Source organism: Lynx rufus, unplaced genomic scaffold, assembly GCF_022079265.1.
Source record: "Lynx rufus isolate CCGP_SWC_20201006 ecotype Redwood Valley unplaced genomic scaffold, mLynRuf1.p SCAF_1, whole genome shotgun sequence".
NCBI classification, from domain to species: Eukaryota; Metazoa; Chordata; class Mammalia; order Carnivora; family Felidae; genus Lynx; species Lynx rufus.
This window is the reverse complement of record NW_025814823.1, coordinates 136,423,567-136,567,745: the sequence shown is the minus strand read 5'-3', so window position 1 is coordinate 136,567,745 and position 144,179 is coordinate 136,423,567. Positions and strand designations below refer to the sequence as shown.

Below are 144,179 nucleotides of genomic sequence, written 5' to 3'. Positions count from 1 at the left end.
ACTTTTTTTTTCAAGAGAGAAAGAGAGAGCATGGAGGGGAGATGGCCTGAGGGAGAGAGAGAGAAAATCTTAAGCAGGTTCCATGCTCAGCATGGGGTCCAACAGGGGGCTGGATCCCATGACCCTGAGATTATGATCCTGGCCAAAATCAAGAATTAAACACTTAACTGACTGAGCCACCCAGGCATCCCCCTCTTTTTTTCAAATTTAAGAGCATGTATTTTAAAAATGACCAAACAGGGATGCTTGGGTGGCTCAGTCAGTTGGGCATCCAACTTCAGCTTAGGTCATGATCTTACAGTTCATGAGTTCCAGCCCCACATTGGGCTCTGTGCTGACAGCTCAGAGCCTAGAGCCTGTTTTGGAGTCTGTCTCTCTCTTTCTCTCTACCCTCCCCTACTCACACTCTGTTTCTCTCTCTCTCAAAAATAAACATTAAAAAAAATTTTTTTTAATCGAAATTGCTATCTCCTCTTGAAAAACTAAGGGGCACCTGGGTGGCTCAGTTGGTTAAGCATCCAACTTTGCCTCAGGTCATGATCTCACAGTCCATGAGTTCAAGCCCCACGCTGGGCTCTGTGCTGACAGCTCAGAGTCTAGAGCCTGCTTTGGATTCTGTGTCTCCCTCTCTCTCTACCCCTCCCCCACCCATGCTCTACGTCTCTCTCTGTCTCTCTAAAATAAACATTAAAAATTTTTAATAAGAAAATAAATAATAAAAAATAAAAATAACCTAACAAAATAATTTCCTATGAAACTTTAGAAAAATTGTCATTGAAGTCAAGAATAAGAATGTCTACCATCACCCCTATACCATTGACATACTAACAGACATAGTCAATGTAATAAAATAACAAGTATAATTATAAGAATGAGAAAGGAAGAAAAAACTCTCCTTATTTTCAGATAACATGATTGTCTACATAGAAAGTCCAAAAGAACATATTGAAATACTTAGAACCAAGAGGAAAACTCAGGAACATTACAGGATATCATCAATATATAAACATGGTACATAGCATTCTTTTATGTCAATAAACCAATTATAAAATATGATAGAATTAAAAAGCATACATGTCAGCAACAAAAAATTAGAATCCAAATAAATCTAAAACTTAAAAAAGTCTAAAACCTAGTAAATCCAAAACATATATGAAGAACATTATTAAAGTTATTGAAGGACATTTTTAAAGATCTAAATAAGTGGAGAAATCATACCATGTTAATAAATCAAAAGATGAAATAAGCTCAACATTTCAGTTCTTTCCATCATTAATTTGTAAGTTCAACGCAAATCCAAGCAAAATCCAACAGACCTTTTGTAAAACTTTATAAGCTGATACTAAAATTCATATGTAACCATAAATTAACAAGAATAAAAGTATTCTGAAGAACTGTGTATGGGTGAGAGGAGGGTTGTTCTACCAGATGAACCAACCAGGAACCAGTCTGAGGCTTGCAGCTGGCCTCAGTGTTGTTGGAAGCTGGCCTGGTGCTTCGTGTAGGCCATACACCATCTTACAGAAGACCACCTCAAACAAGGTCACTCATCAACCAAAATAAACTGAGTCAAAACAAAGCCACTTGATAATTTTGCATAAACACAGATAAAACCTCCATACAACGCACAACATACCAAGCATTCCTGTCTCTCACTAAACAAGTGCCTGCTACTTCTTTACCAAGTATCATTTTGTCCTCACTCTAGCCTCCTCTCCCTATAGATAATATTTATGGAGATATCCAATCATAGAATTGTCCCCACTTTCTGAAGATATCCAATCCAGAGTTACTCTCCTGTCTCTCAGGCCTTCCCCAGAATCATTCAACAAAAGCCCACATCCTACAAGAAGGTGTCTGTGTGAGTGTTTTGTTTTGTTTTGTCTTTCCACACTGTCTTACTGAGATGCCACATGGGTCCCTAACCCAAACTGAAACTAGTAATAAACCTAATTTGTTAACTGCAGGTATGTTCCTGGAGGTGCCGGCTTGAGGTTGCTGACAAAGGTACCAATGCTCAAATACTCTGTAAATAGTGTGTGGTTGTGGTGTCCAAATAAACTAATAAGTCAATGGGACAGGATAGAGTTTAGAAACAGACCCACAAATTAAAAAAAAAAATCCTGAAAATTCACAGAGTTGGTATTATACATCAGTGGGAAAAGGTATTTATCTTCAATAAAGATGAGATGAGACTATGACTCTCCCATGTAAAAAAATATGAAATCTCATATCACCATACACAAAAATTATGGGTTAATAACCTTAAAGTGCAAAATTACAAATCTTAAAGAAAATTACAGGAGAACCAGTATTATGTCTTTATGATTTTAACCAGTATTATGTCTTACACTTAGCACAAACATGGAAGGAAAAAAATTAACTACATTAAAATGTATAACTCTGCACAGCAAATGATACTATGGTGAAAAGATAAGCCATAGATTAGGAGATATTTGCGACATTATATAGCCAATAAGGAAGTAGTATTCAAAATATATAAAGAACTTCTACAAATTGATTAGAAAAAAACAAACAGGGGCACCTGGGTGGCTCAGTCAGTTAAGGGTCCAATTCTTGATTTCAGCTCAGGTCATGATCTCATGGTTCATGAGATCAAGCCCCCAGCTGGGCTCTGCACTGATAGTGCTAAGCCTGTTTGGAATTCTCTCTCTCCCTCTCTTTCTGTCCCTCCCCTACTCACAATCTCTCTCTCTCAAAATCTTTCTCTCAAAAATAAACAAACATTTAACAAAAGAAAAATGCAAACAACCCAACTAAAAAATAGGTAAGGTACATGAAGAAACAAATCACAGAAGAGAAAATACGAATAAATATTAAAATATGGTCTTCTTGAGTAGTCAAAAGAATGCAAATTAAAATAACAATGAAATACCATTGGCAAAAATGATATCAGATTCGCAAAAGAAAATTTTTTTTAAGTTTTATTTATTTTTGTAAGTAATCTCTACACCCAACGTGGGGCTCAAACTCACAGCCCCAAGATCAAGACTCACACACTCTTCTGACTGAGCCAGCCAGACACCCCAGATTGGCAAAATTTTTAAATTAACCATTCCAAGCATAGGTGACCCTGTGGAGTAATGGGAAGTCTTGCACACCACCGGTAGGAACATAAATTGGTACAGCCATTAGTTCTCTAATTAATTTAGAGAGCAATCTGGCATTATCTACTAACATTGAAAATGAGCATACTGTACAACCTACCCAGCAATTCCACTACTAGACCCTAGATAAACCTACACAAAGTAATATGGAGAGAGAGAGAAACATGTATGGGTAAGAAAGTAAGAGAGAGAATGAGGGAGAGAAAGAGAACAAAAGAGAAGAAATGATTCCTACTGGCTCTGGGTATCCAGTTCCTTTCTTCACCTATATTTCCTGCCCTCTGATCACTTTATAACAAACTCCCTCTTTAGAAATAAATTCATTAGAATTGGCTTATATGGGGGCTCCCGGGTGGCTCAGTTGGTTAAGCATCTGACTCTTGATTTTAGTCCAGGTCATAATCTCAGGATTGTGAGATCAAGCCCCATGTTGCTCTCTGGGTTAAGCATGGACCCTGCTTGGGATTCTTTCTCCCTCTCTCTCTGCTCCTCCCCCATTTGTGCTTACTCTCTCTCTCTCTCTCTCTCTGTCTCTCAAAATAAATAAACTTTTTAAAAAAGTAAATCACATTTTAAAATAAAGTAACAGGAGATAGAAAGATAAATAAAAATTAATCAAGGAAGGTTCGCTTCCACCCCTAATAGTTGTCAAGAGAGTCTTCCAAATGAGGATAGCTTGTCCTAAGAGGGATTCTATTGATAAAATGTCCCACAATTTATCAAATATAGACTGCTTGCCTCACAGAATTTTCATTTGGTCATCACAGGAATAGACAAGTAACTTTACCACTAAGGTCTCTGTTTCCTCATTTATAAAATGAGATTTAATTAAATGACCTCAAAGTTTCCTTTCAATTCTGAAATTCTGTGATCAATCCCAAAATGAAGACAATGTATAAACTAGGTTTGTAAACTCTACAGTAAGAATCAACAGCAAACTCCTAATAAACTCACAAAGCCCAAACTGCTCCAGAACCTTAATGTTGACACTATAAATCACGAAAGAAAACAGAATGTAGAAAGCGGAAGCTCAAACACCCAAAACCTCACCTGAGATACAGGAGCTCAATCCATCAGAAGTGTGGCTTTAAGATTTTAGAGACTTAAAAGTATTTTCTGGTGTAACGTTTCCAAGTTAAAAATGTTCTCCACTTACACCTTTACAGAGGTTTTCAGTCCTTATGAAGCCTGCATATGTGTTCCTCTTTGGAAAGCCCCAGCTGGGTCCTAACCACCAAAAAAAATTTGAAAAATGAGAATACAAAAGGAAGCAAACTATACTGTGTGTGGAAGCAACTAATGTATATAAATTATATACATATAATTTATAATGTAATTATATTTATTTATATTTTATATTTATATATTACATTTATATATTTAAAAATTTATTGAAATATGTTTCAAATATATTATACATACACATAATTTTAAAATTATATATGATATATAGTCATATATCATACACTATATTTAATTATATATACTATACATTATATATGTAATATATGTAGTTATATATTTACATATATAGTTATATATAGTTACTAAAAATATGTAACTATATAATTTATATATTTAATATTAGTATTATTTACTAATAATATAGTATACATTATAATTTGCAATAATGTATTATTATAACTATACATAGTTATATAATTATGTTATAATTATATACTTTGTAATTTAAATATAACTCTCATATATAAATAAAATTTGTATGTATAATATGTATGTATGTAATTTTAAAACAATTATCTTCAAATTCCAAATGCTTAGGGTTCTCCACAAGATTGTTTAGTGTTTAAGAAATCGAAAGTTAATTTTTTTAATGTTTATTATTGAGAGACAGAGACAGAGCACAAGCAGAGGAGGGCCAGAGAGAGACAGAGACACAAAATCCGAAGCAGCATCAGGCTCCGAGCTGTCAGCACAGAGCCAAACAGGGGGCTCGAACCCACGAACTACGAGATCATGACCTGAACCGAAGTTGGACGCTTAACGGAATGATCCATGAGCCACCCAGGAGCCCCAAGAAATCCACACTTTAAAAAATTGAGGTGATTTTAGGTTTATTCTTTCTTGTTAAAGCCTGCAGTGCACGTAAAGCCAAAATCAACTTGGGCTGGAGCATTATGCTTTATTTCCCAGTCGCTCAAACACAGAATGTTAGGTATGATCAAATAATGTAGAATGAAGTCAGTTGAAATATTTCAACTGGAAAGGGCCTCTTCGATGTCTTGCATGTCTGCAAGATTGCACAAATTGCCCAAGGTTACACAGCTAATGAGTGGCTGAGCCTTGACAGGAAACCAGGCGTCCCGCTTCCATTGCAGTGTTGTCCTGTGCTTGCCTCCCTCTGGTGAAGCCACCTCTGGACTGGAATCTAGGAAAACCTAGAGAAGCTCCAGGTCCCTTATATATTCAAAACCTCAGCCTCCCCCCTGCAAGCCTCTGTGCCTGTTCCCTTTCTCTGATATATACCATCCTCCCAGCCGGTCAGACACCAGTTCCATAAATTGCCCTGAGTTCAATAGTTTCCACACCTTTAGATTTTCCAGACCAGTCAAGTTTCCCCCAAAGTTCTAACATCTCAAAACAGAAATGCCTAATTTCATTTTGTTAATGGAAACATTAGGAAAACAACTGCCACCCATTTCCACTATCATTTTAGCACTGAAAATGTAGAGAGTATATGCTTGAAAAAAATGAATTTTATTACATATTAATTGTACTTCAATAGACACACGTAGGTAGGCTCTTAAAATGTAGGTATGCTGAACCGGGAATTAGATCAAATTGGATATATTTAGCTTTGGTTTCTCTGCCTCCAGACCATTTTACCACAGTTGAGGGGAAACACCATCATGGACAAGAAGAGTTTGGGAAAAGTACTGCTTCAGACTCTTCCAGGACAATGTCTCCTGCATTCCTCCTGTCCATCCACATTACCCTTATCCATCCAGGCCTTCATCACTTCTTCTCTGGACCACTGCAGTGTATTCCTGCCTGCTCTTTCTGTACAATGTTCCCCTTTCTGGTCCCTCCTTTAGTGGAGTATCAGAATGAGCTTCCTAGGGCACAGCTCTGATTATACCCTAGAGCCATCAGGAATAAAGCCTTGGCCTCTTCACCCACAATCGTACCAACCCTTATCTCCTTGTTCACCATTTTACACCCCATGGACTCAGCACTCAGGTTATTTCTAACTGCATTCTTTTCCTTGTGCACTTTCAGTCACACTATTTCCTACACCTTAAACAAAATTTTCCCCATCTTCCCATTTTAAAATATTACACATTCTTCAAATAACACTCAAATATCATTTTTGTCTACAGGCCTTGATAATTCACCACTGTGCCTCCTAAATTCATCTTCCTCTCTTTGTAGTCCTTAACATATCACTTCCTATGGTGAATCTGTCACATTCTAGTAGAGTTTGCCTATCATCAATTTGTACACTGTGTATATATAATTAGTAAATAGATAATTTGCTTAACATTCTTCTCAGCAGATGAATTTATATCCTACTTCCCTTGGAAAACAGAAGCCATGAAATAACTACCCCCGACGTCCTGCCAAAACATGTATAAAGTCCCCTATATCTTTACATATCATGTGCTCTCTTGCCTTCTCCTTCCTTCCCAAAGCTATCTTTTTCCTGGCTCTGAATCCCACCTTCTCATCCTTGACAAGAACCTCACTTCATCCATTACCTCTTCTTTTTTCTAAAGGTTTAACCTCCTTCTTGTTGCTGATTCCTCTTCTCAGTAATTCAGGGAACACCAGTTAGAACTATTTAATAAACTATTCTTAAGCCAAAATAGTTGCGCTGATAGACCCTCAAGACTAGAGTAGCTACATCTACAAAGGCAAGGGAAACAAATTATAAACACACATTAGCCAGGCAAGAGAGAATTATGTTTATCCATCCATCCATTCATCCATCCATCCATCCATCCATGAAGAATATTGAATGCTGACACCAGAACCACCACCCTCCTTATGCTCAGTCTTGATTTCTCCTGAGATACTTCTAATCTACAAACATCTGTGAATTCCACCTGAGGGGACCCAAAAACCTATTTACAGGGAAAGCCACTTGGACCTCTTCTTATCTGCTCTTCATTTTCTAAGAACCCCTGGCCTCAATCATGTCAACATAAATTCAGAGATAAAAAATTCAAAGAATTTATCATGGCTTATCAATTTTATTTGTTTCTTATTATCTATTCTCACAAAAGATTATAAATCACTTGATTGTAGACCCCCTAAGAACAAGGATTCTGTCTATCTTGTTTATCATTGTGTTCTAAATACCCAGCACATGGAAGGCACTCAAAAAGTACAGAATGAATGGGACTATATATAAACAACTAGCTCAGCATTGCAGTGGTTCTAATGTTGGACACTCAGCAGAACCACCTGAGAACCTTATTTAAACCACGCATTCCTAAATAGTCTTCCCTAACTATACTTCCCTGTCAAAGAAAAACCACAGTTGGACAGTAGTTAAAGCCATATAAATAGATTTTGTTCAGGACTACCACAATAGGGGAAAGAAAGTACAGTACAGGGCTCAATTCCTAATATTAAACGGGCAAGTAAGAAGTAGGGGAGTGAGTCAGTGGATGGGAAGTTACCAATGGGAAACATCAGGGGTCAGGGAATTCCAGTTACACGACCGGACATGATCTTCACTCAAGACAGGCCAGAGTGCTCAGACATCCCCTAAAGAATGGTGGAAAATGAGAAGGATGGGGACTCTTGGTAAACTGATTTAGCAGGGTTCTTGCTAAAACTGGATTTTATAAGGAAGTGCACAGATAGGCCCAGAAGAAGGTTCAGGAGCCTGACTCAAGTCTGATCAAGAAAGAATCTTTGTCAATATCCACAATCAGATGTACCATTATCAGCATTGGAAGGGGGGTGTGGGTACCTAGGTACAACATGTATCTCTCACAGGACTCCAGATTCTGTCATAGGGTGAGGGGCGTAACATCAGCAATTACTGTAGGAGGGGTAGTGGTTGTGTGTAGTTGAGAAAATTCCTCTGGTTAATTTTCACTCATCACCTCTAAACCCTGTGAGAACCACTGCTCTAGAAACACCGCTCTTATGCCTGTAATATTCTCTGGATTTTTAGCTATAGATGCCTGTCAACTCTCAGACCCCTGATCCTTCAGCCAATCTTAGAATATCTCTGGGGCTCATACGTGGGTGACTGCACATGGATAACTACTTTTCTCATTAAAATTTTTTCAATATTTAACATTCTTATCCTCTACCACAGAGACCTTCAGTCATTAAACATACTAAGGCATTCTATTTGAAGAGGCGGTCTAATACTGATTAAATGAAAAGGCAAGGTTACTTCTACCAAGCCACATCAGATTAAATGTTTTCATTATTAGTAGAGAATGTCATTACCACCATGACCTTAAAACTTGGATCCCCAGACAAGACTTTTGGAAGAAGCCTTTAATACCCAGCCCACAGATTCCTCATCACCAGTTCCCCATAAGTCCATATCCTTCAGTCAAATTAAGCAAGAAAGAAAAGGGTGACCTAGAAGTAGGGGTGAAGGAGTTAAAGGGGTTTGGAGCAGAGTTCTTATTCCTGTCTTTGAACAACAAAGTCCTCCAGCAGCTCTTCCTTTTGGGAAAACATTCCAGGCTGCAATCAGAAGCACTTCTCAGTATTATCCCCGGGGATATTGCCTGTGCACTAATCAATGATTAAAGCAATTTCCTGATCTTATTTAAAAATGACACAAATGGGAACAGTTGAGGGACTCAAGAAGGTGGTCAGGATTTTATCTTAAATATTTTCTGGAAAAGCAGCAGACAATTAAACCATTAAAGAACTCTAGGCAGTTTTTCAAGATTAAAATGTAACACATTTCAGTCGCAACTAAGCCTGTCATATAGGAATTCAAATTGCAATGTGACCCCCCCCCAGAATACATTGGCACCCCAGTGAGTTCATTTGTATTAAAGAAGTGCTTCTGGGGAATGTGGGAGTCTAAACAACCTGTTCAATTGCCCAGAGTGACATGGAAGGAAAAGGAGAAAAAATCTTGGGAGTCAAAGGGAGTAGAGCTGAAATCACAATTTAGGATTATGTGATCTGATCAACATGACTTCCATCATCTCTCTTAGCCTCTGCTTCCTCCTCTGAAAAATGGTAATAATATTGATCTTGCAAGATTACTAAGGGAATGAGCCATGGTAATAGTAAGAATAAGAATACTGCCAATAGCAATTGTGTATGAGAATATTTCCTATCAGCATACTCTATCTCCCCAGGAAGCAGTGGAGGGATGTTCTTTTTTAAGGCTTATATTATGCAGCAGCCTCTTGAGTTTGCATTGGGAAACTTTAAGTACCTGTTTTTCTCTTGATGTTCCTTCTTAAGTGTTGTTTACTCTGGTTTAAACCCTCAGAAATGTGACCTTGGGTAAGTGCTCAAAAACATTTAAAGGCTACTAACCTTTACCTTTAAGATTTTTAATTTTTTTTTTCAACGTTTATTTTTGGGACAGAGAGAGACAGAGCATGAACGGGGGAGGGGCAGAGAGAGAGGGAGACACAGAATCGGAAACAGGCTCCAGGCTCCGAGCCATCAGCCCAGAGCCTGACGCGGGGCTCGAACTCACGGACCGCGAGATCGTGACCTGGCTGAAGTCGGACGCTTAACCGACTGCGCCACCCAGGCGCCCCAAGATTTTTATGTTTCTTGGGTTGAATCTACCCCCATCAGTTTTCATTTGTTCCCCTCAAAACTAGTTACTAAAATGACTAATTTTCCTTTGAACAGAGAATTTTTCCAAGTTTATATATTAAACAGTGGGAATGATCAGGTCTCACATCCTTAAAGTACCTAATACAGCTATTTCCCTTCCTTTGGATAAACAACAAGACCTAAATAATCCATTTTTTATCAATGAATATTTACTAATAAAAGGATAACCAAAACAAAAGTCCCAATTTTTCAAACTGCATTTAATGAGGCTAAAGTCTGAAACAATTGATCTTTTATTGGTCTTATGTGAAAATTAAGGAGTCTACTAAAGGTTTTAATAAACAATGTCACATCAGCTCAATCCCAACCATCTCCAATTAACACGAACACACACACACACACACACACACACACACACACACACCAACACCAACACCACCATCACCACCACCCCACCCCTCCCACACACACCACTGCAATCAAAGAAAAAGAGAGTACACCAAAGTTTGTGTGGCAAACTCCCAATTAATGATCAAAACTCCTTGGAGCCAAGGTGCTATTCTCCCAATAGACTGCTATTTCTAAAATCCATCTCTTTGAAAACAACAGCATGATTAATTCCACCATTCTCACTTACATTACTTACAACATAGAAACAATGATGCAGTAAGAGCAATTATTAAAAACACTTTATTATGTATAATTGTACATGCTGCAATTTGTGTCATTTGGGATTATTTTCCAGGTTGTGATGTCACCTACCAAGATTAACTAAATCTAATGTTCATCCTGCCACACCACATACAAAAATACAGTTTTCAAAGCAAAGTTGCCCTTCTCTACACAAAGATGGGTAAGAGTTTGTCAGATGAATAAGAATACTTTGCACATGTATCAACACCGTACAAGGCGTTATCCTTCACACAGTAACATTTAATGTATTCTTTTATTTGGGAACAGCAGGACAAGAGCCCCTTTAACTCTCAGAGGGAAACGCAAACTTTGTTGCTAAAGCCGAACTCCAGGGATGAAAGTGTGGTCCTCTCAAGGGAGGCAGAGGCAGTGGGGATTTATGGAGGAGGGTGGAAGCCTCATAAGCACTTCAAGAGGAAGGAATTGCAGGTGGTTCCTCGGGGACAGTCGCAAAGCTTCCCAATCCGTGCTCCTTTTCGCACTGCGCACCGCTCCCCAGCGTGGCACTGCGAACAACACAAGGTGCAGTCTTCCCACATATGCAAACCCAGGCTCCCAATGGCCGCATCTCCCCATCAACACAATTTCCGACTCCTGGGAGGGATAGGTGGAACCTATCACCATCCCCAGAGGTCCAAGTATAGTCAGGCCTGAAACACAGAGAGCCTTGTGCTTATAATGTCAGTGAGAGAACATAAAAGGAAATTATCGAACCCTTCCTACTTTATTTCACCTTTTTTGGGTGGGGGGCCACATTTTCTGGCTCCTTTGATAGTTTATCCAAAAGAAAGAAAATCAGACATTTTTGTAAGAAATAAACAATAGACCTATTTCTCACAGTCTCTACTCCCTGCTTTCAGCCTCCTCATCCCAAGGAAGGTGTGTGTGTGTGTGTGTGTGTGTGTGTGAGAGAGAGAGAGAGAGAGAGAGAGACAGAGAGAGAGAGAGAGAGAGAGAGAGAGAGAGAGAGAGACAGAGAGAGAACGAACACGTGCATGTGTGTGTTCCCTCAAGGAAAGTGACGAGCCGGGAATCAATAATTTTGACCTTAAAACATAGATCAAAAAAATTGGCAGTGCTCCAGAAGGCAAGAAGAAAATTGGAGGAACAAGATCTGAGTAGATTTAAGGGCTCTTCCAAGTCAGAGAATTCTTCATGAGTTGAAAAAAAAAAAAAAACACTCATCTTCAAGAAATGCTCCTTTCCATACAGACACCCAAGAGCTGATTCCTGGCACAAGCTATTGGGTCTTCTGAAATGGCCTTAGAGGCCAAGGACCACGTTTGGGGATGTAAAACAAAGGGAAGCCTACAGACTTCTGCAAACCCATTACCTGCAAACCTAGATGGATCTAGAGAGTATAAAGCTAAATGAAGTAGGGCAGTCAGAGAAAGCCAAATACTGTATGATTTCACTCATATGTGGAATTTAAGAAACAAAACAAACAAAGAAAAAAGAGCAAACCCCAAAACAGAATGTTAACTATAGAAAACAAACTGATAGTTACCACATCCTGGGGAAAAGGTCACCTATAAGATTCAAGGTGGTATATTTCCTCCTGGAAAAACATGGGGAAGGGGAACCCCAAAGCCTTACCATGGGGACTTGGCCATACTTCTTCTCATAGATCGGAATACTTTTAGTCTTGAGCTTCTTCAGGACTTCCTGTAGCGCTTCGATCTGCAACACACCGCCCCCACCCCGGAGCCGAAGTTGCCGCCTTGGCTGCAAGCCCAGCTCGGGTGCTCACTTCCCCTCCAGTCCTAGTTACAAGGAGCCCCAGAACCACACACACACTCCGCCGCGGGACTCCAAGGACAGAAAGGGAAGGTGCAGGGGTAGTAACTTAGCGAGCACGGTCTCTTGTACTGACCGCAAGTCCCTTAGCTGCTGAGGCTCCTGTTGCTCCAAGGGCCCAGGACAAGGGATTCGCTCTATAAACTGCCCGCAGGCAGTGGGGCTCCAGACGATTTTCAAATGGCAGCGGGAGCGCTGCCTTTGCGCTCATCTCCGCGCTCATCCCCGCGCACCCGGACTCTGGGAAGTGGGGGAGGGAGGGAGGGAGGACGGACGCGTGTACAGAGGGACTGGGGGCAACCAAGGGAGATCCGGGAGATACCCACCAGCTCCTTCTCATGGGAGGTATCCTCCACGGCGGAGTAGATGTCCAGGGCTCGGGGCTGGAGCTCAGCATCCTCCTGGGCACGGGCACCCAACAGCGGTAGCAGAAAAAGCAGGGCGGCACCCAAGACGGTCAGCGGCCGGAGACGGGGGCTCTCCATGGTGCTGAAACTCGGCGCTGCTGTGGCACCCCACGCTCCCGCCTTTTATAGAGAGCCAGAGCCCGAGTACAGGGAAGAGGGAGGGGGCGACGAAGGAAGTGAGTGTGGAGGAGGGTCCAGGTCAACCGTCTGTAGGCAGCGCTCCGCCACCGCCTGACATCAATGCCCGCTGGACACCAGGCACCCGTGAACGAAGCTGTGCGCACAGACAACAGGGACCCCGCACCCCTAAGTGCTGTCAGCCCCGCGGCAAGGGACGCTCCCCTAGGGGCCAGAGCTGAAATGGAGGGGCGGAGGGGCGAAAGCTGAGGGATGGGGAGGAGGAGGGGGCCAGGAAATGGAAAATGCCTTGGAGGCAAGGCACAGGCTGTAGAGTCGCTCCCCATCCCTAGCAGCAGTGGCAAAGCAATCCACCTCACCAGCCCTGCTTCGCCTCTCACCCCAGCCTGTGGCAGCAAGCAGGAGGTGTTGCCTCCATGCAGGCATGTTTGCTGAGCATTTTACTAGACACTGATGCCAGGTAGGGGAGGCAAACATAGTACATATAACAAAGAGAAATCATGGCCTTCCCCAGGATGAGTTCACAGAATCTACGTGGTAATGAGAAAAGAAGGAAGACAGACTAACCTCAATTCAGGGGCAGTATGGAGGGTACAGAGAGAGCCCCATTCTGATTCTGGTCCTGGCTCCGCTGCTTACAAGCTGTGTGACTTTAGGCAAAATAAAGAATCTATCTGAGCCTCTCTCTTTCTCTCTCTCTCTCTTTCATACAACTGGAATTTAAAAATGCACCTTACAAAGTTATCAAAAGGAGGAATGAGAATAGGTATGTAAAATCCCTGGCCCTTAACACAATAAGCATTAAGCCTCCCTGCCTCTTTCTTTTAAACTATGAGGCTACCCAGGTAAGTGGTTGTGTGCAGTACTCAGTTTTTCCTTTGGGCAAACTCACCATCCTCATAACCCCTCTTACCCACTACCCACTTGTGATATCTAAGAAGCCTGTCTAGAAAGAAAGCAAAGGGGATGAAAAATGCAACTCCCTGATTATGGAAATATCTCTAGAGATCAGAAGTCAATGATGAGCCAGGTCCTTAGTGACCTGGGAAGACTGTTTTTTAAAAGGTGGGGGGTCCTTATGGCCTGAATACAAATCAAAGTTTCTGTAGGAGAGGTGATGTTTTCCCTATTTAGACCTAGAGGCTTATCACTCAGGCAGGCTTAACCCTGCCTGACCACCTGGGTTCTTTCACCACGTCATCTTTCTTTCAACTGCTTCTAACCCCATTCACTTTTCTCCAACCCCATTACTACCACCCCAGTTCTGGACAATTGCCCCAACCTACATCTTGCCTTCCTCCAACTCCATCCCATCTTCTCTTGCCTTCCTCTAATCCATAACTGACAACCAGGCAGAGTGTTTTTACCCTTAATATGCACTGATGGCTTCCCATCTTACTAAGCACTGAATCTAAATTCCTCATCCTGACTTACAAAGTACTACATGATCTGTACCTCTCTCCAATTTCATGTCCTACCACTCTGCTCCAGGCCCCTCCACTCCAGGCCCAGTGGCCTTCTCTGTGGTCCTCTAACAGGTCAAGCTCATTCCCATTTTGAAGCTTTTGCCCTTACCTTACCTGGAAAGGTCTTCCTGTGTTTCTAAATAGTCGAATACTTCTTGTAATTTAAATCTCAGTTTAAATGTCCTTGACCAGCCAATCTAAAGTATCCACCAATTTATGCTCCCACAGATTTATTGCTTGCCATGTGATGTGGGTCACTGGGATAATTAATACAAAATATGTGTCTGTTATTTCATTTATCAAGTATTTAATTGCTACTCAAATGCACCCTGGGAAGCAATTCAAGAAATACTATCTCTCCTGATGAGTAGCACACACATCAACAGCATCAAAGTATTTTTCTTTGGGATAAATCTAACTTGAAAATTAATCTAATACCTACCCCAGGTCTGCCTCTTAAACATACCTTTAGATCCTACACAATGAAACTTCAGTGACAGCACATTTTACTGTTTAAACCTTACAGAGACATATTGGCACTCATTGCAAAAGGGATCTCCAGTAATGAAGGTATTCTAAATTTCAGAAAGAAAGTAAGGTTTTAGTCCATCCTTCTGCAAAGATGGGGATATTCCCAATGCAGTAATTTCTCTCATGTTGTGGACAGACACAATTTACTGATTTACTATGGACAAACCTCTCTTAACCACTCCTCCTAAGATAAAGCAGGCTTCCTATTTCTCTCTCACTCCCTCCTTCAAATTTTGAATAATTTCTTTTCCAGTATGGCCCAGAATAACACTTGGCCTTTTGGACTGTCATATTGCTCAAATACCAAACTACTTTGTTATCCATTAACCCCCTCTCCATCCTTCTGCCAAACAAGTCTTGTTCAACAGTAAACTTCCTCAGTTTGGGCCAGGAAAACAAAAGCAAAAATAAACATTGGAACTCCATCAAAATAAAAAATTCTTCACAGTGAAGGAAATAATCAATAAAACTAAAAGACAATCTAATGAATAGGAGAAAATATTTACAAATGACATATCTGATAAAGGGTTAGTATCCAAAATACAGAAAGAACTGATACAATTCAATGCCCAAAAAACAAAGAACCCAATTTAAAAATGAGAAGACATGAACAGACATTTCTCCAAAGAAGAAACACAGATCACCAACAAATGCATGAAAAGATGCTCAACATTACTAATCACCAGGGAAACACAAATCAAAACCACAATGAGATACCACCTCACACCTGCCAGAATGGCTAAAATCAAAAACACAGGAAACAACAAGTGTGGGGAAGAATGTGGAGAAAAAGGAAGACTCTTGCTGTGGGAATGCAAACTGGTGCAGCCACTGTAGAACACAATAGGGAGGCTCCTCAAAAAGTTAAAAATACTTTCCTTTTACTGCCACGGTGGCAGCCATAAGTATGTTCAGGCTTCAAAAGAGGCTTGCCTCCAAGGTCCTCCACTGTGCAAAAAAGGCCTCGTTGGACCCCAATGAGTCTAAGGAAATCACCAGTGCCAACTCCCATCAGTACATCCAGAAACTGATCAAGGATGGGCTGGTCATCCAGAAGCCTGTACTGTCCATTCCCAGGATCAGTACCAGAAAAACACCTTGGCCTGCCAGAAAGGTAGGCATATGGGCATCAGTAAGAGAAAAGGTACTGCCAAGGCTCGAATGCCTGAGAAGGTGACCTGGATGAGGAGAATGAGAATTCTGTGCCAGTTGCTCAGCAGACACCATGACTCTGAGAAGACTGACTGCCACATGTGTCATAGCCTGTACCTGAAAGTCAAGGGCAACCTGTTCAAAAACAGGCGGATTCTCATGGAACACATCCACAAGCTGAAGGCAGACAGGGCTCTCAAAAAGCTTCTGCTGAAAAGGCTTCTGCTGAAAAAGGTCCACAGATCAAGGACCAAGGAAGCACACAAAGTCTGTGAAGAGCACCTCCAAGCCAAGAAGGAAGAAATCATCAGACTCTGTCCAAGGAGCAAGAGACAAAGAAATAAAGCTTCCTCTCTTTTGTCTGTATACAGTGGCCTCAGCAATTACACAGGTCAATTATTCAATAAAGCAAACCCTTATCTGCCCCCCCAAAAAAATTAAAAATAGAACTACTATATGATCCAGTAATTCCACTACCGGATATTTACACAAAGAATACAAAAACATTAATTCAAAAAGATACAAGCCACCCCTATGTTTATTGCAGCATTATTTACAATAGCCAAATTATGAAAAAGCCCAAGTGTCTATCAATAGATGAATGGAAGAGCACCTGGGTGGTTCAGTTGGTTGGGCATTCGACTCTTGATTTTGGCTCAGGTTGCCATCTCATGGTTTGTGGGATCAAGTCCCATGTCAGGCTCTGCACTGACAATGTGGAGCCTGCTTGGAATATTCTCTGTCTCTCTCTCTCTCTCTCTCTCTGTCTCTCTCTCTCTCTCTGCCCCTTCTTGCTTTCTCTTGCTTGCTTTCTCTCTCTCAAAATAAATAAACTTAAAAAAAAATAGATGAACGGTTAAAGAAGATGTGATACACACACTCAGCCGTAAAAAAAGAATAAGTTCTTGTCATTTGGAACAACATAGATGGGTCTAGAGAGTATAAACCTAGGTGAAATAGGTCAGTCAGAGAAAGCCAAATACTGTATGATTTCACTCATATGTGGAATTTAAGGGGGGGGAGGAAAAAAGAGACAAACCCCAAAACAGACTGTTAACTACAGAGAACAAAGGGAGGTGAGTGGGTGGGGTACATAAAATAGGTGAAGGGCAATGAAAGTACACTTATCACGATAAACATTGAGTGATGTATCGAGTTGTTGAATCACTACACTGGACCTCTGAAACTAATATAACACTGTATATTAATTATATTGGAATTAAAAAAATCCTCAGTTTCACTGACCTCTTAGATATTTGTATTTAAAAGTGTTTCTCTTTACTTATGTTCACTGCACTTTCCTCCAGGTTAAACATCACTCTGTTCTCTTTGGTACACATTTATAATCTCATGGGTGGCACACTTTTCACTTCTACATTATCTGCTCCCCCACCTTCCCTATCTCCAGAAGAGAAATGAGTTTCCATTGACATTCATCTTGTATTTACTGACTTTCAATCCAAAGCCTTCCAAAGGAACTGATGTCATTCTGTTCTAATGAAACATCTTTATCACTATATAGAAGAAAACAATCTGCAAATGAAGCACACTTGGAGTTGATGCTAAACTGGGAGGTGCTGGAGACATATGAAAGACTATGTATTTTAGAGACAGCCTCAGAAGGAATAAAGTAGAGAAATAAGACAAAGCTTTTCATTATTTTTTCAAAGATTTCAATTTAAAAACTGTCAATTTCAAGGCTTCCAATTTTCTTTTTTTTTTTTTTATTTTTCTTACTTTCTCATATGAAATTTATTGTCAAATTGGTTTCCATACAATACCCAGTGCTCATCCCAACAGGTGCCCTCCTCAATGCCCATCACCCACTTTCCCCTCCCTCTCACCCCCCATCAACCCTCAGTTTATTCTCAGTTTTTTTTTTTTTAAATTTTTTTTCAACGTTTATTTATTTGTGGGACAGAGAGAGACAGAGCATGAACGGGGGAGGGTCAGAGAGAGAGGGAGACACAGAATCGGAAACAGGCTCCAGGCTCTGAGCCATCAGCCCAGAGCCCGACGCGGGGCTCGAACTCACGGACCGCGAGATCGTGACCTGGCTGAAGTCGGACGCCCAACCGACTGCGCCACCCAGGCGCCCCTATTCTCAGTTTTTAAGAGTCTCTTATGGTTTGCAAGGCTACCAATTTTTTAAAAATATCAATGTTCAATATGTTCACAGCACTGCTAAGTACACTATGAGGACTAAACAAGAACAATTCTTGCCCTTGATCTCTGGGTCTGATCATATCCATAAATAGCCATAATGTAACATCTCATTGAGGTGAGGGTCCTACTAGAGAAAGGAAAGCCCCAAGAACTCAGAGATCAATTCCCACTAGAGAGGGGAAGTTTCATGAAAAAAAAATAGCATAGGAATTTCTGGGTCTTAAGAGGGTGTGTAGAATTTCCACAATAACTAACATCCCACTCTGGGGCCTTGGGGGTAAATAGGCAATGTACACATAGTCATGGAGTCAAGGACATCTGGGGAAACTGAATGATCTGGGATGTTGGAGGGTAGGATACATAGAGAATGTAAAAGATGGGGAAACAGCGCTGGAAAGGAACAGTAGAGCAGAAAAAGGAAATTAAGAGTAGCAATAGATCATTCTAAATTTGTATCCAAAATGAACAAGAAGCATAGATGAACCCAAAGGTTTCCATTTTTTAAATACTAACACTAAAAGCAAGCTTTGTTACCTAAGAGGTCTAGTCTAAGAGAAGTAGCCCGTGTCAGATATAGGGAGGTATCAGTAATGAAAGGATACTTGTTCCAGGACAAAGAAACCTTTCTCAGGTTTCTTTTGCACCACACACCTGGAGTGCAACAGAAAGAACGGCACACCTAACCTACACTCTCTATGCCAGAGGTATCCCATCTTCTCCTCTAATTTTTCTGGATTCAGAACTCCTAAACTTGTAAGAAGTGTAGGATTAGAACTAAAACAGTAGACTGGGATGCCCGAAGAGATGATCTATATGACCTAATAGAGAGTAATTTGAATCCCTCAATGGCTTTTCATTGCCTATACTTTTAAATTAACTTCTCAGTATGGTGTCAGAGTTTCTCATAGTTTGATCTTCGCCCATATTTCCAATCTCCTTTTCCTCCACTTCCAACCAGTTCTATCAGGCATCTTATATTTTATTTGGCAGATACACCACACTTATTTCTTACCTTTGCACTAAATGAGAGGAATACACTAGGTTATGCTGTTATAACAAACACCTCCCAAATCTTAGTGATATGACAAAAAAAGAGATATACTTCTCACTCATCTCACATCTGCATCGGGTTTAATGAAGTGCTATGTTCATCATGGTCTCAGGGACCCATAATGACCAAACAGCCACCATGTCTGACATTGCTGGTTGTGTTCGGGGCCGGGGGGGGGGGGTGGCAGTGAGCAGTCGGGGGAAGAAGAGCTCTGGGTAATCTTGAACAATCTATTAACAGCTGTGGCCCAGAAGTGCTGTTTAACTTGTTTGTAACTCATTAGCCTGAACTAGTCACATGGCTCCACCAACATAAAAGAGACTAAGAAGTGCAGTGTTAACATGTGCCTAGAACAGACTACCATACATGTCTGTATGTTCATACCTCTGCCTTTGTCCATGCCCTTCTCTATGCCTGGAATGTCTTTCCCAGGCTGTGAACATCTAAACAGCTCATGTTTCAAGACCTGTCTTATCTGACACCTTCCTCATCCATTAGCAATCATACCAACAGGTTCACCTTACATTTGTTTCCATAAATCTTTAAACAATACTTATTAAAACACCCAACATGCATTATATTATGTTATCATATGTCTATCTCACTTGCTAGACAAAAAAAAAAAAAAAAAACAACCCTCGAATACTCTTGGTATTCCCAGTATTTAACATGGTGCTCGATACACAGATGAGAAGGAGAAAGTTAGGTGCTATGAAATGAAAGATAATATTTAGACACTAACTAGATGACCATACAAACAATTACACACTTATTACAGAATAAATTCATCAAGCAGTTTAAAAGCACTGCCAATTTACTATTTAGAAACACCCTTATCACCCTCATATTAAGAAAAAAGTATGCCAGAGAGGGGGAAATTTGTTTCACAGGTAGTCAGTTTCAGAGTAGGATTTCTGGGGTACAAGCTCTGGCCTCTCTCAACATTTCCTCCAACAATTAAGGGCATTTTAGTTGCAAAATGGTAGATTTTTTGCCAAGTGCAAAATTTGGTCTGTCACTAAGAAGAAGGGTATTGCCATAAAAATAAACTCAAAATGGATCAAAGACCTAAATGTAAGACAGAAAACCATCAAAACCCTAGAGGAAAAAACAGGCAACAACCTCTTGACCTCAGCCACAGAAACTTCTTACTCAACACGTCTCTGAAGGCAAGGGAATTAAAAGCAAAAACGAACTATTGGGACCTCATCAAGATAAAAAGCTTCTGCACTGCAAAGGAAACAATCAACAAAACTAAAAGGCAACCGATGGAATGGGAGGAGATATCTGCAAGTGACTTATCGGATAAAGCGTTAGTATCCAAAATCTATAGAGAACTTACCAAACTCAACACCTGAAAAACAAATAACCCAGTGAAGAAATGGGCAGAAGACCTGAATAGATACTTTTCCAAAGAAGAAGATATCCAGATGGCCAACAGACACATGAAAAGATGCTCAACATCACTCATCATCAGGGAAATACAAATCAAAATCTCACTGAGATACCATCTCACACCAGTCAGAGTGGCTAAAATTAACAACTCAGGAAACCACAGATGTTGGAGAGGATGTGCAGAAACCCTCTTGCACTGTTGGTAGGAATGCATGGTGCAGCCGCTCTGGAAAAAAGTGTGGAAGTTCCTCAAAAAATTAAAAATAGAATTACCTTATGACCCAGAAATAGCACTACTAGGAATTTATCCAAAGGATACAGAAGTGCTGATTCATAGGGGCACATGTACCCCAATGTTTATAGCAGCACTTTCAACAATAGCCAAATTATGAAAAGGGCCTAAATGTCCGTCCATTGATGAATGGATAAAGATGTGGTTTATATATACAATGGAATACTACTTGGCAATGAGAAAGAATGAAATCCTGCCATTTTCAGCAAGGTAGATGGAACTGGAGGGTATTATGCTAAGTGAAATAAGTCAGGCAGAGAAAGACATATCATATGTTTTCACTCATACGTGGAATTTGAGAAACTTAACAGAAGACTATGGGGGAAGGCAGGGGAAAAATAGTTTCAAACAGAGAGGGAAGCAAACCATAAGAGACTCTTAAATATAGAAAACAACCTGAGGTTTGATTTGGGGGGGGAGTGGGGAAAATGTGTGATGGGCATGGAGGAGGGCACTTTTTGGGATGAGCACTGGATGTTGCATGTAAGCAATGAATCATGGGAATCTACTCCCGAAGCCAAGAGCACACTGTATACACTATATGTTAGCTAATTTGACAATAAGTTATATTTTTTTTAAAAAGGAAGGGTATTGCTTCCACATCCTTGTTATAGACTTCTTCAGTGCTTTTCCCACATACTCCCTATGGTGCAATATGGAAAGAAAACTGGGATAGGATCAAATCCTAAAGAATCTTGGGAAATTTAAAACCTGTTTCTGATCAACAGTCCCAGATCACAGACATGAAGAAGTGACTCCTGTGCTGGGCAGGGCTTGGCTTAGATGGCATTTAAGGTCACTTTTACAATCATGATTCTGGGACTTTATGCCTCCTTGAGAAATCACTAAAGTGAAATCTATTCCTTTTGACATAAACTATAACCCCAGGAGAAAAACAATAACATCTGGCATGATCCAAAGAGGCAGGGCCTGAGGGCAAAAGTATATTTTATAGGAAGAAGGATCCTCAGTGAGTCTCTCCTTTATTTTTCAGGTGATCTCTGGCCCTGACATTTCTCTACTGTGCATCAGAAGTAGTTTAATCTGGTTCTGGTTTTAACGATAGATCCATCATGTTGGCTTGGATTACCAGCTAAGTCAGGCCCAGCGTCTCCTGCTCTGCAAGCTCGATATATTGACATTCAGATCTCTGCACTTCCCATCAAACTTTCTCTGTAAAGCCAGCCTCACAAGGTCTCTGAGATGGATGGGCTAGCAATCATTTCTTAAGCTCCCCTAATATTTTCGGAAAGCCCACACGGACTGTGGTTATTACACTGGAAGGTGAGATTAGAGTGGAACTTTGAGAAGAGTGAAGCCCAGAGAATGGCAGACTTGCTCAAGGTCATCTGTCAAGTTTTCCTCTCCTAACAACTGACTGCAGGAAGACAGCTGTTTGGAAATCCAGTTTAACTTTATGAATGGGATTATCGACAAATGAAGCTCTTCTATTTCTATACAAAAGAAGTTTAAAGATCTTAGGAAAGGCAATCCAATCAGAAGAGGTGTGCAGACTGGGGGATGTCTTAAAGCTGCATTTGCCATAGAGTATTCACTGTTTTAGGGGGACCTTGTGGAGATAATAATGATTATGGGAATACTTAAAAAAAGAAAAAAAAACCTCAATTTTCCTCAGTGCCCAATACTCCGTTAATTTTCAACCCTTCTCTAGAAAACACAGATCTTCAATCATATTCTCCTTTCTTACAGGCCCCAAGGCCTCTATGCCCATTCATCTGAGGCTGTGACAAACATCGTGGCTATCCATGGCTCCCGCTCCCTCTGAAACACTATGCGATGTTATGTGTTACACTGTGTTATGATTCACAAATACTTAGTCCTCCAGGAAGGACTATACTTTGGACTCCACCAAAAGCACAGCCTTTTCAACATTATGTGACTTGCTTCGGCCAATGAGATACAGGCAGAAGTATGAGGAATTGTTTTCATGTGGAAACTTTAAAAACCAAAGCATACTTTGCACTGCTCTCTTTCCCCTTCCATGCTGATTGGCAATGTTCCAGATAGAGGTAGCTCTGTCAGCCTGTTATGGAGAGTTCTGGAGGGAAGAAAATGTTGAACACAGCTACCAGCCTTCAGTAGACATACAGTGTGAGTAAGGAATAAACTTTGCAGATGTAAGCCACTGAGCTTTTGGGGTCATTTGTTTCTGCAGCATAATTTAGCTTACCCAGGCCAACTCAGGTAGATAGATTACCATACCCATCAACTCATCTCATAGATAGGACCAGTCATCTATGCTGCATAACATTTAGTGGCTAAAGACAACATGTCTTTATTATCTCACTATTTCTGTGGGTCAAGAATCCAGACATGGCTTAGCTAAATCATCTCTTTGAAGGTCAGTGCAAGGCTGTAATCATAAGGTGTTGACGGGGGCAGCAGTCATCTCAAAGTTCAACTGAAGCAAGATCCACTTCCAAGATAACTCAGTGGTTGTTGGCAAGAAGCCAGAGAAGTGACATCTCATCATTTGTGCCATATTCTATTCACTGGGTCCTTCCCACACTAACAGGCAGGAAGTGAATATCAGGAGTCAGGGATTAATGGGAACCATATTAGAAAGTGTCTATCACAATGACTGTCAACAAAAATAAAAGTAAATGAACAAGAATTGTTCAAGAACCTAAGCTTGAGTGGTGAGATAAGAAAGAGAATCTTTATAAATGGGCTCTGAAGCCCAGAAAGGTTAAATATCTTGCCTAGGCTATGCGGTTAGAAGTAAAGCCAGAATGAAAATTGAGATCATTGCTATTTCTGCTCGACAGTGATAAGAGAAAAATTAAATAGCAATACAAGACAAATTGCATTCAAGTGAAACAGAAGCTAGGCCATCAGTTGCTAATTGAATTGTCACATAAATCATCCAGATAATGAGTGAATTAAAAGTGCAGAAAGACAAGCTTGTTAGGCTGGGGGCAATAAAAAAGGTGGGTCATAATATGAGCTAGACCTGAAGGGTAGAATTGTTTGGGTGGAAAAGAAGGCAAAACTGTTCTTGGCAAGGAAATAGCCATGCTGAGGCTTCTTCAGGGGAACCCTGAGGCATCATGCAGAAATGCTGATGCCCCTACTCCTCTGTCTTCAAACTCAACTCATCAGGTGAAAGACATTTTCCAAACAGGCTATCTCTGGAATATCGTGCATCAGAGGTGAAGCCAGACAGACCCTTTAATTTATCCTTAGAGAAGTGGTACCCAACCTGAGGAAGAAGTATCAGAATCAACTAGAAATTTTTGTTTGCCAAGCTACATATGCTTATATTATACCCCCAAAACCTGAGGTACCAGAATATCTGTGGAGGAGGGCACTGGAGCTCAGCTAGCTTGAAAAAGTTTCCCCAAGTGTTTCTGATATAACCCCCTGGTTAAGAAGCACTGCTAAGGGGCTCTTTGCATCATCTGGTGAGGTTTCAGGGTGCATACGATGCCCAACAAAGAACTCCAAGGCCAGGTCTTTTCAGGATGTTAATACCCTCTCTCATAAAACACAAACAGCTTGACAGGTGAGCCAGGATGGAAAGATGAAGTCCAGTCATGCTCAATTCAACAGAGATCTCCACTGTCCCCTCAATTAAAGTCTTATGAGCACGCGCCAAGGGCCTTTCCAAGAATACTTGACGTGCAGAGATAAGCCCCCAAAATAGTAAGCTTAATAGTAATTAAACCTTAATGAAAGACTCACTTTTATCCACCTTGGACAGGATAATGGGACAGGGGGATGTATTCCCCATTTTGTAGGTGATAAAACTGATCATTTAAGTAACTGGATCCGGGTCCACAAGCAAGTGGGAAGGAAGTGGAACCCAAATCATCTGAAAACCCCGTATTTTCTTATTTGCTAGTCCTTCCATTTTACTTTGTTAATTTTATCATTGTTTTAGAAGAGGAGGTGAGAAAAGAGGGGGGAAAAGAGAAAGAGGAAATAAAATCTAGAAATTTTTCAATTATAAAAGGATATTCCCTAAAGGCCAAGATCCCCATGGTTCCCTGACAAACCAAGTCATTTTTTATTGGAAGCTGCAAAAATGTCAGGCTGAGTTTCCAAGGGCAAGTTTTGATTTTCCCATTGTGATTGAAACTCTCTTTCATTACACAGACTGTGAACTCTGGACTGAGGTCCTCCCGTGCATCCCATTGGAGATCTTCTCCCAGAAAATCAAACAAGGCTTTAAGGGCACTTTGGCTAGGGGAAGAGCAAAGATCTCACCCTATGCAGATACAAACCCACCACGCTTCACTGACTAGGAGAGACCCTGACAAGCCACAGCTATTAGCATTTATGATGCTTTTTGCCCAGATGCAAATGTCATTTTCTGCCATTTGCACTGATGACCAGGGTAGCCCTGGATAAAGGCATCGCTGATGGACACAGCTTTTGCTAGGGGTGGGGGGAGAGGTTGGAATGGACTACAACTATAGCTTTGCCCATGGCAGCCGTCAGATACCCACAGAGACCAATCTCTCCCAGGGCTTGCTAATGAAATGTTTCCTCGGGGGATGAAAAAGTCTTCAAAGGAACCTGTCAAGTTTGTTGTACTTTTTTTTAATCATTGTTTTTTTTTTTCCAAAGCACAGGCACACAAAAAAGAGCAAGTAGCTTCAAAATGCCATTACCTGTTTCCTTAATATTTGCCATATGATAGTCTTGATGTCCAAGCATTTCAAAGGGAAACTCTGAAATAATTCTTTCTTTCTCGTCTATTCTTTCTCCAGGATTTTGTAAAAACACATCCAAACTCTAGAGGCATGGACATAAATGTCCTAAAGGCTCAGTTACATATGAGTAAATCAAGATAAGTGAATGGGCTGCCCAAAAGGTGCTGGGAGATAAGTGAAAACCAATCTTGCATTCCAGACTTTCTAAGCCCATTTCTCTGGCAGAGACCCAAGGTACGAGTGTTATTTATGTGGAAACCCTAAAAAGAGTTTCTGAACTGGGCTGAAAATTAATTAGGCCACCTTGTGAGCTTTTCAAACAATATCCACCATCAGAGATTCTGATTCAATTGGCCTGGGTGGTGCCCAGGCAAGGGTGCTTTAAAAGCTCCCCAGGTGTAAGATGGAGGTATCTCACTCTCAATGATCAGTATGGCCCTTCTGGTGCCTAATTCACTGAACTGGGCATTTGGATCAGTTGCTCTGTTCCAGTTTACGGATTGTAAATCTAGGTGTCTATGGGGGACAACAAGTAAGGTAAGGCCCAAAGAGGGCCAGGTACAAAGCAACAGAGAGTGGTAGACCTTATAGGGTTTTTTTTTTTTTAATTTTTTTTTTCTTTCAACGTTTATTTATTTTTGGGACAGAGAGAGACAGAGCATGAACGGGGGAGGGGCAGAGAGAGAGGGAGACACAGAATCGGAAACAGGCTCCAGCCTCTGAGCCATCAGCCCAGAGCCCGACGCGGGGCTCGAACTCACGGACCGCGAGATCGTGACCTGGCTGAAGTCGGACGTTTAACCGACTGCGCCACCCAGGCGCCCCTAGGGTTTTTTAAATGTTTATTTATTTTTGAAGGAGAGAGAGACAAGCATGAGCAGGGGACGGGCAGAGAGAGAGAGAGAGGGAGACACAGAATCCAAAGCAGGCTCCACAGGCTCTGAGCTGTCAGCACCAGAGCCCAATGCGGGGCTTGAACTCACAGGCCATGAGATTATGACCTGAGCCAAAGTTGGACGCTTAACCAACTGAGCCACCCAGGCGCCCCTTAGTTTTTCAAGAGGAGATAGAAATTTCAATTTTTTTTAAATTTTTTTAATGTTTATTTACTTTTGAGAGAAAGAGACAGAGTGTAAGTGGGGGAGGGCAGAGAGAGAGAGAGACAGAATCCAAAGCAGTCTCCAGGCTCTGAGCTGTCCACACAGAGCACGACAGGGGCTCAAACTCACAAACTGTGAGATCATGACCTGAGTCGAAGTCAGATGTTTAACCAAGTGAGCCTCCCAGGGGTCCTGGAAATTTGGATTTTTATATGAAACTTCCTGATTTTAAAATTTTAACAACTGATTTAAAATGGAATTCTTTGAAAGTACACAAGGCAGCAGCCTTGGTTTCCACTCAGAGCATTTCCTACACTGAGCACTCAGATGACCTGGGCATCTCTTTCCCTCTGGGATAAGCTAGCAAAACTGAAGAAAGAAAGCACACCTGCAGAGCATGACTGCCTGTCCTGGTAAACACTGGCCTCCTGTCAGTCTGGCCTGCATCATCATTTATATGTATATGTATTTAACTGACAAACTCCAGTTTCCAGGAGGGCCCAGGAATATGTCTATAACCAAGATGAGTGACCCAAACCCTGAGAGCCTTCACCAGGCCTTAGACAAGAATGTGCCATTGGGTCCAGGACCTTGGAGGAAACTCAAAAGAAGTAAGGAGGGGAATAACTGAACCCCCAAAAGATCCTTGTTGATCCTTTTTGTTAAGATCACCAATCAGAGAATATAGTGTGTGGGAAAGAGCAAAGGTACCGAAGCCAGACCCTGACCCACTGTACAGCACTGGGCAAACCAAACCATCTTCCAAGCCTCAGATCTCACATCCATCAAGTGAACATAAAAATACCTTCCCCATAGGGGCGCCTGGGTGGCGCAGTCGGTTAGGCGTCCGACTTCAGCCAGGTCACGATCTCGCGGTCCGGGAGTTCGAGCCCCGCGTCAGGCTCTGGGCTGATGGCTCAGAGCCTGGAGCCTGTTTCCGATTCTGTGTCCCCCTCTCTCTCTGCCCCTCCCCCGTTCATGCTCTGTCTCTCTCTGTCCCAAAAATAAATGAACGTTGAAAAAAAATTAAAAAAAAATACCTTCCCCATAAAAACAGTATGGAGATTCCTCAAAAACATTAAAAATAGAATTACCCTACAATCCAACAAATGCCCCACTGGAAAGGACTCAAAGAATACAAAATCACAAGTTCAAAAGATATATGTACTCCCTCTGTTTATTGCAGCGTTATCTGCAATAGCCAAATTATGGAAGGAACCCAAGGGTCCATCTGTAGATGAACGGATAAAGAATATGTGATATATATAATGGAATATTTATTGTTCAGCCATAAAAAAGAGTGAAACCTTGCCATTTGTAAGAAAACAAGGATGGAGCTAACGAGTATAAGGCTAAACTGAGTAAGTCAGCCAGAGAAAGACAAATATTGTATGATTTCACTCATACGTAGAATTTAAGAAAGAAAACAAATGAACCAAGGAAGAAAAGAGTGAGAGAGAGACAAACCAAGAAATAGACTCTTAACTATAAAGAACAAAATGGTGGTTACCAGGGGAAGTGAGTGGGGGGATGGGTGAAACAGGTGAAGGGGATTAAGAGTACACTTATGATGAGCACTGGTAATGTATAGAATTGTTGATTCACTATATTGTACCCCTGACACTAATATAACACAGGTTAAGTACGCTGAAATTAAAATTTGAAATTTAGTAAAACAACAACAACAATAAACCTTCCCTCATAGAGTTGCAATGGTGAGACAGGACGAATCTAGAGCACCCAACACATGGACTGCACCAGATAAATTCTCAGTCAGAAAAGGCATCCATTTTCATGCCTTGATAATCTAATTAAAGTATCTCAAAATTCTTACTGATGGAAATTTCTTCCAAATACAAGATTTAGTTCTTTTTTTTAATGTTTATTTAGTTTTGAGAGAGAGAGACACAGAGAGAGAGAGAGAGAGACAGAGCATGAGCAGGGGAGGGGCAGAGAGAGAGGGAGACCCAGAATCTGAAGCAGCTCCAGGCTCTGAGCTGTCAGCACAGAGCCCGATGCAGGGCTCGAACTCATGGACTGCGAGATCATGGCCTGAGCTGAAGTCAGACACTTAACCAACTGAGCCACCCAGGCACCTCTGCTTTAATTCTAAACTCCTTTTGTTTACCTACAACGACTAAAACTACACACTCCTTCCACACATGTGCACACATGTGGCAAATGTCTCCGTCCATCAGAGCTTTTCTTCCTTCCAGCATCTCACCAAGGCTCTAGTGGTCCCTTTCACCCTCTGAATTCTGCCCACCCTTCCACAATACTTCAAGCATTTCACAGTATTAATCTTTCACCTGCCGCTCAGCACATCAGAATGTACAAACACCTCAGCTGAGAGGTCTGGACATGGTCAGGTGACATAATAACCCTTAGGGAAGAGGCCATGTGATAAGCATCTTTTCATCTTCTTCAGATACAGAAATGGCACCCAGGAGACCAAAATGTCACTTAAGGCACTTTCTCCCAGCCTCTTTCTGCAGAGCCTCATCTTGCCTGCAGCACCCACTGCCAGTTTTGAAATCACATTACCCATCTTGGTGGGCATTGCATTCTAAAAAGCAGCTATGGTCATGGCTTACCATCCTCCACAACATCTGTCTATATTCGATTTAATTGCACAAACATGTAGGGACTTCTTTCTCCAACTACTCTACTAAGGCTCCAAGGAGGAAAATCTAAAACAATACACAGACTTTTGCCTGAACTCCCGACAGTGTTAAGGCTGTATATCAAGTTTGCCGAAGGGATGACATCCCATCAATGGTTAGACAGATTTTATTAATATTTCTCTCCTCTGTATCTCTTTTCTAAGACATCCACCTGTGATTCGGATTCCCTGGCCCAGGAGTGTAGTGGGTATGGCTATTAACAAATATAACTGATTATTTTATATGAGGAGTTTATATCTACATGGATCTTGAAAGAGATTAAGATATGCTACCCCAAAATGTGCCACTTTGGCATAAAGATTATTCAGATAAGACTTTGAGCTGAAAGCAATTGAGAATCAACAGATACAGGATAATTCTGCTTCAAAACAAAGCACAAAGTTCCCTTTGTGATGGTGTCGCTCACTCGCTCCTATACCAGGAAGAGGAATGACCTTTATCACGAATGATGGACAACCAGCACCAACATGAAACTGCAGAAACAACTTTAATAAAATAGCCCTTATATTCCATTAGTTTCCCTGATGTATTTCCTAGTCACTTCCTCACAATTTATTGTTCCTTAAAGCCCAAACCCCTTTTCCTTTGGTAAGAAGGGTATACAAGCTCACAAGTCTAACTGGTTCTTTGAGTTTCGCTTGCTTTCTGTGAACTTCCTTGCAGGTAAACAGTAATAAAAATTGTGTGCCTTTTTTCCTGTTAATGTATCTATTGCCAGTTAGATTTTCAGGCCCCCACTCAATGAGCCTAAGAGGGTACGGGAAAAGTTTCTCCTTCCTGACAACCTCTTCAAAGCAGACATTCTCAGGGACAGTATGCTAACACTCAAAACCTAAGGACCTGCATGCCTTTCTGGAAAGGTTCGTTGTAGTTTATCTAACCATAAACAACAATTGAACCTGAGCATTGCAAACTCTTATTTGCCCTTAAGCAATGACTATGCTGCTGGGAGCAAGATGAGGGAACATCAAACAATTACAATCCAGTGTGAGATGAGCTTACAGAGGAGGACCTCACAGAACTCTCTACACCGGAACTCACAAGCTGTGACTCTAGCCCCTTTCAAATCCCATTCTCCAATACAGCAGCCACTGATCTGTTTTTAAACATGAACTGAGTCTTCTTGTTCCCCTGCTTAGATCCCTGGAAGCCTTAACTTGGCACTTAGAGTGATTCCTAGTTCCTTCCATGGCCCACAAGATGCAGAAGGATCTGGTCTTGCCACCCTCCCCGTCCTCAGTCACTTGTTTTGTGAGCATCTACTAGGCTGCAGGCCTCTGCTAATCTCATCTCCTGCCACCCCCCTTGTCCTCCACCTACTCCTGCATGGTTTCTTCTCAGCCTCTAGACCTTTTGCTCTAATGTCCCGTCATATAGTCCTTCCCAGCCACTCGAAATAGCTGCCCTATGTTATCCTTTATCACAGAATTCCATTTCCTTGGTAGCACTTATCACTATCCTGAAATTGATTCATTTGTTTCCTTGTTAGATATTCATCTTCCCCCTTGGACTGTAAACTCAATGAGGGCAAGGATCTGGTCTGGGGAGAACAGTTGCAGGCACAGAGCGTCCAAGGCACAGTTCTGAATGTGGAAATGAGAGGGAAGTCAGCCTTCGGGGCAGGCCGCCCCACTTGCCCCTTCCTCTGCAGCCACCCCTCACCTGGTCATGACTCAGCAGGTGCACATGCTCCCATAGACCCCTGGCACGTCTGAGCAATAGCTCAGGGTCAACTCCTTAGTAGCTGCCTTTCTGCATTCCCCCTTCCTTCCCCAGGAAAGCCTTTGGGAAGCCTACGGAAGAGAAATATAAATCTGTTCCCGCCCCACCCCTCCTGCCACACAGACACAAGACAAGCACATCCAGGGTTCCACAGAGAGAGAGAGAGACTTGAACTGCCCAAAAGCATCTCTTGTGAAGTACAATTTGACTTTATTTTAGGATCTTGAACTCCTGGTCCCTCATGCCTAAGCTATTTCCCAAGGGAGTCTATGCTGAGCCTTTGCTCTAGGGCACCTGTCTCCCAGGGATGGCCTTGCTGCTGCCAACCAGGACAATGGATGTGACCAGAGTTCCCAACAGTGCCAGTGAGTGACTGTGGACTTCTAGGTGACATCATACATGACCCAGTACCAACCTTTCAATGTGACACAACACAGGCTTAGTCATAAGATCCGGAAAATACAGACTTCATGCCTCCGGAACGAAATGGCTAAGATCTCTTTTCCTAGGGATCAGACAGGTTGAGCTGAAATGAGTGTCGATAATACCCACTGATTGCATCTCAAGGACCATTTCCCTGAACTAAGCCTGGGTCAGAGAGCTTATTCCTTTAGAGCTGCATCCACTGGGGAAATTTTTGTTCTAAAATATATAGCATTGGAGAAATGGAAAAAACCATTTACAACTGTATAGTGAAGAGGTGGGGTGGGGGATAGTAACCTAATTGATTTTTAGGATAGAATAGAGCTTCTTATTCAACAGCAGCCCAGAAGTAAAGATGGGTAAGTGCTCTTGATGGATGTGGCTATCAGAATCCCTCTACGTATGCTAATAACATAAGCTAACAGAGCCCTTACTCTGGGCCAGGCACTACTGAGCAAAGCAGCTGATAGGCATTTCTCATTTAAATGAGGGTCAGGGGGTGCCTGGGTGGCTCAGCTGGTTGAGGGACTAACTTCGGGCACAGGTCATAATCTCGAGGTTCATGAGTTTAAGCCCCACATCGGACTCAGGACTGACAGCTCAGGGCCTGGAGCCTGCTTTGGATTCTGTGTCTCCCTCTCTCTCTGTCCACCCCCTCCCCCCGTTTGCACTCTTTCTAAAAAATAAAGAAATGAATAAACATTTAAAAATTTTTTTAAACAAGGGTCAAGAATTATTCTCCCATTTTTATTTAAGGAAACTAAGGCTCAGAGAGGTTGAGTAATCACACAGCTTGTGAGTGGTGAATCTGAGCCATTCGCCACATGGCTGCTGCAGTTTTTCTTGCCACCCTAACTATGCTTTTGAAGTAAGGGATCAGTGAGAAACCCAGCACAGTTAACCAGCTCGAAATCGTCTATCCACCATCCACTGCCACGCTGTTTTCCCCTTGCCCCCATCCAGGTTGCCTCATCACCAGCAGCCCAAGGCAGTTGGCTCTCAAGCCTGCTGCTTCAAAATAAGATTTGCAGCAGCGAGGGGAGCAAAAAGTAGGAACACAAACACCTCAGGACCCTCACCCGCCACTACTTTCTCTGCCCCACAGACTCCCATCCCACAGGACAACGATGGCTTGGCTTTGACACATTAACGGTACTCAGCATTAGTCACCACATGTTGACTGAACCTGAAAACAACATACTTTTAAAAAGCTGCTCTTTCAACGCTCTATACACAGAACTGAGTCTAATGAGTGCCCTTTCAACACAATCCAGCACAGGCTTTTTTCCTGGCGGAATAACAACAACTGGCTACCATTTGCTAAATACCTACCGTGTGTCAGATGCTTAACGTACATTTCTCTTACAAGCTGTCTCAAAAATAACATATACTCTACTAATATTTCAATAGCTATTACATTATTAATAGTATCTTAGTAGTTATCAATATACTATTAAGTATTTTATTTATCCATTTTAAATAGCAAAATTAACCATTTCATTCTTTCAGACTTTCATAGCAATTACAGTTCAGAACAGGGTCAGCCCCTATCAAGATGAATTCACTTCGTCCTCCTAATACCACTGTGTTATTATCTCACTTTTCTGAAGATGAGGAAACTGCAGCCCAGAGCGCTGAAGTAGTTTGTTCAGGGTCACACAGCAAATAGGTAGCAAAGCTGAGATTTGAACCCTAGCAGTCTGATTTCAGAGTCCACGCTTATGACCTCCATACTCTGCTGCTTCAAGCCCTTCATAATCCCAATGGCTCTTGACAGAACAAATGATAGCTGCATAAAACTAGTAATTGCAAAAAAAAAAAAAAAAAGAAGTAGCAAATTCAGGGAAGAGTTCACTCTTGTGACAGACAGAATCATATACAATTCATAGAAAGACGCACTGTGTGGAGATCAAATAAGTGATGAGTGCTTAATGTTACATATCACGGAGAGACTGATTTAAAAAAAATTTAATCTTTATTTACTCTTGAGAGACAGAGTGCAAGTTGGGGAGGGGCAGAGAGAGAGGGAGCCACAGAATCTGAAGCAGCTCCAGGCTCTGAGCTGTCAGCACAGAGCCCGACGCAGGGCTAGAACTCACAAACTGCAAGTTCATGACCTGAGCCAAAGTCGGACACTCAACCAATTGAGCCACCCAGGTGCCCCTGGAGATAGTGATTTTTTAAGATCAAGTAAATAAAGACTTAGAAATGTTTACAATACTGACCAGGATTCCCATATGTAATTTGATAGTGTTGCCATTTATAAAAACCACAGGAATGGTTTAGAACATATTCACTGGATGTTTATGCTGTCAGTAATCAATCAGCTAGAACCTGCATGTAGATGACTCTTGGGCGAACAGATCATAGCTAAATAGTTGTGTGTGTGTGTGTGTGTGTGTGTGTGTGTGTGTGTGAAAGAGAGAGAAAGAGACAGACACAGACAGAGGGAGGGAGGGTGTTAGAACACACAGCGCAACCTATAAGGTTTACTTCTTGGAAGTGGGACACTCAGGGAGAACACAGTGTGTCTGCTGTCACACAGGCGAGTGGCAGAGCCAGGATTTGAAGCAGAGCCGATCCAAAGCCCACGTGCTTTCTACCCACGACACTCCTTTCTCAAAGAATGGATGAGAAGGGATTTCAGTTATGTTTTCCTATAAAACCCTGATTTTAGGTTAAAACCTATTTAATCAAGAGGGGATACACACACCCAACACTCATAAAGTATCATTTATCTGCCATTCCTTGATCTATCAATTTTCTTTCTTTCATAAACTTCGTATTCCCAGGGTCTTTCATATATCAGTGATTAGTATTAAAAGGATTATCTATTTAACTGGGGTTTTTTTTTAGTGTAAAATTCTGTGAAGTTTGCTGCACGTTTGGAATTCATATTTTGCATTATTTCTTTTTAGTTTACCATCAACTTTCTCCCTTTTTCTAAATGATTTATTTTAAACTGAAGTACATAGCAATAGAAACCAAGGAGTTTTGTGGTAAACATATCCGTGGATATTGTTATGAATTTACCGTCTATTGTTAGTCATTGAAATCATGATCCTTATCACAGTGGTGATGGATAGGATCATTCTGGATACATACTGTCTACAATGCAGGTGAGAGAGAAGAGGGAGGTAAGAGGAAAATGATTAGACTTCATTACAACTGGGTCAGACAGACAGAACAATGCCTGTAAGCTGTGTGCCCTCCTTAAAATGCTTTATTAAAGAGCACAGTCTGGTTTGCTTTATCTTTAACCACATCTCTGAGACAGGTTCTGCCCTCTGCTTTGTTTCGATTGGCTGGCTAGCCCTGAAGTCAATCAAGAAAACTTCCCAAATGGTGGGGACACAGAGGAAAGAATACTGGGGATTAGGTTAGAGCCTCAGCTGCTCCTGACCGGAACTGACCTGCCTGGAGTGGGGCCTCCACCCCCACCAACTCAAAAGAATAAGGAATCCACTTAGCAGGAATGCTTATTCTTTGTTGTCTGTGAACGTCTCTATCTCAAACTAGTTCAGAGATGAGGGTTAAGGTTAGGGGTAGGGTCAGGGATAGGAACAAGCCAAAGTAATGCCCTAAATTTTCCTAAGCAAAGCTCCTTCCCTCTTCCTCTGCATATTGAAGCGTTCTTCTGGCGGAGGAACCATAATGGGGTAGCATGTGCCAGACCCGGCGCTGAGCCTTACCCACAATGCACGGCAGCTCTGTGCAGTGAGTGCTGTCATTTGCACCACTGCCCAGATAAGGAGAAGGAGGACAGACTGCGACGACAAAACCAGGCAAGCTGCTCAAGGACAGAGCCAACTACCAAGGGCACAATTTTGCCAGCTGAGCACTCCAGCACCCCTGCACATGTCTTGGTACATTTGTTGGAATGATGAAGAGTAAGAGGGCCAGGGACCTGCGAAGAGAAGAGGAAGCCCAAGCAGGGAACTGGGCACCAAGGAAAAGGCTCACCGTCTGTACCATTCTCTCCGCCCTCCAGGCCTTGAGAGAGGCTTTATCATAAGCTTCTAGAACCACCTCCGGGGCTGCCATTGGGTCCTCACAGGCCTGACGAAGGGGAAGTGTAGCTAAACCTGAACTGCCAAATTTCTTTTTGAGCCTGCTGAAAGCTAAGAAAGGTCCCCATGCGGGAGATTGCAGAATCTGTCCCTGGAAACAGACTTTAAAAAGAGAATAGCCAGTCTTCTCTCCTGGATATTGGACTTGGTTCCATCAAAGCAGAATGTTCTGCTGTTGCCCCCCCACCCCACCCCCAGTGAAGTCCTCTTTTCTCCTGTCTGCCCCTTTCTTTCCCCTTCTCTACAATTCTTCACTAATTTGACATTTTGAAATACCCCACCACTTGTCTAAAACTTAGTCACACCATCCAATAATTCCTTGAGCTCTTTGATATGCAGACAATTAAATGGTTCTTGGCTCAGTAATAAGACTTGCTATGTCAGAACAAAAAAGAAATAATGTTTCAAAGCTTCTTGTCCTCACAAATCACCACTCTTTCAAGTCTGCAACAAATGTCTACAACTAAATGTCCACTGGGGCACCTGGGTGGCTCAGTCGGTTAAGCGTCTGACTTTGGCTTAGGTCACGATCTCACGGTCAGTGAGTTCGAGCCCCACATTGGGCTCTGTGCTGACAGCTCAGAGCCTGGAGCCTGCTTCGGATTCTGTGTCTCCCTCTCTCTGCTCCATGCCCACTCCCACCCCCACACACACATCACACTCCGCCTCTCTCTCTCAAAAATAAATAAACATTAAAAAGAAAAAAGTTAAAAAAAATTTAAATGTCCATTGAAGAGATACAATTTTTAAAGTTTTTTTCTAATAAACTCTAATTCTTAGAGCAATAAAACTGTTCATTGGACAATATCCCTGTCAATCTTTCTTTCTTTTTCTTCTTGTTGGTCTTCACATGTATCACATTCAAGTAAATGCTCAGTGTAGATTCATTTATGGAATGAGAAGACTTTCAATGTCTCCTTCACCCAAGCCTCTCTGGATGGCTGTCATCTCTCAGGGGCAATATTCATCCCTGGGGAATTTCTCCATTAGCCATAGGTCATCACCACTCTCAAAATTTATTGTTTGTTTCTACATACATACAGGATGCAGTGCTTTGGCATTAAACAGACTTGGCTTTGATCCCAACCCAGCAACTCTATTCTCCCACACATGCATAAAGAACCATGTACATGGACAAATATTGCAGTATTGTTTTTAATAGAAAAACACAGGAAATAACCTATATCTCCACCCCTAAGGAAATGCACTGATATGGTGGAATATTCCACAAGAATTGAAAGAAGTGATCTAGATAATCACAATGGCTCATATTTATTGAGTGCTTACAAAGAGTATCTGGAAATATTTCTATTATACAGTTAACGATTTCAAGTCAACCTCCATGCAGCAATGTTGGTAATTCTTACTGGAAAACATGAGAGAGATTCAGTGGAAATCTACATTACCAATACAAATCAACAGCTCAACATCTTTATCCTAGATACAGACGGCCAGGGGCATCTTTAATAACAACAGCAACAACAAACGGCCGTTATCTGGCAGTTATCTAGCACTTTCCACTTCCAGCACTGCTCCAAGTGCTTTACACGTTTTAGTTCAAGGTATCCTCCCAACAACCCAATAAAGTGAAGACTGTTAGAACCCACATTTCACAGATAAAGAAATTAAGGCACCAAGAGGACAGGAAATTTGCCCAGAGTCACACAACTAGGCATGGTAGGACTGGAATTCAACCCAGGCAGCCTGACTCCAGACCCTGTGATCCTAAGCGCTTTGCTGTCTATATCCCTATGGGAATAAAAATGGAAACATGCCAAAATGAGATGCGAGTGGGAAAGAAGGGGGATACAAAATTTTACGTAAGGCATCATTTGTGGAAATTTTAAGAGCACACATATATTACAATAATACCTACTATGGGCTACTGATACGTAAATACATGAAGTGAATTAATTTTTAAGTGAACTGGAAGAAAGTACATCCAACTCCTGAAAAGTGGTTCATTTGGGAAAGAGGGGGAAACAAGACATGGAGAGGGACAAGTGAGAAGAGAGGTTGAACTCAGTCTCTAATATTTAATTTCTTTAAAAAGATCTCCTTGGGGGAGGAGCCAAGATGGCGGAACAGCATGGAAGCTTTTTGTGTGTCTCGCGTCCGTGAAATACAGCCAGACCAACACCAAACCATCCTATACACCTAGAAAACCAATCGGAAGATTAACACAACAATCTGCACAGCCTGAGTCACAGAATTCAGCAGGTACATGACACAAAGAGCTGAACTCGGGGAGCAAGAAGCCCCAAAAAGTAGGGAACCTCTTTTGCGGACAGAGAGAGGATGGAGACGGGGTGGGGAGGGGGAGGAAGAATGTGGGAAAAGCACCCCTCCCCAAAAGCAGCTGGAGAGAAAGTGGAAAATTGGAAACAGTCGCAGTGACTAAACTAAAAAGGGAGAAAGGAGAAAGGAGAGGGTTTAAATTCCATTAAGACTGTAAACAAGGGGAGCCCAAAGGCTGCAACTCCGCAGCTCGATACCTGGCTGTGCTCTGGTGGGAAAGGTGAATCCCCAGGAACAGAGTGGGGTCCGGGAGGTTCTTGGGCCACACGGGAAAAAGCAGTTCCATTGCTGGAAGGACATTTGGTAGAGACTGTTGAAGCCACCTGGCCCCAGCAGACCCCAGAAAGCAGCCACATTCGCTGGTGCTGGGGCAAGGTTGTTGAGGGTGAAGCCTGGTGCCAGATGTGTGTTGCGATTTTCCATGGTCCCTGAAACACTGAGGCTACACTGTCTCACGATTTTTGGGGGGGAGGGGGGGGTGGGCTGGCACCTGGCCGCAGTCTCGGGGCACCGGCAACAGCAGGGTCCAGTGGGTGTTCCTGGATGCAGCTGACATTCGGCCATTGCTCATTCAGCCATTGCTCAGTGAGACCCTCCTGCAGAGGGGCGGAGCGGGTCAAAGCCACAGTCCTTCGGAAGTAAGGGGCCAGGGAAAACAGCCGCAACTGAGACAAAACTTGGGAAAGAGGTACTGCCTGGAACCTGGTCACGGAGAATGGAAAACCAGGGAGTGGACGAGAGCTGAAGATGGAGGACTGGTGCATGATTGCTGATCCAGGAGAACAGACTGGGTGGCTGGGTGGCGCCATTTTTCACCGCTTCCACGCATGCGCACCTATGAGCACCGCAACAATCCACCCCAGTAGGCTAGCAGCGCCATCTAGTGGAGAGCGGAACTGTTACACCAAGCCTTGCCCAACTGGGCCAACTTCGCTCTTCAAGAACACAAACCTCACCGCCGGCCTAATTTATGGACTATAAAGAGTCACATGGACTGACCTCTAGGGGAAAACGAAGCAATTTCAGTCAGTCCTACTTCAATCTGTTAGCAGGTTCATCTATTCAATTTTTTTCTCTCTCTTTTTCCTTTTTCTCTTTTTCATTCTTGAATACAGAAAGAGAAAAAACTCATTTTTATTTTCAATTTTTATTAAGAATATGTCTTTAATTTTTATTACTATATTTTTTACTTTTGTGTAAAGTTTTTCAAATTCTACTTTACTTCCATCATTTTATTTTAGTCTTCTTCAGTATACTCACCTTTTCAAATTTTCAAACAATTTCTTTTTTCTTTCTTTTTCTTTTTTCTCTTTTTCATTTCTTTTCTTTTTCTTGAGTGCAGAAAGAGAAAAACTTCATTTTTACTTTCAATTTCTTTTAAAAATATTTTTATTTAATTTTTACTACTATATTTTTTGCTTTTATGTAAATTTTTTCAAATTCTATCTTATTCCCATCATTTTATTTCAGTCTACTACAGTGTATTCACTTTTTCAAATTTTCAAACCATTTCTTTTTGTCTTTTCTTTTTTTATCTTTTTTCTCATTTTCGTTTCTTTATTCTTAGATACAGAAAATGAAAAAATTCACATTTCCTTTTTAATTTTTATTAAAAATATTTTTCTATAATTTTTTTCTACTATATTCTCTACTTTTGTGTTTTTAGTCTAATTTAGTGTATTCATTTTTTCAAATTCTCAAACGATTTCCTTTTTTGTTTTTCTCTCCCCTCCTTTTTGTTTTTTTTTTTGTGTTTTTTTTTTTTGTCTCTCTAATATGTCAAACCACTTTTTACACCCAGAACAAAACACACCTAGGATCTAGCATCATCTATTTGATTTTTGTGTGTGTGAATGTTTAATTTTTAATTTTAATACTTTTTAATTTTAATTTTCTTAATTTCAATTTTTCTACCTCATTAATTCCTTTTCTCCCTTCAAAATGACAAAACGAGGGAATTCACCCCAAAAGAAAGAGCACGAAGAAACAGCAGCCAAGGATTTAACCAACATAGACACAAGCAAGATGTCTGAACCAGAATTTAGAATCACAATAGTAAGAATACTAGGGGAGTTGAAAATAGATTAGAATCCCTTTCTGCAGAGATAAAAGAAGTAAAAAATAGCCAGAATGAAATTAAAAATGCTATAACTGAGCTGCAATCACGGATGGATGCAGTGGCGGCAAGGTTGGACGAGGCAGAACAGAGAATCAGAGATATAGAGGACAAACTTATAGAGGATAATGAAGCAGGAAAAAAAGAGGGAGATTAAGGCAAAAGAGCACGATTTAAGAATTAGAGAAATCAGTGAGTCATTAAAAAGAAACAACATCAGAATCATAGGGGTCCCAGAGGAGGAAGAGAGAGAAATAGGGGTAGAGGGTTATGTGAGCAAATCATAGCAGAAAACTTTCCTAACCTGGGGAAAGACACAGACATCAAAATCTAGGAAGCACAGAGGACTCGCATTAGATTCAACAAAAACCGACCATCAACAAGTCAAATTCATAGTCAAAGTCATATCATAGTCAAATTCACAAAATACTCAGGCAAGGAGAGAATCATGAAAGCAGCAAGGGAAGAAAAGTCCCTAACCTACAAGGGAAGACAAATCAGGTTTGTAGCAGACCTATCCACAGAAACTTGGCAGGACAGAAAGGAGTGGTGGGATATATTCAGTGTGCTGAATCAGAAAAATATGCAGCCAAGAATTCTTTATCAACAAGGCTGTCATTCAAAATAGGAGAGATAAAAAGGTTCCCAGACAAAAATTAAAGGAGTTTGTTACCACTAAACCAGCCCTGCAAGAAATTTTAAGGGGGACTCTCTGAGGGGAGAAAAGATGAAAAAAAAAAGTATATATATATATTAAAAGCAACAAAAGATTAGAAAGGACCAGAGAACACCACCAGAAACTCCACTCTACAAGAATCATAATGGCAATAAATTCATATCTTTCAGTACTCACTCTAAATGTCAATGGACTCAATGCTCCAATCAAAAAACATAGGGTAACAGAATAGATAAGAAAACAAGACCCATCTGTATGCTGTTTATAAGAGATGCATTTTAGACCTAAAGACACCTACAGATTAAAAATAAGGGGATGGAGAACCATCTATCATACTAATGGTCAACAAAAGACAGCTGGAGTAGCCATACTGATATCAGACAATCTAGACTTTAAAATAAAGACTCTATCAAGAGATGCAGAAGGGCATTATATCATAATCAAGGGATCTATCCACAAAGAAGACCTAACAATTATAAACATTTATGCTCCAAATGTGCAAGCACCCAAATATATAAATCAATTAATCACAAACATAAAGAAATTCATTGATAGTAATACCATAATAGTAGGAGACTTCAACACCCCACTCACAACAATGGACAGATCATCTAATCAAAAAATCAACAAGGAAACAATAGCTTTGAATGACACATTGGACCAGATGGACTTAACAGATATACTCAGAACATTTCATCCTAAAGCAGAATATACATTCTTCTCCAATGCACATGGAACATTCTCCAGAATAGACCATATACTGGGACACAAATCAGCCCTAAGTAAGTACAAAAAGATCAAGATCATACCGTGCATATTTTCAGACCACAATGCTATGAAACTCAAAATCAACCACAAGAAAAAATTTGGAAAGGTAACAGATACTTGGAGACTGAAGAAAATCCTACTAAAGAATGAATGGGCTAACCAAGCAGTTAAGAAATTAAAAAGTATACGGAAGTCAATGAAAATGATAGCACCACAACCCAAAACCTCTGGGACATAGCAAAGGCGGTCATAAGAGGAAAGTATATAGCAATACAGGCCTTCCTAAAAAAGGAATAAAGATCTCAGATACACAATCTAACCTTACACCTTAAGGAGCTGAAAAAGAACAGCAAATAAAACCCAAAACCAGCAAAAGACAGGAAATAATAAAGATTAGAGCAGAAATTAATGCTATCGAAACCAAAAAAACAGTAGAATAGATCAATGAAACCAGAAGCTGTTTCTTTGAAAGAATTAATAAAATCGATAAACCACTAGCCAGTTTGATCAAGAAGAAAAAGGAAAGGACCCAAATAAGTAAAATCAAGAATGAAAGAGGAGAAATCACAACCAACACAACAGAAATAAAAACAATAATAAGAGAATATTATGAGCAATTATATGCCAATAAAATGGGCAATCTGGAAGAAATGGACAAATTCCTAGAAACATATACACTACCAAAACTGAAACAGGAAGAAATAGAAAATTTGACAGACCCATAACCAGTAAGGAAATCGAACTAGTAATAAAAAAATCTGCCAAAAAACAAGAGTCCAGGGCCAGATGGCTTTCCAGGGGAATTCTACCAAACATTTAGTGAAGAGTTAACACTTATTCTCTTGAAACTGTTCCAAAAAATAGAAATGGAAGGAAAACTTCCAAACTCTTTCTATGAAGCCAGCATTACCCTGATTCCAAAACCAGACAGAAACCCCACTAAAAAGGAGAACTATAGACCAATTTCCCTGATGAACATGGATGCAACAATCCTCAACAAGATATTAGCCAACCGGATCCAACAATACATTAAAAAAATTATTCACCACGACCAAGTGGGATTTATACCTGGGATGCAGGGCTGGTTCAGTATCCACAAAACAATTAACACGATTCATCACATCAATAAAAGAAAGGGCAAGAACCATATGATCCTCTCGATAGATGCAGAGTAAAGCATTTGATAAAATACAGCATCCTTTCTTTTTTTTTTTTTAGTTTTCTCTTTTTTTTTATTTTATTTATTATTTTTTTATATATATGAAATTTATTGACAAATTGGTTTCCATACAACACCTAGTGCTCATCCCAAAAGGTGCCCTCCTCAATACCCATCACCCACCCTCCCCTCCCTCCCACCCCCCATCAACCCTCAGTTTGTTCTCAGTTTTTAACAGTCTCTTATGCTTTGGCTCTCTCCCACTCTAACGTCCTTTTTTTTTTTTTCCTTCCCCTCCCCCATGGGTTCCTGTTAAGTTTCTCAGGATCCACATAAGAGTGAAACCATATGGTATCTGTCTTTCTCTGTATGGCTTATTTCACTTAGCATCACACTCTCCAGTTCCATAAACGTTGCTACAAAAGGCCATATTTCATTTTTTCTCATTGCCACGTAGTATTCCATTGTGTATATAAACCACAATTTCTTTATCCATTCATCAGTTGATGGACATTTAGGCTCTTTCCATAATTTGGCTATTGTTGAGAGTGCTGCTATGAACATTGGGGTACAAGTGCCCCTATGCATCAGTACTCCTGTATCCCTTGGGTAAATTCCTAGCAGTGCTATTGCTGGGTCATAGGGTAGGTCTATTTTTAATTTTCTGAGGAACCTCCACACTGCTTTCCAGAGCGGCTGCACCAATTTGCATTCCCACCAACAGTGCAAGAGGGTTCCCGTTTCTCCACATCCTCTCCAGCATCTATAGTCTCCTGATTTGTTCATTTTGGCCACTCTGACTGGCGTGAGGTGATACCTGAGTGTGGTTTTGATTTGTATTTCCCTGATAAGGAGCGACGCTGAACATCTTTTCATGTGCCTGTTGGCCATCTGGATGTCTTCTTTAGAGAAGTGTCTATTCATGTTTTCTGCCCATTTCTTCACTGGGTTATTTGTTTTTCGGGTGTGGAGTTTGGTGAGCTCTTTATAGATTTTAGATACTAGACCTTTGTCCGATATGTCATTTGCAAATATCTTTTCCCATTCCGTTGGTTGCCTTTTAGTTTTGTTGGTTGTTTCCTTTGCTGTGCAGAAGCTTTTTATCTTCATAAGGTCCCAGTAATTCACTTTTGCTTTTAATTCCCTTGCCTTTGGGGATGTGTCGAGTAAGAGATTGCTACGGCTGAGGTCAGAGAGGTCTTTTCCTGCTTTCTCCTCTAAGGTTTTGATGGTTTCCTGTCTCACATTTAGGTCCTTTATCCATTTTGAGTTAATTTTTGTAAATGGTGTGAGAAAGTGGTCTAGTTTCAACCTTCTGCATGTTGCTGTCTAGTTCTCCCAGCACCATTTGTTAAAGAGGCTGTCTTTTTTCCATTGGATGTTCTTTCCTGCTTTGTCAAAGATGAGTTGGCCATACGTTTGTGGGTCTAGTTCTGGGGTTTCTATTCTATTCCATTGGTCTGTGTGTCTGTTTTTGTGCCAATACCATGCTGTCTTGATGATGACAGCTTTGTAGTAGAGGCTAAAGTCTGGGATTGTGATGCCTCCTGCTTTGGTCTTCTTCTTCAAAATTACTTTGGCTATTCGGGGCCTTTTGTGATTCCATATGAATTTTAGGATTGCTTGTTCTAGTTTCGAGAAGAATGCTGGTGCAATTTTGATTGGGATTGCATTGAATGTGTAGATAGCTTTGGGTAGTATTGACATTTTGACAATATTTATTTTTCCAATCCATGAGCAGGGAATGTCTTTCCATTTCTTTAAATCTTCTTCAATTACCTTCATAAGCTTTCTATAGTTTTCAGCATACAGATCCTTTACATCTTTGGTTAGATTTATTCCTAGGTATTTTATGCTTCTTGGTGCAACTGTGAATGGGATCAGTTTCTTTATTTGTCTTTCTGTTGCTTCATTGTTAGTGTATAAGAATGCAACTGGGGGCGCCTGGGTGGCGCAGTCGGTTAGGCGTCCGACTTCAGCCAGGTCACGATCTCGCGGTCCGGGAGTTCGAGCCCCGCGTCAGGCTCTGGGCTGATGGCTCAGAGCCTGGAGCCTGTTTCTGATTCTGTGTCTCCCTCTCTCTCTGCTCCTCCCCCGTTCATGCTCTCTCTCTCTCTGTCCCAAAAAAATAAATAAAAATTAAAAAAAAAAAAAAAAAGAATGCAACTGATTTCTGTACATTGATTTTGTATCCTGCAACTTTGCTGAATTCATGTATCAGTTCTAGCAGATACAGCATCCTTTCTTGATAAAAACCCTCAAGAAAGTAGGGATAGAAGGAGCATACCTTGAGATCATAAAGCCGTATATAAACGACCCAATGCTAATATCATCCTCAATGGGGAAAAACAGAGCTTTCCCCCTAAGGTCAGGAACAAGACAAGGATGTTCACTCTCGCCACTGTTACTCAACATAGTATTGGAAGTCTTAGCCTTTGCACTCAGACAACACAAAGAAATAAACGGCATCCAAATTGGCCAGGAAGAGGTCACACTTTTACTCTTTGCAGATGACATGATACTCTATATGGAAAACCCAAAAGATTCCACCAAAAACTGCTAGAACTGATTCATGAATTCAGCAAAGTTGCAGGATATAAAACCAATGCACAGAAATCGGTTGCATTCCTATTCACCAACAATGAAGGAACAGAAAGAGAAATCAAGCAATCAATCCCATTTACAGTTACACCAAAACCCATAAAATACCTATGAATAAATCTAACCAAAGAGGTGAAAAATCTATACGCTGAAAACCATAGAAAGCTTATGAAAGAAATTGAAGAAGACACAAAAAAATGGAAAAAGATTCCATGCTCCTGGATAGGAAGAACAAATATTGTTAAAATGTCTATACTACCCAAAGCAATTTACATATTTAATGCAATCCCTATCAAAGTAACACCAGCGTTCGTCACAGAGCTAGAACAAATAATCCTAAAATTTGTATGGAACCAGAAAAGACCCCGAATAGCCACAGCAATCTGGAAAAAGAAAACCAAAGCAGGAGGCATCACAATCCCAGACTTCAAGCTATACTACAAAGTTGTAATCATCAAGACAGTATGGTACTGTCACAAGAACAGACACTCAAATCAATGGAATAGAACAGAGAACCCAGAAATGGACCCACAAACATATGGGCAACTAACCTTTGACAAAGCAGGAAAGACTATCCAATGGAATAAAGACAGTCTCTTCAGCAAGTGGTGCTGGGAAAACTGGACAGTAATATGCAGAAGAATGGACCTGAGCCACTTTCTTACACCATACACAAAAATAAACTCAAAGTGAATGAAAGACCTCAATGTAAGACAGGAAGCCATCAAAATCCTCAAGGAGAAAGCAGTCAAAAACCTCTTTGAGCTCGGCCTCAGCAACTCCTTACTCAACATGTCTCCGGAGGCAAGGGAAACAAAAGCAAAAATGAACTACTGGGACCTCATCAAAATAAAAAGCTTCTGCACAGCAAAGGAAACAATCAGCAAAACTAAAAGGCAACTGAAGAAATGGGAGAAGATATTTGCAAATGACAAAGCTTTATCTGAAATCTACGAAGAACTTATCAAACTCAACACCCAAAAAAAAAAAAAAAATCCAGTGAAGAAATGGGCAAAAGACATGAATAGACACTTCTCCAAAGAACACATCAGATGGTCAACCGACACATGAAAAAATGCTCAATATCACTTATCATCAGGGAAATACAAATCAAAACCACAATGAGATACCACCTTACACCTGTCAGAATTTCTAACATTAACAACTCAGGCCACAACAGATGTTGGCAAGGATGCGGAGAAAGAGGATCTCTTTTGCATTGTTGGTGGGAATGCAAGCTGGTGCAGCCACTCTGGAAAACAGTATGGAAGTTTCTCAAAAAACTAAAAATAGAACTACCTTATAACCCAGCAATTGCACTACTAGGTATTTATCCAAGGGATACAGATGTGCTGTTTCGAAGGGACACATGCACCCTCATGTTTATAGCAGTACTATCAACAATAGCCAAAGTATGGAAAGAGCCCAAATGTCCATCGATGGATGAATGGATAAAGAAGATGTGGTATATATATACGATGGAGTATTACTTGGCAATCAAAAAGAAGGAAATCTTGCCATTTGCAACCACGTGGATGGAACTGGAGGGTATTATGCTAAGTGAAATTAGTCAGAGAAAGACAAATATCATATGACTTCACTCATATGAGGAATTTAAGAGACAAAACAGAGGAACATAAGGGAAGGGAAACAAAAATAATATAAAAACAGGGAGGGGGACAAAACAAAAGAGACTCATAAATATGGAGAACAAACTGAGAGTTGCTGGAGGGGTTGTGGGAGAGGGGATGGGCTAAATGGGTAAGGGGCATTAAGGAATCTACTCCTGAAATCATTGCTTCACTATATACTAACTAATTTGGATGTAAATTTTTAAAAATAAAAAAGTTAAATTATAAAAAAAAAAGATCTCCTCAACTTGGAGGAGTATAAGAAGTCAGTGTGCTGCCCTTTCAGTTTTCCCAAGAGTCTCACAAAAGGTACCCATTTCTCCCCATCATTCATATTTGCAAAGCCCAGAACACACACACATGCTTTAATTTCATTCTTTTAAAAAAAATTTTTTTAACTTTTATTTATTTTTGAGACAGAGAGAGACAGAGCATGAACGGGGGAGGGGCAGAGAGAGAGGGAGACAGAATCGGAAGCAGGCTCCAGGCTCTGAGCCATCAGCCCAGAGCCCGACGCGGGGCTTGAACTCACGGACCGCGAGATCGTGACCTGAGCTGAAGTCAGACGCTTAACCGACTGAGCCACCCAGGCGCCCCAATTTTATTCTTACCTATTAACATTTGCATTAAGATACAGCTTAAATGACATTTACTTTTAAGCAAATTTTATTAAGCTGTGCATTTTAGCAGTGTGAGATCAGAAGGAAAAAGCCAAATAGGTTAAAGCAAACACATTTTACTTTCTTATGATAAAAGGGATACAGGTTCATTTTAGCAACTTCAGAAAAATGCCAGTGTATGCAAAAAGAGGACATATCACTGACATACCACTGTTTACATTCCCAGGTATACTGCTCCAGGGTTATTCTATGATTAAATATACATAGAATTTGGATTCAAAAAATGACATTATATGTATATCCATGTCCAAAAACTGCCATTTTCCACCTAAGAAAGACCAAACGTCTTTATTTTTTTTCCTGCATTATTTTTTGATATTTTATTTGTTTTTGAAAGAGAAAGAAAGAGAGTCCATAAATGGGGGAGGAGCAGAGGGAAAGAGGGAAACCGATTATGGGAAGCAGGCTCCAGGCTCTGAGCTCTGGCTGCAGAGCTCAATGTGGAATTCGAACTCACCAAAGGGGAGATCATGACCTGAGCCAAGGTCAGATGCTGAACTGACTAAGCCACCCAGGAGTCCCTATTGTATTGTATTGTATTGTATTTATTTTTATTTATTTATTTTGAGAGAGAGAGAGCACGCATGCAAGCGAGAGGGGGAGAGAGAAACAAACTCCAAGCAGGCTCTGCACTGTCAGCACTGAGCCCGATGCAGGGCTCGAACCCACAAAATGAGAACATGACATGAGCTGAAGTTGGACACTTAACCGACTGAGCCACCCAGGGGCCCCGCTGCATTATTTCAAGCAGTTGTATGTATTTCATTCTCTCAATGCACGTATTTGACCAACAGTTATTGTACAACCCCCGCCCCCCCCCGCCAACAAAGGTGAATTAAAGACATTTTCAGAAATATGAAAGCTGGGGAAATCTGTTGCTAGCAGATCTACACTACAAAAACTGTTAAAGGAAGTTCTGTGGCTGAAGGAAATCATTCCAGATCTGCACAAAGGAGTGAACAGCATCATATGGTAAATATGTGGGTAACCAGCTTTTCTGCTGTTTTTTCTTTATAAGTCTGCAAAAATAACTCATTGAAAGCCAAAAGGACTAACAATGGACTGTAGGTTTTGTAACAAATGTAAATTTCAAAGGCATGACAGTCATAGCACAAAAGATGGCAGGAGAAAATGGAAGCAAACTGTTGTCGGGCTCTAATGTTATTCATGAAGCAGTGTAATGTGATTTGAAGGAAAATGTGATGAGATGTGCACTGTAAACCCTAGAACCATTACATTTTTTTTTAGTGTTTATCTCTGAGAGAGAGAGAGAGAGAGAGAGAGAATGTGAGCAGAGGAGGGGCAGAGAGAGAGGGAGACACAGAATCTAAAGCAGACTCCAGGCTCTGAGCTGTCTGCACAGAGCCCAGGGCGGGGCTCGAACTCATGGACTGTGACATTATGACCCAAGCTGAAGTCGGACGCTTAACCAACTGAGCCACCCAGGTGCCCCTGACCCACTAAATATTTAAAACAAAAAATATGATGGGGTGACTGGATGGCTCAGTTAGTTAAGTGTCTGACTCTTGATTTCAGCTCAGGTCATGATCTCATGGTTCACCAGTTCGAGCCCCACATTGGTCTCTGTGCTCACAGTACAGGGCCTGCTTGGGAATCTCTCTCTCTCCCTCTCTTTCTGCCCCTCCCCTGCTCTCTGTCTCTCTCTCCCTCAAAAAATAAACTAAAAACAATTTTTTAAACAAAAAATATGAAATGGCAGTAAATGCCCAATTCAAAGCCACAACTGGTATTTCAAGGAAGGAACGACCCATCCCTGAGAGGTTCAGGCAGACTCTTCCACTATTTCCAACTGCTGCTGTTCCAGAAATAAAAATATCATTTAACAACTTGACTCTTGTCTAATTCCTTAGTCCCACCTTTCAACTCAAAATATAGAGGCATCCAAATCCACCTGCTCAAACTGCTAAAGAAACCAGACATCGACAAATAGTCCACAGAGAGAAGTGAACTAGAGGAAATCCAAGTTTCCTCCTCATAAAACCCAAGGCCTAACCAGAGAAGCTGGGATCCTGAAGCTTTGACATTAATCACCCGAGTTTCCATTTTACCATTATCACTATTGAAGAAATATTTTCAGTCACTTTTTAATACAGTTTGATGTATAATAACCACAGTGGAACTGCACTGGCATTTTCAGTACAAAGGGATCAGTTTTTCTAAGCTCAGTTCCTTTTTGCATCCGTGTGTCCACAGAGACAAAAACACAGTGACTTGGGCTTGAATGAGCCCTTTAGGGAACATCCAGCTGTTGATGCCAAGTACATATCAGGGCTCCAGTGACGGAAATCAAACAGACTTTCTGATTCATCCCATCCTGCTGCCTGGACACAGGCATAGCTCTGAGTGTCTCTGGCACATCCTTCTGCTCAGTGAGGTGCAGCCAGTTGCCACAGGCCTCTGGCAACTCGGATTTTTAAAAGTCTTTGAATCTCTAAATATACAGTTATTATCCTTAGACCCACCCCAGACTTCCTTTGTGACTGTGGGGAAGCCACCGGACCTAAAATCTTACATTAGTCACCGGGTAATTATTAATATCTAACAGTTAAGGCTTACAACATGCCCTCTATGGGCTCTAAGTGACTACATATAGCATATACTTACAAAATATAATAAACAGTATGTTACAAATAAATACATAATATATATTCACTTAACGGATTATGAAACTGGGACAGAGAGAATTTGAGTAACTTGCCCCCAAATTTTTAAACTAACAACTGAGGGGGACACCTGGGTGGCTCAGTTGGTTACGCGTCTGACTGTTGATTTTGGTTCAGGTCATGATCTCACGGTTCATGAGATTGAGCCCTGCATCGGCTCTGCACTGACAGCAGATTCTCTCCCTCTCTCTATGTCCCCCAACCTTCAAAATAAATAAATAAATTTTTAAAAGATAAAACTAACAAGTGAGCATGCACAAGACTCAGCTCCAGCTCATCTCCATACCATACAACCTCAGGTAAAGGAATGGTGAGGGGTTGAGATCTCACGAAATTAACTTCCTTCCAGGAACAATATCAAGGTGACAATAGACAGACTCTGGAACAAAACACAGTAACCTCACTTCGTGCTCCTGTCTCTACCATCAACCTGCTGCCCCCACAAGCTCCCCTTGACTGCCCCAAAGTTTCATCTTACAAGATCTTCGAACCAAGGGTAGTTGGAGATAAGCAGCTAGCTCCCCTACAACCGCCCTGGAGAGGTCCATCTGTGGGCCCCTCCCCATGCTATGTGTGCCGGGTCCAGCCACGTCGACTCCCTTACCATTAAGGAACGCATTCACCTGTTCATTCAACAGGTATTTATCAAGCACCTATTTTGTGCCAGGCCAGGCACGGTGCCAGAGCCTGGGAGTACAGTGATGAACAAGAGGTACGGTCCTTCCCCTGCAGAACGCACAACCAAGTAAAGAGACAGTGAATTCATAATTATCAACTACCTGAAGAGAGAGGGGAAATTAGAGGAGATAGAACAGGAGCTCCCATTTGAACAGAACTTTGAAGAAGAAATGAGAGTTCGTCAGTCAGACAAGAGGAATAAAATGCCAGGCAGAGGGAGAATGTGTGCAAAGGAGGGAAGGAGGGAAACAGATCTGAGGCTTCCTTGACTATAGGGTTACAGGCGAATACAGCAGAACAGGAAATCTGGTTACAGGCATCAGGCAGGCTGCGCCTGCAGAAGGCCAGAGAAGCCAGCATAAATGCCTCCTCCTAGTCAGATGAGGAAGGAGCCCCAAAGGAAGAAACCATCAACAGCAGAGGTTGTCAGTGGATGTGCAAAAGAGCTCATGGAGGATGAAAGCACTGGAAAGGACGCTGACCCATGAAGTGGAACAGAGGAAGCCACACCGTGCACAGAGTAACGGCCACTAAGGACAGAGCCCTTGACCGCCGGCTAAGGTTGGAGTTTCCCAAAGCAGACCCTGAGACAAAGACTTGTGTGCAGGTAGTTTATTGGGGTGGGGGGGGGCATCCCAAAGAAGGCAGAATGATGGAGAGTGCAAAGTGAGAAGGGAAAGAAAGGGAGAAAAGGCTATCAAGTGCAGGTTAATATGAAGGTTCCTGCTATGGGCAGCCGGGGCTCAATCCCGTGCGGATGTAAAACAGACCTCACAGCTAAAATATTTATAGAAAAAATTTCATCCCCCCCCCGGTGGAGGGTTGCCCCCATGGCACTGAGTCACCAGCCCTCTCACACTGCCCGGCACACTGAGCTAACCTCTCCGGGTGTAGGAGGAAGAATACGAATGGGGCACAAATCAACTGGAAATTAACTAAAATTCAGTTCACCAAGCAGACAGTCTCCCATGCATGGTAGACTCTGCAATCAGATGATTACCGTTCTCGTGCTCTATTATCCATCCCAAACTGAAAGGTTATAAGGTAAAGGAGTAGAAACATGATGCTCAAATAGGTTCCCTCCAAAATCCCAAAGGCCTACCAGATATTGTGCCTCCTTTTATTGGTAGGCCATTAAAGATACAGCAACAAATTCTTCACATTTTAGGAGCTGCTTCAACTGGACCTCCTCCTCCCCCTGTAGAAACTTCACTAAGCAGACAGACCTTTAAATGTTCACAGGCTGCATCTCCCACCCTGTGATCCACACAGGTCTCATTAAGGCATCTTAAGTCCTTGCTCCTTCCTGCTCATCAGCTCTAACATAGTCATCAAAAATAGGGATCCACGGTCATGTTGTATGGAGTATCAAAACGTCCAAGTCTTTTGCGGACTCGCATTGTGGCAGAGAGCAGGACAGGTGGCATAGTCCTGAAGCAAGACTGAAATATACCATTGGTTGTGCTCAGTAAAAGCAAACTGCTTCCCGGTGATACTTGCAAATTGGTAAAGAGAAAATAGCATTTTGTGAGCCAGTATCTGCATACCAGTTACCAGGGGCTGCATTAATCTATTCCAGTATGTATATCATACCCGACAAAACAGATCAAATTGAAGTGAAGTTTCCAATCGTCTATGGTCATCCTCCAAGATTCTCCCGCCTCCTGCAAAGGCCAAACAGGCAAGTTCCAGGAGGATGCAGTAAGTATCAGCACCTCACATCTTGCATCCATTCAACCGTAACCCAGCAATTCCTCTACAGGGTTAGCGATTTCCTCCCATGGCACACTTTGTGCTGGTCTCCCCAGTTATGGGTCTACTGACAAGAAGAAGAGATTGGGGCAACTCAAGGACAACAGGCATCCTCTTGTAAGGCAGCTTCCCCAAGTAAGAGGATTAGTGTCCAAGCTAGAGAAGGCTAGTCTACCCAGATGCAGAAAAACAGCCATCTTCTACCAACAAAGCAAGTTCTGAGTAACTGGGGAAGTCACCACTGTCAGTTCCATCTCAGCCCATCGGATGGCCCCATTCTAAGACTTAAGGTCCTATTCCTTCTCAGTAAATGTCCTAAGTCTCCCAAGAGAGACATGGCAAGGCCACGAATTCAGTGAAAGTTTGTGTTTCATTTTCAGCAAGATTGGCTGTGTAGCTGTAAGAAATAATTCACAGCCACTGTAGAGGCTCTCTGGTTCTCTTTAACTAGAGCTGAGAATTTAAACATCCAATCTCATCACTTTCCTTCTCTAAGTGATCTGAAAGACCCAGAAGAATCCATCCCAGGCTACTGTCCTTTTTAGTCATCACTGCTGCCACAATGGTCAAGTACAGCAGCTACTTGTTCCCTGAAGGTATCTGCTTCAGTGGATGCTTCCTCACAATTAACCACACACGAGATAGTTTACAGAGACTGGATTTACCACTAAATGGGTTTTGACACCAAACTTTCAAGAAAAAAGATATAAAAAGACTTCAGATTTTATAGCACTTAAAAATTTTAAACTGTAGATAAAAGATGATGAACCTGTGGGGAGGAAGGGTAGACAAACTATTCTGAAGGGATAAGGGGCTGTGTAAATGCGCTCAAATTCTGATTTCTTATAGCAAGAATTAAATAGACAACTTCTAAAGTTGAAAAGAAAAGAAATTGATAGGCGAGCATATCTTTTTGGGGGGATATCACCAAAAGAACAAAACAGAATTGGCTAGGGGCGCCTGGGTGGCGCAGTCGGTTAAGCGTCCGACTTCAGCCAGGTCACGATCTCGCGGTCCGTGAGTTCGAGCCCCGCGTCAGGCTCTGGGCAGATGGCTCGGAGCCTGGAGCCTGTTTCCGATTCTGTGTCTCCCTCTCTCTCTGCCCCTCCCCCGTTCATGCTCTGTCTCTCTCTGTCCCAAAAATAAATAAAAACGTTGAAAAAAAAAAATTTAAAAAAACAGAATTGGCTAGAAGTGCCTGTCTCTGTGGAATAAGGATGGATGACACATGTGGACTATGATAAGCCCCTTTGTTCTATTTCTTTTTCAACCGTTTCTAAATATTATTTGATTTTTTTTTTATTTTAAAGAATTTAAGCCAGGCCCAGAACATTCAGAGATGCCAAGGAAAGACATTTAAATTTCAACCCTAAGTGACAGGGAGCAAACACAAGTACTTAAGAGCGTGGTACAATCAAAAAGTGTTTTTAGGGGCACCTGGGTGGCTCAGTTGCTTAAGCATCCGACTTGGGCTCAGGTCATGATCTCACCGAGCTCTGGCTTAAGCATCCGAATTTGGCTCAGGTCATGATCTCACCGGGCTCTGTGCTGACAGTCCGGAGCCTGGAGCCTGTGTCAGATCCTGTGTCTCCCTCTCTCTCTGCCTCTCCCTGGCTCACGCTCTCTCTCTGTCTCTCTCTCTCTCTCAAAAATAAATAAATGTTTTTAAAAAGGGTTTTTTAGAAAAGGTCAGGGGGATTGGCTATCTCAGGAGTGCACAGCATGATCTCATATGTGGAATCTAAACAAGTTGAACGCATAGAAACAGTTGAATGCATAGAAACAGTTCCCAGGGGCTGAGGGGTAGGGGGGGAAATGAGGAGATGTTGGTCAAAGGGCACAGACTTAAGTTAGAAATGAATATATTCTAGAGACCTAATGTATAGCATTGTGACTATGGTTAATAATGATGTATTGTATTCTGGAAATTTGCTACAGAGTAAATCTTAAGTGCTCTCACTACATGCAAAAGAAAAGAAAAAGGAACATGAGGTAATGAATGTTAATTAGCTCCATTGTGGTAATCATCTCCACAGTGTACACATTTATCAAAACATGTTGTGCACCTTAAATATATACAATTTCTTGTCAACCATACTGGAAAAAAATAAAGATATTTGCTTAAAGAGCGTATCAGAGGCCTACAGGAGGGGCAGGGCACAGGGCTGTACGGAGACTGGTCAGAGGGAAACTTTCCACACTCATGGTTCCCAGAGCTGAACAGTTCAGAATCTATTTCAACTGCAATTTCAAGGTCCAGCAGTGAGGATACATACGCTAAACCCTCACACAGGCAGCACACTAATACAGGCCTTTTCTTTTATTCATTATTCCATCAGTTATCTCCATCACCTGGGGATATAAAGACCTACATGTGGTCTCATACTACACTAAGACCCCATCTAGATGATTAGAGGAGAGGAACTTCCGCTAACAACCAAAGAGTCAGGGCAGACGCCTGGGATTTAAGAGCCAGGTAATAATGGTATGGACAGAATGGGGATCTGAATGGCAAGTTCGCGTCTCCTCTGGCACCCTGCAGACACCTCCATGCCCCCACTTCCCTGCTGGCATGTGCACTTGACACTTGGAGGGGGTCATCAAAGGTGAACATACTCAGTCTTTGAAATGATCCTGAATTTACAAATTGTGTTTTAAAATATTCCCCGTTAAATTTTATCCCACGCGTTTATGTAGACTGTATGGATAAGAAGAAGAAGGAACAGCTTCAGAATGGTGGTTCTGTGGCTCAGTGATGTGACCGAAGACCCGGACCCTTGCATCATGCTCTGGCACCCTCGATAACAGCTTCAGCCTCTCAGGGAATGCAGCAAAGCTCCACAGATCCAGAGTCACATCCCCATATGCCAAGGTCCAGAAGAAGAAAGAGATCAAATGTTTTGGCTTTTCTCTGGGACAAAGAAGTATCTCCTAGAACCACCCACCCCTCCACAGATTTCCTCCCATACCAACCTCTGGGCTTGTCCCTGGAAAAGAGAATGAGAAACCCATTAAACCAGTCAAGCCCACCAGGAGCTGAATAGGAAGCCGATAGGCTTCCCTGAAGCACATGGATGCACTTGTAAGTATGAATAACTAAACAACAACAACAACAACAACAACAACAATCAGAGTTCTGTACGAGAGAAAAGAGGGGGACAGATGCTGGACAAACACCCAGTAGCATCCATTTTAACGTCTAAACCGAAAATTTTCCTGACTTATAGGATCAGGAAATCAAATTATATTCAATTAAAATTTTGGTCAAAAGATGTAGAGAAACTATTTAGCTCCCGACCTGGGGAGGTGAGGATAAGAAAAAAAAAATGCCAACAGAAAAGACATGAGACACACATAAGAAGTATTTCCAGTAATCTCACTGATATCTGGGGAGAACGCCTGTGCTCTGAGAGCTCATTGGGTGCTCTACATTTGCAGAGCTCTCAGGAGGCCTCCAAAGATATAGGAGTTGTAGGAAGGGTGACAATGAATGGTTAGATGAATATGTTAATAAAAATAATCATGGAGAGCACCTATCAAGCACTTGATCTACATTAAGCACTTTATATACATTAATACATGAAGTGCTCATAAAAACCTGTGAGAGGTTATTAGAAAGGAAGAAAATGAGGTTCAGGTTGTTGCTTGCCCAGATTTATAATCCTATTAATGGGGAAAGCAAGACATAAACCCAAGTTTATGTGATTCTGAAGCTGATGCTCTTGATCGCTCATCTTTAATACCTAGTTTCTAGAGAAATGTAAGGGATAAATTAAAACATGTTCCACACCGTAAGTTCCGAAGGATTCCAGGGTCGGGCTGATAACTTGCTTTCTCTATCTTCAACTGATTAATCTTTACTGAATACCCACTCGGACCTGAGAGATCACCTAGGTCATCTGGTCAACCGGTGCCAGCATCCCCTACAGCCTTCTGCCAAAGTGTAGTCCACAGACCAGAAGCACTGGCATCAGTGGAAGCCATTTGAAATGCAGAATCTCAGGCCCTACCCCAAACCTACTAGATTAGAATCTGCATTTTAATAATGCAGGTGATTCACATGCACATTAAAGTTTGAAGTGCTGCTGTACAGCATCCCTGACACGGGGCTCCTCTTTAATCTTTCCTGGGATGGCAGATCCATAAGCACATTGCTCTCAATATGAGTAAATTATTACTAAAACTTTTCTCATCATTCTACACCTTCCCCTCAGTTTGCCATTTCAATTTACAAATGACAACCCTTCAAAGCTTGCGAACACCTATTTCGTCTTCCCATAGTCCTCTCGAAGTTAAATACCCACTTCCTTCACTATTTCCTAAATCATGCTGCTCATGTCATCCACCTCAGTGGTGCCCAATCCACGATGTGCATGAGAATGACTTGGAGATATCCAAGAATGGATCCCAGGAACCTGTACTTTTTACGTTGTCCTCAAGTACAGCCAAGGCCCAGATCTCAGGGCTCAGAACCAATGCCCTGCATGCCTTCTGGTTTGTTAATATTCTTCACAGAGTACACCTTATAGAGCTGCAGACAAAGATCGGGCCAAATTATAAGCATTATTGTGACCAATGATCAGAACATACTATTTTAATTTGTGTAGCCTAAAATGCGGCTAGTTCTTATAAGTCTCATCACAGTTAACCTCTGTCAAGCCCGCTGATAAACAAAATTCCAGGGTCTTTTTTTTTTTTTTTTTTTATTCCCATAGGAGCTGCTTCAAAGCCAGGTTTCCTTAGTTCTATACATAAGCTATTTTCCTGAATTTAGATGTAAGAATGTACTTTGTCCCCTTAAATTTCCACTTGTTGTTTTGAACCCTTGATTTCACCCGCAAAAAGTTTTGAATCTTTATTCAATCCTTTATTGGAAGGCACTGAGTGGACTGGGAAAAGTTGGACTCTAGAAACAGACATGCTTGGGTAAAATCAGATTTACTGGAGATAAACGGCCCAAATGGCTATGCCCAAGACTGTAACTTAAGAGGTCAGCTCAATGCCTGACAAGAAGTGTTCATGTAATTTAATACTTGTTGAATGAATGAATAAAATTATGACTGATGGCAGTGATAACCAGGGATACCAGCTAGGAGGCTCTAACACTTATCCCCAAGCAAGAACAGATGGAGGTCTGAGTTGAAGCCAGTTGCGTGATAAAAAAGGAGGATGTAGGGAGGTCTTTGAGAGGTATAAACAATAAAATTTAGGGGCACCTGGGTGGCTCAGTCGGTTGAGCATCTCAACTTCGGCTCAGTTCATGATCTCATGGTTCGTGGGTTTGAGCCAGGCATTGGGCTCGCTGCTGTCAGCAAGGAGCCGGCTTCGGATCCTCAGTCCCCCTCTCTCTGCCCCTCCCCCATTCAAGCTCGCACTCTCTCTCAAAAAACAAACAATAAAATGTACTGGGCAATGGATTGTCGAGGTAAGGAAGAGGTAAGAGTGACAATGACACCCGAGTTTCCAGACTGAGCAACTAGGAGGTTGCCGTTGTTGAGAAAAGGACCAAATGCAAACCACTTCAGCTGAACCACATGAAAGTCTGAGGGCCCCAGGGAGATAGGAGCGTCCTCCAACACCTGCACGTCCAAGTAAAACAGGACTGACGCCTTTATGGACCTAACTCAATTGTGATGTGGATATAGCCCATCGAAAATAATCTCTGGATGAACCTTGAAGACGCTAAGTGAAATAAACCAGACACAAATGGGTAAATATTTTCTGATTCCACTTTATAGAAGATACCTAGAATAGACAAATTCATAGAGACAGAAAGGAGAATAGTGTTGCCAGGGACTGGGGAAAGAGAAGAATGGGGAGTTAGTGTTTAATGGGCACAAAGTTTCAGTTTGGGAGGATGAAAAAGTTCTAGAGCTGGTTGGTGGTGGTAACTGCACAGCACTGTACTTAATGCCACTGAACTGTACATAAAGAATGGTTAAAATGGAAGGGCACCTGGGTGGTTCAGTCGGTTAAGCGTCCGACTTCAGCTCAGGTCATGATCTCGCAGTTCGTGAGTTCGAGCCCCACATCTGTCTCTGCTGTCAGCACAGAGCCCGTGTCAGATCCTCTGTCCCCCACTCTCTCTGCCCCTCCCCTGCTCAGACTCTCTCTCAAAAAAATAAATAAAATGTTGAAAAAAAAAGAATGGTTAAAATGGAAATTTCTAGGTTATATATATTTTGCCATAATAACAAAAATGCCTTAAATGTAATCTCAAGTTATCAACCATCCATGTTGATAATTATTCTCCTTTTTATCTGGTTAAGCTTGGTTGAGAGTGAGGAACTGACAGAGGTCCTCAGAGACTTCAACGCTCTGTTTAATCCGCTGAGAAGTTACAACAGAGGCACCAAGGCATAAAGAGATGATTCAGAAAACAATTCTGTGGAAGCAAAATGTCAGCTGCTGTTAGCTCCATTATGTAAAAATACTTCTGCTTCTGCTTGTTTTGTTTTGGCTCTGATTTTCTTTCTTTCCATCACTTTGGATAAATCTCAGAAACTTCTATTTAAGCACTATCAGCACTTAGCCTAAAATGAGGTACAAGCAGAAATCGAAATAAGGCACACCTTTATCTTGGCTGTGAACTGTACCTTCAAAATATGTTTATGCAGGGGCGCCTGGGTGGCTCAGTAGGTTAAGTGGCCGACCTTGGCTCAGGTCATGATCTCACGGTCCGTGAGTTCGAGCCCCGCGTCGGGCTCTGTGCTGACAGCTCAGAGCCTGGAGCCTGCTTCAGATTCTGTGTCTCCCTCTCTCTGACCCTCCCCCATTCATGCTCTGTCTCTCTCGGTCTCAAAAATAAATAAACGTTAAAAAAAATTAAAAAAAAATGTTTATGCAACCTAAAACTTAAGATTTTAAATGCATGCAAAGGTCTTGAAATGAATAGCTAGTTGCTCCATTTTGAAATCCTCTGAGGTAGCCTCACCCTGTGAAGTGACTCTCAGCTTTAAATAAACGCTGGAATCATTTAAGGGAGCTTTAAAAATTATTGATGCCTGCATCCTAACCTGAAAGAGTCTTGGGGCACCTGGGTGGCTCAGTCAGTTGGGTGTCCGACTCTTGATTTTGGCTCAGGTCATGATCCGTGCTCAAAGCCTGAAGCCTGCTTGGGATCCTCTCTCTCTGCCCCTCCCCTACTTGTGCACTCTCTCTCACTCTCAAAAAATAATAAATATGCTTTAAAAAGATAACCTGAAAGAGTGTGATTTACTTATCTGGAGTCTGGTGAGGGTGTCAGGATTTTTTGTAAGCAAAGTTCCTCGGGTGATTCTAATGTTCAGGCTGGACCATGAATCAGGATTCAAGAAGTTAGAACAATTCATCCCACGCTGAAAATGAGGGAGAAAGAGAAATATACAATGACCTAACCAAAAATATACAAGAGTGATAGTATCACCAAAGCAGATCGATCTTAGAATCCTACCCAAGAACCCCTGATTTAAGCATTTTTAAAAATCTCTCCAGTTGATTCTAATGTGAAATTAATCAAGTCCCATCCTGTATTAAGAGACAAGGAAAGAGGCGCCTGGTTGGTTCAGTCGGTTAAGTACCTGACCTCAGCTCAGGTCATGATCTCACAGTTTGTGCATTCGAGCCCCGTGTCAGGCTCTGTGCTGACAGCTCAGATTTAAGAGACAAGGAAATTTAAGAGACAAGGAAAGACCAGTCCAAGATTAGACAAGTAGTTAGTACTACCCTCTGAAGAAGACCCCAAATCCCTTGATTCCAAGTTGAGCTCTATGTCCAGTAAGCAATTCTAGTTCTCTTACTGGGAACGCTGAATACATTCTACTATGGATTTAAATTATGACCCAGTTCGAACACTTTACAGTGCTCTGGTCTAGGAACTTGATCCTCCGGTTGTCTTTCCTAGATCCCTCATGGTGGATACAGAAGGTTGGAAGAAAGGCCACATCAAAATTAAGACAAAATGAAAATACCAATAGCTCCAAAATAAAAACAAGAACCTCATAAGTACTTGCCAACACCCACATAATAATAGCAACCTGTTAACACTTCAAAAGAGATTATAGACAATGTGTTTAGCATTCCTATGAGAAAAAGGCTACCCAACAGGTACCTAAAAAGCCTCTCAGTTCTTCCTTCTTCTAGCTCTTGGAATGGCTGTTTTTAAATGATCTCCAATGGAAGACGGTCAGATTTTTTAGATTTCAATTAAAAGTAACCTAAAATCTTGCTCAGTGACACATTTTAGTGATCACAAGGTTGCAATAAATTGAGTTTCCCTTGTAGCAATTTTAATGCTTGATCCATCCTCATTGCAGTGAGAAGGCACATCCTTCCTGTGGATGCACTGCTTACTTTCAACATCCCACTGGGTTCATTTCTGAAAAGTCTTCTTTATTTTAAAAAAAATTTTTTTTTCAATGTTTACAATTTTTTTAAATGTTTATTTTTGAGAGAGAGAGTGTGTGTGGCGGGGGCGGGGCGGGGGGGGGGGAGGGGCGATGCGCACGCACCAGTGAGGGAAGGGCAGAAACTGAGGGAGACACAGAATCCGAAGCAGGCTCCAGGCTCTGAGCTGTCAGCCCAGAGCCCAATGCAGGGCTCAAACTCATGAACCATGTGATCAATCATGACCTGAGCTGAAGTTAGTTGCTCAACTGACTGAGCCATCCAAAAAGCACCCCTGAAAAGTCTTCTTTAAAATGTAGGCAGTAAAGCTTTAATCAAAGTTGAAAACAGGAACTTATTTTAACCTTTGTCTTGCAAATACTAACGTATTTGCTGCTACAGCACTGGAGCTGACTCTGACAAGTTTTTTTAAAAAGATTGCTGGGGGTGGGGGGTGGCCTGGGGGCTCAGTCGGTTGAGCGTGGTGTCCAACTTTGGCTTAGGTTATGATCTTGCACTTCATGGGTTTGAGCCCCATGTTGGGCTCTGCACTGACAGCTCAGAGCCTTGAGCCTGCTTGGGATTCTGCATCTCCCTCTCTCTCTCTCTCTCTCTCTCTCTCTCTCTCTCTCTGCCCCTCCCCCGCTTGGGCGCATGCGCTCTCTCTCTCTCTCTCTCTCTCAAAAATAAACAAACATTACAAAAAAAAAAAATAAAGGAAATTGCTGCAAGAAAACAGGATGCCAGGATACTTCACACCCAGAGTATTAGTAACCAGAGTGGTGCCAGTGATACAGAGCAAGAACGAACCAACAGCCTCTGTCTGACAGGCCACTGGAACAACTCAGGGCTGGTTGTCTTCCATGTTCCTCCCTCTGCTCAAGAATCCAATGGCTTAAGTCAGCTTGGCCAGGCCTCTGTGAAGTGTCCGGCTCTCGGCTAGAGAACAGGGCTCTTTGCTTGACACTTGCCAAGACAGCACAGGAGAGGGGTAGTTCCCAAAGGAATATAACAGTGCAGTTACTAAAAGACAACGGAGGGGGACTGAGCAGGTGAAAATACCCTCCCAAGTCACTGACCTATGGCTACACAAGGAAGGGGCCATGCTGTACTTACTTGTGTACGTGTATGCACTTAGACACTTATTTCTGTTAACCGCTGTGTTTACTTTGTATTCTATCCCAAAGCCAGACACACAGCAAGCCTTCAGGGAATGTTTGTTCATTTGAATAAAATAAACTCTGACAAAGCTGAAGAATGCATCCTCCTGGCAGGTGATCTCCACCTCACTCTCACCAAGTCAGCTGGCGCACACTTAGTGCAGAATAATAGTAATTAAAAAAAAGTTCTTAGCACACCCCCTTTTTCTTTTCCTCCAGCTTACTTCTAACAAGTAGATCTGCTCGCGTTTTTTCTTTAAATTCTCTCTTAAATCCCCTCCTTCTAAGATCTTCCCCTGCCTCCAGTCCTCACCCCTCCCAGCCCACTTATCCCAATACTAGTAGAAGTAAAGGGGATCTAGGGAAGCAGAGAGAAAGCTTGAGCAACTGGAGAGAGAAGGAAAACAACTGTGGGATCAGAGAGACTGAGTTTGGTCCCCTCCCATCGTCCTCAAGTTCACATAATTCTTCTGTAGTGCGACTAGGACTCAAGTGGCCTTCTCCCATCTTTTCCCAGTCCTTCCACAACAATGACACCACCTGTGCATTTATGCTAAGTCTTCACAACTTGTTACTAATGTCACATCATTACCTAGACACAACTTTTAAAAATTAATGAAAACCACACTCAGATATCACCTCACGCCAGTCAGAGTGGCCAAAATGAACAAATCAGGAGACTATAGATGCTGGAGAGGATGTGGAGAAACGGGAACCCTCTTGCACTGTTGGTGGGAATGCAAATTGGTGCAGCCGCTCTGGAAAGCAGTGTGGAGGTTCCTCAGAAAATTAAAAATAGACCTACCCTATGACCCAGCAATAGCACTGCTAGGAATCTACCCAAGGGATACAGGAGTACTGATGCATAGGGGCACTTGTACCCCAATGTTCATAGCAGCACTCTCAACAATAGCCAAATTATGGAAAGAGCCTAAATGTCCATCAACTGATGAATGGATAAAGAAATTGTGGTTTATATACACAATGGAATACTACGTGGCAATGAGAAAAAATGAAATATGGCCTTTTGTAGCAACGTGGATGGAACTGGAGAGTGTGATGCTAAGTGAAATAAGCCATACAGAGAAAGACAGATACCATATGGTTTCACTCTTATGTGGATCCTGAGAAACTTAACAGGAAGGAAAAAAAAAAGAAAAAAAAAAAAAAGGACGTTAGAGTGGGAGAGAGCCAAAGCATAAGAGACTGTTAAAAACTGAGAACAAACTGAGGGTTGATGGGGGGTGGGAGGGAGGGGCGGGTGGGTGATGGGTATTGAGGAGGGCACCTTTTGGGATGAGCACTGGGTGTTGTATGGAAACCAATTTGTCAATAAACTTCATATAAAAAAAAAAAAGAAATAAAGTTTTAAATAACTTTAAAAAAAAAAAATTAATGAAAACACTAGTTTCCTAAACAATTAAATTCTACTGGAGGTTACTTCAGCATCTGAAAGCACCAGAGTCATTACCGTGCCCAGCAATCCTTGCACCATAAATACAGGTTTATAGAACAGAATTCAGCAATAGGTCCAGACACCTGGATTCAACAACTTCACTTCTAAGAATTTATACTAATAATCACGGTTATGTAAAGAAACTGTAGGATATTTACTGCAGCATTAGCTATAATAGTGAGAAACCAGAAACAACCTAAGTATCCAACCATAGGGGAGTGGTTAAATCAAATAGGTGTCCATACAATGTCGTATCAGGCAACATCACAAGTACTGTAGGTGAAATATTACATGACATGGAAACATGTCAATACATGTATATTGCATTCAGAGAAAATGGAGATTACAGAATAACTTCTTTGTGAAAAGAAATTCCCACAGATAGAAAAAAAGAGAATAGTACAGTCTACAAGAAATCAGTAATAACAGCAGCTATCTCTGGGTGGTGAAATTAGAGAATTTTCACTTTCCTTACTGTCCCTAAATTTCCTACAAAAAACCGTACTGGATTTTAAATTACAAATAATTTTAAAACAAATGTTATTTTCAATTATCCTACAACATAAGAGTACGATAGAGCTATCAAAAAATGTAAAATACGTTTCCTACAGAATCTTCTTGATATTAGCCCAACTATTCCAAAACTGTTACCTGTTCACTTAGTACAATCAACACTTGCTGAATTACACATTAAATTTCTACAGCTTACTTCTGACAAGTAGTTCTGATCGTTTTCTCTTCAGTCAGTTCTCTGTTAAATCACGAACTTCTAAGACTCTGTTCTCCCTCAGACACTTCTCTTCCTTAACATAAGGAGTACCACAAACCTGTGATTTGGGTCACTTTTGTGAAAGAAAAACCCACCAGACACATTGAAATGCTGGGTGCTACAGAAAGCGAAACTGCCCCTGCCTTGTGGTCAACTCTCCTCTTGAGTCAATTAAATGCCTCTCTAGAATGCTAACACAGAGGTGTTTGATATCATACTCAAGTCTGTATTGAGGTTACAAAGCAGGGCACCTGGGTGGTTCAGTTGGTTAAACATCTGACTTTAGCTCAGGTCATGACCTCACGGTTTCTGAGTTCAAGTCCCACATTGGGCTCTGTGCTGACAGCTTGGAGACTGGAGCCTGCTTCAGATTCTGTGTCTCCCTCTCTCTCTCTCCCAAAGATAAGTGAACATTAAAAAAATAAAAATAAAAACGTTACAAAGCAGGAGTGCCTGGGTGGCTCCGTCAGTTAAGGGTCCAACTTTGGCTCAGGTCATGATCTCACAGTTAGTGAGTTTGAGCCCCATGTTGGGCTCTGTGCTGGCAGCTCAGAGCGAGCCTGGAGACTGATTCGGATTCTGGGTCTCCCTCTCTATCTGCCCCTCCTCCACTCGCTGTCTCTCAAATATATAAACATTAGAAAAATTAAAGTTATTTTAAATACATAAATAAAAGTTTACAAAGCAGGCAGGCAGCCTTTAGAAGCTGAAAAAGGCAAGGAAACGGATTTTCCCCTCAAAGCCTGCAGAGTGAAATGCAGCCCTGTGTCCACCTGGATTTTAAGCCTTTTTTTTTTTTTAACGTTTATTTATTTTTGAGAGACAGAGAGAGCGGGGGAGGGGCAGAGGGAGAGGAAGACAGAATCTGAGTCAGGCTCCAGGTTCTGAGCTGTCAGCACAGAGGCCAATGCCGAGCTCAAACCCACAGCTCTGAGATCATGACTTGAGCCGAAGTCAGACACTAAACCGACTGAGTCACTCAGGCGCCCCCTAGATTTTAAACTTCTGACCCCTGCAACTCTAACAGAATGAACTTGTATGGTTTTCAGCCACCAAAAAGTTACACAGTGGGTATCTGGAACAGTGGCTTGTAAGAAGTACCAAACCTGACAGGTAGCATCAGTACTCATTCCATGATAATGAACTACAGAGAGAGCAACCACAGGTCCCCCATCTGCTCACACCTATATGTCAGTGTGATGATTAGTATCTGGGCCTGTTTCCTCTCAAGCGTCCCAGAGTGGATCATCAATTAGCTTGATTGCAAACATCACTTGGAATGTACATTTGCCTAAACAGGTCGAAAGTGGAGAGAATTTTCATTTAGCTCCAAAAGCAACTTGATCCTTAACATTCTGATTTCAGATGCAAGAGAATTTGAGGCACATTAAATATAAAAAAATTATTTTCAGTGTTTTGTGGTCGACTTTTTGTCAAAACAATAAAAACCATCATTATTAGTGATTGTATTTAATTTCTAACATTTATAGAGAACTGTTAGAAATACCCAGAGGCCATGATTATCATGTTCCTGCTGTTTTTCTAAATACTGAATTTCAGAACCAATAATTAAAGGATTTGTAAGAACTGGCTTTGGCCAGAACAGTAAACAATCATCCTTCCAGAACACCAACGAACACATTTCAGAATTAACAAGGACTATGTGACCTCTCCCCAAAAAGATACATTTTTTTCACTAGCACATTCAACAATGCCTTCTGGCAGTGTAAAAAAAAGTTTGACAAATTCTAATTTCAATTTTTCCTTGAAAACTGAAAACTACTTTTGTCTCTTTTATTCTTTAAGTACAAAGAGGGCTAATTTAGAGATTAATTAGCTGTATATTTCTTAAAATTCTAAATTATTCATGTTATCCTAGCTGCTCTTATTTATAATAACTGAAATGTAGAAAGACATTCTCCCTACAAAAAAAGTTATGTGAGGCAAACATGTTAAGAAGTAATCACACTGTGGTAATCATTTCACAATTCACATGTATTAAATCATCATGTTGTACACCTTAAACTTACATGTTATATGTAAACTGCATCTCCGTAAAGCTGGGAAGGGGCGGACAAAAACTGCTGCTTGTTTTGGTAAAACTGTTATTTTTACTGGATAAACTATGCAATATATTTTAATTATCTTAAGCACGGTGTGAGTGATGACTGTGATTTTTTTGAGAGCCAAAAACACTCCTAAAAAGACCATCAATCTTTGACTTGTTGATGGTTCCTAGCAAATAAACATTACCTATTCTCGATTAAGAAAAAATGTTTTTTTTTCTGACACGGACATAACTTTTAACTGAAAATATAATTCACTATTTTAAAATACTTACCGTGTTTCTTTCTTGGTTCGAAAACCAGCCCCAGAAGAGGGAGGTCAAGGGATGAGAGAAGTGGGCCAAGCCACGTTGGTAGGTGAGGGGATGTGCTCTGGGGGTGGTCAGCACCCGTCACAATACCAGGGCGTCTCCACACCAACGTGCGGAGACGTTGTAAAGAAGCCTTGTTTATAAAGAGGCCTTAATTGAGTTCAGATGCTATCAACAACACCTGTCTCTCAAGGCTGTGTTCTTGAAAGGACGGCCACTACAGGAACAGTACGCAGGGACGAATGTTCCAAGGAAAGGGGAGGGGTTGTGGAGCCTCCCACTGCCGGGTCTGGTTAGCAGGTGAACCAGCAGTCAGTCACATCCTCTCAGGGACCTCCTCCAACATCCTTCTGAAAATGCAACCTACTTCCTTTTTTATTCTTTTAATGTTTATTTGTTTTTGAGAGTGAGAAAGAGACAAAGCATGAGTGGGGGAGGAGCAGAGAGAGAGGGAGACACAGAATTGGAGGCAGGCTCTAGGCTCTGAGCTGTCAGCACAGAGCCTGATGTGGGGCTCAAACTCATGAACTAAGAGATCATGACCTGAGCAAAATCGGACACTCAACTGACTGAACCACCCGGTGCCCCCAAAATGCAACCTACTTATCTTTACTTATTTAAAGTGCAAATTTATTTAAGTAAGTCCAACACTTATCTTTACACATTTATCTGTACACATCTCAAAAAACTGACTTCTATGCTGCCTAAAATGAACATCACGCACAATGTTTGAAATATTAATTTTATTAGGAAACCATTTGATAGTTGTATTATATCATTTAATCAGTCACTTAATTTTAATGTGGCCTGAGGACATCAATTAAAATTTGGATTTTTCAACCATTCAATAAACATGTGAGCATCTCCAAGTGCTAGGGAATGGAGATGCAGGCTAAACAGGAGATCCTTGCTCTCAGGGAGCTTACAGTCTAGCAGGAAGGCAATATTAAAGAAATATTTATGTTTCTCATAAATACCTAAGACAGAGAAAATGGTTGGTGCTTTTCAAGAGCAGATAGTGTCTAACCCAGCCCAGAGAAGTCACGGAGACAAAAGGTAAGTGCTTCAGAGAAAGTACAGGCAGAGGGAACATTAGGTGGTGGACCCTAAAGTGGGAAGGACTGTGTAGGTTCGAGGAGCTAGAAGTCTACAACAGATGGAGCACCGTGTGTGGGAAAGAGTCAAGGAGATGAGACAGAAGAGGGGATGTGATGGTCACGATCATGGAGGGCATGAGGGGTCTAGTACTTCTACAGGGAACCTGTGAGACACTGAAGCAAGGGAGCAGCATGACCAGGTGTGCACTTAGAATGGTCATCCTACCTCACAGGGATGCAGACGCAAGACTAGCTAAGACTAGAAGCAGGTAGACCACTTCTAAGGCCTTTGGAAGTGAAAGACAAAGATAATGGGGAATTTAAGAGATAGTGAGGAGGCAAAATCAATTGACCCTGATGCCTGAATCTGAGGTTCCTAAAAGACCACCAGTGCAGACATCCAGTAGACCCCTAAGATACACAGGTCTAGAGCTCAGGGAGAACAATGTCGACACAGGAATCATCTGCATTTAGACGGCTTCTGAAGCCGTAAGAAGGGCTGATATGACCAAGAGAGAATAAACCTAACCATGAGTAACATACACATTTAAGAATGAGCAGGGGGGCCTGGGTGGCTCAGTTGGTTGAGCGTCCAACTTCGGCTCAGGTCATGATCTCACAGCTCGTGAGTTCGAGCCCCACTTCAGGCTCTGTGCTGACAGCTCAGAGTCTGGAGCCTGCTTCGGATTCTGTCTCCCTCTCTCTCTGCCCCTCCCCTACTCGAGCGCTGTCTCTCAAAAATAAATAAAAACATTAAAAAACTAAAAAACTAAAAAAAAAAAAAAAAAAAAAAAAGAATGAGCAGAGTGCCAGAGGAGGGGAGCAAGGGCATGGGGAGTTACTATTTAATAACAGAGTTCTGTTTGGAATGATGAAAAGTTCTGGAGATGGATGGTGGTGATGGTAGCACAACCATGTGAATGGACTTAAGGCCACAGAACTGTACACCTAAAAGTGGTTAAAACGATACATTTTATGTTCTGTGTATTTCACCACAATTTTTTAAAAAAGAACAAGGGGATACTTTCATGTTTTGCTAATGAAAAATCAGGACAAATAGTAAAGGGAGTAGGAGAGAAATCACTAGAGGAACAGGGGCAGGGCACGGGAGACAGAACAAGAAGGGCCAAAGAGGTTGGCAGAAAACCTAAAGTTTCGATCTAGAAGCTAAGGCCAGCACTGCGGGGACGAAGTGTTCAAGTGCACTGAATGCTTCAGAGAATTCAGTCAGATAAAGTCAGAAAAGAACCCACTGGTTTCAGCAACATGGAGGTAAACCTTGGAGAGGGTACTGGCAGGGGAAGGCAATGAGGAGAAGGATGGAGAGAATGGGTAGAAAAGAGAGCCCCAAATGCAGACAACAAGTGTGACTATTAAGGGAAGGAGTACTGGCTAAAAAGACGAGTAATTGATGCTTTTAAAAATTGTGTGTGTTAAAATATCATCATGTGTAATCAGCAAAACAATCATTTCAGAGGAAAAATGACTTTCTGTTAATAATCTCAAACATACCTGCAGTGTATAGGTTAATGGACTTTCATGCTACTTGTGGGTTAGAAAGGATAACTTAAGTTATTCTCTTCAGTTTATGGGTGGTAAAGCTGAGCCACAGAAAAGTTTCTCAAAGAAAATAGACAAGGAATTGAAGTTTATCAAATAAATATCTTCACTGATTTCTGTTTAATGTAGAAAAGTACGATGCACTGTGTTAAGAAAACAATTTTACCATAATAGCCACATGTGGGAAACGTCTAAAATTTTAAGGCTACTGGTATGTCAATTTTGGTACATATCCAATGGAAGATGCTTCACACTCCAGTTACATCCTCAAGATGCTGAAGTCAGTCTTCTGGATTGGTGCATTGAGGGCTGCACTAATACTGAGACCCAGGACCAGTCTGGTGTCCATGGGATCAATAATCCCATCATCCCACAGCCTGATAAAAGAACAAAGCAGAAGTTATTAGGAATCTACCACCAAACTACCATTTATATAATTTATGCCCAGAAATGCTGAGGTTTTTCCTCAGGTACCATGGGGATTTACCAATGAGTTTCTGGGTACTACATTCTCACAACTGAAACTACATTCTTCCCAAAGAAAAATGACAGGACTTTGATCCCAGGCCCTCAAAGAATGTCAGAGTGAGCTATGGTTTTGGGAACTGCTTCCAGAAACCACAAAATAATCCTTGATTTTCAAATACTTTTACTTATTTTAGGAAAATGTTTCCTGTTCTTCTGCCTACATAAATATACAAGTTGATGTGTTCCGGTTATTAATATGGAGAGACACATGAACCCAGCTAATGATCTCAAACCAAAGTCTCTACTGGAAAAGGTGTACTCCCCCAAATTCCTAAACTTTTAAGAAACTACAAAAACGACTGAATAGACTTCACTATTTTATTAAAGTATCTGCAATGTAAGTTCTTTGTCTTTTGCTACAATAGGAAAGTAAGTAATAGCTTTAAGCTGCTTTCAAAAGAAACTCTGAAGTACAAATCTGCTTTTCACTGACAACCTCAGTTTTACAAAAAAGATGAATGAGAAATACTGTTTTTTAAAGGTCATTAGTAGGTGGCTGTTTGGCTTTCTTTAAACAAACTGCTTTCAGTATCTAGACAATAGCATTAATTATTAAACCATACTTAGATCAACACACCATGAATCAAATCTTTGCTCATAAAACATTCATAATGGGGACCCTGAAGTAGCAACAGCCAGTAGGAAGAGGCCACTCCTGTCATGTGTAACCAGGTCAGTTGATTACACCCCCTTCTGACGCCAACAGCAGAATAACGCAGCAAGCACAGCGAAGCCAGGCCTGCTTCGTGATGGTCATTAACAAGAGTGCTCCAGGTAAAAGGCCCTAATCAAATGCCTGAAAAAGTTTTGATTATAAAAAGAACTGAGCAGAAGAAACTGGCATGCTGCACACGTAACAATGAAGGACTGAGAGAAACACAGAACGTCATTATCCGCGGTAGCAGATAATGAAAGAGGTCTCTGAAAAGGCAGAGCCAACCATGGTAGAGCCAAAACAGACCGCACAAGTTTACTGGTAGGCTAAGATTCATGAAATCCAAGGAAGGTGCCATGAACTGGCTTGAAAATCCTTTCATCTTGTAAAGAAAACTGCTGACTCCATGCCACCAAGTGTTTTAACAGAAAGGCCTAATCATCTATGAATTAACAACAACAACAAAAAAACACCTTAGTGTTTTTTGATATTTGTTTCCAAAGATAAATACATCTGGGCCATTTGCTCCCCTACCCTGAATACAGCCTATTAAAATAATAATACTAGTGTAAGTATGAAAACAATAAACGATTCAGTCTTTCTCAAGAGATGACTTAGCCAGGGCTGAAAAACAATTGAATGGCTCACACGAGATACGTTATTTTTCAAAGTTTAATATTTCAACTGTCCTTGTGCATTTCACTCAAAATTTGATGTAGAAACAAAAACAAACAAGAAACTGTATGTGAGCCAATTGCACCAAGAAGCATAAAATACCTAGGAATAAACCTAACCAAAGATGTAAAAGATCTGTATGCTGAAAACTATAGAAAGCTTATGAAGGAAATTGAAGAAGATATAAAGAAATGGAAAAACATTCTATGCTCATGGGTTGGAAGAATAAATATTGTCAAAATGTCAATACTACCCAAAGCTATCTACACATTCAATGCAATCCCAATCAAAATTGCACCAGCATTCTTCTCGAAACTAGAACAAGCAATCCTAAAATTCATATGGAACCACAAAAGGCCCCGAATAGCCAAAGGAATTTTGAAGAAGAAGACCAAAGCAGGAGGCATCACAATCCCAGACTTTAGCCCCTATTACAAAGCTGTAATCATCAAGACAGCATGGTATTGGCACAAAAACAGACACATAGACCAATGGAATAGAATAGAAACCCCAGAACTAGACCCACAAAAGTATGGCCAACTAATCTTTGACAAAGCAGGAAAGAACATACAATGGAAAAAAGACAGTCTCTTTAACAAATGGTGCTGGGAGAACTGGACAGCAACATGCAGAAGGTTGAAACTAGACCACTTTCTCACACCATTCACAAAAATAAACTAAAAATGGATAAAGGACCTGAATGTGAGACAGGAAACCATCAAAACCCTAGAGGAGAAAACAGGAAAAGACCTCTTTCACCTCAGCCGTAGCAATTTCTTACTCAACACATCCCCAAAGGCAAGGGAATTAAAAGCAAAAATGAGCTATTGGGACCTCATGAAGATAAAAAGCTTCTGCACAGCAAAGGAAACAACCAACAAAACTAAAAGGCAACCAATGGAATGGGAAAAGATATTTGCAAATGACATATCGGACAAAGGGCTAGTATCCAAAATCTATAAAGAGCTCACCAAACTCCACACCCGAAAAACAAATAATCCAGTGAAGAAATGGGCAGAAAACATGAATAGACACTTCTCTAAAGAAGACATCCAGGTGGCCAGCAGGCACATGAAAAGATGCTCAACGTCGCTCCTCATCAGGGAAATACAAATCAAAACCACATTCAGATATCACCTCACGCCAGTCAGAGTGGCCAAAATGAACAAATCAGGAGACTATAGATGCTGGAGAGGATGTGGAGAAACGGGAACCCTCTTGCACTGTTGGTGGGAATGCAAATTGGTGCAGCCGCTCTGGAAAACAGTGTGGAGGTTCCTCCAAAAATTAAAAATAGACCTACCCTATGACCCAGCAATAGCACTGCTAGGAATTTACCCAAGGGATACAGGAGTGCTGATGCAGAGGGGCACTTGTACCCCAATGTTTATAGTAGCACTCTCAAAAACAGCCAAATTATGGAAAGAGCCTAAATGTCCATCAACTGATGAATGGATAAAGAAATTGTGGTTTATATACACAATGGAGTACTACATGGCAATGAGAAAGAATGAAATATGGCCCTTTGTAGCAACATGGATGGAACTGGAGAGTGTTATGCTAAGTGAAATAAGCCATACAGAGAAAGACAGATACCATATGTTTTCACTCTCATGTGGATCCTGAGAAATTTAACAGGAACCCATGGGGGAGGAGAAGGAAAAAAATAAAAAATAAAAAGAGAGGTTAGAGTGGGAGAGAGCCAAAGCATAAGAGACTCTTAAAAACTGAGAACAAACTGAGGGCTGATGGGGGGTGGGAGGGAGGAGAGGGTGGGTGATGGGTATTGAGGAGGGCACCTGTTGGGATGAGCACTGGGTGTTGTATGGAAACCAATTTGACAATAAATTTCATATATTAAAAAAAAAAAACTGTATGTGAGCTTACCATTTACTCTTTTCTCTTAAACCTTTTTTTAGGGTTTTCTATTTCCTCTATGCTTCTACTGGCTACTATCTAAGTCTGTTTAAGTGACGGTAACAAGAACATGTTTATGTCTCAAAGACTATAAAATATTTTCATCTTAATTAAATGAATCAATGACCCACAACAAAATAGCCCTGCAAATCGGCTTACAAAAATACATATTAACAAGAAGAGAAATAGGCTTTTTAAAAATGCCAAATGGTACCATTTTCATTCTGAAAGTAATTATATGCTCTTGAAAATAAGTATGTTCAGCCTCTGTACCCAAAGTGCCAGGAGCAGTACCCGCCACGAAAGATGTGCTGATGACTGAAACGGATTCTAATTTTTTTCTTTTCTCCTTCCTCTCCAGTTTGCCTTCCCCAGTAAACGACACAAATCACACCATAACCTAATTTTAAAAGACACAAATAGTTATTTTCTTTATTCCATATGCCCAAGGGATAAAAGGAATATATGAAGCTTAGATTATTCTTCAGAATGAAGAACATTAAAGTTGCTGAAAACAGAGGTCTGAATGCACACACGGCAGCAAGTCTGCAGCCCGGGCAGGCCACGATGATTTATGACCTCATTAAAGGCTGTAAGAAACAAACAGAACCAAGAGTTGCAATGGTGTGTGAGGTGATTACTTGGTGCTGACACGCAGACCCTGGCTGTGAGTAATCTCCTCCTCAGTGCACAAGCATACTCGTTATCAAGTGCCAAAACGTGTTCAACAGTTCAACCAAAGTCATCTTTAAAATGGGAGTAAAGACAAAATAAAGACAGGGGCATGGCAGGAATCCACGTATTTAAGCAAAAACTATAAAAGAACAAATTCCTGAAAATGATACAGCCAGGATTATAACTCTTAACTTTTTAGCCCCTGCAGGCCCAGACACCTCATTTAGAAGTGGAAGAAGGAAGGGGGCGCCTGGGTGGCTCAGTCGGTTAAGTGCCGACTTTGGCTCAGGTCATGATCTTACAGTTCACAGTGAGTTGAAGTCCTGTGTCAGGTCTGTGCTGACAGCTTAGAGCCTGGAGACTGTCTCCGATCCTGTGTCTCTCCTCTCTCTCTGCCCCTTCCCTTTTCATGTGTTCTCTATCTCTCTCTCAAAAATAAACACTAAAAAAAAGGGGTGGGGGGGGTGGTGGTAGAAAGAATGGTAGAGAGTAGTGGAATCAGACCAGTGGTAATGGTCCATAGCCCAGCCTGGGAGAAGGGGTGGGATTTCTGCAGCAGGTACTCCCATTATAGAGACGATAATACAAAATTATGTGCGGCCAAAAGTTGTTTTCTGGTTCCTACAAAGGCCAGACCAACCCAACTGCCTGTATCTCTGTAAAGCTGCTGCCCTTACAGCCCAGGCGCTGATATTCAGGAGGTATCAGAAGGTAGTTTTTCCCTGGCTCCCACCTTGCACTGGAATAGTAAGGGTTTCCTTCCTCTTCAAACTTCTTAATGATTGGCTCTTTTAAAGCTGCTTCATCTGCACTGGAGAACTGAAAGAAAAGGGACCATGAATGAATCCACTGTACTAAAGCAACAGATCCACTCAAGAGAACCTCAAAAAAAAAGGGGTGAGCGTTTCTTGAGTAATAATGTCACAACCACCATCTGCACAGTGACATATATAGATGACAAGTGATACTTTAGCACTTTAGTGATCTCACCTGAGACATGAGTGCCAAACTGGTCCACCATTACATCTCCCTTGTCAGAGACAGCTTCCTGAGGCGGTTTAGTGTAAGGTTCAAAACCAAGGGGATCGCAGGGCACCTGAGTGTCTCAGTTAGTTGAGCATCTAACTCTTGATTTTGGCTCAGGTTGTGATTTCACGGTTTGTGAGATCGAGCCCTGCAATGTGCTCCACGCTGACAGTGCGGATCCTGCTTGGGATTCTCTCTCTCTCTTTGTCCCTCCCCTGCCCTCCCCACCCCTCAAAATAAGTAAATAAACTTGAAAAACAAAAACAAACCCAAGGGGATAGAGTATTCTAGCAGGGCCTAACAAGGGATGTGAATTATACAAAATGTAACAAAAGGGCAATTTTACATTTAGCAGCTTCTGTCGGATGTGGACCAGCAGGAGGTTGTTGTGGGTTTTTTTGTTTTTTGGTTTTTTTGAAACAGAGAGTGGTGGGTATGGGCAGAGAGAAGGGGAGAGGATCCCAAGGAAGCTCCACACTGTCGGCACAGAGCCCAGAGTGGGACTCCATCTCATGACCATGAGATCAGGACCTCAGCCGAAAATCAAGACTCGTATGCTTAATCAACCGAGCCACCCAGGTGCCCCGTAGGGGATTTTCATTCAAAATAGCCAAATTTAAAACAATTTTAAAGTTTAAATGGGTGAAACATCAACCACCACTTGAATAAACCCAAATAGCTGAGAGATATTTTAAAAATTAATTAAAAATTTAGTGGCTTGCCCACCAGTATTGCCAGAAACAAGCAATAATTAATTCAGTTGCAAAAATCTTTATGCAGACCAATTCTGAAACCCTGGAAAGTGTTTTCAACTTAAAAAGTATTTCACACCAAAACAAATAACTTATTTCAAATAAATCCAACCTTCTTTTATGTACTTTCATAGTTTAGTATCATTTATATGTCAAGAATTTGGCGAGAGAACCACTAAAATCCTATACTTTCCTTTCATACATAAGAATAAATGAATTCATATATTTGTATATCAATCAAAGAACAACTATTTAATAAAAGACTACCATACTGGGCTAGGGTTAAAGATAGGTCTTTAAAATATCAGGTAGAATTTCACACCTCTGATGCCTAACACACAAACACACAACAAACACAAGAGTAAACCTCTCATTTCACTTGGATACTCATCAGTACGGAAATGAATAGGAAACTTCAGTTTAAGTCTGCAGAATTCCTGCTGCTTGGAAAAGACAACTAAGGATGTGAAGCATGAGTAGGATGCATTCAGGGAGGCAGGAGCCACCCCTCATGCTTATCTTATCCCCATTCCACAAGCTAGGCAGTTGACCAGATGATCCTAACTGGCAGGAATGAGAACCTTAGAAGGCAGGGCCTCCTCCATGTTATGCCCTGTTAGGATAAAACAGGTCACGTAAACAGTTCCAAGAACATGCATAAATCATTTTAAGGTTTGGGGCTTATGCAAAGTAGTAGTATAACTAATAAAAATTAATGCACAACTTCAGAAGAATCTCTGAGACACAAACAAAAGAATCCATTTTCAAAACAACTGCTTGCAAAGAAGAATTTGCCTTAATAAATTATTCTGTTGTTCACTCAACCCTCAGATTATAAGCTGTCCGCCCCCAGACTGTCAGCTACTCAAGGGGCAAGAACCTCACATTTTCTCCAAGTCATGTAAACCTTCTAAGGTGCTTGAGCACTCTGTACCCTGTGGAGTACTCAGTCAGTACCTTTTGTGTGATGTTGCTGTCAAGGCCTAAAAAACAATCGCTTAAAAGTACCTACTATTAACATTTAGAAAACTAAAAGCAGCCACTTGCTGATTTGCCTTTCATCAAGCTTCCAGTGACCTTTCCATTTTTCATTTATATGTGCACAGTATAATAATGGTACTCAATTCTCAATTAAAGAACCGGGCCCTCCCACTCAAGGACAATCTAAGAGAGAAACCGGAAAAAACAAAATTCTGCTGCTTTAGGTCATAAAATCAAAGAAGTAAATCGCATTTATTTAAATCTCACTAACTGCAAATGACTAAGAACCTAAGATCCTTATGCCTCAGACCAGTGTCTGAGTTTCTCGAGTATTTTCTTGGAAATTCTGAAAAATTACAACAAGCAACCTCCAATAAAGTAGCTCTAACAAGAGAGACAGAGCATATGGAAGTCCAAATTGCTGACAGTCAGCATCTTCTAAGTGAAGCCAGGCCCTAATCCTCGAACACTGAGGAGTTCTGGGTGCGCTGCTCCCTGGCTCAGCCAAACCCAGAGACACAGAAAAAACAGCATTTACTTGCTTCCCTTCACGTGCTCTTTGGTCCTTTGCTACTGTGGCCAACACATTGGCTGCCTGCTCTCCTCCCATCACTGAGACACGAGCGTTTGGCCACAGGTAGAGGAATCTTGGGCTGTAGGGGGGGAAGAAAAATGATCAAATTAATTCACTGTACAACACAGAGGTTTTCACAGGCCTGTGATTACCTCCTAAATTAGTGGTTCTACATTCCAGCTGTGTATTCCAAGGGCATTTTTTTTTTTTAAAAATCACGTTTGGAACCTACCCCAGATGAATCTCCAGAGGTGTGTGCTGAGTGTAGTTGGGTTTTTAAGTTCTCCACATGATTCTGATGTCTGTTTTGATAAATTTTATTTGTCCATTTCATGTCAACTTATTGGGCATAAAAATATTCAAAATATCCCCTTATTACCCGTGCTTATGTCCTGTTTTCCATTCCCGATCTAAAGTCTTTTTGCTTTATTTTTTAGTTTTACTAGGAGACGATCAAATTTGTTAACCTTTTTAAACAAATAAGTCTGGGCTTTCCTGATTCTTTTATCTTTACGAAGTTCGCTCTTTATTATGTCCTGTTTTCTATTTTCTTGTGTTTAATAAGCTGTTCTTCTTCACACTTCTTGAGCTGGCAGCCTGGCTCAGTGATTTTCAGCCTGACTTTCTTTTCCAGTCTATGTATATTTACGTCTAGTACACACCTTCCTCAAAGCAAGACCTTAGCTGCATCACATAAATTATGACATTATGAGCCATTGCAAAATATTTCCTGATTCCCATTGTGGATTTCTTCCAAGTAGCACGTTTAGTCTTAAATTTCATTTCACTCCTCCAGATGATACAAATTACAGTATAACTGATCAAAATTTGTGAATGCCATTCTATGTTTCAAATAAACCTGTAACAAACTGACCATTTATAAATATACTTGAAGTGTGATTCTTTCGTCAGAGAAAACCCTGACAATCACCTACCTATATGCTCTGCCACACATCCCATAGTTTCCGGCCCCATAAGATCCCCCAATGATGACAGTTATCTTAGGCACATTGGCACAGGCTACAGCAGCCACCATCTTGGCACCATCCTTGGCAATTCCTTCCGCCTCATAGTCTCTACCAACCATAAATCCTAAGGAAAAGAACAGAAAAAGAGCCTCTGGACGTAATGGAATTTATGTGCAGAAGCCAAATCCAAAATCTTGTCAAACTGTATTTTACTACAAAGCCTCTCACTGTAACAAAATATTTACATGTGAAATGTACACCCCCAAAAAGTTTGCTTAAAAAGATAAAATAAGGGGCACCTGGGTGGCTCAGTCGGGTAAGTGTCCAACTTTGGCTCAGGTCATGATCTCGTGGTTCGGGGATTTGAGCCTCACGTCAGGCTCTGTGCTGACAGCTCAGAGCCTGGAGCCTGCTTCGGATTCTGTGACTCCCCCTCTCTTTGCCCCTCCCTCACTCACACTCTCTCTCTCCCTCAAAAATAAATAAACATTAAAAAAATTTTTTTTTAAAGATAAAATAAAACTGCTCTAATCACTTCTAAAATTTTCCTTAAAATGGTTCATCTGGATGCACACACAGCTCTCAAACAAGATCAGGATGCCAGGAGTTTACCGTCAAAAATTCTCCCCAAACAGCAGTCGGTGATGAAGGACTGTGACACAGCAAGCTCAGGACGAAATGCTGTAGCAAGCCAAACTACAAGGGCTTCCATATTTCCTGACCTGGTTTAATATATAAACTGTTCCTTCTGAAACACTGCTTTAAAAATTGGATGAAATAAAAAGATAGATGTTTCAAAGATGGTAAGAGCCCCCCGCCAGTGACTCAGTAGCATGGTGGAAGAAGTTTTCATGACAACTATAGCATTCCTGTGCTTCCTCAAGCTACTGGCCATGGGAGACGGCTCTGCAGCTGCACTGGGCCCTCCAGGCCTTGGACTCCTTCCTGCTCACCTCACAAAACCCAAGCCAGGCTTCATGCGTCTCCCTCCCCAACCGTCCACTCACTTGCCTAACTGGCTGTCACGGTCTTTGTTTTGCAAGTCCCCGGCAATCAAGTCATCCGATTCCATTCAGTTTTTATGGGACAGCTGTCCAAGCTGCAGACACAGTGGTACTGACAGGACAGCCTTCATCCTTGCCAGGCACACTGTGCTTCCCTGGGACCCCTGTGAACAGGGCCCTCTCAATAGCTCAGAGCACCTCTTCCTGCCTTGTCTTGATTTCCTGAAATATTCCACAGTAGCTAGCTCAAATATCAGCTACCTTCAAGCTCTCATCCCTCACCCAGCACCCTACCGCTTCTCTATTCCCTGGAGATGATTTTGCCTTCAAAAATAGGATTCCACAGGGTGCATGGGTGGCTCAGTCAGTTAAGTGTTTGACTCTTGGTTTTGGCTCAGGTAACGATCTCACAGTTCATGAGTTTGAGCCCCACATCAGGCTCTTAGGTGATAGCACAGAGCCTGCCTGGGATTCTCTGTCTCCCTTTCTCTCTGCCCCTCCCCTGTTCACTATCTTTCTCTCTCTCAAAATAAATACCATAAACGTTAAAAAAAAAAAAAAAAAAAAAAAGATTGTGCCACCTCAATTGTCTTTCTCCTAATCCATCCCAGCATAAAAAACAACATAATCATGCTCCCTTCCTTCTTCTCCTCTCATCTCTTTGGAAAAAATCAAAGTTCTGTCCTCAAAGACTGTCCCTGAGCCCTCTTGTCTTCTTTCGGGAGTGTTCTCATCTCTTCCCACAGTCTTAAATAACATCTACATATTCTGAGGATGCCTACATTTTTACATGCAGCCAACACACGTCCTCTGTGTTCAAGATTTTTTGAACTGCTAAGACACCTGAGTGGCTCAGTCGGTTAAGCATCAGACTTCAGCTCAGGTCATGATCTCGTGGTCCACGGGTTTGGAAACCATACCGCGCTCTGTGCTGACAGCTCAGAGCCTGGAGCTTGCTTCAGATTCTGTGTCTCCCTCTTTCTCTGCCCCTCCCCACTTACACTCTGTGTCTCAAAAATAAATAAATATTAAAAAAATATTTAATAATAATGAAAATAGATTTATTCAACTGCCTTTTGTATGTGTATCTCCATGGATGTCACACAGGACTGTCAAATGCAAGATTGCAAAATCAAACACAACCTCTGCACTCTGCGCCCAACCCAACCAAAAACCCAAAGAACAGAAATGTAGGTGTAACTTCCAAGAACAAGGTTTAACTTACTGGTGGTTAATAAACCATCAAATTATTAGAAACAAGGTCCCCTGAAGCTTCAGAATTCTTTTTCTCTGCCCTTCCACAAGGTTTGCCACAAAGTGCTCTCTCAGGCTGCTGTTAGGACATAACGCCTCTCAAAATCCATCTAATCAACTATCATAAACTTAAGGGAAGCACCAGATCAAGATATTTTTGCACCAGGACTGTTTAATGCCCTGCTAACTAGCAGGAGCCAAACTCCTTTTTCTTGGAAAGGCTCGCCTGATTCTAATGACTAAGAGCCCTCCTTCCTTTGAGCTTGAGATAACCAGGGATCATTTTGAAGACAGGAGGAGGGGGGGCTTTCAGCTAACCACCATATCTATGTGCCCCCTATAGGTTAGGCACTGTTCCACAAACAAGATAAATAACACAGAATTGTAGCAAAAAGAACTCTACAACCACAGAAGACTTTAAAAATCATTTCATCCACCCTATTAAGATCATCTATGAAACATGAAATCCAGAGAGGGGATACTGATCTTACTATTCTTCGGAGTCCAAACTCAAATCCTCAGACTATTGTTCAGGATGTACATATACCTTTTCTAGTATGTCACTTCAAGTAGAATTAACCACACAATAAAAGATGAGGAAAAGGAAGGAGCATATAGCATGTGCTTGAAATCCTTTATGGAAAACAAAGTGCTAGGAAAGAGATGATGGGTCAGACAACACTCTCTGGTAGTGAGATCAGTATTTCTGGGAGAGAATAGAGCCCTGCCGGGGAGGGGGAGGAAGGGGCGTAGGTATGCACGTATAGGAGTAAAGGGAAGCCCTCTGACTGTGATACATGTAACTGAGAAACTGCTTTATCCAAATAGGGATAAACATCTCATTTTAGATTCATGAAGTGTTAACCCTTGAAGAGACTCTACAAAAGAGCATCCAGTTGAACTTTTTGCTATAATGGAAGTGCTCTATGTCTACACTGCCCAATATCTGAGTCCTACTGGACAGTTAATCTCTGGAATAATGCAACAAAACTGATTAAGCTATTTTCTTACCAGTAATGTTTTGAAGGAACAGCAGAGGAATATTCCTTTGGCAGCATAACTGGATGAAGTGAGCCCCCTATAAGCAAATGAAGTAATCTTTTTAAAGGGGGGTGAACAAATCTGTAGCCATCATGCATCCTACAAACACCATACTTGGGTCAGCGATAGGAAAGTGTACCCTGTGCTTGGCTAGTTTGACCTTACAGTAACAGTAACAATAATACTCCCGTGTGGACCCACGGCCAATGGGACGTCGACTATGGTTTGTACTACATTTGTTTGCAGTCATGTGTGTGATCACTGGCTCACAGCTGTAGGGATGAAGTCAATCACTAACATTCTGAACAGCAAGTGAAACACAAAAAACTAGAAGTGCTTGTCAGTGGGAATTCCTGAGCCTCACTATAATTCCTTAGTTTTCCACTTTAAAAGAAAACAGAGGGGCGCCTGGGTGGCTCAGTCAGTTAACTGCCCAACTCTTGATTTCAGCTCAGGTCATGATCTCATGGTTTGTGAGATGGGGCCCCAGGATGGGCTCTGTGCTGGGAGTGAAGGGCCTGCTTGGGAATCTCTCTCTCTCTCTCTCTCTCTCTCTCTCTTTCTCTCTCTGCCACTCCCCCGCTTGAGCTCTTTCTCTCTCTCTCAAAATGAATAAACATTAAGAAAAAAACTTTTAGTAAAAATCAAAACAATATAAGCACTTTTAAAACAAGTATTCCTACAGCCTGAGGATACATACATGTCATCCACAGCACTTAACAGTTCAAGCGTCGTATCAAAACTTCCCTGAAACATTTCATTGTTTAAATAATGCTCTAGATAAAACATGTTAATGTAAACCCCCATATAAACGGTTTCAAACACTAACATACACACACACACGCTCACATGCACATACAGTGTTCTGCCTACTAAGGCATCTGGTTAAATACTTTAAAGTTTTCATGCAATAAACTTTCATTCATTACTTGACCTTCAAACTTTAAATTAAAACAGAAAATCCTGAAACATGTTTAACAGTACTTGCCTTTTTTGCAGATTCAGAAAAGAGAACTCCGTTATTCCCAATGATACCTACAGGGTATCCAAATATTCTAGCAAATCCTCAAAAGAAAATTGAAAAAAGATTTATGTATTCCACAGGATTTTTAATTCACAGCTAACAGACATAGTTACACATTCTTTAATTTCAAATCAAAGTTTAAAACGTGGGGATTCTGTCTAGGGTACAGAACAGCTCATGTCACAATTTCTTCTTTCTAAAGTACTGGAGAATCTGGGTTCTTTGCTTCCTTGAAAGGAGTGTGTTACCTCTAAAGTTATCACTTTGTCTGACTGGTTGGTTTGGTTCGATGATGGGGTAGGGTGTTGCCCATTCATTTGTGTAACACATGTCCGAGTGCCTACTAAGTACCAGACAGAGGACATTCTGAAATGGAACAAATCACAGGCGGAGAGCCCTTTAAAGGCCCATGTTCAGAGCTATCTGTCATTCTCAGGTGACTGGCTTGCCTGAAAGTGCCTGTGGCAATGACAGGCCCTTGAGGTAAAGGGTATAAACTCAGCAAAGGCCAACTTTCTTTCTTTCTTTCTTTTTTAATATAATTTATTGTTAAATTGGCTTACATGTAACACCCAGGCCAACTTGCTTTCAAAAGCGGGAGCACAGTCAAGGCCGGTGGTCACACAATGAACCACTGCACTTTCATTTTCTCTAAAAGCTTCCTTTATTCCTCACCACCAGTCCCACTACCGCTGCAAACACCCACTCTCCATACACACAGACACAAAGGGAGAAGAAAAAGGGGGAAAACGATTAGTATGTGAGGGAAACACCTGAGGGGATTTCAGGAGGCTTTGTAATCCTGAAAAACTACAGAGATCTTCCCAAGAGTGAATTGCAACAAGCCTAACGAGGACTCTAAATAGGTATCAAACACTTGGAACCCAAGAGTCAACAAACAGTGCTTGTTGACAAAGCACTCTCCCAAAGCGCCTGGGGACCCCGCTCTGTCTTCAAGCTCAAGATACACCGGCTGCCAGCTGAGATGCTCGGCGTGTGGTGTGCGACACAAAATGGTGTGTGACACAAAGCAGGTGCTCGAAAAATTGTTGAAGGAAAATTAATGGATAAGAGAGAGTGTCAACCTGCTGATATGCCAGAACACTGAATTTTTAAAAACTTGTTTTTGTTCTTTACTCTGGCGTTGTCTCGGTTTTCTTAATCTTTCAGTCCTAAAATCCCAGCCAAAAGCCTATGCTGCATTTCTTAAATGGCAATGCCACTTACAGAGACAGTGCAAAGGGGTGACCTTCTCCAAAGGTCTAGCAATCCGCTTCCACTTTTGTGCCCCACCCCCACAAAACCAGCTGGGAACCTGCACATCTCTTGGCAGTGTGGTGCTGCTCCTAAGATATACTGCCCTGTGTAAGCTATTTAGACTTTCAACCCATCCTGAGCCTGGCTTGGGATCTCCAAGCCCATGGGCACATGCCCCACTATATCAGGGACATGGAGGAAGTGCCTTCACCAGCTTCCTTCGGGCCAAACAGGAAAGCAAAATGTCCAAGAAACTACTAGGGCATACCTAGGCAGGTGCAGAGGCAGGAAGAAACTCTTAAGAGCTGCCAGGGATACCTGATCCTCAGAAAAATCTGTTCTTCCTCCCCCCAATACTTCCTCCTGTCACCAACCTCCATTCATTCCCCTCTTCTCCTTCTCACTTCTCACTTCTCCTTCCCTTTCTCCAATCTTATCTGAATTCAAGACAGAGGAATTACATATATCCTCAGTATTCTAGGGGACAAAGGTACTACAGGTCTTTGAGCAAGTAAGGGGCAAACTGGTAAAGCCCATCCATCTTTGGAAAAGAAGCAGAAACAGCTCTGACTTGTTTCAAACCGCTGCACAGTGAGCGTTACATCCGGAACTATTTGGCCACAAATCCTGTCTATATATCAAACAAAAGTCTCTTAATCACTTAAACACCTCAATACAAAAACATAAATTCCACTCCCAGTGTGAACGCTTTTATTGCTCATAAATCACACCAGGAGAAAGTGTTGTGATTTATCCTTAAGCCTCCACGTAGATTTGCAATTTGGATTTTTTAGTTATTTTTTTTCACTCTGATATGTTGCCTTCAGATTACTTACTACATTTTCTAGCTTTCATAAGACCAAATAAAATTCAGAGAATTCATTTTGCCATTCGTCCAAGATAGATTATTATGGGTCTAGCATCTATGTTTCAAACACTTTTCTTCCAGAGCCTGCAAACTTAACACTTTAGATGAATGAATGAACTTTTATAAATAGACTTATTTGTTTTTTCAGACGTGGTTTTCTGTCCTGTATTCTTGGTCTAGTGTTTACATGATTCGACGTTAGACCCACACAGAGGCTATGAGAAGGTCCTTCTAGGAAGGATATTATATAAAACCTCCCAGTTGAATTAGAGACTAAAGAACCAAGGAAACAGTGCTGAAATTTTCAAAATAATTACAAATTATCCAAACAAGGGAAACCTGGGTGGCTCAGTTGGTTAAGTGTCCGAGTTCAGCTCAGGTCATGATCTTGCGGTCTGTGAGTTCGAGCCCCACATCAGGCTCTGTGCAGACAGTTCAGAGCCTGGAGCCTGCTTCGGATTCTGTGTCTCCCCCTCTCTCTCCCCCTCCCCTGCTCATGCTCTGTCTCTATCTCACTGTCTCTCTCACTCTCAAAAATGAATAAATGTTAAAAAAAATTTTAATTAAAAAAAAAACCCAAATTATCCAAACAAAAAGAACTACAAATGCTCCCACTAATTTTACTGCAGTAACGGGTCTTTACACGGTGAATTCCACCAAGTCACAGACACGGTCCTGCACCACAGCATCCAGCCATCATCATACTAAACCCTCTGGATCTACGAAGCTGTTCAGCTCCAAGTCATCTTCACAAAATAACTCCTTTTGAATACAGGCCCACATACTTGTCCTGCTCTAAATAACAAAGCTCACACCAAGTGCATCAATACCTGGAGATAAAACATCACTTATTTTCAAAGTAATAGAAAAAGTTCAGGGGCACCTGGCTGACTCAGTACAGCATGTGACTCTTGACCTCGGGCTAGTGAGTTCAAGCCCCATGATGGGTGTAGAGAGTGCTTAAAAATAAAATCTTTAAGGGGACACCTGGGTGGCTCAGTCAGTTTAGCATCTGACTTTGGCTCAGGTCATGATCTCATAGTTCGGTTCGGGAGTTCGAGCCCAATACTGGGCTATGAGCTGACAGCTCAGAGTCTGAAGCTGCTTCAGATTCTATGTCTCCCTCTCTCTCTGCACCTCCCCCACTCACTACTCTGTCTATTTCTCTCAAAAAAAAAATAAACATTAAAAAAATTTTAATAAAATCTTTAAAAAAAGAAAAAAGAAAATGTTCATATTTTCAATTCTTTGACTTTATACCTGTAACTAATGTGTCTCCATATAAGGCTTTGAACTCATTGAATCTGCTTCCATCCACGATTCTAGCAATGACCTAAGAAGAAAAATAACAGTGTCCCTGAGATATTATACTACAAAAGAATTTTTTCCATTAACGTTAGTCATAAGGAAAACAAATTCATGCTTAAGTTGTTACTTTCACAGAATTTCACCCTACACAGCAAGTCTTCTCACTAGAATTTCACTTTAGATGCATGGTTGATACCCTGAAGTCATTCTGGGCCCTGGTTTTACACTGCGTGGTCAGAGCAACAGCACCATGTTACAAAGCAGAGAAGCAGAGAGACTGTAAGGGCTGCACGCTGGACTGAGAACTCCAGGAGCTGCTCAAAAGTATCAGCTGAGGGTCAGGGATTCAACCACAAAGCATGGGATAGGCTCAGAGTCGGGAGACTTAGCCTCCAACCTAAGGGATCAATAGGACTTGCATGTCCTGGAGGGAGTCTCAGTTCTTGCCTCTGCAAAGGTGGGACAAGGTTGTGAGGATGTGATGAACCTAAGAAAATAGTGCTGAGAGGAAGACCCAGCCCTGATTCCTGGCTCTACAGCTGAGAAACCAGAGTCACAGCCTGGCTACCTCAAGTCCTCTGAGCCTCACTTTTCTCATCCGGTTTAAAGAAAAACAAAAAGATAAGGGGAGCCCTCTTATACCACTGGTGGGAATGCAAACTGGTGCAGGCACTCTGGAGAACAGCATGGAGGTTCCTCAAAAAAATTAAAAGTAAAACCACCCTATAACCAAGCAATTGTACTACTAGGTATTTATCCAAAGGATACAAAAATACTGATTTGAGGGGCACAGGCACCCCGATGTTGACAGCAATATTATCAACAATAGATAAGATACAGAGAGAGCCCAAATGTTCATCAACTGCTAAATGGATATAGTCAAGGGGAAAACTAAGGCACAGAATCTGATAGTAAGATAATTTCCTAATTTGAAAAAAAAGATAATTCCCTAATTTAAAAAATATTCTGTCAGATAGCAAACAAAATAAAAGACTACATGCTATACGCAAGCACTAAAAATTGTCAATCTAGACCAAAGAAGACCATGTCAACAATCTGTAACCATAGCAACAGCTTCAACTGTAATCAAAAGTCTAATCTCTGCTAATGTCATATTGATTTAAAACGGTACGTTTTTTTCCTTTCAACAACTTACTGACATTGCATCCACTTCCCAAAATCAGAACACTGAAAAGAAACAGCTGAAAATTATGAAGTTACCTACATCATTCCTAAGTTCCACAGGAATAATGAGTCCTATTTTTGAACAAAGCAAGTTTCATCATTGTGCAATGAAAACTTCCCAACCATGAAGAGGATTTTAATCCCCCTCTCTCTTCTAGTAAGAGATCTTTCCCTTATATGTCACTCCCTACTGAGATCTACAGTAGGCTCTAAGGCACCAACCTATCTAAACAGATTGCAGCCTTACAAATGGATATAATGAGATTGACAGCATGGTTTGTAGCTCACAGTTCCACTCCACACACCTCTCGGATATCAAAGTTCCTCTTAAGGTTAGTGCCAACTATTCCATACAATTCATCAGCAGGAAACAAAGGATCTTCAGAAGGCTCAATGGAAACCTGCAGAAATATAAAACAACCACATCAACCTGTTAAAAGACATTATTCAGGGTAACATAAGTCAAAATGCTTTTCAATAAAATAAAAAACAGAAGAACATAACCAACTCACATCCAATTTCTTCTGATAATTTAGATTCCTCACAATCTTCCTAGTTATGTGAAGGGCATGAGTATCATCCAAAGCATAGTAGTCGGATACTCCAGACTTTCTACAGAGTAAAGCACACTAAAATAATCAGAACAGGGAAAAGGAAAAGAAGTATCTTAAACCCCAAATATCTTCTCTCACTTAAGGATAGCATCATTTCACTTCCAAAATACTTCAATACATGTCATCTAATTTGATTCTCACAATGGCTGTGGCAGAACGGTATTATCCTTATTTCACAAACAGGAAAAACTGAGGTATACTTAAATTAAGTACCTTGCCCTAGGACCAGCAGTAGCTGTATAAGAATCCACACCTTCTATTTCTTAATCTTGACCTTCTTCTACTAGACCAGAGAGCCTTGCTGATGAGGACTTCTATTCAATGCTCCTCCCATGCACCTCGAACAAAGCTGTATATGATTAAAGTTCAACAACCACAGATGGCATAATGTAGTCCATAACAACAAAGTGTTTGTCACTAAGCTCCTAACAAAGATGCCAACTATGGTCTCTCATTTCAGAGAGACAGCTGAGGAGCACCTTACAAAGTTACACCTTAAGAGTAAGCGGCTATAGGTAACATACAAAGGCTTGAAGACCCTGTCCCTTGGATCAATGGTAAAACTGGGTATTGATAATAGAAGTGTGATAAGGGCCACTGAAGTTCCCATTCAATTTCAAGTTCGGTGTGAATGATGCATGGGTTTGCTCTATTAGTTTTATTCTGATTAGATGGCTTGTTATCTCACAGGTAGATATACTATGACTCTGTAATATAATATTAAAAATAACTGTAGGGGCACCTAGCTGGCTCAGTCAGTGGAGCATGTGACTCTTGATCTGGGGGTATTAAGTTCAAGCCTCACGTTGAATGGAGAGATTACTTAAAAATAAAATCTTTTAAAAAATAAATAAATAAGGGGTGCCTGGGTAGCTCAGTCGGTTAAGTGTCCAACTTTTGATTTTGGCTCAGGTCACAATCTCACCTCTACCCTACTCTACCCTGGCAGTGCAGAGCCTGCTTGGTATTCTCTCTCCCTCTCTCTGCGCCCCTCCCCTGCTCTCTTTCAAAATAAATACATAAACTTAAAAAAAAATTTTTAAACTAACTAAAATGATGATAAACACAGACAAAAATATGTACCTGAAAAAAATAAAATTTTTCTTCATTTTATGAGTAAGGACTAATCTGCTGCAACTAAACTGTGATGATTGTGATGTCCTATCTAGGGAAAAATGCCAAACCCTTGATAGATATTTCTTAGAAATGGGTTCTCACGGTGGTTTCAGGGCACTCTCTACCTCTGGACTGGGTGTTTATAAATGAGCATAGAGACCGTGTTTAGTCCTACAGCCCCACACACGCTGCAAATACTAGACCCTTCAGTTTTTTTAACTTAATATGACATTTTACAACTAACCATATCTTTTAAATGCTTCATACATAATGCCAGCTATAATTGCTGACTTCTAGCTGCACTGTAATAATTCAGTAAGCAAACAGCAGCAGAAGGAACTACTTCCAAATCAGTAAATATTTAAAATAAAATGCTTTCTTTTCAAAACTGCCTAGTATTCATGAAAACAGCAGGAAAGGGAAACCTTTGATGAGACACTATATTATGAAAGTCTTTATGTCAAATTAACTCCTCAGGATGACTAATCAAAGAGGTTTAAATATGGATTTACAAAGAGGCACCTGGGTGGCTCAGTCGGTTAAGCATCTGACTTTGGCTCAGGTCATGATCTCGTGGTTTGTGGGTTCGAGCCCTGCATCGGGCTCTGTGCTGACAGCTCAGAGCCTGGAGCCTGCTTCGGATTCTGTGTCTCCTCTCTATCTGCCCCTCCCCCCACTTGTGCTCTGTTTCTCTCTCAAAAACAAATAAACATTAGAAATTTTTTTAAATATATGTATTTACAAAGACAGAGAAAACCCAAAGCGATCTATTACACTGTTAAAAAAAAACAAAAACCAAGCCATCACCGCTTAATCATTATCCCATGATTTTAAACAGGTTATTATTAGTAATAATAGCTAGTAGCAATAGGGTGCTTAGCAGGCTTCAGGCACTGCTAGGAGGTGGGAACTATTATTATCTTCATTTACACATGAAGACATGAGGCTCAGGGAAGTACGTAGTTGGTCCAGTCACAACAGCAGTAAGTAAGGCAAACAGAAGATGAATTCTGGAACCTACAGCCCAACTTGGCATACTGCCTACAGTGTTTATGGGCACCAGATAACTTTTTTTAAATCAAAAAAATTTTTACACTACTGCTCGTCCAATGATATCTTCATTTCCTTCTCCCGTTAAGCAACCACAAACAGTGGCAGTCCACCTTATATTCCACCCACCTGTTCCACTGGCGTGCTCCTCCCTCCCGGCTGCCTGCCACGGCCTCCCTCCCTCCTCCTCCCACACCAACGTCTGCCTGCAATGGCCCATGCTATCGATCAGAGAGGACCACAGCAAGTCCGCTTACACGCATGTGCTCACCGTAAAGAAACGAGTGCATGCAGAACACACAACTTAGGTGTCCTAAGCACAACACCGCTCCCTTAACCACTCCTCCTATTGCCTCTAGTTGGAAAGCTGGAAGCAAGCTAGCATATTCATTTTGTAATTGCTTTTTAGCTCTTTGGTTTCTCTTATCTACGTTATGAAATTATTAATCCTGAGGGGAGAGACCAGGCCTGAAATTTTTCTGTGTTACTCACAACACTGAGTGCCATCAATCTAACCACAGTAAGCTCTCAGTGAGAAGGGAATGAAGGAAAAACTGAGGCAAATGTAGCTCCTTTCCCCAACTTTTCTTAAGGCGCAGTGGTGCTATTGACAGGAAAGTAGAAATGCTGTACCTGTCTTCTTTCTCCTACCTACTAGACTGCTCCCGTAGCCTCCTGTCTCTCTGGATTTGAGGTCTGGCAGCACAAAGAGGGGTTCATGCACCTGCCAAGCCAGGGAGCTTGATGACGAGGTCTACCTGCAATTTATACCTGGCTTCTTTAGGGTATGGTCCTGGGCCCTCTTCTTTATCTACCCCCATCTTGGGGTGAGCTAGCTCAACTAGTCCCATGGGTTTAAATTCTACTTCTATGTTGACAACTCCCAATTAAAGATCTCCGGCGCTGATCTGCGGAGCAGACTCTTATCAATTAACTGCCTGCTCAGCCAGCATCCCTACTTGGATGTCTCAAGCGCCTCTAACTTACCCGGTCCAAGAGGAATACCCGATCCCCCTGCCCCATCCTCAGATCTCCTCCTCCTCCTCCCATCTTCCCTGTCTCAGGAATGAAACCATGTCAAGTTATCACCTATGTTACCCCACTTTCCTACACCCCTTATATGACGTCCATCAGCAAGTCCCTCAGTTCTGTCTCAAGGAAGCTTGAACCTGGTCACTCCCCCTACGTGCATGACTACCATAGCCACCAGCATCTCTCACCTATACTGCTGATAAAACCCCCCCGAATTGGTCCCTCAGGTAGACTCATGCCAAATCCCTACATGTTCTCTGTTTTACAGCCAGGGGGAGTTTTTCTGATGAAATATTTCATAATAGCATATCTCTCCTTAAAGTTCTCCTTAAAGAACTCCTTAAAGTTCTCTTTAAAAAAAAGTCCAAATTCTTTAATGACAGGTTATGATATACAACAACAAAAATAGTGGCAGTTAACATTTATAGGTACTTACTTCAGGTACTATTTCAAGCAATTTATATGTATCATCTCAATCCTCACAAAACTCTAGGAGGTAGACAGTCTTCTTAGCCCTGAACTGTAACCCGAAATGACTAGACCAGTGACATGATGGAGCCAGCTCACGACTGACTCACAAGAGCCAAATGTGTGCACCTCTTCCTGATTCCACACTCAGTGGTGTCCTCTCAGGACCTTGCAATCAGCATCGGTGGGATAATTTACACCAGGGGCATTGGCAGGTGCCACAAAGTAGGGCTTTTGCCCCCCCACCCAGAGAACCAGCTGTTATGCACTTACTGCTGTTGAGAGTTTAGCTAAGCTACCTCATGGTAGATGGCTGCCTCAGCATCTACTTCGTTTGACTGAGTGGCCTGCAGGAACCTTAAACTCACTCCAGCACGCTCATGCGAGCACATGCTCTAGACAGCAGCCACAGAGCACAAGCACGTGTAAGTCCTGATATGACTCCCCCAGCGACCCTCGTGATCAACAGTCTCCCTGCCTCCCAGCTCCTTCCTGCATGCCTTATGTGCTCCTTAAAGAAGACTCATATGGAACTGAACGAAACTCCCATCTTTGGGTTTGAATGGACTAAACTAGCCCTAGACTGGGAACCCCAAAGTGCTCCAACATGGACCCTAAGAAAAACATGTGCTCAGGTTCTGCCTCTGTCTGCGCTCTGCCAACAGCTCCCAGCGTGGTCCCTCGAGGCATGCCGTGTACTTCTTCCAGGTTCTGTGAGTAATACACTTGTCCATTTCAATTTCTCTCGTGGTCTGTTGTTGAATCACAGCTCACCACCCAGCACATTGTGCTCCACTTAAAAAATATTAATTTCACAAAGTCTTAATGCCTGCACGGCACTGGGTTAGATCCACCTCCTATATGCCCTTCCTATACTTCTTTGTGGACCTTATCACATGTACACATTTATATCATTTTTTGGCAATTACTTATCACCCACCTCCCTATGTTAATAAGCTCTCTGAGGTCAAAGACAATGTCTACCTTATTATCTTGAACATCTGTAACAGTGTCTGGCACATAACCAGTGCTTGATGGATGTTTGTTAAAGAAATGAGAAACCTGTCTCTCCAGTCTTTCTAGGCTACAACGGAAAAGCTGATGTTCTAGCTTAGAAATGCAGCTCTACAGTTCAAAGAACTGAACCTTAAAACAGCAGCTCAAGAACCAATGGACTGTGGTCAGATCTGGCAAGTTTAACTCTTAGAAAAAATAATTAAACTTTCTCTTAAACGGACAAACAGGCAACAGTGAATCCTGGAAAGAAACAACGGCCTCTGTTTCACCTGCAGTGCAGATCGGCACCTCCAAGATCCTCAGCTGAGACTTCTTCTCCAGTCGCGGCTTTAACCTACAGCAGCGATAAAAGACAGGGGTGAGTTTTGCCCATTGGAGAAATACGAATGCTTACCTACCATGCAAGTCTTCTAACCTGACTATGGCTAACACTCTTTCTTCCACAGAGCTAATATTCTGTTTTCTTATTCCACCCACCTAGCAAACCTGCATAAAATGGTCTCTAGTCTACAGATGAAAAATCTGAACCCAGAGTCACCAGAAAATTTCCTCACAGCCCCTGAGCAAGTTACAGAACCTGAGTTGAATCGAGGTATTTCTGGCCTGAGAAAGCCCACTCTCCTTCTCCTTCTCCTATGCATGTCAAAGCATTTGTGTCTGTGCATATGCTGTTCCCATTACCTGGGCTCCCTGCTCTCTGTCACGTACCTGAGGAATCCCCCTTCATTCTTTAGACCCCAGCTGCTCTATGTGGATTCTCCTGACCTGTCCAGGCCTCTTCATCATTAAGGAGTCTCCACAGCAATTAAAAGAACAATGCTTGTTCATCTGTGGTCCAAGAATACTCCACATACACCTCCAACAGGGCACCTATCAGATCGTATGTCAATAACCTGCACATGTCTCTACTGTCTTCTCTATACTGTGAGTTCCTTGATAACAGGAACTGTGATGTATTTGTCTTTGAATGCTCAATAAATTTAATGAATTAATGCCATTTTTGGCTATCCTGAAAAATTCCAGTAACTATCACAAACTCTTCAAGGTATAATACCTTTAAGATGGCAAAAAAAAAAGTCTAAGATTAACCATATCTAAGATTCAGCAGAATATGACCAAAAAGAAAGAAGCTCAAGTAATATATTACGAATGACTTAATTACAGCCTGAGAAATTCTAACAGAAAAAAAAAAGAAAGAAAAATTATTTAGTGCTAAACGCCAACCTGATCCCTTAGGAATTGCTTATTGATTCCTACCTGTTTGGGTTGACTGATTTCTTTTTCTTCAAATAGAAACATGTTTTTATTAGAATAATGAATATTTATCTAAACTGCAACGTAGCAAGGACTTACTCCCTACCTCAGAAGCTCTGTCTTGGCTTAGTCAGTTAAGCATCCGACTCTTGGTATTGGCTCAGGTCATGATCTCACAGGGATCGGGCCCTGTGTCAGGATCTGCAATGATAGCATGGGATTCTCTCTCTTCCTCTCCCTCTGCCTCACCCTGCTCATGCTCCCACACTATCTCTCTCTCAAAATAAATAAATAAACATTAAAAAAAAAAAGGCTCTGTCTTAAATAAAATATTATTGCACAGGGAAAAGTAACTAAAATTTTCACCTCCAATTATTCCACCCACAGGACTAAATTCTTGGTTCTCTTCTTCTCAAAATATTCATTGTAAAATAGCATTCAGCCCAGACAATAACTAATTATAAGAGGTGTCTGGATATTTAAAGTTGCAAAAAAGGAATAAACAACCATTATGCTCTATTTACTTATTTCCAGGGTTCTGACTAATATCAACTGATAAAATAAGGATTCGTCATTGGTTAATATTTACTGAACACTCACCCACAACATGTCGGATACTGTGACAGGTGCAAAGATGATAAAAATCAAAAACAGCTCAATCTACTAAACATTAAGTTCAGAAGACCGAAGAACAAAAAGATCCTTCAAAAATTGGTCTTATTAGTATGCATTTTTCCAGCCACTTTAAGTGACTAAAAGCTATAGCAACGCGATCCCACATTATGCACAAAATCTTTTTCAATTTTCAGAAAAACAAGTGTCAAAATTTAGAACCCTGAAGCGGATGAGGCTGCTGCTGCTTTTTTTTTTTTTTTTAAACCTGTAACCATGTCTTTCAGTGGGAGACTACAGATCAGAGTCGAGTTGTCTAAGAGAACTGCTGACTTTGGCTGCCTCATTGCTCCTGGCTGAGGCACAGGGTAAATCTGAACCCACCGACTGGAGGACACTGCAACTGCACATTAGACAAAGCTTTCTCTTAAAAACAGCTAGTGTTCTTTCAGTATTCTCATGCTGCCTACAGTCCCAAAAAGGTGTCAGTCCCATCTTTACTCATTCTTTAAGGAAAAACACATACGAACTACTGAAAGTGTATACCCTTCAGTAGACAAAGGTAAATTTTGAATGAATTCTCTCCTCTCATTACCCAACGATAGGTATCATATATAACTAGAAAAATATTAAAGAATAATTGATATCAGAAGCCTTTTGAATAATGACTTCAGGCTTTTATTACATATAAAATGGAAGCTCTTCAGGCTTACCTGGTCCTCAATAAAATTTATTAAAAATGAACACAACCATTTGGAAAATACACGTTTTTCACATCAAAGCAAGCATAAGCTGTTTTCAACATACTTTTTAAAATAAATTTGTGTTACTATTCCAAAACCAAAGATGATTTTTTTTTACCGAATTTTAAAGCAATAAACTTACTCTCTGAGATAGAATTCACATACCACAAAATTCACACCTGAAGAATAAAATTCAGTGTTTTTTAGTGTATTCACAAGAACGTGGAACCATCAACACCACCTAATTCTAGAAGTTTCATCACTCCCTAATGAAAGCCCATAGTCATTACAGACACTCCCCATTCTACCCTCCTCTTGGTCTCTGGCAACGACTAATCTATTTTCTGTCTCTACATATTTGCTTATTCTAAATATTTCATAGAAGCAGAATTACACAATGCTTTTCCTTTTGTGTCTGACATAATGCTTTCATGGATTATGTTGTAGCATATGTCAGAACTTACTCCTTCTTATGGCTGAATAATATTCTATTATATGGATATCACAGTTCTAGAATATCCTTGACATTCTTCCTCTTACCTAATAACATTCTTAGAATTCATTTAAATAATGGGACATTTTTCTAAGATGTAGTAATCACCTGTGTCTTCACCTACCCTCCCTTTATCCCTCTGAAGTCTGGGACCATACTGTGACACAAGCACAGCAGAGTGAAGACAGCATTACTGAACAACACTGGAATGGAGCTGATCAAAGAGGGAATGGGGAAGAGTCTAGGATTACGTAATCCACTCCTCAGTCCTGCATTACAGGCAAGTGACCGGTAATGGTGTGCAGGAGCCCCCTCGCCGAAGGGCCCTGTGCTTTAGGGCTTAATGCTCAGTAGTTACCTATTGGAATTCTAATTTTATTTATTTATTTTTGAGAGAGAGAGAGAGAGAGAGAGAGAGAGAGAGAGAGAGAGAGAGAGAGAATATGCACATGAGCAGGAGAGGGAAGAGGAAGAGAGAATCTTAAGTAGGTCCCATGACCATGAGATCATGACATCACCTGAAATCAAGATTCAGACGCTTAACCAACTGAGCCACCCAGGTGCCCCAGATTTTCTAATTTTATCTTTGAATTTGTGTTCTGTAAATGAACAGTGATGGGGCTTATGTGCTGGGGTTCAGAACTCTTGCCTGGTCTGCCTCCCCCCACCTCGGTGGAAAGGGTTCTTGGCTCCCTGCTTCCCTGCCAACTGATACCTGGGCACTGGGCTCTGCCCTATCTGCTCTTCCCTGCCCCCGCATGGCAACTGTTACACCTGCCCCCAGTGGGGGCCTGGTATGGGCACAGGGAGGATCAGGGGTCAGGCATGCACCCCCTGGCATCTCAGGGTGGAGCACAGCAGCACCGGCACGATCCTGGGCTGGCAGTGCTGAGGTGTATTCTCTAGCAGATGACTCAGTGGAGGTGGGAGCTAGGGGACAGCCTTTTGCCTCTGCCCATTTGGATACCAAGCACATCCTAGAGCAGAGGCTGTATACCCTTGGAGGTCATATGTCCATCAGGAGTTGAATGGTGGGCCCACTGGAAGCACGAGTGCCAGGGAAAGTGTGTATTCCATGTTGGAGAGAACATGTCCTTAAATAGCAAATAAAAAACACCGTGACAGGTAAAGGTACGACAGAAGGAAAATGTTTTATATTTTAGTACCTTTAACAGTATTTTTTCTTCCTTTTTGAACAAGGGGTCCTGTATCTTCATTTTGCACTGAGGTCTGCAAATTATATAGCTGGCCCTACAAGTGATTCATAAAGATTGCTAGTATTAGAAATTTAGAGCACCTCTCATAGCTATTCTACATTGTTCCTTTTTATAAAAACTTAACCTTTTTGAAAAGTAATATTTTCACAAGGCTCAGAGAGCTAAAGATCTCAAAATGTTTATGTGCAGGAAAAAAAAAGTCAAAAGTGTCTCTCCCACCCCGTTCCATCTCCTCTGCATTTAAACTATGTTTACTGTATCTTTTCTAGAGTTTCTATATGCATACACATTATATGCATATACATGCATTATATATATGCATAAATGTGTAACTTCCCCATTTTACAAAAAGTGGACATATGTGCAAGCACCTTGCTATTTTTTTTCACCTAACAATTTATCGGCTTGTTATTGACCCTGAGTCAAACAGCACTGCAACTTATGTAAAAGAAAAAATAAGTAAGGCACCGGGTGGCTTGGTCACTTATATCTCTGACTCCTGATTTGGGCTCAGGTCATGATATCACGGTTTGTGAGTTTGAGCCGCTTGTCAGGCTCCACGCTGACAATATGGAGCCTGTATGGGATTCTCTCTCTCTCCCAAATCTCTCTGCCCCTTCCCCACTCTCTCTCTCTCTAAAAAAGGTGTGCTCAAGAAATTCATGTTGACTGAATTGACTCAAAAAAAAAAAAAAAGAAAAAAGAAGTAAAAGTTTATTTCATCAGCCATTCAACAAATGATCCTGTGCCAATTGTGTATCTACATCCAAAACAATGTCAGACTCCTTCCTTAAATCCTACCCACATGAACTCAAAATGGATTACAAACCTAAAACAGCTAACACTATAAAACTGAGAAGAAACTGATGTATTAAATCTCCATGATCTTGCAATATAGGCAAAGCCATCACATATATGACACCGAGAGCACAAGCAAAAAGAGAAAAGCAATACATAAAGTGGACTTGATCAAAATTAAAACTGTGCATGCTTCAAAGGAAGATACCATTAAGAAAGTGAAGACAATCCATAGAGAGAAAATATGTGCAAATCACATATCTGAAAAGAGACTTGTATACCGAACGTATAAAGAATTCTTACAACTCAATAAAGACAACCCAATTTTACAAATGGGCAAAGGATCTTGGGGCGCCTGGGTGGCTCAGCTGGTTAAGCGTCCAAATGTTGGTTTCAGCTCAGGTCATGATCTCACGGTTCATGAGTTCAAGCCCCACTTTGGACTCTGCGCTGACAGGGCAGAGCCTGCTTGGATTCTCTCTCTGCCCCTCCCCCATGTGCATGTTCTCTCTCTCAAAATAAACTTAAAAAAAAATAATAAAAGAATGGGCAAAGGATCTGAATAGACATTTCTCCAAAGAAGATACACAAATGACCAGCAAGTACATGAATGATATTCAATATCATTAACCATTAGAGAAATGCAAATCAAAACCTCAATGAGGTACCATCCACTAGGATGGCTATCATCAAACACATACACAATAACAACTGTTGGCAAGGAAATGTAAAAATCAGAACCCTCACACACTGCTGCCAGGCATATAAAATATGCTCTGGACAGGTTGGTATTTCCTCAAAATGTTAACCTCAGAGTTACCATGTGACCCAGCAACTGTACTCAAAGGTATATAACCACTATAAAGGGAAACATAACCATACAAAAGCCTGGATGTGGAGGCACCCGTGTGGCTCAGTCAGTTAAGCGTCAGCTCAGGTCATAATCTCACAGTTCGTGGGCTGGAGCCCTGTGTCGGGCTCCATGCTGACAGCACACAGCCTGCTCAGGATTCTCTCTGTCCCTCTCTGCCCCTCCCCTGCTCATATGTGTGTATGTGCTCGCGCTCGCTCTCTCTCTCTCTCAAAATAAGTAAATAAACTTAAAAGAACCTGGATGTGAATGTGCATGGCAGCATTATTCATAATACGCAAAAACTGGAAACAACCCACATGACTATCAGCTGATAAATGGATAAACAAAATGCAGCCTATCCATACAATGAAATATTATTCAGCAATAAAAAGAAATGATTTCTCAAAAAATTAAACACAAAATTATCACATGCTCCGGCAATTCCACTTCTGAGCATATACCCAAAAGAAATGAAAGCATGAAACTCAAATATATTTGTATACTCATGTTCACAGTAGCATTATTCACAACACCCTCAAGTGGAAGCAACCCAAAAGTTCACTGATGGATGACTGAATAAACAAAATGGTATATACATGCAATGGACTATTACTCAGCCTTAAAAAGGAAGTTCTGACATATGCAACAACATAGTGAATCTTTACTTACTTATCCTAAGTAAAATATGCCAGTCACAAAAGGATACATACTGTATGACTGTACTCGTACAAGGTATCTACAGCAGTCAAACTCATAGAAAAAGTAGAACTGGAGTAGCCAGGGACAGTGGAGGTTGGGGAGAATAGGGAGTTAGTGTTTAATGGGTACAGATTTTCAGTTAGAGCAGATGAGATACTGCTGGAGGTGGATGGGGGTGATGGTTGCACAACAAAGTGAATACACTTAACACCACAAAACTGTGTCTTTAAAAATGGTTAGAATGGTAAAATTCATATTATATATATTTTACTTCAATCAATCAATCAATCAATCAATCAAAACTATGTTCTTACCAACGGGGGTCCTCCCAAGAAAATGGTGCCCTGCTTGCGTACAATGATGTTTTCATCAGCCATTGCAGGCACATAAGCACCACCTGCCGTACAGGAGCCCATGACCACCGCTATCTGCAATCCAAGCAGACAAGAAACCCCTGAGGTAAGGCTCAGTTAATTATAGTCTCTGGATCTACAGTTCCATAAACGTTGCAGTACCAGGAGATATTACTAGCTGGTCCCTATAGTTCTTTTTAAAAATGGTCCTCCGGGGGCACCTGGGTGGCTCAGTCTAGGTTAAGCCTCCGACTTCAGCTCAGGTCACGATCTCACGGTCCGTGAGTTCGAGCCCCGCGTCGGGCTCTGGGCTGATGGCTCAGAGCCTGGAGCCTGCTTCCGATTTTGTGTCTCCCTCTCTCTCTGCCCCTCCCCCGTTCATGCTCTGTCTCTCTCTGTCTCAAAAATAAATAAACGTTAAAAAAAAAAAAAATGGTCCTCCGAATGTTTGGAATAGTTTCTTAACTACTTCTATCAAAGCATTTTGAAGGGCTTAGATCACATTTTTTACAAAATTTATGGACAGTCTCCCTGTGAGAGAGAAGACTGGACATTTAAACCATTAGCCTGATCGACTTAATTGAGAGGAGAAACTCCACAAGCCACCCAAAGATTAGCAAAACTGTGTTGAAACTAATAATAAGTCTTCTCAACAACTACCACTTACCTCACTGGAATACTGAAATAATTCTCCAAGTGAGTGTTAATATTTTGTGTAACAATGAATATGGTACGTTCTAAATATAAAACTAATGTTAGCATCAAAGTTGAAAATCTTGCTCAAAAGAAAGTCAATTGTGTAGAACCTGGGTGATGTGTACCTGAGTATACGCAGTATTATTTTCTCTACTTTTATGGGTATTTAAAATTTTCAATAATAAAGCTTTAAAAACAACTCTTACTTACAGATTAATAAGACACAAAGAATAATAAATATGGGTTTGGCTGATTATGTCTAAGTAGGCATAAATAATATCAGAGAAAATTTTTAAAAGTATGTAATGGCTATTTTCTTAAATTACCACATGAAAGCAGTTTTTGCTACTAATTCCAATATCCATTCTATCAGTTTTCTTACAGTCATACAAACACCCACTTTGAAATGAAAATGCTACACTAGTATCAATCCAAAGATGCAAGACAGCACGAGTTAACATTTTTCCATCTAAATGGCAGTCACAAAAAGTATTTTTCCCTATTTCATGTATGTTATTAAAAATGGCTGCCAGGTCACGATCTCGCGGTCCGTGAGTTCGAGCCCCGCGTCGGGCTCTGGGCTGATGGCTTGGAGCCTGGAGCCTGTTTCCGATTCTGTGTCTCCCTCTCTCTCTGCCCCTTCCCCGTTCATGCTCTGTCTCTCTCTGTCCCAAAAAAATAAATAAAAACTGTTGAAAAAATAAAAAAATAAAAAAATAAAAATGGCTGCAAAATTGCACTGCCAACATATTACAAGTATTTATCACGCACTGTGTTTGCTTATCAATCAGAAGTTTATTTTCCAAGTATATATGGCTAGAAAAGTTCTTGAACAAGGAAAGAAGCACCGGAAACATTCACTGTGACAGTGTTCATGAAAACGAAGATAGCAAATAACCAACACATCCATCGACACAGCATTTTGAACCAATACACCAACTGTTAATAAGTTCTTTAAAAATCTGAGGGAAAAAAACAAATGATCTTAACACTTCATAAATCCATATGGAGGGTACATGAGTGTTCCATTCTGTTACTGTACTATTCTCTGTTCTTTCTGCATTTTTGAAATATTTTATGGGCTTTTTTTTAAGGTTCTATCAGGAGTAAAGGACACAATTTCACCTTATCAGCCTGCTCTCTGTACACGAACAGCAGATACAGTTCAAACTATTTCAGTACCAAAAAAATAAAAGTCAAGGAAGTAGAGAAGAGTCACAGTGAAGTAAAAATCTAAAAAGGGACAAATTTCAAAGCCCTGAAGAACTAAACAGGCATAGCAGGGTTCCATAAAAACAAACTGAAAGCAAAAGAAAGCAATAGCAACTGTCAGCAAATATTCAGAGACCAAGGATGGGAGGCAGGGTGGCTGGTAAACAAGGAAAGAAGAATCTGTTTGTCAAAAGGTAGTAAGATAAAAGTGAGGGAAATGAAGCTGAATGCCATCATGCCATCTCAGGGGGAGAAAAGACCTACCAGTTTGGTAGAGAAGTTTCACAAGTGAATCGCTAACAAATTATTAGTGCATCTATGCTAGGGAATTCTGCCATATTCCTAAGGGCACTTCAGATGCGGTTTTTTCCAAAGCATTTCCAAAGCCAAGGAAACCAACAATCCACTTCTCTTGCACGAACTGATAATGGCCTCCACCGATCCCTGACTCTTGGTATCCACGTCCTATAAAATCTGGTAACATGCTTCTAATACATAGATTATAGCAAGTGTCACTCCTGTGATCAAGTTATGAGAGACTCTGTCTTCCACCTTGCTGGCTCCCTCTCTTGCCCACCTGCCTGTTCACCCTAATGCATCTAGCTGACATGTGGTAACTTACTCTATACGGATGCCCACTTGGGAAGGAACCTAGACATGCTTCTGGCCAACAACTTACAAGAAAATGAGTGAGACCTGCAGAGAACTGAATCATGCCAACAACCACGTGAGCAAGCCGGGGCAGACCCTTACTAATGGAGACTGAAGAGGACTGCAGCCACATGAGACCCAGAGCTAGGGGATCCGGCTCAGCTGTGCTCAGAGTTGTGCCCCAGAGCAACTGTGAGGTAAAAAATGGTGCTTTCAACTACCAAGTTTTGGGGTACTCTGTTCTGCAGCAATGGATAACTATCACAGAGATCAAAAAGCATCTAAAGTAACTACAACTGAAGCACATCTGAAGCCTTGGGACGGTCTTTGCTTAGAAGTACTTTGCTGTTGGTGCACCTGGGTGGCTCAGTCGGTTGAGTGTCTGACTTGAGCTCAGGTCATGATCTCACAGTTCATGAGTTCGAGCCCCACATAGGACTCTATGCTGACAAGTCAGAACCTGGAGCCTGCTTCAGACCCTGTGTCTCCCTCTCTCTCTGCCCCCCCCCACTTGTGCTCTGTCTCTGCCTCTCAAACATGAATAAACTTCAGCTCAGGTCATGAGTTCGAGCCCCCCATCAGGCTCTGGGCTGACCAGTCAGAGCCTGGAGTCTGCTTCAGATTCTGTCTCCCTCTCTCTCTGCCCCTCCCCCACCCACACTCTGTCTCTGCCTCTCAAACATGAATAAACATCAAAAACAAAACAAAAAAACCAAAATACTTAAAAAAAAAAAAGTTATTTGTTGTTGCTGCCCTTCAGTAAACCATTCCCCTATTGCAGAAATGGGAGACAGTCCATAAACAGAATGCTGTACCATCCCAGAGAGTAATGAAAAACCAAAAGACATGGGTAAACATTGAAACCATTTTGCTAAATGAAAGAAACCACTTATTATATGATCCCTTTCAAATGAAATGAATAATAGGCAAATCATAGAGTCAGATGAGTGCTTGCGAGGGGCTGGAGAGACTGGATTGAAATAAGCAGTGACTGTTAATGGATATGGCATTTCCTCCTGGAGTGATGAAAATGTACTAGAATTGCCTCAACTCGGGGAATATCCTAAAAACCACTGAACTGTACATATTAAATGGGTGAATTGTATGGTATGTGAATTAGATCTTAATAAAGCTATTATAAAGTTTTTTAAAAAAAGAGCTGGAATTATTAAGTATATAAGAATCAAAATTCTCAAATTTTATCAATAAGAAACAGGCTAGGGGTGCCTGGGTAGGTCAGTCGGTTAAGTGTCCCACTCTTGGTTTCAGCTCAGGTCATGATCTCATGGTTTGTGGGTTGGAGCCCCATGTTGGGCTCTGTGCCAACAGTGTGGAGCCTTCTTGTGATTTTCTCTCTCTCTCTCTCTCTCTCTCCCTCCCTGCTCCTCCCCTGCTCACATGCTCTCTTTCTCTCTCAAAATAAATAAATGTAAAAAAAAAAAAAAAAAGAAACAGGCCACGCTAGTCACAAGTATCTCATAGACATTAAACTTAGCATCTCTAAAGCAAATTCTGATAAAAGAAAAATTAAATAAAAGAACCTAGATTAGAGAAGTCACCACCGTCGCAGAATCTCCTCTTCTCATCATTTAATTCTAAGCCATTCGCTTACTTGCAGAACAGGGTGAATGTCCATCAAAAAGAGCCCTGCCACTGCGTCTGCTCCTTCTTCTCACAAAGCACAGGAACCCCAGGGCCAAACAGCTCTAACGGCTTTCCCTGTCCCAAAGCATTTGTCTGTGGTACAACAACGATCTCACGCTGCCCATGCTGGACAAATGATGTAGACCCCAAGGAAGAAAATTCTGCTGCTTTCTCTATTAAGAGGACATTAAAAGGGCATAAGTAAGATGTGTGAACATAACGTATACTGAGCACACTCAGGGTATAGGCTTGTGTTGGGGGCACAACACATGCACCAAATCAGGGGAGACATTAGAGTGACTCTCATGTGCATCAGAACACAGAACAACTCCCAAGAACTCCACTGAGAGGCTACAGTCCACCCAGTCACCCATGAGGTGGGCTTCCTGCAATGTGGACAAGCCAAGAGGTCTCTCCCACAGGGTGAGGAGGTCCATGGTGACTCAAGACTTAAATCAAGACCAAGAAAGCAGCAAGAAGGCTAAGAAGGATATGTAACTGACTATAACATTGCCTGCCATCACTACCAGAGAAGGCACAAGCAGAAATTTTGAGTAACAGGAAATGAGATGCAGGGTGCCTGGGTGGCTTAGTCAGTTGAGTACCTGACTCTTGATCTCAGCTCAGGTCTTGATCTCAGGATTGTGAGTTCAAGCCTCATGTTGGGCTCTGTGCTGGGCATAAAGCCTACTTAAAAAATAAAAAATAGGGCGCTGGGTGGCTCAGCTGGTCAAGCATCCAACTCTTGATTTTGGCTCAGGTCACGGTTCATGAATTCAAGCCCCACATTGGAGTCAGCGCTGGTGGCAAGAGCCTGCTTGGGCTTCTCTCTCTCTCCCTCTTTCTCTGCCCCTCCCCCACTTGTGTTCTGTCTCTCTCTCTCTCTCTCTCTCCTCCCCTCTCTCAAAATAAACTTAAAAAAGTAGAAAGAAAATAAATAAAATAAAAAATTAAAAACTCTTTTAAAAAAGGAAATGAGATTCTACAAAACAGAAGTAAGAGTCTGCAAAAACTTCAGACAAAATTTCATTACCCTCCAGGTCTTGCCTAAACAAAGAGAGACTGGTTCTCATTGCACCAAAACCAAATTACATATTGTAGGTCAGCAGGCTGCCCTACAGAAAGGGTCTCTGAGAGAGAGTCAAGAGGTTTTATACCTAATTCTGAAAAGCTGTGTGAACTCTAGATCTCTATCCTTCCACTGAGAAATTGCAGAAGACTATCCAGTTCAAAGGTACACGGTGATAAATGTAATATAACTTACAGGGGGAAACGTTTCAGTTGCTTGATGGAAAAGCCATTAAAAGTATAATATGTTTTTAAATCTCTCTTCTTTTTCAATTTCAAGTTAATGTGGAAAGCAAATACTGCCTATATCACATTGTTTTCTTCCTCTACCTACAGAGCCTCCATTTAAAAAATAAAAGTCACATGATACTCTATATGGAAATACCCAAAAGATTCCACCAAAAAACTGCTAGAACCGATTCATAAATTCAGCAAAGTTGCAGAATATAAAATCAATGCACAGAAATCGGTTGCATTCCTGTACACCAACAATGAAGCAACAGAAAAAGAAATCAAGCAATCGATCCCATTTACAGTTGCACCAAAAACCATAAAATACCTAGGAATAAATCTAACCAAAGAGGTGAAAAATCTATACACTGAAAACTATAGAAAGCTTATGAAAGAAATTGAAGAAGACACAAGAAAATGGAAAAGATTCCATTCTCCTGGATAGGAAGAACAAATATTGTTAAAATGTCAATACAACCCAAAGCAATCTACATATTCAATGCAATCCCTATCAAAATAACACCAGCATTCTTCACAGAGCTAGAACAAATAGCCCTAAAATTTGTATGGAACCAGAAAAGACCCCAAATAGCTAAAACAATCTTGAAAAAGAAAACCAAAGCAGGAGGCATCACAATCCCAGACTTCAAGCTATACTACAAAGCTGTAATCATCAAGACAGTATGGTACTGTCACAAGAACAGACACTCAAATCAATGGAATAGAACAGAGAACCCAGAAATGGACCCACAAACATATGGGCAACTAATCTTTGACAAAGCAGGAAAGACTATCCGATGGAATAAAGACAGTCTCTTCAGCAAGTGGTGCGGGGAAAACTGGACAGTGACATGCAGAAGAATGGACCTGGGCCACTTTCTTACACCATACACAAAAATAAACTCAAAATGGATGAAAAACCTCAATGTAAGACAGGAAGTCAAAAAATCCTTGAGGAGAAAGCAGGCAAAAACCTCTTTGATCTTGGCCACAGCAACTTCTTACTCAATACGTCTCTGGAGGCAACAGAAACAAAAGCAAAAATGAACTATTGGGACCTCATCAAAATAAAAAGCTTCTGCACAGTGAAGGAAACAATCAGCAAAACTAAAAGGCAACTGACAGAATGAAAGAAGATATTTGCAAATCATATATCAGATAACAGGTTAGTATCCAAAATCTACAAAGAACTTATCAAACTCAACACCCAAAAAGCAAATAATCCAGTGAAGAAATGGGCAAAAGACATGAATAGACACTTCTCCAAGGAAGACATCCAGATGGCCAACCGACACATGAAGAAATGCTCAACATCACTCATCATCAGGGAAATACAAATCGAAACCACAATGAGATAGCACCTTACACCTGTCAGAATGGCTAGCATTAACAATTCAGGCAACAACAGATGTTGGCGAGGGTGCAGAGAAAGAGGATCTCTTTTGCACTGCTGGTGGGAATGCAAACTGGTGCAGCCACTCTGGAAAACAGTAGGGAGGTTCCTCAAAAAACTAAAAATAGAACTACCCTACGATCCAGCAATTGCACTACTAGGTATTTATCCAGGGATACAGGTGTGCTGTTTCAAAGGGACACAGGCACCCCCAATGTTTATAGCAGCACTATCAACAATAGCAAAAGTATGGAAAGAACCCAAATGTCCATTGATGGATGAATGGATAAAGAAGATATGATATATATACACCTACATACACACAGTGGAGTATTACACGGCAATCAAAAAGAATGAAATCTTTAAAATTAAAAAAGATACTACAACAACAACAACAACAACAAAGAATGAAATCTTGCCATTTGCAACTACGTGGATGGAATTGGACGGTATCATGCTAAATGAAATTAGTCAGAGAAAGACAAATATCATATGACTTCACTCATATGAGGACTTTAAGAGATAAAACAGATGAGCATAAAGGAAGGGAAACAAAAATAATATAAAAACAGGGAGGGGGACAAAACACAAGAGACTCTTAAATATGGAGCACAAACAGACGGTTCCTGGGGGGTTATGGGAGGGGGGATGGGCTAAATGGGTAAGGGGCATTAAGGAATCTTCTCCTGAAATCATTGTTGCACCATATGCTAACTAATTTGGATGTAAATTAAAAAAAAAAAAATTTTTAAAAGTCACAAAATCCACATATCAGTTCATTAGCTCTCCAAAATTTAAATCACAATCAATTATACTGACCGATCACACCACTGATTCTAGAGTACTCATGCTTATCTGTGCTAAATAGATAGGATAAAATGTGCACAGAAAACAAAAAGTCCACCTTATCCAGAATATCCTGTTTCTTCCTTTTTATCAGCCTCAAAGCAATCAGTGATTTTGTTCCCTAGGCCCTATTTGACAACATGGACAAGCTGAAATGCATTTTTGAAATAATGGGCAGCCCTTGGGGCACCTGGGTGGCTCAGTGGGTTATGAATCTGACTTTGGCTCAGGTCATGATCTCAAGATTTGTGGATTCAAGTCCCACATCAGGCTCTGCACTGACAGTTCACAGCCTAGAGGCTGCTTCAGGTTCTGTGTCTCCCTCTCTCATGCCCCTACCCCACTCACGCTCTCTTTTTCTCTCTCAAAAATAAATAAACATGAAAAAATAAAAATAAAAAAAATAAAATAATGGGCAGCTCTTTCTGCCCATGGGTCTTATCCATGTGCTTTAATAAAACCGCCTTTCGGGTACCTGGGTGGTTCAGTTGGTTAAGCGTCCAACTATGGCTTAGGTCATGATCTCATAATTCATGGGTTCAAGCCTCACATTGGGCTCTGTGCTGACAGCTCAGAGCCTGGAGCCTGCTTCAGATTCTGTGTCTCCTCTCTCTCTGCCCCTCCCCCGCTCATGCTCTGTCTCTCTCTGTCTCTCAAAAATCAATAAACGTTAAAAAATTTTTTTTAATAAATAAATATTTAAAAAATAATAAAACCAACTTTTCTGAACGGGAAAAAAAAATGATATACGGTGCCTGTCTTAACTAAGTCCCTCAAAACAATTACCATGATCTAAAGCAAAGAAAATAAATTTCAAAAATAATGAGCTAAGTCAAGAGGGTGGAAGTGGGGACAGGGAAGGAGGGAAGGAAGCAGGGACTCCTGAAATAATTTTAAGTACATCTCCAAAAGAACAAACAGGCAGACACACGAAGGAAAAACAGGAGCTGCACCTCCACATGGCTAGATGAATAACGACTATTTCAGAAGAAATATACTGTTAGTCACAGTGGAAACATTTTGTTCCTGGTGCACTAAAGGATTACAGTCAAATAGGATGATGCAGCAGGGCAAAGATCCAGCTAGACCAGACCACCACTAAGTTTTAAATTATTTTAAATTATTATTTTTTTTTTTGACGGAGAGACACGTGAGCAGGGGACAGAGGCAGAGGGAGAGAGAATGTTAAGCAGGCTGTATGCTTACCATGGAGCCCAAGGCAGGGCTTGATCCCACGTTCATGACCTGAGCCAATATCAAGAGTAGGACGCTCAACCCACGAAGCCACCCAGGCACTAATTTTAAAAATTAATGCTAATGTGAGACCTAAGAAAACAAAGATCCCACCTCTGAAGAGAATTCTATGCCTCACACTTCAAAAGCCAGCAATGTGGAGCCACAATACAGAAAATAACAGAAGCAATGTTTCCAAGATCATCAAGACATCAGGCATGGGTTTAGAGAAAGCCCAGGTGAGGTATCCTCAGGACACGAGACTCCAAGTAAGACCACCAGACACCTGTATGCCAAGTCTTTAAACTTCAAAAACAAAAAAAACAAGTTCTAAAATACACCAGAAAGGAGGGAAAGATTGCAAGAAAATACAGATGTAAGTAGGTGTCTTATGTAACTGCCTTTTCTCCTTGAGAGCAAAAACAAAAATTTTAAACCTTCCAGGTTGGTAAAAATCTGTCCACATTTTTACCACTGCAAAGATACAGGAAATAACACAGATATGATTGTCAAGAGACATGTATCTCAGAAATAAGTGGATAAGTGGACCTATAATGGGCAAGGTTAATAACATTAAATAAAAACCAACATTGGGGAGGAAAGAAGGAACTGAACAAATAAAGAAGCTAGAGTTCCCTATCAAAATGCACATGTAACATAACTGGAGTTAAACAAGTGATTGCTTCATGTAATAAAGTATATGGATAAAAATTTTAAAAAAATAAAGTATAAGAACTTGTTTTTATCCATCCAAGCCAAGGCCTCAGTAAATAATAAAACATACATTAAAATGTAAGATATACTCAGTACATCAGATATCACTTGAATAGTCATAAAGAGTTTCACTCTTCTTTTTTTTTTTTTTAACGTTTATTTATTTTTTAGACAGAGAGAGGCAGAGCACAAGCAGGGGAGGGACAGGGACAGAGGGAGACACAGAATCCGAAGATGGCACCAGGCTCTGAGCTGTCAGCACAGAGCACAATGCAGGGCTCAAACTCATGAACCATGAGATCATGACCTTAGCTGACTTCGGGACGCTTAACCACTGAGCCACTCAGGCACCCCAAGAGTTTCACTTTTTAAATAAATATTGACTAAGTACCTTCTCAGGGAAATGTGTGAGGATATAAAGATTTATCTGATGGTGTCTCTTATCTCAAGAGGCTTAGAGTCTAGTGAGGGAAATTAGGATATATCTAGATAAAAGGAATAAACGTCATTATTAAGGTATAGCTCAAAGAGAAGCCTTCCTGCAAGAGATGGCATCTGAGATGCATTTGGAAAATGGACTGGAGACTTAGACTGCAAGGAATGGGGAAGAGAGGGCCCAGCATGGACCTGAGCAGTCATGAAAGGCCATGGTACATATGAAGAATAGTGAGTGGTTCAGACTGACAGTGGGCAGTAAGGCCAGAACATAAGATCGGAACTAGACCACAAGGGGTCTTACGTACCAGGCTGATAAGTCTGAAGTCTGTTTTATATAAATTATGGTTTTGAGCCAGGAACCAGATAAAGAGTAATGCTACAGTAACATGTAAGTGGACAGAAAAGGAAAGACTAGGTAGTCAGGAACACAAGACAGGTGAAGCTAGTGCCACACTCTAAGTAGTAATGTAGGCCCGAACTACCCATGGTGATGGCAGTAGGAATGGAGCTGAGAGGGCCAATCCAAAGGTAAAAATCGACAGGTCTTTGTCAAAGGTTTATTATGTATTGATTATCTGTCCAGCACCAGAGGAGCTCCTGGGGATACAAAGATGAGAAATATATAGACAGACAGATTTATATATCTATATATAGATACACACACACACACACACACACACACACATTTTTTTTTTTTTTTTTTTTTACCAAAATGATCAGGTAGGGGCAGGTAGGGGAAAAAGCAGGCAAGAGTCAAGGATGACACCAAGGTTCCAATCCTAGGGAAAAGCTCAAGAAGGAAGTACCATCAAGAGCAAACAGGGACACGGGTGAAAGAACCATCAGTAGAGAAGTGAATGTGCTCAATGTCTAGTTGGAGTCCCTAAGTACCAAAGGGAAATCCACAAAGACAGCAGAACCTCCCAAGGTGCAGAGAGAGGTCAGGAAAGATCATGGATATGAAAGGGATGTCATGAGAGTTTATGAAACCATTAAGGACAAGTTCCTGGGTGGAGAGGATTAAACGGAGAGCCTGGGGGAATACGGAAAGCCAGTGGCACAAAGCCTAAGGAAGATTTCAGGAAAGGGAACAAAAGAGGTCATGTGGAGTAAGAATCTGGTCTCTAGGGGTGCCTGGGTGGCTCAGTCAGTTGAGGGTCCGACTTCAGCTCAGGTCATGATCTCACGGTCTGTGAGTACAAGCCCTGCGTCTGGCTTTGTGCTGACAGCTCAGAGCCTGGAGCCTGTTTTGGATTCTGTGTCTCCCTCTCTCTCTGCCCCTCCCCCGTTCATGCTCTCTGTCTCAAAAATAAATAAACATTAAAAAATAAAAAAAAATAAAAAAAAAAAAGAATCTCGTCTCTAGGAGGCTAGTAGGACCTCCAAGGGCAGTAGGTTTTATGGAGTGAGCAGTCAGGAACAAAGGTCCTAGGTCAGTTTTTAAGGAGTCTGCTGATCCAGGGAAGGAGGGAAGTTTCAGGGAACAGAAGAAGCTAGCAAAGGTCCTTTTCTTTTGTCACGGCTTTTGGTGCCTTTTCTTTTTCCTTTAAAAACAGAGGAAGTTGGGGCATATGGGGTGGCTCAGTCAGTTAAGCATCGGACCCTTGATTTCAGCTCAGGTGGTGATCTCACAGTTGGTGGGTTCAATCCCCTCTGCACTGACAGTGCAGAGCCTGGTTGGGATTCTCTGTCTCCCTCTCTCTCTGCCCCTCCCCACTTACAATCTCAATCTCTCTCTCTCTCTCTCTCTCTCTCTCTCAAAAGAAATAAATAAAACAAAAAAATGCAGAAGAATTCAACACAGTTATTGACTGTAAAAAAAAAAAAGTGGATGAGAAAATATTAGAGTAAGAGAGACAAGAGGAATAAATGATGAGGCACAAAGGAGAGGTTGGCATTAGGATTATAAATGAAAAGCTTAGCCCTGGAGAGGAAGAGGGACAACTGTTTCTAGGATAAAAGAAGGCAGTCACAATGTTTTTAGTACAAGAGTGCTCGCACACAGCCTGACTTCTTCAGTTAAGTATGAAGCAACAGCTACAGTGCAGACATCGGGTTTAAGGCTCATTTACTGGGGAAAAGATCAGAATAGGCACTATGGAAACTAGTACACAAGAGAAATTGGAAATTTTCCTCAAATTCCAAGAGGTTTCTAAGAATAGAGGTAAATCTTTACCCTGAACTTCCTACTGGAGTAAAACAGAGAAAAGAAATGCTAAGAGAGGTGGCTCAAAGAAATACTGATGTTAGCATTTTTAAGAAACTAAAATAGGAAAAAGGAAAGCATTCAAATGCCTTTTAGACACTTCAGATTTTTTAATCATAGGCAGGTACTACTTACTCAAAAATATATGGACACTTTTAATTTTAAAAAGACATTTTTTTAAGGTTTATTTATTTATTTTGAGACAGAGAGCGAGCAGGGAAGGGGCAGAGACAGAGGGGAGACAGAAAATCCCAAGTAGGCTCCACAATGTCAAAATGGAGCCCGAAGCAGGGTTCAAACTCACAAACCATGAGATCACGACCTAAGCTGAAATCAAGAGCTTAAGCGCCTGAGCCACCCAGGCACCCCTAAAAAGACCTGTTTTTTAAAGCACTTCAAGCTTTAGGTTCCACAGGAGAAGAGATCATACCTGGTTTTATTCACCAACAGAGCCTGGTTACAGTAGGTCCACCATAAATATTTGTTACATGTTGATTATTTACAAGCTACACGAATGGAAAGACAGGGCAAAGAATAAGCATGCCAGCTGACACGTCTATAGTGGGTTGACTGATGCCCCCACCTCCTCCAAATATGTCCACACCTGAATCTCTAGAACCTTTGATTATGACCTTATTTGGAAAAAGAGTCTTTGCAGACATAATTAAGGTAAGGAACTTGAGATGAGATCATTGTGGATGACATGGGTGGGCCCTAAATCCAATGACAAGCATCCTTATAAGAGAGAGAAAACACAGACACACAGGGGGGAAGGCAAACAAGCCAGAGATCAGAGTCATACAGTCACAAGCCCAAGAAACACCTGGAGCCACTAGAAGCTGGCAGAGGCAAGGGACAGGATCTTCTGAGAGAGCCCAGTGAAGTTGCCCCCTTCATTTCAGACCTCTAGCCTCTAGAACTTGAGAGAACAAATTTTTGTTATTTTTCAGCCACCCAGTATGTGGTAATTTGTTATGGCAGCCCTAGGAAACTAATGTAAGATTAAGGTTGGTACAACTATACAAGTTATAATATCAGATTAGATGGGCCAATGTCCCCTACAAAACAAAACGCCATGGTAAGAATTACATATTATGTAATGCAAGGACCCTCTGTGCACAAGTGAGCAAAGCTAAAGTTTCTATTTAGATATATAAAGCACAAAGTCACTGCATAACATAAAATATATAATAAATGCCAACAATGCACTGTATCAATAGAAAATAAAGATGAGATACCATAACTGTGAGAAAAGGCTAATTCATTAGAATATTACTAAAAACACTACAAACTTAAGAAATCCAGGAACAAAACATAAACAAAGCACAAGCATCGGTGTTATGAAGTATTTCAGATTAAAGATTACAGAATAATAAATACTTTAACCTAATATCCAGTCTTAACAAATCTTGACATTTGGCCAAATTTACTTCAGATTTGTGTTAAGGAAATAAAATATTTCAGAAATAGTTGAAACCTCCTGCCTGCCCCCCTTTCTCCTCCCTCCCGCCTCAAAGGTATCCATTGTCCTAAAGCTCCGTGTATGATTCCCATGTACATTTTAAGACAAAGTAATAGATTTTTTTGATGGTTTTAACATTTACATACAAAGCAAATGACTATGCATTTATTCTATTATTTTTACAGACTATTTATGTTGATGCGTGCAACTCTAGTTCAACTCTAGTTCATTCATTTTAACAGCTACAAATGGTATTATTCATCTCCCAATAATGGTCATCTAGGTCGTTTGTTAACTTTTGCTAGGACAATGTTACAACAATCTTTTTTGCTCATGTCTCCTCATTCAGACACCAGAATGTCTCAAAGTGTAGTCCTAAAAAAGCAACTACTGGGGCATCTGGGTGGCTCAGTCGGTTAAGCCTTGAACTTCAGCTCCGGTCATGATCTCACAGTTTGTGGGTTTGAGCCCCGCATCAGGCTCTGTGCTAGCAGCTCAGAGCCTAGAGCCTGCTTCGGATTCTGTGTCTCCCTCCCTCTCTCTCTGTCCCTCCCCTGCTCATGCTCTGTCTCTCAAAAATAAAAAAATTTAAAAAAATTTAAAAATTAAAAAAAAAACAATTACACAGTGTCCTTTCTTTTGACAAACTCTTTTCCTTTAGTGAACAGCCTTTATTAAAACATAAAAGCATGCCCATAATTAAGAGAATAATCTGACCTTAAGGCACTTTCTGTGGGGGGAAAAAAAAATCTACATTCTGTGTTAAATTCTGTTTTAAATCCTCTCAGGCTATCTAGCTGGCAAAGGCATTTGGAGCAAAAAAACAATACCTTTCATTAATGAGAAGTTACCTGTGCAATATTTTGAGAAGACATAATTGCCTGATTATAGAATATACGGCCAAAGTGATCTCGATCTGGAAATATTTCTGCTTGCCAAGGTAAGTTTGCGCCTCCTGAATCAACTGAAGACAAGGGAAATAACAGAAATAAGTACGTCTGAATGAACGAAACATGCTGTACACAGGAAGACGTGTACCACTGACAGCAACAGTTCTTCATCACATTCACACAAAACTTGCCCTATCACCGTTCTAAACTATTCAACAGCATCTTTCTCCAGTACCCCAACGCAGCCAAAAAATTCACTGTTTTCATCAAATCCATTAGGCTCTCCTCCCTGTGCAAAATTCCACTTGAAATATTTAGGACATTCCCTCCTTTGAGGACCAGCTAAAGCCCCAGAAACACCGCAAATTTTTAACCAGTTCAGCTAAAAAAAAAAAAAAAAAAGTATCTTTCTTTGTTTTAAACCAATGCAAAGCCACATGCAGAATTCATGTGACAGTTTGTCACATAGTGTCTCTGGGACTGTTTATACTGCAGGGCTGAGTGGGGGATAAGAAGGTCAGCTGAATTTGGAAGAGAGCTTGGTTACTTCATATCTGTGTGATTACCGGCATGTCCTAGCCATTCTATGCTTCCTGTTCCTCGCCTGTGAAATCAAAGTAACAACGGTAGCTCTCCCAGGAAGCTATTCCTGGGGTGACATGAAATAATGTATATAAAGCACTTACTTAGTTCAGCACAGAGTGAGTGCAAATAGCAATGCTGTGAAAAGTTAGCTAGTCCTATGCCCACCACTCTTGCCTACAATCATCATGTCTTTTGTTGTTATTTAGTACATGACATCCTGTCTCTGGTGCATTTAAGCTTGCCCAAGATGGGGACAACATAATACTCTTTACTCCATTACCTACAGTGTTTGGCACAGCACCTGTAAACAGTAGGGCCTCATTTGCTGTTTTCTGTATGTGCAAAACAAAGTTCACACTGAGAGTCACCCAGGTAAATGCACTTTTGCAGGGAAAAAAAATCTCTAAGTCAGTACCTGTTCAAACACTTGCAAAAGTGAACAATATATATATGCTGGTATTTCACCAAACTAAACCATTATCCAGGCAGTGCCAATTTTAAACTGCCCTGCTTTTATGTTCCTTTTGAAATACCCTTAGATTTAAGTGTATTTTGATTTCAAATATAAATTTACTTTCATTAAAAATTAAATTTCTTAAATTGCATTTGCTGAAAATTATATACATACTCAAGCATTTAAATTAGTACCTAGCACTCAAGAGATCCATAAATATTAACTATTATTTTCTCACAGTTTGAACTCATTAAGGTTAAGACAAAAAGAAAATATACAGAAGAAAAAAAATCTACACCTATGTAGAGAAAAAACTGGCATACATGAAAATACTGTCACAGGTTATTCCTCAGTGATGTTGTTATGGGTAGTTCTTGTTCACATTTTCTTCCTGAGTTTTCAGCAAAGAGCATGCATTTCTTTTGTAATTATGGAAGAAACCAACAGTTTTTAAAAATACCCAATGATGGGGGGGTGTGGGTGGCTTCGTCAGTTAAGCCCGCCTTCGGCTCAGGTCATGATCTCCTGGCTTGGGGTTCAAGCCCCACATGGGACTCTGCTGTCAGTACAGAGACCGCTTCAAATCCTCTGTCCCACTCTCTCTCTGTCCCTCCCCCACACTCTGTCAAAAAAAAAAAAAAAAATGATGACATCATATATAACCTTGTAAACACTCTTGCATTTTACCACCTAAAAATAATTCATTTTACGACTCTTGTGACTTGCCCAAGTAGATGCAGGGGAGCCTGTTTTGCATTGCAATTTCTTGTGCCCGCAAATGCTTCTTCACAGTCACGGGATAGTAGGTCCCTCCTTTGATGGTGGCATCATTGGCAACAATTATACATTCTACTCTGAAAGACAGAAATTTCATCACAAAGAGAATAAGAGAGACTTCTTCAAAGTTAAAAGGCCAAGTACATTCCATTGTAAGACACTCCAATGTAACCTTCAACCTCTAGTACATATCACCAATGACAGTCATTAGCAGATGATCTCATGATATGAAAGCAAGCTTTAATCAAAGTCCACATACTCATTTATATCATCACTTTTAACAAGTTTACAAACTCATACTTGACTTTTAAAGAGTCATCGGTCCTCTATTAGCAGTGAAAAACTAACAACCTCAGCCACATTTCATAATGGTTCTTTCAATGAAATGATCCTAGCAAAACAATAATAAAATATACACACACAAAAAATCCAAATCTCAAGGGTGAGAAATCTCTCATAATAAACCACCAAGTTTCCTTTTAGGATGGTAATTTGCAAAAATGAAAACTGATCCATCAAGAGAATTTATTTTTCTTATTTTCAAAAGTTCTTAAATATTACTACCACATGCTTTTCAAAAAACTAAAACAAGTTTAAAACACAATATCTATCTTGCTTAAAGTAACAATAGATGCAAACTATCAAATGTCATATTGAGAGCACCTGGGTGGCTCAGTTAGCTGAGTGTCTGACTTTTGATTTCTGCTCAGGTCATGATCTCAGAGTTCGTGAATTGGAGCCCCACACCAGGCTCTGCCCTGACAGTGTGAAGCCTGCTTGGGAGTCTCTCTCTCCCTCCCTCTCTCAAAATAAAATTTAAAAACCACACTTGAAAAAAGTAAAAAATAAGATAAAATAGTGTATTGAAAACATATTAAAGTGCATCATCGGTGGTGCCCTTTCTCACCAGAACCACTTTAGCCGAGTGCCACGCCCATAAGGAGGACACGAAGAGCAGAGTGGTGAGTGCAGACCACCTGTAAGGGAAACTGCTCAACCCTACCGGGAAACCGGAAGGAAACCTGAGTGAACAACAGTGGGTTCTTTAAAAAAAAATGTAATCTTGGGGCACCTGGGTGGCTCGGTCGGTTGAGTGTCCGACTTCGGCTCAGGTCTTGATCTCACAGTTCATGAGTTCGAGCCCTGTGTTGGGCTCTGTGCTGACAGCTCAGAGCCTGGAGGCTGCTTCGGGTTCTGTGTCTCCCTCTCTCTCTGCCCCTCCCCCATTCATGCTCTGTCTCTCTCTGTCTCAAAAATAAGTAAACATTTAAAGAAATTAAAAAATAAAAATAAAAAATGTAATCTTGTTTATATTTCTGATTTTTTTTTAAAGATTTTATTTTTAAGTAATCTCTACACCCAACATGGGCTTGAACTTACAACCCCAAATACAAGAGCTGTACACTCCACCAATTGAGCCAGCCAGGCACTCCTATTTATGATATGTTTTAAAACCTCACTTTATATTCTCTAGAATTCTAAAAAGTGAGTCACTGAATCCCTGTTGAAAATAAAGTAGAGAACAGCAACTGAACAGCGGCCTCAGGTAGCAACGGACTGCTCACATTAGGGTACATGGTCAGCAGTGCTCCCCACAAGATAAAAGGGTTCCTCTCCTTAGAGCATCTATTTTATTGATATAAAGCTTCTTTCCACATTACAGTTAGCATTTTAGAGTGGACTGCCAATTTTTCATGACTTTAGTAAACAAATTAGATTTCAAAGGAAATTTATGCTCTGGCAGGTGGTTGAGGCTATCATCTCACACCTCCAGGGTGCACTGTTCTGCCCCACCCTGGGGGTGGTGCCCTACAAAAGCTTAAGAAGCTGTGATTCAGGAAAGGGGCCAGACTATGGAGTCAGACAAGCTATGGTGAAATGTTGGCTCTGCCACTTGCTGAACATGTGACCCTGAACAAGAGACAGAGCCACTCTCACTTGTTTATTGAAAGGTCACATGGGCACCTGGGTGGCTAAGTCACGTTGAGCATCCAACTCTGGATTTCGGCTCAGGTCATGATCTCAGCAACATGGAACCGAGCCCCACGTCATGCTCTGCACTGAACATGGAGCCTGCTTGGGATTCTCTCCCTCCCTCTGTCCCCCACCAGCTCACGTGTGTATGCTGTGCATGCTCTTTCTCTTTCACAAACCAACAAAAAAGGTCACAGACATGTTACGGAATAAAAAATAAAATTAGTCCACAAAAAGACTGCATTGTACATCTACTGGTTTTGTATACCCACAATCTATTATTTTGGCAACAGAACTAAACTTTCTTTCAGACACTGCCTCTTACCTAATCCATGTGGTTCAAGTGAGACTGGCCCCCAAAGCCTATCTTCAAAGGTATAGAAAAGAACCAGCTCCTTCTACCCCAAGTCCACAGTGTGGCTCAGCAAGGGGCGTGGGCCCCCATTTACTTTTACTCCTGAGTGACCTCAAGAAAGCTGATTTTCATATACCTCAGTTTTCTCACTTGTACGTGATAAAAAAAATTTTAAATAGGGATAACAGTAGTATCTATTTTATAAGGATAATACTCATACTTATTTCAGTGATTTAACATTCATTTAATACTTGGGGCACCTGGGTGGCTCAGTCAGTTAAGTGTCTGACTTTGGCTCAGGTCATGATCTCACAGTTAGTGAGTTCAAGCCCCGAATTGGGCGCTGTGCTGACAGCTCAGAGCCTGGAGCCTGCTTCAGATTCTGTGTCTCCCTCTCTCTCTGACCCTCTCCTGCTCGTGCTCTCTTTCTCACTCAAGAATAAACATTAAAAAAAATTTTTTAGGGGCGCCTGGGTGGCTCGGTCGGTTGAGTGTCCGACTTCGGCTCAGGTCATGATCTCACGGTCCCTGAGTTTGAGCCCCGCGTCAGGCTCTGTGCTGACAGCTCAGAGCCTGGAGCCTGTTTCAGATTCTGTGTCTCCCTCTCTCTCTGCCCCTCCCCTGTTCATACTCTGTCTCTGTCTCAAAAATAAATAAACGTTAAAAAAAATTTTTTTTAAATAAAAAAATATTCATTTAATACTTAAAATATTCCCTATGTCCACATAGTGGACACTGGATAAATGTTAGCTATTGTTATTCTGGATTATCTAATTTAAGGAATTTAAGTGGGATTCTAAGAAGAGAGCTGGGTGACTGGACCCCTAACTCGAACCACAAGACAATAAGATAAACATTAAGTTCAAAAAAGTTTTCTTAAATAAATATCAGAAAAAAGGATCATTTGAACTTGAACATAAAACATAAGTACTTAAAAAAAAGGGGGGGGGAGTGCGTGGACCTCAAGCCTAACCCCTTTGGGGCTCTCCTACCTCAGCTACTGACCTTACAGAACAGAAACTGGGATGTCTCTGGCTAGCCCTGCCTCTGGGTTTAGAAAGCTTGCCTGGGAATAAAACCAAAACACACCTGTGACCTGATAACACTGTCTGAGCTCCGACATCCAGCTATGTTCACACTTATCAGCTAAGAGTCAATAAATTCTTTTTTTCTTAAACCAGTTTGGGCATCTAGCATCGGCCAGAGAAAGAGTGGTGACAATATATACAACCACACTATTTACGTAAGAAAGGTGCGTGTAAATCACAATGAACTGCTACTTTACACCTAGTAAATGAGTGAACCTTTTCAGTCATAATATCTAACACTGGCACAGCTCTAGGGAAAAGGTAAGTCTTTCCTTGGCCAGCATGGTAAGTCTAGGGAAAAGGTAAGTCTTTCCTTGGCCAGACTCCCATGGAGAGGAGTCTCGTGGGGCAAAATGCATACGCTCAGTATGAAACCCTGTTGTTGATGTGCACAGAGAACGACTTGAAAGTTGGTGTCTGGGAGGATACTTCTGATTACATGGTTTAAAATGTGCAGTGGAATTAAACCAAGCTGTCTTCTGCTCCCTGTCTTTACCTACTTGAAATCACTGTAGAGTAAGGGGGATTCCACACCAAGCCCCCAAATAAAGAAAACAAAAACAGAGCATCATACTGTAAGTGTGATACAACTTCATTATCTCATTCTGGAAATAACCACAAGAGGGGCGCCTGGGTGGCGCAGTCGGTTAAGCGTCCGACTTCAGCCAGGTCACGATCTCGCGGTCCGTGAGTTCGAGCCCCGCGTCGGGCTCTGGGCTGATGGCTCAGAGCCTGGAGCCTGTTTCCGATTCTGTGTCTCCCTCTCTCTCTGCCCCTCCCCCGTTCATGCTCTGTCTCTCTCTGTCCCAAAAATAAATAAACGTTGAAAAAAAAAAAAAATTTAAAAAAAAAAGAAATAACCACAAGAGATATAACTTGGCCTATAAAATAACCCCTGACATCCATTCATTTATTCAACAAATATTTTTTAAGTGTGTTCTATATGCCTTGTCCTTTTCTAGAAACTAAGGACATGGAGTGAACAAGAAGGGCAAAATTCCTGATGTCACAGAGCTCCCATTGTAGTGGAAAGGATCAGTTAGGGGAAGCAAAAACACACAACAAATCCGTTAGGTAATTTCTGATTATATGTGCTATGACACTGTAATAAAACAAGGTAATTCTACACACACCAACTCTTTCTGGGTTTCCAGTCCCAATGTGCGGGGGAGGGTTCACCCACATTCAACATCAAACAATTCTCGGACACTCTGCGGGGGTATTGCTGGTGTCTGAGAATTCAACTCAATTCTGACATGATCTGCTCGGAAACAGCATCATATTCCACAGGCTAAGGGTTACTCCTACAGGACTGCTCTCCACCCCCCACTTCAGATGGCAATCATAAGCTTAGGCTGTGACCTGTGCTTCGTGACCAACCAGCTACAGACTATAGGTTCCAACAACCTCCACCTTAGGTTCTTTTAACTTGCTAGAATGCTTAACACTTAAACACTTAAGTTCACCGTTTTATCAAAGACATGATAAAAGACACAAATTAACACTCAGTGAAGAGATGCACAGGGCAAGGTATGGGGAAAGGACGGGGAGCTTCCATGTCCTCTCTTAGGTGCACCACTCTGCCCTCATCTCCACATGCTCACTGACCAGGAAGCTCCCAGTCCTCTTGGGTTTTATGTAGGCTTTACTGCCTAGTCACGACTAATTCAGTGGCCATTAGCTGATTCGATCTCCAGCCCCTCTCCCTTCCCCAAAGGTGGGGATTGGGGGAATAAGTACAGCAGAGAAGTTCCAACCCTCTAATCACACAGTTGGCTCTCTGAACAACTAGGCCCTGCCCTGGGGTGGGGTCCAAAAGCCACCTTCACTGATAGAACAAAGTTCACCATGACCACTCTCAGTACTTCCAAGGGTTTGGGGAGCTATGAGCCAGGAACTGTGGACAAAGACCAAATATAAATGAGAAGCAAATTTTGGTCATCTGAATGCCTAAATACATCTATCTACAAATCACACTATTATAGTAATACAATATTTATTATTATTAGTTACTATAGAACATATAATAAAACAAGGTAAAATATATAATAAAACAAAGTAATTGAGATGGGGCTATGTTACGGTATAATGGTGAAGGAATGGTAAAAATAACAGTAACACCCCATACTGACATGTCACTTATGATGTACGAGGTGCTCTTTCAAGGCTTTAGGTATGTGAGATATCCCACTTACAGATGAGGACACAGGTACAAAAAAGTTAAGCAACTGGCCCAATGTTACCAACCAACAAGTTAAAACCAGCATTTGAGTCTAGGCAGTCTGATTCTAGAATGCACGCTCCTAAGCACTGCTCCAGGGGAAATATGAATGGAGAGCAAAAGCCAGTCAAAGAATCAGGTGAAGAACACTTGATTCAGAGAAAACGGCTTGAGTATAGGCCATACATACATATATATATATATATATATATATGTTTAGCGTGTTCATGAAACAGCAAGAGCAGGATGGCCACAGTGATAGAGGTACAAAGGTAAGGTGAGGAAAGCAGGCAGGGACTGTTTCTTACAGGACCTAATAAGCCATGTAAAATATGTGAATTTGCCAGCTCAATTATTCATCAGCCAGTTACTATTTCAGGCAAGGAATCCTTGATTCTAAGCTGGTTTATAAATAAAATTCCATACAACAAGTCTCCTCATTAAATTTCTTGGGGTCTACTTCAGAAGGTATCACGGAGCCTAGATCAACAGACGCAGCACTACTCAAAAATATATAAGAAAGCAATAAAGGTATAAAAGTTTTTAATGACCGTATGAATGGATTTGGCTCTGAAAAGCTCCAGGCTGAAGCTACCAATGACCTTGCTGCAGGGAACAGAGCTTCTACTCTCATCTACACGAGTCTGTCTACTCTCAGGGGCAAAAGTACACTTGTATTATGCATCTCTTAAGGAATAGAGGTGTTTCTCTTCCCTTTCTTGTTTCTTTCTCTTGTTCCATGACAACCATCTACAGTAGATGGTATGATTATTCCATTTTATAATGAATCATATTATCTTGGGGCGCCTGGGTGGCTCAGTTGATTGAGTATCCGACTTCTGCTCAGGTCATAATCTCGCGGTTCATGAGTTCAAGCCCCGTGTCGGGCTCCGTGTTGACAGCTCGGAGCCTGGAGCCCGCTTCAGATTCTGTGTCTCGCTCTCTCTCTATCCCTTCCCCACTGACGTTCTCACTGTGTCTCAAAAATAAATAAACATTAAAAAAAATTTATAATGAATCTTATTTTCCAGATGTGAAAACTAAGGCACTGAGTGGTCAAGCAATTTGCTAAAGGTCAAACAGCTACAAAATGCTAAAGCCAGGATTCTAATGGAGGCTGACAACTCCTGAACCCATACAACTTTTAAGTGTAATTCAATTTCCTTCCAAGCTGAAAACTTGATAAAGTGAGAACAAGGCACTAAGAAAGAAAACGAAAATGAAAAATATAAAAGCACAAATAAGATATTATATATGCACAGGAAAGGTGAAAGAGCATGCTCCAACCTGCTGTCATTATGACTGGAGACATAATTAACTATCCTGCTTAATTACGTATTTCATGATTATGAATTTAGTTTAACTCTGCATGAAGTTTATCCTTTTATGAAAGGTTTATTTTTAAGCATCCCCTAAGACTACAAAAAGAAAGTGTCTCCACACTGGGTAAATATTAAGCAGACCATAACTGGCAAAGAGTGCAAGAGTTGTGGGGGTACAGGAAGGTGAAGCAACAATGGTGAATGGCTATGGCCGTACCTCCCCGGAAGGCATGAATTATGGGGAGAAGGTGGGAGAACACACACACGATAAACCAGCATCGGAGTCAAATGCAACTGTATCAGGCTCAGAGTCCATCCACCTGAGGTCAAAGCTGGGCTTTGCCAGGGTCTTGATCTTGGGCCAGTTATGATCTTACCAAGCAGGCTTCTGTGCCTGCAGAACAGGGATGATGACAGTAATACCCATTCTCACATAGCTGTGGTGATCATTAGAACAACTGGGGCACGTGGGTGGCTCAGCCAGTTAAGTGTCCAACTCTTGATTTGGGCTCAGGTCATGATCTCACACTTATAGAGCAGAGATAGAGCCCCTCGCTGGGCTCCATGCTGGGTGTGGAGCCTGGTTAGGATTCTCCCTCTCCCTCTGCAACTTCCCCACACGCATGTGGGCTCTAGCTCTCCTCCTACCCCCAAAAATACGTAAGTAAAATAAAACAACCAATCAGTGGGAAGTGTTTACTACAATGCCTGGCATGCTAACTTGAGACAGTAAATGTGAGACCACACATAAATATACGCAAGTAAATTTAAGTTCTAGCAATCTAGATTCCCCAAGTCTAGAGTGGTTCTCAAATATTAGCATTCCAGAATCTTGGAGGACTTGTGAAAAAACAGATTGCCAGGCCCCACCCTCAAAATTTAATACTTCTTACGAAGACCTAGTAATCTACACTTCTGTCAAGTTCTCAGGTGATGCTGATGCTACCTGAAGAGCACAATTAGAGAATGACTTCTCTAAGACAGTGGTTTTCACCAGAGATGTCCAAGAGATCACCTACAGAGCCTTGGAAAACGATATAAGCAAAGCCCACGCCTGCAGATTCTGATTATGTAGGAAGATTTGGATTTGAGCCCCAGAATTTGTGCTGGTTTTTTTTTTCCCCCTTCAATCTTTGTCTCTAAATCTCCACAGATAAATCTAATACATGTCTGGGCAGGAAGCCTCAGCCCTACATAATATAAATAGCACAAAACTTGCAAGTTCATATGCAAAGCAGTGACAGCTGGAAGGCTGTGCCCGTCAATCTTTTCCTGGCCCACATTATGGAGTGTAAGTAGAACACTCACCCTGATACTCTCCCAATGCCTGTAATAATGCCACCGGCAGGCACCTCCTCATTAGCATATAACTGGTAACCTGCAAACTGGGAAAATTCCAGAAATGGAGACCTGCAGGGAAGAAAGGATATTGCCTGAATTGAAGTTATTTTTTAAAAATGCATATTTAAAGTTATACGTGGAAAAGATTAACAAGCCAATGTTTCAAGCATGCATGTTGAACATATATAAAATCCACAAAAAAGAAAAATATTTAAGCAAAATCTAGTGTGGGTAGTTTGAGGATTTACACAGTATAGCCATGAAATAGAACACTAAGTAGCTATTTTAAAGGATGTTGTACCAATGTGTTTATTAGTACAGGAAGAGAATAGCATGTAACACTTATATAAGCCCCTACCCTTTGCCCAGCTCTTTTTCAGGACCTTCAGAAACCTAACTCACTTGTACCTCAGAACTACTTCCTGAGGTGGATCCTATTATGATCCCCACTGACAGAGGAGGAAACTAAAAAAAAGAAATTGAATCACTTGTCTGAAGTCACACAACTAGTAAGTGGCAGAGCTGGGTTTTTGATAAGCAATCTAACCCCAGGGACCAGGCTCCACACCACTGTAGCTATTACTCCACCTTTCACTTACTTAAATGTTCAAGATCTAGTTAAGTAGGGGAAAAAAGGGTGTTATAAAACACATTTAGTATGATTCCATTTTTCTTATTAAAAAAAGTGTCTATTACACATACACCTAAGAACAGTCTAGAAGGATGCACACTTGGTGTTAACAGTGTTTTTGCCTCCAGGTTGGGAATATGGGTGTATGTCATAAAAAAATACTTTCAGGGGCGCCTGGGTGGCCCAGTCGGTTAAGCGTCCGACTCTTGGTTTCAGCTCAGGTCATGATCTCATGCTTCGCGAGTTGGAGCCCCACATTGGGCTCCATACTGACAGTGTGGAACCTGCCTGGGATTCTCTCCCTCTCTCACCACCCCTCCCCTGCTTGCTCTCTCTGTCTCTCAAAAATAAATAAGTAAATAAACTTTAAAGATTAAAAAAAAAAAAAAGGAGGACTGAGTTTTTCAGTCAGTCAGGTGTCTGACTTCTACTCAGGTCATAATCTCACAGTTCGTGGGTTTGAGCCCCACGTCAGGCTCTGCACTGACAGTGTGGACCCGCCTGGGATTCTCTCTCCCTCTCTGTCCCTCTCCCTCTGTGCTCCTCTTTCAAAATAAATACAAATAAAACTTAAAAAAAAAAAAAAACTTTTGGAGTCCTCATTCCCTTCTCTCCACCTGCATTCCCTCCACTCCAATCCTTCAGGAAATCCCACTGGGTTAGCTCTTGACAGGCCTAGAACGTGACATTCTCATCACCTCCAGTACTACTATCCTAAGTTCAAGTCACATCATGTCTCCTTTGAATCCCTGCCACAGATGTCTAACTCATCTTGGTGCTTCCAGCCTTGCTGCCCACTTTCTACTCTCCAAACAGCAGCTAGAATGACTCTTTTCAGATGTAAGTCATGTAGATCGTAATAGTTTCATATTCAAAATCCCAAGAGCCTCCTCATTCCTCTCTGGATAAAAGCCAAAACTCTTGGGGTGCCTGAGTGAGTGGCTCAGTCGGTTAAACCTCCGACTTTTGATTTTGGTTCAGGCCGTGATCTCATGGTTCATGAGTTCAAGCCCCACATCGTGCTATGCGCTGACAGTGCAGAGCCTGCTTGGGATTCTCTCCCCACGCACCCCACCCCTCACTCTCTCAAAATAAAAATAAACTTAAAAAAAAAAAGCCAAAACTTTTACACTAACCTCCAAGGTTTTATGGAATGGAACCCTACCTCCTACCACTCTCCCCTTCATGCCTTCTACCCCAAACACACTGGCATCCTCGGTTCTTGAGCATATCAGCATATCCTGCACATTCCTACCTCAGGGCCTTTGCAATGGCTATTCCTTCTGTCTGTTAACACTCTTTCACTGTATTTCGGGGCTCTCTCTCTTCACTCCTTCAAATCTTTGCTCAGATGTCACTTTCTCAATGAGGCCTACCCTAACCACCTTATTTAAAACTACAACTTGAGGGGCGCCTGGGTGGCGCAGTCGGTTAAGCGTCCGACTTCAGCCAGGTCACGATCTCGCGGTCCGGGAGTTCGAGCCCCGCGTCAGGCTCTGGGCTGATGGCTCAGAGCCTGGAGCCTGTTTCTGATTCTGTGTCTCCCTCTCTCTCTGCCCCTCCCCTGTTCATGCTCTGTCTCTCTCTGTCCCAAAAATAAATAAACGTTGAAAAAAAAAAAAATTAAAAAAAAAAAATAAAACTACAACTTGACCCTCCTCCCTTATTCCAGTCTTTCTTTTTCCCATGACATTTATCACCTTCTAACATACTGCAGAACTTAAAATTTGTCATTTACTTTCTACTTCCTCCTGCTACAATGTAAACTCCAGTTGGACAAGGACCTGTGTCAGTTTTGTTCACTCATGTATCACTAGCACCTGTAACAGTGCCTGACACTTAGCCTCTCAATAAACATTTGTTGTTGAATCTTAGAGTAAGAATCAGAATTTTAAATCACTTATTTATAAAACTGTTTAAGAAAGTACCACAGATTAGAGAACACTGAGTTAGCACTTGGGCTGTACCAACCCTGGGTCTATAAGGCTGTCCACTCTTTCTCTGGCTAAAAGTTTTCCTCTTGATACGTGGCGTTCTCGGGCTTTCTCACTGCCTCCTGCGATAAAAACGTGATTAGATTAGATTGATAGCATATAAGGTCTCCCAGTAATTTAAGGCCAGAAAAACATAAAACAGCCCAAAATACAGCACTTTTAAAAGTTCAACGTATCTTTTCAGAAACAGCTAATTTTCAGATCTTCCATTCAACTCACAAGCTTTATTTTCTGAAGTAAATAAACTTGCATTTAAAAAAAAAAATCAGTCGATCTCTGATTTCACAGCGTACCATACATTTTCTGAATTCACTGGTAATTGCTTAAAGAAATAACATAGAATCTTCTCTGCAACTCATGCAATTGCCAATACTGCCTCACCTCCACCACATCTGTTCAATACCTATGATTACCTAGCGTTCTGCTACGTACTATGTGAAATTTGAAAAAGTCCTAGCTTCATTTGTCCCAGGCGAAAAGCACTGTTTTAGAAATGACCTCCATGATGAGTGCAGCAAGACTTACCTAAAGGTAGGTGACCCATAACTTTTTACACTGTCTCCAAATGGGAGAGAGCTGCACAACTAACATGCCAACTAAGAAGTCCACTTCTGTTAGTATCTTCACTCAGAGACTGGCTTCTGTGTTTCCTCAAGTTGCTCCGGTCCAAGAAAACTACAGTAGTCAAAGAGCCCACGGAGGTAACCGGGTGAGGCTGCCTGAAGTGAACAGCACACCAACCCTCCCCGAGACTGACAGCTGCTGGGCTCGGTATCTCCTGAATATTGATAACCCACTCTCAGCAACCCAAGGCATCAGACCAGAAAGGGAAGGATCATACAGTACCTTAATAGGTTTATTTTCACTGGTGCCCACGACTTTCATCTTAATCCGCTCTGGGGCTCATGAAGTGTTCAGCTATCTAAAAAAGCTATTTCTTTGGGGGCTTTTTAGGGGAGAAAATAAGCTCTTACCTACTTCATACAAGCTTCCAAGTATTACCTTGTTTTTCAAACCAGGCCTCTTTCCTCTATCCAAGGGAATTTTTTTTTTCCTGAAGAGGCAGATGGCATATTCTTAAGATTAAATCTGCCTTAAAGTTACCAAGAAAATTGTATTACACATTTAACCTTTTAAAATGAAAATAATTCTAGGAGGCAAAGATTTAGTTCCAAAATAGTGTAATGAAGTCAAACCACTCTTCTCTTTCTCCCAACCACTCAGAGGACCTGACTTCCCCTACTAAGGTGGGTCTGGGTGTAGGAGAGCGCAGGAGAGAGGGGTTATCAAGGGGCACAGGAAATTTCTGGGAGAGGCACGTTTATGATCTTGGTTGTAGTGCCGGTTTCACAAGGAATATACCTATGTCAAAACTCAAATTGTACATTTTATTTTTTTTATTTTTATTTTTTTAAAGATGTATCGTCAGAAATTCTTTCTTTTTTTTTTTTATTTTTTTTTTAACGTTTATTTATTTTTGAGACAGAGAGAGACAGAGCGTGAACGGGGGAGGGTCAGAGAGAGGGAGACACAGAATCCGAAACAGGCTCCAGGCTCTGAGCTTTCAGCACAGAGCCCGACGCGGGGCTCGAACTCACGGGCCGTGAGATCATGACCTGAGCCGAAGTCGGCCGCTCAAACGACTGAGCCACCCAGGCGCCCCTCAAATTGTACATTTTAAATAATGCAGTTTATTGTATGTCAGTTATACCTTAATAATATTGTTTAAAAATAAATATTACAAGAAAAATGCACATGAGGCAATGAAAGGAAAGCCAGGTCTTGTGGTGAGAGTCTTTGGAGAGTCAGATGACCTAAATACTCACTAAAGGACTAGCAGGGGAGAGGTGGCCAGAGAAGGTAGAATGACAAAGAAGTGATAAGAAACACACACATTTGTTTTCCAAGTACTTAAGATAAAACCATTCTTTGTTAATTCCGCCTAGAGTATGAATTGGCAATTTGGAACAGCTGGTGACTTCCAGTTTTACTAGGAAAAATCAGAAAGAGGGCTATCCTTGAAGCAGATTTTCAGATTACAGAGCTCTGCTCCTCTGGCATTTAAACTGACTTGGGATATGTGGATAGCCATAAAAACAACATGACACAGCATCTTAGTTTTCCAAGGATTATTCTCAAAGATTCTGCACTATCACCATTTCCACAGACTAGGAGACTGAAAAGCCCTTCTCCTAGCTCGTTTACCATACTGCATTCATTCTAATACATACATTTTGTTCACACTTTTAACATCCCTGAAATCAGGAAGCATTCTACAGTTTACAGGATGTGGCTTTTTTTTTTTTAATGTTTCTTTATTTTGAAAGAGAGAGAGAGAGCACATGCACGTGCAAGTGAGGGAGGGGCAGAGAGAGAAGGAGAGACAGAATTCCAAGCAGGCTCCACACTCGGCTTGATTCTACAACCGAGATCATGACCTGAGGCACAATCAAGAGTTGGGCCAACCAGGCACCCCTATAGCATCTTTTTTATTTTTTAAGTTTATTTAATTTGAGAGAGAGAGAGGGAGAGAGCATGAGCACCAGCAGGGGAGGGGCAGATAGAGAGGGAGAGAGAATTCCAAGCAGGTTTCATGCTGTCAGCACAGAGCCCAATGCGGGGCTCAAACTCACAAACCATGAGTTTGTGACCTGAGCTGAAATCAAGAGTCATATGCTTAAGTGACTGAGCCACCCAGGCGCCCCAAGCATCTTTTAATCAACACATCTGTCTGCCTCTGCCTGCACAGCACAAATGTCACTTCAACTGTGACATGCATTGTTAGAACTGTATGCATGGAGTTAACTTCCATTTTAAAAGTCTTCAAAAACCATCTTTAGGTCATTACAAGTCCCCTGTTTTAACCACCAAAATTATTTGTGCTTTTCCATATTGGTAAAGTAATTATCACGCAGCATTATAAAGCTAAGCACTTCAGAATCTATCAAAATACTTACAGTGGCACCTGGGGGCTCAGTACGTTAAGCATCCAGCTCTTGATTTCTGCTCAGGTCATGATCTCATGGTTTGTGAGTTCAAGCCCCACGTCTGTGCTATGAGCCCAGAGTCTCTTGAGAGTCTCTCTCTCTCTCTCTCTCTCTCTCTCTCTCTCTCTCTCTCTCTCTCTCTCTCCCTATCCTGCTCGCATGTGCAAGCAGGCACACACACTCTCTCTCAAAATAAATGAATAAGCTTTAAAAAAAAAAAAAAACTTGGGGCGCCTGGGTGGCTCAGTCGGTTAAGCGGCCGACTTCGGCTCAGGTCACGATCTCGCGGTCCATGAGTTCGAGCCCCGCGTCAGGCTCTGTGCTGACGGCTCAGAGCCTGGAGCCTGCTTCCGATTCTGTGTCTCCCTCTCTCTGACCTCCCCTGTTCATGCTCTGTCTCTCCCTGTCTCAAAAATAAATAAACGTTAAAAAAAAAAAAAAATTAAAAAAAAAAAAACTTATTTTGGAAATAGCTTTTAGTTTCAACTCACAAAGCCTTCTAAGGTAAATTTTTGCATTGACCAATAATGGCACAGCAGAATTTGCTGCAACTGTTTATACATTAATAGTTTACATTCCCCCCCATGATGCAATTTCTTCCAAGCAAAAGGATGTCTGTTATGTCCACAATTTGAAAATAGAAAATAATAACAATTTGCCACGTTCTTAGGAAATATCATTTATTTAATCAGCAATAAACCCACAGAGACATTATTTCCAAGTTACATAACAAAGCAGAAAATTCATAATTATGCAAAATTAGTATATAGGATGAATATAACTAATGAACAGAAAAGGTTTCGGTTGCTTCAGGTAAAACAAAAATTTTAATGGATGCTGTGGCTGAAATAAACCTTTAAGCAGAAATACTTTGAAAATTAGTGAATCTGAGGGGCACCTGGGTGGCTCAGTCGTTTGAGCCTCTGACTTCGGCTCAGGTCATAATCTCCTGGTTTGTGGGTTCAAGCCCTGCATCTGGTTTGTGCTGACAGCTCAAGCCCAGAGCCTGCTTCAGATTCTGTGTCTCCCTCTCTCTCTGCCCCTTCCCTGCTCATGCTTTGTCTCTCTCAAAAATAAATAAACATAAAAAAACTTTTTAAATTGATGAATCTGAAATTTTACTTTTTCCCACATAATGGCAATGCTGTAAGAGCAAAAAAACTGACAACAGGAAAAAATGAAATGTCAGCACACCAACAGTCTTGAAGAGTCAAAGCTTACTGCTACTGGTTCTTCCTAAAACCAATAACTATCAAGGAACATTTTCATTAAAAGCATAAAAGGAAGAATAAATGAGTGTTTACCTAATCTTATTTTCTGTGCTCGTTCATGGAGCTGATTTACCAGTACTTTCATCTGTTCATAGTTTTCCTAAAACAGAAGCAAAGAAAGAAAGGGAGAGTAATATTAGAAAGCAATTATCTTTTTTTTTTTAACCAAAGTAAGGGCTAATGTGAACATCATGTGTCACTGCATGTGGCCTCACACCTACCCATGTGGCCTCCATGTGGTCACTCCATCGGATGGAAAGGATGACTCCTGCCTCTCCATTTCTGCCCAAGCTCCCCTTCACTACCACCCTCCCTCTCCAGTCCATCAATCCTAATATTACCCCTCTTTAGAGATCAATTCATGTTCCCTCTCATCTGTAACACTTCTCATTTCTGGTCACTCCTACTCATTTACCATCTTTCTTCCTTCAGCATTAACCAAACTTAATTCATTTCTATTTGTTTTCCTATTTTAAGGAATATAAGCCCTTTGAGAATTAAAATGCCATCTTCCTTTTTCTGTCCCATCAATCACTGCCCTAAGAAGTTTCCAACCAATGCAGAAATACTTGGGGGTACCTGGGTGGTTCAGTCGGTTGAGCATCTGACTCTTGATATCAGCTCAAGGCATGATCTCACAGTTCGTGGGTTCAAGCCCCACATCACCCTCTTCACTAACTTTGCAAAAGCTGCTTGGGATTTTTGGTCTTCCTCTCTCTCTCTCTCTCTCTCTGCCCCTTCCCTGCTCAAATGCTCACTCTCTCTCAAAATAAATAAATAAGGGGCCCCTGGGTGGCTCAGTCGGTTAAGCGTCCAACTTCGGCTCAGGTCATGATCTCACAGTTTGTGAGTTCAAGCCCCGTGTCAGGCTCTGTGCTGACAGTTCAGAGCCTGGAGCCTGCTTCAGATTCTGTGTCTCCTTCTTGTTCTGCCCCTCTCCTACTCTTTCTCTCTGTCTCTCAAAAATAATAAAACATTAAAAAAATTTTTTTAAATAAGTAAACATTAAAATAAAACACTTGCTAACTGACAAATTACACTTAAAAACAGAGCCCAGGAAACACAACAGATCCTATTTTATATTTAAAAAGGAACAAGAGGGGCGCCTGGGTGGCGCAGTCGGTTAAGCGTCCGACTTCAGCCAGGTCACGATCTCGCGCTCCATGAGTTCGAGCCCCGTGTCGGGCTCTGGGCTGATGGCTCAGAGCCTGGAGCCTGTTTCCGATTCTGTGTCTCCCTCTCTCTCTGCCCCTCCCCCGTTCATGCTCTGTCTCTCTCTGTCCCAAAAATAAATAAAAACGTTGAAAAATAAAATAAAATAAAATAAAATAAAATAAAATAAAATAAAATAAAATAAAATAAAATAAAAAGGAACAAGAGCCACCTGGGTGGTTCAGTCAATTAAGCGTCTGACTTCAGCTCAGGTCATGATCTCATGGGTTCCGAGTTCAAGTGCCGTGTTGGGCTCTGGGCTGACAGCTCAGAGCCTGGAGCCTGCTTCAGATTCTGTCTCCCTCTCTCTCTGCCCCTCCCCCCCCCTCTCTCAAAGGTAAACACTAAAAAAAAATTTTATAAATAAATAAAAAGGAACAAAACTCTATGTTTGCACGTCTTTAGAAATTTTCTAGAGTAACATACAAGAAAATATAAACTGTGAGAGGTGGAAAAAGGGTACAGGGCCTAATTTTTCACCTTCTGTAAATTTTGTTTGATCAGTATATTACTTTAGACCAAGAATTAAGTAGCTAGTTTTTGTGAAAATTCAGAATTTAACCCACTAATACATTTTGCTCCCCACGATGTCTTTAACATCTCTGATGATCTAATTCCTTTTACATGATGCAATACTAAGCAGCTTCCCAGCTGTTCAAAATTAGAAGAATTTACCGTGTTTACAACAGAGCTCTATTATTTATTTTCTACAGCTCTAAGAGCTCCCAAGGTCAAGGTTTCTGCTACATTCTCTTGCTCTGCAAAATGCAGAAAATAAAAAAGGGAGAAGCAGTAGATTGTCAGGGAAAGAACCTCTGCCCTGGATCAGGGAGGTCCCAACCTCAGAACCATCTCTGCCTGCTAGCCCTGTGATGACTTCCCTGCTAGGTCTCCCGAGCCCTGTCCTACGGCAGACAACCTGTGGGAACAGAACTCTGTAACTCGCCTAGAACGTTGTTTCCCAACCTTGACAGACATTGGAATCACTAGGAAGCTTTGAAAAATAAAAACAGGGGCACCTGGGTGGCGCAGTCGGTTAAGCGTCCGACTTCAGCCAGGTCACGATCTCGTGGTCCGGGAGTTCGAGCCCCGCGTCGGGCTCTGGGCTGATGGCTCAGAGCCTGGAGCCTGTTTCCGATTCTATGTCTCCCTCTCTCTCTGCCCCTCCCCCGTTCATGCTCTGTCTCTCTCTGTCCCAAAAATAAATAAACGTTGAAAAAATAAATAAATAAATAAAAATAAAACAAACCCTCAGAGATTCTGATGTCATTGGTTACAAATGTGGCCTGGGCATTAAGCACCATAAAGGTTCCCCAAGCGATTTAAATATCCAACCAAAAACAGAGGAACACTGGCCCATAGTCTCCATTTCTGAGTTACCCTCAAGGCAAATTGGAAACCTACCAAAAGGGGCGTTTGGTAATAGGCAAAGGGTTCTTTTATCACCAGAATTTTTTCAGATTACCATAGTATTTGCTGATATTAAGAGCATGAGGCAGTGGAAGCTGAGAACTTCGCTCTACTACAAAGCCTAGGTTAGAGATCCTTCTTATTCACAGTTAGCAAAGTCAGAAACTCCCAACTTCATGAATTGCCTCAGACAGAAACAAAGCTCTGCACTGGAGCGTGTCTGTTCAGCCCATCACCAAGAGATGGCATTAGAGCAACGTGTGTAATGCCACCTGACGTGTATGAGGAGACTGAGCAGCCTTTCAAAACGTAACATCCAACCTCGGTACTGACAGCCTCCTAGGCTGAGAACTACTGCTAGTAAGCAGGAGCTGCGTCCTGAACTCCTTTGTCATCTGCGAGAGACGCAGCAGAGGGAATTTGTAAGGGGAAGACCTCCTTGTATGAACAAAACAGAGTGGTAAGGAAGCTCCGGGGGACGGAGTTGGTGGCCAACTCCTATCTGTAGCTAAAGGGCATCTTCTCTATGGACTCTCACCTGACCCTGCGCCGCAGCTCTGTGGCTCAGGGCTGGGTGCTACTCTGGTCTCAGGCCCTGGGCACCCGCTCTGTGCTGCTGAACACACAGGGTGAGGAAAAGATCTGATTACTGTGTTGCTAAGTGGAAAGGAAAGCAGATTATTTTACTGCAACAAGTATTTTTTGCTGGTTTTGTGCTTAAAGTCTAACTTGTCACTTCTACCTTTATTCTAAGGTTAAAAATCCACCTCATAAATGTCTAAGATACCTTTTTTTTTTTTAAAGTAAGCTCTATGCCCAACATAGGGCCAGAACTCATGACCCCGAGATCAACAGTCACACGCTGTACTGACTGAGCCAGCCAGCAGCCACTTAGAAACCTTGATCTCAAGAATCCCCACGGATGGTGAAGCGCCTTCATGAGGATAGGCAGCCTTCTCAAATGCTCCACTGTTTGGAATTTCACTTTCTCTCTCTGCCACTCTCAGCATGTGATTCTATGGTTATTCAACAAAAGATGTGCTCACTGTTGGGTTTAAGGAATTTCTGAAAAAGAACCTCATCCAAACTGTTAACCCTTGTGTCTCTTCACTTTCTAGTAGTCAGGTTAAAAGATAATCTGAAAAATACACTGTAGGAAAGAAAAGAGAAGCCACATATATTGTTCAACATGTGACTCCAAGTTCAATAAAAGGAATTTGGTGCTAATGGAAAAAAAAAATCTGAATACCTACTGTCTCAGCAAGGTATGTGAAAAGCTAACACATTTACCTTGGAGTAAGCTTATATTGTTAGTTTAAAATTGATAGGATGAAGAAAAAAAAGTTTTTCCAGTGACATTATTTGCAGCTAATTCTCAAACAAGTCCATCCAGTCATTATGACATACTATCTTCTGCTCAGTCCTAACTTATTTAGCTCAACAGCACTAGAAAATGAATAGACAGGTTACAGTATAGCAAAGTGAAGGGGCAGGGATTTCTCTAACATGTTCAGCTCCTCTTTAATGGGGTTTGTCATTGTTGTTAATAAAAGAAATTTAGGGGCACCTGGGTGGCTCAGTCAGTGAAGTGTCCAACTTCAGCTTAGGTCATGATCTCATGGTTCGTGAGTTTGAGCCCCATGTCAGGCTCTGTGCTGACAGCTGGGAGCCTGGAGCCTGTTTCAGATTCTGTGTCTCCCTCTCTCTCTGCCCCTCCCCCACTCATGCTCTGTCTCTCTCTCTCTCTCTCTCTCTCAAAAATAAATCAACATAAAAATTAAAAATAGAAGAAACTTAACTTTGTTTCATGGAAATTTTCAAACATATACAAAAGCAAAAAAGATTAGTATAATAAATGTAGCCAATGTCCTTCAACAATTATCCACAATGGCCCAAGCTTTTTTATTTTTGCCCCCACCCTGAATTATTTTGAAGAAAATACTAGACATAACACTTCCTCTGTAAGTATTTCCAAATCTCCAAAAGATGAGGACCATTACTGCATACCAATACTGTTAATAAAATCAAATATCCAGTTAGTGAAGACACTTCCTCAGCTGTCAGAGGAAGTTTACAGTTTACAGTTTTTTACAGTTTATTTGAATAGGATTCTATGGAAGGTCTATATAGCCACAAGCGACTGATATTTCTTTTTTTTAAAAAAATTTTTTTTTTTCAACGTTTATTTATTTTTGGGACAGAGAGAGACAGAGCATGAACGGGGGAGGGGCAGAGAGAGAAGGAGACACAGAATCGGAAACAGGCTCCAGGCTCTGAGCCATCAGCCCAGAGCCTGACGCGGGGCTCGAACTCACGGACCGCGAGATCGTGACCTGGCTGAAGTCGGACGCTTAACCGACTGCGCCACCCAGGCGCCCCTAATATTTCTTAAGACTTTTCTGAAATTCTGAAATTTTCTGAAACTAAGTCTTTTCTAAGTTCGCCCATCTTTTTTTTTGCCTTGACATGTTCTCTTTGTCCCCTAGATTTTTCCCACAATGTTAAATGCGTCCTCCCAGTATCCTTCAACAAGTTCTTCTTCCCTTGCAGATCTAGAGGCTGATGGGATTTTGTTGTGCCGTAGTTTCTTATTTTTCCCCCAGCTCATCAAGAATTAGCTGACCTCGGGGAGCCTAGGTGGTTCACTCGGTTGAGCATCCGACTCTCGGTTTGGGCTCAGGTCATGATCCCAGGGTTGTAGGATCAAGCCCCGAGTGGGGCTCCACTTGCCACTTAAGATTCTCCTTCTGCAGGGCATCTGGGTGGCTCAGCTGGTTGAGCATCCGTCAGACTTTGGCTCAGGTCAGGATCTCACAGTTCATGAGTTTGAGCTCTGTATTGGGTTCTGTGAGGACAGTTTAGAGCCTGGAGTCTGCTTTGGACTCTGTGTTTCCCTTTCTCTCTGTCCCTCCCCAACTTGCATTCTCCCTCTCTCTCTCAAAAATAAATATTTTTTAAAAAGAAAGAAAAAGATTCTCCCTCTGTCCCTCTTTCTCTAAATTTTTTTAAAGTGAAAAAATAATAATAATTAGCTGATGCCCCTCCACCTGCATTCTACCTCCCAGTCTTCTGTCAACTTTGCAAACCACAGGCACCAAAGTTCAGAATTGATGAGTAGTTCCATACACACAGAGAAAACAAGTAATCCTCTACTAAAGTGGGCTGAAACCCAAGGTACAATTGCTATAGCCTATGACACTGACCAATTTAGAACAAAGTCAATCAAACCTAAAGCTACTTATACAAGGGATCTTTATCCTAGCTAAGCCAGTCTTCCAATTAAGAAATAAAGGAAATTGTCACCAATTGCCAAGGCTTTCTGAAGCATATGGCCATGAGAAGTGACAGCAGGCAGTTTGGATTCCTAGTCACTAGGAAAACTGGGCAGAGAGAAACCAGACTGTGGCCAGGGCTCCTAGGTGCCATCTCCCACCCAAGGCATGGCTTTATTTTTTGTTCCCCTCTTGTGGGTTTTTGTTTGCCTTAAAGTTTACTACTTGTAGCTGGTGGCCCCAGAAGACAAGGATACACCTAAGTGAAATCTTTTAACATGCAACATAAGAACACATCCACTCTCTCTCTACTGTTTATCTGTGGCAGACACGTAGAGCTGCTTATCCATATCCATTCTTCCCATCCTTCTTAATGATGAAATCCCAATTTTATTCAAGGTAACAACATGCCTGGCTGGAAAAGTAAAACATCGTAGCCTCCTTTTGTAGACAGGTGTGGCCATGTGACTAAATTCTAACCAATGAAATAGAGGCAGAAGTTGTTAGGCATGACTTCTAGAAAGGCTTCTTAAAAAGAAAACAAACAGGTGAGGGTGTCCTTTCGCCTACTCTCCCTTCCTCCTCTTTGTCCCTGAACTCAGACATAATAGGTGGAGCTTATGTGGCAACCTCTACAGCATGAGACAGAATGTACTACTTATTCAAAATTCTTCTGTCCCTCTCATCCTTGCCAAGGTTCAGTGTGAGATTATCCTTCCCCACCCACAGTCTATGAGTCTGTCCCTTTTACTTGCTTTGACCAGTGGAATGTGGGCAAGGGTGACAGTGTACCAACTGCAAGCAAAGGCTCTAAAAGGGACAGTGTTTCCATACTCCTGTCTTGAGCCCCAGCCTTCCATTATGAGAGAAGCATCCCTCGGCAGCCACTGCCCCTTCGGTCTGAGTTCGGGAATAAAAAAAAAACAAATACAGCAGACCTGAATCTGGTGCACTGCCCAGAGAAGAACCACCACAACCAACCCTGATCCCAGAGCAAAAAATAAGTATCTGTTCTTTTGGACACAAAGATCTTGGGATTGTTTGCTTTATAGCATTACTGAAGTGAAAAGCTGGCTAAACAGATCCTGAGATGACATCACGGAGGGAAGGAAAAGTTTCGAAAGCTAATACTTCTTGAGGGCTTATTATGTCCCAGGCAATGTTACAGGCAGCCACTAATTGTCATGATGGTTCTATAAGATATGCACAGTTATTAATGCTATTATACAATTGAGGTAACTGAGGTACAGAGAGGTTAAGTAACTAGTCCAAAATCACTCAGCCAACAAGTAGTAGAGCCAGGATTTAAGCCAAGGCTCACTAGTTCCAGAACCTTGCTCTTAAACCATTATGCCACACTGTCTTTGCCCACTCACAGGGCCACTGTTAACACTTTAGCTTATTTCCCTCCTGTTTTGTTTTTTTTTTTTCTCTCCATGGAAATATGTTATTTTTAGTTTTTAACATACATGAAATACTAGACTAAGGCCTTTCCCATCATACCACAACTACTTCCGTATTCTAATTACTAGTGCACAGACCGGATCAGAACATTAAACATTTTACACAGAGAAAGAAGTTATATGCTCAGGCCTATAGCCCCAAACCCCCAGCTAACAGCCACCATCAAAAACATAGGCCTCGGGGCGCCTGGGTGGCTCAGTCAGTTAAGCCTCCAACTTCGGCTCAGGTCATGATCATGCAGTTCGTGAGTTCGGGCTCTGTGCTGTCAGCTGAGCCTGGAGCATGCTTCAGATTCTGTCTCCCTCTCTCTCTGCCCCTTCCCCGTGCACACTCTGTCTCTGTCTCCTTCAAAAATGAATAAACATTAAAAAAGCAGAACAAAACAAAACACAGGCCTGGACCTAAAGCCAAAAAGATGGCAGACCAGGAAGCTCCAGGTCCTCATTCTCCCACAGAGACAGGCCCAAACAACCAAAAACTGGCTAAAATAACCTTACAGAAACTCTGGAAAATGTCAAAAGCCTACAGCAACCAGAAGAACACCCAGCCAAGAAGTCATATTCAAAACAGAAACAAGCCTCTCCTCCATACTGCCACCACACTAATGATTCGATCACATCCCATAGGATTTTGCCACTTCCCTACTTAAATATCTTAGCAGACAGCCTGCAAAATGAAATCCGAAGGTGGCTTCAGCATGCAAGACGCTCCACTATTTAATCTCATCTACTCCATGAATTCATCAACTCCATCAATTCCATTCCTTAGTCATTACTTCTAAGTCCTCATACCCTCTATATGCTTCCAGAACTTGGTTATCTATGTTCTCATAACTTCCGTAGTTTGTACAGACTTGCCTCTCCTTCTCCACCCTGAACCTGGCCAGCTGTGACCCAACAACAATCAAGATCCAACTCACTCATTACTTTGTATCTGTGGCTTTCTGTAACCACCTTTTTCAAGTTTTAGATACCACTTACCACAATGCACTGTAAGTACATGCTTTCTTGTTCACCTTCCCACAAAATTATGACCTATACCAAGTACCTAACATACTGCCTAAACCAAAGAAACCACTTAATATTTCTGAATTAAACAGTTCTCTCCTGACCCCAGAAAATCTAGACTTTTGGAACCCTCTCACTGGATACTGTTTGCTTCAGCCTGCTTATTTTCTTTTGATGTAAGGAAACTGTTTAAAATGTCTTTTCTGGGGGCGCCTGGGTGGCTCAGTCCGTTGAGCTGCCAACTTTGGCTCAGGTCATGATCTCACGGTCCGTGAGTTCGAGCCCTGCGACGGGCTCTGTGCTGACAGCTCAGAGCCTGGAGCCTGTTTCGGATTCCGTGTCTCCCTCTCTCTGACCCTCCCCCGTTCATGTTCTGTCTCTCTCTGTCTCAAAAATAAATAAACGTTGGGGCGCCTGGGTGGCGCAGTCGGTTAAGCGTCCGACTTCAGCCAGGTCACGATCTCGCGGTCTGTGAGTTCGAGCCCCGCGTCGGGCTCTGGGCTGATGGCTCAGAGCCTGGAGCCTGTTTCCGATTCTGTGTCTCCTTCTCTCTCTGCCCCTCCCCCGTTCATGCTCTGTCTCTCTCTGTCCCAAAAATAAATAAACGTTGAAAAAAAAAAATTAAAAAAAAAAATAAATAAACGTTAAAAATAAATAAATAAATAAATAAATAAATAAAAATGTCTTTTCTGAAAGTTACTTGTACAACTTAAATGTTATCTGTATAACCTCAGAAACCATGGGATAGGGTGGAATTTCCCGGCTTTGAAATTTCACAAGCTGTTTCTGTGATGCTGTTTTACCTCCCAATTCCAAGAAAGGGTTATTCAAACACAGCGTGAGATAAGTATGTTCTATTAACATAACCAACTATTTAACTAAAGTCTGGTAAGCACAACCCTATCTGTACCAGGCAAGTGGTTCCCAAAGCTGGACTTCGCCAAGCCCTCAGGACTTCACTAACAACGCAAACACCAGGATCCCACCCCAGAGACCCCAAAGATCCAGGCCGGGGCTTAACGCAACCGTATATTCAACAAGTTCCTCGGCTGACAATGCTAAGTCAGGTTTTGAGAACCACTGATTTCAAAGATACAAAATACAGTGCCAGTGCTAAAAGTGAACTAAGATATATTTTATTTGGAACTATCTTCCTCTGCAAACTTCACGACCCCTACTGTGTCCCAGAATCATGACTGGGGGCTCCAGAGAAAAGAACAGAGCTGTTAAAGTGTGTCCACAATTCACCGGCTTCCTTGTCCGGCCAGTGTTTAGTCCTGTCCGGCCCACATTGGCGGACACAGGAAGAGGAGTCACAGGCTCAGTCAGGCCCGGGCCGCCGGAGCGCTCGCGCAGCCTACCTGGTAGATGGCAGAACCCGAGTCCGGCTGGGTACCCAGTGTGACCACCGAGTCCCCGTGATAAGCGCGCGGCCCGGGGACAAGGGCGCGGGCGCACGGCCGCAGGGCTAACCTCAGGGAAGCCCACATGACAACCGGCCCGGAGCGAAGAACTAGCGCAACAGAGCGGCCCGCGCAGGTTCAGAGTTGGTTGTTTCCCAGCCGGCTTCCCTGATTCGGGGTACAGCTCAGCTCGAGTCCTTACAGCCCAATCCGCCTGAAACACCCCAAAGTCTCAGGCCAGCCACCGCACGTGCGTGGGCTCGCCAGCCGTAAAAGGTCGACGCTGCGCACCACGCCCCCCGAACTCAGCCAATAAGCGACAGAGGCGCAGCACCGCGAGGTCCTGTACCCTCGCGAGCGCGGGAGTTCCGCGGTCCGGAGGCGGAGCTACCTTCCCCTTGCCGCCCTTCCTGTCTGCTCGCTGTGCTGGCTAGGTGAGGTTCAGTATCTTGGGAATCGTCTCTGTTGGTTTTCCTCGTGCTGTTTTCTTCTTCCCCTCTTAACAGAAAGGGGCTTGTGGGGGAGGGGAAGGAAAAGAAAAAAAAAGTTAGAGAGGGAGAGAGCCAATCCATAAGAGACTCTTAAAAACTGAGAATAAGCACTGGGTTGAGCACTAGGTGTTGTATGGAAACCAATTCGACAATAAATTTCATATTAAAAAAAAAGGGGGGGGCTGGCACTTGAAAAATCTTATCCCTATAGGAGAGCTGGAAACCGAACAGGCAATTAAGCTGTCCTGAGAAACAAAACTCTTTAAAGGAGATACATATTTATTCATTCATTGAGCAAATATTTCTTCAGTGTCTCCTGTGTCCATTGCTCTTCTGGCGCTGGATCTAATAATTTCATGAGTCTTCCAGCTTTGTCTTCTCTTTCGGGTGTTTTGTTTTTGTTTTTGGCTATTTGGGGTGGGCTTCTTGAGATTCCGTATTAATTTTAGTATGGGTTTTTCTGTTTCTGAAAAAAAAAATGTCATTGGGGTTTTGATAGGGATTGCATTGAATCTGTTCACACTGGATAATATTGACATCTTAATGGGGCGCCTGGTTGGCTCAGGTCATGACCTCAAAGTTTGTTGAGTTTGAGCCCTGCATCGGGCTCTGTGCTGACAGCTCAGAGGCTGGAGCCTGCTTCAGATTCTGTGTCTCCCTCGCTCTCTGCCCCTCCCCCACACATGCTAGCGCGCTCTCTCTGTCTCTCTCAGAAATAAACATTAAAAAAAATTTTTTTAATATATTGACAACAGTATTAAGTTTTGCAGTCCATGGACATGGAATGTGTTACCAGGTATTTGTGTCTTTAATTTCTTTCAGCAATGTTTTGTAGTTTTCATTGGACAAGTTTTACACCTCCTTGGTTAATTCTTATTTTATGCTTTTGGTATTTTATTATTTTTGATATTATTGTAAATGGAAATTGTCTCTGTAATTTCCTTTTCAACTTGTTCATTATTAGTGTATAAAAATCCAATTGGTCTTTGTGTGTTGACTTTGTATCCTGCTACTTTGCTGAATTCATTTATTCTAACAGGGTTTTTTTGGCGGGGGTGGATCTTTAGGGATATTCTACATACTTCTCATCTGCAAAGAGATCATTTTACCTCTTCCCTTCCAATTTGAATGCCTTTTATTTCTCATTTTTGCCTAATTGCTCTGGCTAGGACTTCCAGCATTATGTGAATAGCAGTGGCAAAAGTGGACCTTCTTGCCTTGTTCCTGATCTTCAGAGAAAACACTTTCAGTCTTTCATCACTGAGTATGATGTTTGCTGTGCATTTTTCATATGCAGCCTTTATGATGTTAAGGTAGTTTTCTTGTATCCTTAGTTGATTGTTTTTATTATGAAAGAGTGTTGAATTTTGTGAAATGTTTTTCTGCATCATTTGAAATGATCATGTGTGTCTTTTTTTCTTCTTTATTCTGTTAATGTGGTATATATTTCATTGATCAGTTTTGGTATGTTGAACCATCATCTTTGCATTCCAGGAATAAGCCCCACTTGGTCATGGTGTATAATCCTTTTTATTATGGTGCTGAATTCAGTTTACCAGTATTGTATTGAGGATTTTGCATCAACATACATAAGGGTATTGGTCTGTAAGGTTCTTGTGTCATTGTCTGGGTTTGGAATCAGGATAATGGCCTCAGAAAGCATCAGGAAGTGTTCTCATCAATTTTTTGTAGAAGTTTGAGAATGATTGGTATTAGTTCTTCTTTAAATGTTTGGTAGAATTACTGAAGCCACAAAGTCCTTTTTGTCTGGAGTTTGTTTTTGATTACTGATTCAATCTTTTTACTGAATATCTATTCAAATTTTGTCTGGAGTTTGTTGTTGTTGTTGTTTGTTTGTTTTAGAGAGAGAGAGACACCACGAGCAGAGGAGAGGGGCAGAAGGAGAGAAAATCTTAAGCAGGCTTCACACTCAGTGCGGATCCCATCACGGGGCTTGATCCAATGACCCTGGGATCATGACCTGAGCTAAAATCAAGAGCCAGACTCTCAACTGACAGAGCCACCCAGGCACTTCTCAAGTTTTCGATTTCCTTGCAAGGTAGTCTTGGTAGGTTTTGTTTCTAGGGATTTGTCCCATTTCATCTAGGTTATCCAGTTTGTTGGTGTGGAGTTGTTCATAGTGTTGTTTACTTTTTTACTTTAGGGAATACGATATTTCAGCTTTCATAATGGAAATAAAGATGTTTTTACCTCTTTTTCTCATAAATGATCCCAAAGCAACAAAGGAGCACAAAAAAGAATTCATATCCCACCTTCAGTTAAACTAGGACACATGTGAAGACAGTAAGCAAAAATAGGAATGATAAATTTAGCAGAAAAAAGGAAGCTGAAATCTAAGCGCTTGCAGTGGAAGATAAAAACAAGTAACAAGTCAGTTTGCCTCCCAGAAATCCCTGCAAGGCTCAGAAACTGGTGGTACCAGCAACAGAGAAAGGTGTGGATGGATGTGAGGAGAAGCGGTGGAGACCAAGAAACAGTGGAACTACTTGGAAATCTGTATAAGAAGTAATTAGAACCCTGGGTTTCCATTCCCACTTTGCCCAGGAGAAATTTTCTGGAGAAATTGCCATCTCAGAAATTTCAAATATAGGGACATTAGACAAGAGTGAAGTGCCAGACTGAAATCAAAAAGATTAAAAGTTTGGAGGCCAAATCAAGAAAACCCTGTTCCCCACCTTCTTTTTTCCTCCAAGGTCTCAAATGCTGGCTACCAGCATTTATCTACAAGTCCATATAG

General features: G+C 41.5%; 2 protein-coding genes and 1 pseudogene across 2 annotated transcripts; 1 reads left to right on the top strand and 2 right to left on the bottom strand.

Annotated features, from left to right (window-relative positions):
- Nucleotides 1-10,966: 10,966 nt before the first annotated feature.
- On the bottom strand, nt 10,967-12,850 carry CARTPT (CART prepropeptide). The gene is made up of 3 exons (XM_047067613.1): nt 12,692-12,850; nt 12,165-12,248; nt 10,967-11,074 (listed from the first exon to the last, which is right to left on the bottom strand). The coding sequence occupies exons 1-3, from the start codon at nt 12,848-12,850 to the stop codon at nt 10,967-10,969; spliced, it is 351 nt and encodes a 116-aa protein (XP_046923569.1).
- A 2,964-nt stretch (nt 12,851-15,814) lies between these two features.
- On the top strand, nt 15,815-16,403 carry LOC124502857 (60S ribosomal protein L19-like; annotated as a pseudogene).
- A 52,307-nt stretch (nt 16,404-68,710) lies between these two features.
- Nucleotides 68,711-141,183, bottom strand: MCCC2 (methylcrotonyl-CoA carboxylase subunit 2). The gene is made up of 17 exons (XM_047087804.1): nt 140,889-141,183; nt 131,196-131,262; nt 126,882-126,966; nt 124,247-124,348; nt 115,928-116,055; nt 114,124-114,236; nt 99,440-99,553; nt 92,726-92,790; nt 87,672-87,771; nt 87,465-87,560; nt 85,927-85,999; nt 82,506-82,582; nt 81,488-81,554; nt 78,186-78,342; nt 77,215-77,329; nt 74,651-74,736; nt 68,711-69,844 (listed from the first exon to the last, which is right to left on the bottom strand). The coding sequence occupies exons 1-17, from the start codon at nt 141,015-141,017 to the stop codon at nt 69,727-69,729; spliced, it is 1,692 nt and encodes a 563-aa protein (XP_046943760.1). The 5' UTR covers nt 141,018-141,183; the 3' UTR covers nt 68,711-69,726.
- Between the last annotated feature and the right edge of the window lie 2,996 nt (nt 141,184-144,179).

What these genes read in the sequence shown, in the direction of transcription:
- CARTPT (XM_047067613.1), bottom strand. Translation starts at nt 12,850, where the DNA reads ATGGAGAGCCCCCGTCTCCGGCCGCTGACCGTCTTGGGTGCCGCCCTG. An exon ending in CCTCCCATGAGAAGGAGCTG is followed by an intron (nt 12,249 to 12,691) that starts GTGGGTATCTCC and finishes GGTGTGTTGCAG; the next exon opens with ATCGAAGCGCTACAGGAAGT. An exon ending in AGTATGGCCAAGTCCCCATG is followed by an intron (nt 11,075 to 12,164) that starts GTAAGGCTTTGG and finishes TGTTGTTCGCAG; the next exon opens with TGCCACGCTGGGGAGCGGTG.
- MCCC2 (XM_047087804.1), bottom strand. Translation starts at nt 141,017, where the DNA reads ATGTGGGCTTCCCTGAGGTTAGCCCTGCGGCCGTGCGCCCGCGCCCTT. An exon ending in GACAGCCTTATAGACCCAGG is followed by an intron (nt 124,349 to 126,881) that starts GTTGGTACAGCC and finishes TCTTCCCTGCAG; the next exon opens with GTCTCCATTTCTGGAATTTT. An exon ending in ATGTGTGGCAGAGCATATAG is followed by an intron (nt 77,330 to 78,185) that starts GTAGGTGATTGT and finishes CCCCCCCTACAG; the next exon opens with CCCAAGATTCCTCTACCTGT.